The sequence below is a fragment of the Neopsephotus bourkii genome, unplaced genomic scaffold (assembly GCF_033783945.1).
Source record: "Neopsephotus bourkii isolate Nb327-2 ecotype Australia unplaced genomic scaffold, CSIRO-AGI_Nbou_v1 NB_1508, whole genome shotgun sequence".
Lineage (NCBI taxonomy): Eukaryota > Metazoa > Chordata > Aves > Psittaciformes > Psittacidae > Neopsephotus > Neopsephotus bourkii.
The window spans coordinates 281,046-425,224 of NW_026901984.1; the positions used below are offsets into that span (position 1 = coordinate 281,046).

The 144,179-nt window shown below is 39.9% G+C and overlaps 1 protein-coding gene across 2 annotated transcripts; it reads left to right on the top strand.

Moving 5' to 3' along the window:
• The first annotated feature begins 10,610 nt into the window (after positions 1 to 10,610).
• GALNT1 (polypeptide N-acetylgalactosaminyltransferase 1) lies at positions 10,611 to 95,336 on the top strand. Of its 2 annotated transcripts, XM_061369582.1 has the most exons (13): positions 10,611 to 11,170; positions 36,116 to 36,290; positions 52,084 to 52,312; positions 57,344 to 57,518; positions 70,984 to 71,150; positions 76,930 to 77,137; positions 78,732 to 78,902; positions 80,260 to 80,377; positions 81,309 to 81,489; positions 90,504 to 90,643; positions 91,748 to 91,846; positions 92,307 to 92,441; positions 93,676 to 95,336. In XM_061369582.1, the coding sequence occupies exons 3-13, from the start codon at positions 52,174 to 52,176 to the stop codon at positions 93,820 to 93,822; spliced, it is 1,680 nt and encodes a 559-aa protein (XP_061225566.1). In that variant the 5' UTR covers positions 10,611 to 11,170; positions 36,116 to 36,290; positions 52,084 to 52,173; the 3' UTR covers positions 93,823 to 95,336. The 2 variants fall into 2 exon arrangements, with proteins under 2 accessions (XP_061225566.1, XP_061225567.1); XM_061369583.1 differs by lacking the exons at positions 10,611 to 11,170; positions 36,116 to 36,290; positions 52,084 to 52,312; positions 57,344 to 57,518 and adding an exon at positions 63,720 to 63,802.
• The last annotated feature ends 48,843 nt before the right edge of the window (positions 95,337 to 144,179 follow it).

Consider the following 144,179-nt stretch of genomic DNA (forward strand, 5'->3'; position numbering starts at 1 on the left):
GGTCTGTTGTTTGGGGTTTAGTAAGGTGAGCAACTATGAGAGCCCCCCAGAAAAATACATTGGACACATGAAGAAAGGAAAACCTGGCTGTTTAACAGATATATAAACTGTGGTTGTTTGACATCGCAGCTAGAAGAAATTTAGGAAGGGGGGCATTTCCTTTTCTGTTTGAATACGTTCATCACTCTTTGAGTGTTAGAAGCAATGGGGCATTTTGTGCCTGAACGCATGATTTATATGGAAGTAAGTAACTGTGTCATATATAGGAGAAATGCCTTGGAGATTATTTGATTCATGACAGACAGTACTGTTTAGTTTAAGGGCCTGATCCGCTATAACAAAGTGTAATACTTGCCACTTGCTTAGCTGAGCAGAGAGCAGCAAGCTGCAGATGCTGGCTTTACTGCTGGAACTAAGAGAAAAACAGCTCCAAAAGCCAGGAAGAAAAGGCAACAGCAAAACCATCAAAACATTGCCTGTGCTTTCAGGTAATCGCATTCATCACCATTCAGTTTTTGGGAATCCCGGCATTCTTCAGGTTAAAGTGATTCACCTCATGGGACTCGTATCAATGCCATCTCCTTATTCTTTACAGCAGCCACTCAGAGGTCCTGCAAGAAACCAGTTTTAAGCCTGTATTGTTTTTCTGAAGAATACTCCCAAAGACTGAACCGAGGGGCTCTGATTAAACCTTTTTCTTTCAGAGGCCTCAGAGCAGACCGATAAGTGTTCAACTAGTTGGAGGACTGATAATGCATGAATAAAACGGTTAACTTCAAATGGTCACGACTTTGCAAAGCCAGAGAGTAGCTATGGGCAGGAGTTGGCAGCACACGAGGCTGGAGTCCTACATCAGAGGTTGGGCAGAAAATTGCATTTTGTAGCTGAGATAATACCAGAGGATGTGTAACTGTGTGAATACATATTGTTTGCAATACAAAAAGCCGTTTTTAAAAAGTAAATAAATACAGGTTTAGAAAAAGGCAAATAAGCTAGCATAATTTATTACCTGCATTCTAAAATGTTTACATCATTAATTCTACTGTAGACACAAAAGGTAAGAGACCCCAGTGTGTAACAAAAGAAATAAGCATGCAAATCCATTTCAAGCCACAGACATCAGTTACCAATTTGCCACTAGGTGATGTTTAACAATCTGAGAGTAATGAAAGGAATTTTCAGGGAGAATAATTTACTGTTCTGGGATAGGCATGTGCTGAGGATGATGTCATACCCTGAAAGAGTAACTATGCAAACCATAAATAGTCTTTCAGCTAGAGAGACTTAACACTTACTTTGCAAGACAGTGTTTCTTTGAAGAAAACACTTTTCTCTTTATCCAAAGTCTTCTTTTCATCCAAATAAGGATATTTCAAATCATAAAGCAAGTTTACTGTTAGAAACTGTTCTAAACCATGATACGCTCTAGTGAAAAGTGAGACACATGTAACAAAATAGGAGCACAACTTCATAATGAAGCACAGGAATGGGAAGGGAGGCAAGACCTTGAATCCTTTTAGCACTATGTCACCGACTTGCATTGCAGCCTGAGGCAAGACCCTGGTCTGCCTCCCAAAAAGCAGGGGTAGCCTTACTTACATTACAGGGTCACATGAAGTTTAGTTAGCATACTGTGTGGTGTCTCTTGGCCTTGGTGTAAGTGAAGCTGTTCGTCTATCAACAATGGGACCGAGACAGTTGTATCAGCAAAAGCACTGAGAACCTCAGGTTAAGAGTGTGTTTGATGTACAACATGTTTACTCACCTAAAGCTTGCACTGACCACAGTGCCAGTGTTTCTAATATTTAATAATACTCAGATCTTATGTACCTTCAGGGAAGTAGAAAAAAGCAAGATGTTGTTTAGTTGTAAAGGTGCAAATGTAAACCAGCATTTTGGAAATGATGATATTGTGCTTACTCTTGGCTCTGATGAACTGATTAGCCCCAGGATTAGTACCAGGTAACTGGAATGCAGTTTGTAACCCCAAGCAGGTACTATTTTACCTTCCACACCCACTGCCATCCACTGTGTTTTGCTGGTGACTTCATCAGACTGGCAGATTCACACAAAGGTCATTGGACTTTGAAAGTTTAAAAAGGAAACATCACATTCTTGCCCTGTCTGACATTCTGCCATTGTCTCTTTTCCATAGCAAGCTTCAAGATCCCACTGGAACTTGTGGTATTTGGACATTGTATTAAGTACTTTACCTAAGTTCTGTGGAAGTACCTACTTACTGAGCTCTGCTCACACACATCTGCTGCTCATAGACTTTTCCCTTTTGCATCATGGGAAACCATCTCAGAAACATCACTCTGGAGAGTTAAACCTCTTTTTTTTAGAAAAGACTGGAGGAAAAGAAAGGTATGAAAATAGAGTAATACAAAATTAAATACATGAATTTGATGATGCTGTGCTGGTTCTAGACTATATGCCATCTTTTTCTCATCTCCTCTTAAGTGTATAGCTCATTGCTCGCACAGTCTCCATGCTTGTTACATTCAATGAAATAATCTTTCTGTACTACCCACCTCTGCTAGGATTTCTGAGTATATATCCAAAAAATAATGAGGCTTATTTTTAATTTAACAACATATTTGGGTAGGGATGGGAAAAAAGGGAGGGGAGGTTTCTGTGGCTGCATTGTGTAATAGGGATGAAAACATAATCTTTCTCGTAGATGTACAAAATTACTCTCCAAGTAGAACTGTTTGCACTGCATAAAGGAAGAATTAAAAAATGCAATCAAACTGTGAGGTGGGAAGGAGATCAACAATACAGGCAGATCTTGCTTGTTTTGTCTGTTCCAAGCAGCGCTGCTTTGGCTATGGCAGCTGCTGTAGCTCTAGGGCTGAAACAGCAGCTGCCAAGTACTACCTGGAGGTGCTGGATTTTTTTCCCTCTAATCCCTCCATGCTGGGCTCCTACTCAGCCACAGTGTACTTGGTTACAGTACGAGATTTAGGAATTGGGCAGTAAGCATTAAAACAGCTCCAGACAGAGATTTTTATCCACCTTGTCTAAAACCAGTGCAACCCTGGAAGAAAGGCAGTGAATGTACCTACTATCAAAAATCACTGCTGTGCAGCAAGATAGAAGAAAACTTGTTAGTATGCCCCTATTACTTAAATGTATCTAGGTGAAGCATTTTATGTTTGCATATACTTTGAGATTGTGGGGTAGAAGGATTTAAGAATAAGAACGGAGCTGTAAGAATGTTAGACAATTTCCTAATGCTTGAAAACTGTTAGCAAAGAAGTCTGAGTGATGGATTATTCCTTGATTTTAAAGAAAGCCTCTTTATACTTTGGATAAATTATTTGACACACACACATACACCCTCCATGTTGTCAGCTGGATCCAGAAATCAAAACCCTAGGAAAAGTATGTGAATTCCTATGGTCTGGGCCAGATCATAAGGAGAAACTGAATGAAGAAATAGAGGTGATACTTGCCTGTTGCTTTTGCCAGCCACTTGCATGTCTACAAAGCTCACCTGCAGCAATTATGTACTGCCAGTACATTTCAATTAAGCACGTACTTAAGGAGAGACCTAGCTGAAGATGACCTTCAGGACTATTGTTTCCGTGGACTTCTGCAAATTGCAGAAAAGAAGTGAACTGCAAATCACCTTTGTACTGAAAAGAGAAATTGACTCGAGTTCAGCTGGAAGCTGAGGAGGTGCCACCATGTTTGTAGTGGGCCTTGTAATCTTTTCCTGGGTACCCACTTTGGCAGGTGTCAGAAAGAGGATATGAAGCTAGACAGACCTTTGGTCTGATCCAAATCATCCCTTAGTGCAGGCGTGGCTTGTTTGCAGTGTCATTGAGGTAAACCGTAGATGTAATTACATCATTGAACTGCAGTTTGTGTTGGCCATTTTAAAACCTTAATTGGGCAATAAAACTGGAATCTAGATTATGGGTGGAGTCCTCTGACTGGAAATAATATGCGGGAATGCTAATCAACACACACTTCATGGTAGGGACTAATGGGAAAGGCTTGTTCTACCTGAAAAGTGAGGGGTAATTAGTGTATTTTCATCACATCAGTCCACTTCCTTTACCTGCCAATAATTTCTTCTGATGCTTGTAACTAAAAATAAATGTTCCTGCTTTCTTATGCTGCTTATTCTTCACAAGCCATGTATATAACAAATAGTGCTCTTCTAACACAATTGTTTATTAAGTTCCAACCATTGCCTCCATTAGAAACCTGCTGAAGGCAAATGGACTATACAGTTGTCACTGAAGGCATAATTTAATGATGCAGTGTATCTCTACACTGATGAATTCAGCCTTTTTACTGTGGTTAGTCCATGATGTGTGGAGCAGAAGGTACCTTTGTTTTGCAGACCTGTCTGTGGGAAGCCCTCTTTCTCTCCTTTGCTCTTCTGTATATGATAGACAGAGCCTATTTATTAAAGGAGCCTTAGAGGTACAAAACTGAAACCCTTGGATGCCATTTTTACAGTTCCTTTTCAGAAGGTACTTTGTCCTCCAAGCAATTGGTTTCCAAGTGGCCTCTGGCACCCCATAAAAAATTGCCTTGTTTCACATTTGGCAACAAATTATATTGCTGACCCAGTGTGTTAACAGCAATGGTAAATAGTGAAGAATAGATGGAAGGATAGATTTGGGTGAGAAATCTGTGACAGGCTTTTATGTGAAAACATTTAGTATCTGCTTTCACTTTAATAGCTTATTGTTTTTAAGTCGGTGACAAAAACATCCTGCTGAAATAGGAACACTGGGATCCCATCTGCAGAGAGAACGAATGGTGTTAGAACTTACTATCATGTAGACGTGACAGTTTATCAGGCAAACATATTAGTTGCTAGTTTTACTGTTATTTTTAAGACTGCTTGAGAAAACTTGCTTTAACTAGGCTTATGAACTTTCAAATGGATACATAAAATTATATCTTGCCTTTGCTTATCCATAACATAAAGCTACTCTGGTAAAAATAGACTTCATCTTTCAGAGGTTTACTGCACCTTTATGTTGCCCTCAGGCCACTTCTATTTTTCTTGGGAGAAAGCTCATTCATATTTCCTCCAGAATGAGACCAGTCACTTTCACTCTGTAAAGGCTAGAGCTGCTTGAGATAAATCCTCAGTCCTTGCGGTCACATGTCTATTTGACTGAATTGTAACAGTTATTTCTCTCTTGTGATTTAAGCATCCACGTTTTGTAGTTGTGAATTAAGTATTTTGTAATATATTGATTTGTCATATATTGAACTACATCATTGCTGAGACAGAAGTATCCTAGAAACACAGCATTCTTCTTTTTTTCCTGTAACAGAACTTAGAATCAAAACAAATTATGACAAATTATGACATATGGAATAACAACAGGCTGTGTAAGAATGATGAATATGCTCCAGGTTTAATGTAGATGGAAATAGAAGCACTTTCATACCTGCCAAAGCCTTTTACCAACATTTTGAAAACTGGTGTTTACATTCTTTGAAATGTTTATATCTAGAAGCAACCTCCTTCCTTGGCAAACTGAGTTTAAATCATCTTGGACCTCTGACAACCAAACTGATGAATCTCTTTATGCTCTGATGTTGTTCTAAAGCTTGTTTTCAATATGAGAGTTAACAGAAGTTAAAATTAAGGAATGGGATTCAAGAAACTAGCTTCTGATGAAGAAGCCTCCAGTGATTTGCTCCATATGCCCTATTGGGGGCATATGGAGCAAATAAAATGTTGGATAGATAAGTATAGCTATCAGTCAAGATGCCTTTCAGGAATACTGAAAAAAAGAAAGTGCAAGAGCACCAACAGCATACTCTTTTACCAAACCCTTTCTTTAAGATTTGTGGTCTCCTGCCGCTCCTGACCCTTCTATAGTACAATAGTGCAGCATAGATAGCGGTAGTACAGTGTGGCTGCGATTACAACTTGTATTTGGTACCAAATGACCCAATAACCGTTTGGTTGTCAAACTCACATGGTATCTGTAGGGTTAGGGTTACCCAGTCCAGTTTTTCTGGTCCGGTCTTGCTGTTTCTCTGTCCTTAAACTTTCTCCACAGATACAGGACAGCATCCTAGTTGCAGTCCAATATAGGGGAAGGAATGGGGTAAAGGAAGACTGTTGTCCCTCTTACTCCTCTCCACCAAAGGAGTAAAGCAGAAAAGAGCTGTGCAGTCGTGGGCTCAGGGAGCATCCATGGGAAATGAAAGTGCTGGAACCCTTGTACCCTGGCAGATAAGAAGGTGCTCTACCCTTCCCTCCAGGGTACCAGTAGAGAGTCCAGCTGTTTCTCCCACCCTTACAAGTGATGGAGATCAGATGAGCTGGCAGGTGGGATCAGGTTCATCAAAGACAGTCAAGTTCTTGTGGTTCTCTCTCTTTCTTACTTGCCATATCCTCAAAGGGTAGTTTTATTGCTATTAAGAACAATTCTCCCAGTACAGCTGCACCTCTCTTGGATCAAACAGTAGTATAGCGAGGAGTTAGAGAGACTACCTGCTCCTGTTTGCTCGTTTTGAGCAAACGAGCTTTACCCATCTTTATTCACTGCACGTCACCAAAACAAATGGAGGGCATAAAGTGCTTTGCTCTTGCCCAGGCTGGAGGGGAAAAAAAGCTGCATTTAATAGAGAGAAGTCTTGGATTCTGGAATAGAAGCCGTGTATGACTACCTCTCAGATGACACTCCAGTTCAGGAAAAGTGGTGAAAGGACATCTGTTGGCAAATTGCCTTTCTGGGTTATTGAGAGTAGCAAGTTGAAAAACAGAAGAGATATGTGGGATCCCAGCTGACCATAAGAAATCAAATTGTGCTCTTTAAAAGAAAACTGATTACCAGACATATTAAGCTTTAATCTTATTTGCAGTTAGATGCCCCAAAGAGAATGCTTTGTTGGAGACCTTCCAAGAACAACTATTGCAGACAGCTTGTAAAACAAAGACAATGTGATGGAAAAAAATGCAAATACAGCTCAACATTTGCTGTAATAAAGTTAGTTTATGACGCCCTTTGTAACAACCTCAACAATAAAGGCCAATTTCTTCATTGGCAATTAGCTCTGGTGGGACAGATGCTTCCCCGAAGTTGACGTGAAGACAATATTTACATATTTCTTTCCTTTTACAAAGCAGATTGTATCTGGCTTGTGTGTATACTTTTTATTTCTGAGGTTTTCTTTTAAAAACACCATTTAAATACTGAGTGTAAAATGACCTCCACCAAGGTACTGCTTGTTTGCATTCAGTTCAGATGGGATGCTGCTTCATATTCCAGTGCAGCAAACTGCCAAACCCTGACACAGTGACCTGCTTCAGATGGGGAATGTTTTAATCCCAGTTCTGTGAGGATTCTTTGGCAAGGCTGCTGCTGGCTGTTGTCCTCACGGCCCTAAGACATGTTGCTGACATGAATGATGGTGACACATACTCTGTCTGTGGAATCTGGCCCCTAGTGCCTCTGTTTACCTTGCAGGTAGCCTGAACTTCAGTTCCTCATCTGCCCCAAGCCTGGCAGCTTTGGCATTTGTCTTGGCCAGTTCATCTCCTTGCAGCTGTAGGTGGGCCACTGGTGTAGGAGAGAGACTGCACCCATGAGTGCCTGCTACAGTAAAAATTACACAGGAGGTTTTCCCTCTACAGGCACTATTTTCCCCTGACCTGGCATTTTGCAAGGTTCTGGGAACATCAGAGGGATGGCACAGTTTGGACAAACATGTAACCAAAGCAAGAAAAATCCTTTATTTTCCCCTTTCTCCCCTCCAGGACAACCAGAAGGATAGCATTGACCATAAGTACAAACCATCCAAAGATTTTAAAAATCTATTTATTTGTTGCCATGACTTGAAGATGTATGTATTTTAAAAGATCCCTCCAATAATAATTTTACGAAGTTGACTTAGTAGTGCTCCACAAGCCATAAACCTGAATCTCAAATGTACTTCTCCTAATACACATGCCATAAACTTGGTCCTTAAATTATAGACTACATTTTTGAATGTACAGTTACTCCAAAATTACTTTCTTTTTCCTACATGGTTTTGTGAGCTCATATCACTTCTGAAAGTGTCTTTGGCTGTATCTAGATGTCTCACGCTGACTTCTTCTTTTCATGAAGCTGATAACATTTTTGCTAAGTGAGTTTCCTAGACTCGGTTGCAATGCAATAGAATAGATAATCGAGGTGTCATAAAGACATTCCACCAGAGGGGTTTGGGATACATCCTACGGCATCATCAATCATAACGGAACAAGTTTTAAGCTGCTTGCATACAGTGAACTGCTTGCAGACATTATATCATTCTTGCTAAAACTTTTTAGCGTAAATTGAAACCATGCATTTTTGGCATAGGAAAGCCTGATACTTCTCATATTGTTTGCCTGTGTATAAACACACACGTATTCAATCCCCAGCCTATAAATGGTAAATGAAGGTAGCTCTACAGTTCCTGCAGTGGTGTGCATTACCTCTCCTGGGGAAGCTGCCTGTCACAGTACAGAGTCCCTGGTGAGTGTATCAGCTGAGCAGCACAGCGAAGCTCAAACATTTAAGTTGTTTAAGCACACAAGGAATCCCATTCAGCTCATTGGAGATGAACGTATGCATGAGTCCTGTACCGGGCAAAGAATGCCTCCTTGTTCTACTGTTTATGCACTGGCTACCTTGGTATTTTTACATATGTGTTTACTCTGTCACCTGACTACAATTTTAAGCATTTTTCAAACTGTTTTTTATTCCAACTATTTCAGTCAACATTAGTCAAAGCCACTTTTAGTTTAATCCTCAGCTTACCCTAGCCAGATGTCTCCTCTCCTCAGGAATCCACCCTGCACTTTTGACTCTTCCCAGCAAGGGGACAACAGGTAGATGGAGTCCAAGCACAAGCACCATGCTGCTACCTGCACTCTCCTGCCTAAAGAAGCTGAGACTGAAACAGCTTCTTTAATGCTTGCAAAAGTAGGCAATTATAGCGCTGTCAGACTACGCGTACATCAAAATGTATGGAGTAACAGGATTCTGTATGCGCTCTACCTAGAAAATTAAGTACTCATCCTCAACAGATCTGTGAAGGCACACAGGGATTCTGAGCTCACTGCTTTTGTTTGAAGAAAAAGTATCCCAAAGGAATGGTTGGGAAAACTAAGTGCCCTTAAAAAAAGTCTAAGTTACTTCCGAGGGAGGCAAGAGCAAATGATACTTGCTTGTGTGTCAAACAGAGTGAAAAATCAGCCTTATGGTTAGAAAAACAAACCACAGGGCTAGTGGCAGCTGCAAGTGTGTGGTGGGTAAAGGACTAGAACCAGTCAGTATTTGAACAGAAAGATCTTTAAAGAAATAGGTGGAAGCACCAGCAGAATTGCAGGGTGTCAGCATGACAGCACTCACCCAACTTTGTCTGCACATCTATTTTTCTCATTTCCCTGTTTAAATTCTCTTTAGAATATAGGTTTTCTGCCAAGGAACGTGTTAAATATGTTTATAATGAGCACAGCATGGTTTTGGGGTTCTGTAAACAAATACCTCTAAAGTTACACATAATTTCAGAGGCTTGAGATTCACTCATCAAGGAAACACACTTTTCTTCACTGAAACTTTGCTAGTCAGACTTTTTAAAGAGAGAATATAAACTTTGATCTATAAACTTTAAAAAGCTGAATATACGAATACAGAAAGATAAAACAGTTCCCAGAATTCAAGTGTAAAAATATATTTTGGGGGTGGGGACAAAGTGATTGACTGTACTAAATGATCTTAGGACACAAACACGGTTATAGGGCACGTAGAATCATAGAATGGATTGGATTGGAAAGGACCTTAAGATTATCTAGTTCCAACCCCCCTGCCAGCGGCAGGGAGTCCTCACACTAGACCATGTGGCTCAAGGCTCTGTTCACGTCTCACATTTTGATGCTGCAGTGGGCCCCATATTCACACCACACTGCCTTGCTTGGGGTCCAGTGCTAGTGGTGGCTTGCTACAGCCCATAACCCAACACAACATTTCTGTCCACCATGGTGCGCAGCACACAAGCTCCGGCAGAGCCACCCGTGCCCCAGCAAGGAGCTGGGACCGGCTGATGGCGGTGACCCCCACTGAAAGGCGCAGCAAGGTCAACTCAATCGCGCAGGTCCTGCACGCCCTCCTAGGCCAGACCTCCTTTTAGGGCGCAGGTACGGCGGGCGCAGGCGGAGCGGGATGACACAGGAGCACACCACACCTGCTCACTGCCCACAACCCTGTACCGCAGTCCCCGCGGGCCGCCGAGCACGGCACACCCCACCCACACCACAGTGTGCGTGTGTGAAGGGGGGCGCAGGCACAGCCGCTTCCACCCGCATGTTTGACTGGGACCGGCCTTAACGAGCAGTCCCCAGGCGGGAACCGCTGGTGCCGTACCGGGGTACACCGTACCCCGCTGTGCGGAGCCCCCCCTCACACCACACACACACACACACACACACACACATCCGGGGTAGCGGCGGGGCGGGGCGCGGGCAGGCGGGGGACGTGCCCGCGCGCGCCGGGGCGGGCAGTCACCGCCTCTCTCCCTGCGCCCGCCGCCGCTGCTGACGCCCCCACGCCGGTGATGGAGGCGAGGCGCTGAGGAGGGCTCGGGTGGGGGCGCCGCCGGCGGCAGCAGCAGTAGGAGCAGCGGCGGTGCGCGGAGTGACGGGGCATGCGGAGCGGGCGCCGCCGCGGGGCTGCAGCGGAGGGCTCCCGGGCTCCGAGGGAGGTGGAGGCGGCAGGGAAGGAGGCTTCCCCCCGGGACTCCGTGTGACCGCGCCGCTACGCCCGGAGCGCGGCTGCTGGCAGCCGCAGGAAGAGCGGGGCCGGGGCGGCGGTGGCGGCGGTGCAGCAGCGCTCCTTCCCCGGCTGCGGAGCGAGGCGGCGAGAGGAGGCGCCGGTTCCCCGCGGCTGTAGCGGCCGTCGGCGGCAGTCCGGCCGCGCAGCGGCAACGGCGGCCGCGCCTCAACTTGGTGCGAGGCAGCGGCCGCCGCGACGAGCGGGCGCTACGCGGCTGGTGCCTGTCCCCGCCGCCGCCCGGAGGATTTACCCTGCGGGACTCTCCTCCCCAGGCTCCCGGTGACAGGCGCAGGAGCGGCGGGGCAGGCGCCGCACGGTGACCCTCCCCAGCACACACAGGACGGCCGTCCGGCCGCCCCGCAGCGACAGAGAGGGCCGAGGTGAGTACGGGCTCTGGTCGCCTCGGGTTCCGCTTCCCCCCGCCCCGCGCTGGAGCTGAGGGAAGGGGAAGCGCCAAGTGCAGGCGGCGGTGCTGGGCTTCTCCCCGCTCCCACCGCCGCCGAGGGAGCCGCCGCCTCGGCCGGTCGCCGCTTTCTCCCCGCGGGGTGGCTGGGGGAGCGGGGCGGCCCCGCCGCGGTGCCTGCTTCTCCGGCCGACCAGCGGAGCGGGGGCATGGGCGCGCACAACTGGCTCCCGGGCCGATCCTCGCTGGGGAGAAGGGTGTGCGGACGGCTGAGGACGTCCTGTTGCTGGTTCCAGGGGTCTGGAGCGGCTCTGTGTCAGCAGCAGCCTCCAGGAGCTTGCCTCTGTATATGTGTGTGTGTGTGTGTGTGTGTGTGTGTGTGTGTGTGTGTGTGTGTGTGTGTGTGTGTGCAGGGGGGAGTACCCTGGCAGCATCCGCGGCGCTACCTCTCTACACCGCTGTCACATCAAGTTCTATCAGTTAATGTTTATTACATAATGTGTCACTTAATATTTTATACTCTCTCTTATCTGCTGGAATCCGGATAATCCTTATTATATTTCCTTTTAATTCATAAAGCTGGAGAGGGTCAGGCACACTAAGGTTCTCGTTCCAAGTAGTTGCCTAAAGCAACTTAGTTTTCATGTGACTTTATACGTGTTAAGAGAGGGTTACTACCTTCTTGCACTCTTAAGCAAGCAGAAGTGTATGTCGTCTATCTCCCCCTCCCTCCGTTATTAAGTGTGGCCAAGTTTCTTTAGGTCTTACCTGTGTTCAGGGGTCTCCAGAACCCACTGCTTTGTAAACTTTACAGTGTGCGATACTGAAATAAGAAACTAATTTTTGTGCAGCAGCTGCTGAGAGAAATAACTTTTATGGCTATGAGCAGGAGTGAACCAGCCTCTGTTGTTTATATAAATGATGTTGGCACTACATGAACTGTAAATGAACATAGCCAACAACTGTGCAAACCAAAACTATGTAGCTAACCATGTATTCTTATACACTGCTGCTCTCAACTTCGCTGCTTTTGTAAAGGAGTGAAGATCATGTTGCTCTGAACACTTGGAACACCACAGAACTCGTTTTTCTCCTAAATACAAAGGATTGCTTATATTAGAGAAAGCATTTCACTTTCTAGTGCCAGCTTTGTCGTTTTCTGTGACTTGGAATTTTGTCTCTGTCCTTTTGTGATGTTGTTCTTTTTTAAGTGGTAGTGGCAGCACTTTTTATCAGGCTTAATTTGTCTGTAAAGCATGAATGTGCATCAGAGACAACTCAAAATCATTGGCGATAGGGAGATTGTGACAGCATGGTCATCTCGGAAATGGTACGAATGGTGCCTGTCAAGGACGCCGCATACAAGTCACCCTTGAGATCAAGGTGGCAATGATAACACTCAGACTATTATTGAATGATGCCTGGCGTTTCAGAATTGTAAGCTGTGTGAATGAGGATACCTTACTCTTCATGTACCTCGTTCCTGTGGGAATAGGGCTATTCAAAGACACTAATGAAAGTTATGAAAATGGTTTAAAGCTGCCATGTGACAGTCATTGCCTAGCCTAGTGGTGAGGTGGTACTGTTTCAGTTTTACACAATGATTTGTTCTTTCTCCCTCATCATCTTAGGCTGCATTTGTTCAAATGAGTTCAGGAATAAGCTATAGAGAGGAAAGAATAGAGATAATTTAGAATAGATTTCAGTACCAGATTGCTGCTTTAATGAAATAGTACCCTGCTGCCCTTTCTTGGTTGCATATATGTGGATAAGCTGTACATTAGGTATAAACTTTTTAAATGTTTTTCTTTCTGCTATTGCAGAAAGGGTGTGATGTTTGTCTTTGGAATGAGAACAAAAAGTAGCTCCAGGAACACTCATCTAAAAATAGGGTACTTCCAAATACTTAAATCATTTGAATGCAATTTACATTATGTTTAGTTCAAGAGACAAGAGCTTCTTGACAGATTTTGCATTTTATGTATTCAGTGATTTATTTTTCCTTTTTAGTGCACATGCTAAATCTCAGATGAGCCACCTGGAATGAAAGTTTGATACACAGGGCCAAAATGGGAAGGTTTTTGTCTCTGCAGTCATCCTCAGTCTGTTTCTTTAATTGTCTTTGATGTGGAAATGCAGGAACCATCTCTAGATGCAGGTTGACCCGTACTGGGAGCCTTCAGTGCTTACAAGGAGATGGACTGACCCACAAATCGAAGTACAGCTTCTTTTTTAGCGGTTGGAGTGGGGCTTTTGAAAATAGTGCCGTTTCGTGCCTATAAACCAATTGCTTTATCAAGAGTTTCAGAGTTCTTTTAGTTGTCTTAAATTATTAACCAAACCCTGGAAGTCTGTACTGCTGTCTTTCAGTTATAGTGTGTGCTTTGCATTCCAGTGTTGCTCTTCAGGATCTCGATTTTTAAATTTTATTTGGAAGGTGGTGGTCTAGGACCCCCACTTCGTCCTCTCCTCTCTTCCCCTACCACCACCCCCACCCTCCCCCCCCCGAGGGCCATCACTGTGATTTTAGCATTGAAATTATGGCAGTGACATTTATTTAGAGTTCATTTAGATGAATAGCTCATGCAGATACAAGTAGCATTACAGGAGGCCATCGTTGAATACTTCTGATGTGGCATGGGGCTTGCACCAGTTGCACGAATACTTAATAGAAGTGGGCCTGGATCGTTAAATGTGACATTCCTCATCGCAGTCCAGTTTTCTGTCCTTCTTCGGCTGTTGGCAGATTCTTTATTATAAAGATGAACTAGAGTTTACCTTGCGTATGCATTGTATCAAAAGAGTGTACCTCTGAACTGTATTATTCCCCCTTTCAGTGAGCAGCATCTTAATTTCTGAGTTTAAACTATTTCCCTTCTGTTTACATTTTTTAGTCCATAACTATGTACTTTTTCATGTCTTGCTTTGTAATTCTTTGTATTAACATTAATTTCTAATTCTTCACTTATCTAATATTGCAGCAACCTTTTGCAGGTAATGATCGAGAAATAAGCACTAAAACTAGTATGAAGGTAGTTTTGCTAGTGCTTGCCACTGCTGCTTTTGAATCCTGATACTTTCAATTTTCAACAGTTATGTTCTCATACTGAACAGAGATCTTCCTTGAGTTCCACAGGTATGCTTGTAATCTTCTCATTTACACTAGGTCTACTTAATTTAGAAGGTTGCTGACCATACTAATAATTCTGCCTTTAACTCTCAGTGACATTTCTTCTGCCTTTATTAACATTGAATTTATCTGCCACTGTTACACCTGTACATCATAGTCGATTAGCTCCCATTTAGTTAGATTTTTTGTCTTCTGTATTTGGCTAAGCTGTATAACTGTTCACTTTTCTACTTTCCTTTCCAGTTCATTAATTAATGCCTTTAAATGTTGCTTGCTTTATGGAACCTTGGAGCATCCTGCTGTTAACCTTTTGCCGTGTTGAAGCTTGACTGTGTATTCATAGTCCAAGCTTCCTGTTTCTTAGCTAGGAATAAAACAAAATCTTTAAAGCAAAATACAACTGAAATCTGTGAAATACATCTGCAGAGGTGTAATCATAGCTTTTACTCAAGTTTTAGCACCAAATCTATTCTTGACAGTTATATTCTAAGTTTAGCATCCCCAAATAAAATATTTTAACAGTAGGCTTGTCATAAAAGAATTTTGACACCATCTTCCACTAATTCTGGCAAAGCATTTTTTCCCCTTTACAGTCCTTCTAGTGAGCTCAATCCATTATGCGAAATCGGTCCATCATAAAAATCAATGGAATTGATATACTTTTAGCTAATGTATTAAAGAGCTGGCTAACTGCTCTATTATTCACTTTTTGATTACTTAACTATGGTTTTGCACTATGAAATATGAAAGTTTTTAAGGGGCGTTTACTTTTGGCTGAATTAGAAGCTTGTGACTTTGAGCACCGCATAAATATTTAGTGCATGTACTGTTGTAGTAACTCCCAGCTGATTGAGGCATTCTTACCATCAGGTTCACATAAAGGTCTCTTGTTATAATCCACTAAAGAGAATTAAATTGAATTCTAAAGCCCCTGCACTATGCAGGTTACTGAGTTGTGGTTTGTAGTTTCTTGTAGGATACGTGACTTTGATTCCTCATGTTTTTCTTTGAAAGGCCAGTGGAACTGAGAAATTAGCATAAAAAGGTATGCTTAGCTGATAACCTTAGCTGTCAGTGAAGGCAAGTGTGCTTGGAGACCTGGTCAGTTAAGAGAAGTTACCCTTGGCAGGGTGGTCTCTCTAGATTGCCTCTTGCTATCAGTTGCCATCCTTGCTTCTGTGATCCAGGGTTTCATTTTCAATCAGGAAAAAAAGTCCATGACTTTTTTTTCTTGTTCTCTTGTGCCTTTAAGTGGTAGATAACTATGGTATGGCAATTGTGAAGTGGTTTCACAACTTTAGGTTTGTTGGTGGGTTTTTTTTAATCCAAGGTATTTGGTTTTGGTGTTGGAGTAGTCAGCTTCATTTCTGTGGAATTAAAAAGTTACCCTCAATAGTCAGAGCTTTGTAATGATGTCTTTTCACTGGAATCAGTGTTTAATGACCACAGCAACTCTCATTGATGGTTTCAGCTTGTGTATTTTTCCTTCATTATCAGATCTTTTCTAGCATTTGAAAGATATACAGGTAGGGACATTGAGTAGAATTTATGTTGCTGGCTGCTATCTGCATAACCTGATGGTCGGTCTCTAAGACATTTTGTTTGTTCTCAGGTGGCAAGTTTTACTGCTGGAGAAGAATGGTGTAAAGCAGCAGCTGTTTGCTGCTGTGGAGGTTCAGACTGTGGGACCAGCTGATGTACAGCTGCCGTGAAATTCATTCCTAGTTAAGGAGGGAAGTGTTTCATGCCTTTTTTTTTTTTTTTTTTTCCTCTTGTGCCATGCTGGTATCAACTTTCAGAAACTTTATTCTGTTAGAAAACTTACCCAAAGGATAAGCCAGTTCAGTGTTCTGCTGTCTAGCTGAAAAAGCATTAGCATCCTTTGGAGGCAGAACCTGTGAACTGCTGTTTGTTCCATAATGCTCGTCTTGCTTTTTAAAACGTTGTCCTGTAAATGGCAAGCCAGTGTAATATTGTATGTGTTTTGCAAAGTCTGCTTTGTTTTCAGTAGTGCTAATATTGGTTAAGCTGTGCGAGCAATAGAATCTCTAGGATTTTTTTTTTTTCTCTTGGTAAGATTTCTTACTACAGAGAAATCCTTACAATTTTTTTGGTAGTAGTAGTTTTTGTAATGGGGTGTGGTACTTTTTTTATGTTAAGTTCAGTATCCCTTCATGTAAGGGAATTCCTGACATGTAAGTGAAGTCATATGACAAAATTTGTCATCCCAGTTATGCGGAACAATTGAATCAGGATGATATTCAACAACCAAGTTGCCTGTGAAAACTTGTTACAGGCAAGCGAGAGGGAGGATATGTTCTATTCTTTGACTTCTATTTTTTTGTAGTGCATCAGAGTAGACTCCAGCACTTCAGCTGGTGCTTCCTGTCAGCACTGGAATTATGATAGTATCACAGTGCATAGATGTCTCGCATTAAGTAGTTCTACAGGAGACAGGAGTACTAGCCTCACTGTACAGGCCCAACATGACGAAGGCCAGCAGAGCCTGAAGAACTTGAATCTGAACCTGTTTACTTTTCTGTAGCTACGGGTCATCAATATCTTATCTTTTCCCATGCCATTTAAGCCTGCATTCTGTATGCTAGCAATGCTTTAGTGTAAATTGTCAAAGGTAACCAGAATTGCACTGAAAGTTGAAAGGGATAATGCCAGGATTCTTCCATGGACAGGGAAACAAATTTTGGGATTTTTTTTTGTTGTTGTTGTTTTGGTTTGTTTTTTTATTTTGAAGGCTCCGTAAGGAGCAAACCAGGAGATGGGAATATTGGTAATGGGTTTTAACCAACTCTCCATGTGTAGAGAGAGATTTAGAAGGGCTTATTGCATGTCTGAATGGAGAATCTGTCTGAAAAGCAGAATAAAAAAATAAATGAAATGACCATAGATTTCCTTAAAGAGAGAGATGTATCTAGTACTGGTCTTAATCAGATGTCTCCACAACAGTGTTCTAAAATGCATTTAACTAGAGTGGCCAGGATGAGCAGGGACTAAGATCAATCATAAAGTTGTGTCTCACCCCAGCCAAAAGTGGGTGACCAGAGGATGTAATTTCATGTGCTCACTTCTTAACTTTGCTAGGTGATGCTTAAAAAACCACAACAAAACAAACCGACCTATGAACAAAACCCCCACAAGTACAATAGGCTTCTGAATCTTCAGATGCTCCAAGTTCAGATTAGCTGTCGATGAAGAAATAGGATTGGTGAGAGTTGTGGTGAAGTTCATCAGTTTAATTATCACTATGAATAATTTATCAGTAAGAAAAATCTGGGCTCTTATGTGCACATCCTGTTCATGATGTTTCTGCATTAAATACATTAAAGCTCTCTTCAACATTCACTGATGGGGCATTTTTTCAAGTATCTTTAAGGACTCATTTAAGCTAAAATTAAACTAATGGATTTATTTAATTTTCAGTTCATTGTGTACTCAGGGTAATTAGGATTGATACACTTTTCAAGCACAGAAGCTGAATCCTAATTCTAGATGCAAAACTCAGCTTTGACTATTGTCTCCAGACAATACTTCTATAAGAAATTACTTCCATTTCTGCTGATTGGAATCCTACTTTGAGTGTCCAGTTTACGAGTTAGTGACTGTTGTAAAGAGGCTAAGGACACATTTCCACAGAACTTTATTGTTGTTTTTTTAAGACTATGTTGTTTTAAACTCTGCTGCCTGTATTAAGTACCATGTGAATTAAATGAGTATTTCTATCTTAGAAAAATGGTTGAAGACAGCGTAACAGAGCAGTCCTGTTCCAAAGAGGTACTCGGAATAACAGGTATACTTAGAGGATGGGAGAGAAAAAACAAGCAGTGTGTAATTTCTTTCGCCACTTTTCCCATGATATTCTTACAAGTTGTTCTTTTTCTTCAGGGCTCAGCAGTCAGAAGTTTAAGAAATATAGTTACTTAAATTAGTAAGAGTTTAGTAAACCTTTTGTTTTCAGTTTTCAAATAATGGCTATATTGCAGATATTTACACATCATACTACAATTATTAAGCTTCCTAAAGTGTAGCAGAGGTACTAAAATTTAAATATGCTTATTTGAAATACATATTTCAAGAAAAATTAAACTTGCCCCTTAAGGCCCTCTGCATGCAAGAGAGGTTATAAAATTTAAGTTCTTTTTCAGGCTGACATTGGTAAATATTTGATTTTGTGTTTTATATTCCTGAACTGAAAGTCTTGGAAATGGCATGAAAAATACAAAATCATTCAGTAACTTTAGGGAGTAGGAAAGCACAGTTCCACCTTCAGGAGCCTTAATGAAGATTAGAAGTTATACATTCTTTGTATCTTCTCACAAACTTCGAAAGGCCTTTAGATTCTTACCATGACTTACTCCTTGCTCCAATGCTGTATATGTATAAAAAAGGTTACAGGTAGCAGAGGAAGTCCAGTAAGTTGAACTTGCATTTGCTTGAGACTTACCTTTAATCTGAAGAATCTGGCCTCTTTCAAGAACAGACTGGTAACCTTTCAGAAATGTGGGCTAGATAGTTGTGGGGAACCCAACTCCAAACTGCTCAGGAGTCCCTTCAACTTCGGCTGTGGCTTACTTGGGCACTGAAGTGAATAGGGGGAATAATGTGGCAGGAAGGACACACAGGAGTTCTTTATCCTTTGTAAAAGCTCAAGTTCCCTGCTAAAGCAGAACAGAATGGGGCAAATGCTAATACGTTAGATGGCATACTCATCAAAAATGTTTTGTTTGGTTTGTCTTCTCATTCTTTTTCCTCTTCAGCTTCAAACTGGTTTTAACCTGTGGCATCGCAGCTTTTATGAACCTTGGACTAAAATATTTTCAAAGTGTATAGATCAACATTTCAGCCTTAAGGACTGACTGCTTCAGCCGTGCAGAGTTCCAGAAGTAAATGGTCGATAATCTAGCTTTCAAAATAACTGTGCTGAGAGCTTAAAAAGTATTGGTGGTATAGCTTTAGAAAAAATAGTGTTCATTATAAGTTTTACATGCTCTAAAATCTGTATTTGATGTTCAGCTGTGAATAGGTTCATTGAGTTGCTGGGAGCTGCATTAATATTTTATCAAATCTAAAATAATTTGTATGTTTGTAGTTGAAATACTACTTTGTTGTACAAAATGTTAAAGAACGAGGCAGAATTCAGTACTGCGACTGTCAGTAACACTAGCAGACTCCTGAAGAAAATATTAAACACTTCATCGACTCTTGTAAAAGTGTAGTGAAAAGAAAGATATCTGAATGCGGTACAGCAGAATCTGAGTTACTCTGACAAAAGCATCTGGAAAAATCTTAACTTACATATTCAAAAGCCATATAGAGCAGTTGTTAAAGTTGAAAGTGGGTGGGTGGTTTTGGTATTTCAACTGCAAGTACTATTTCATAATATTATTCTGCTATGGTGTCATTCTGCTATCAGTGAAAAAAGGTGTTGAAAAGCCATGAACAATTCCTGGAGTCTAGCGAGTAACCAGAACTGGTTCAAACATTTTAAAACAATGTGCATCTTGTGTATGCAGACCTAGCACAAAACTTTTCTCTATCAAAATATGCTCGTCAGCCTATATATCTAATTGTGCATCACAGTTCTAAATCATAAAACCTTTGTCTACAGCAGTTTATTTAAAAAAAATGCAAGTTAACCAATGCCCGAAGGAAACCAAGTAGTCTTGTATACTGAATTTGTTAAATATTTATAAAAGAAACCCTATAAAAACCCCCAGAAGACCAAGCCCCATGTTTCTGAGTGTTATTTGCTTCCTTGCCTCCTTTGTGAATTTGTCAAATCACATCTTTTATTTTGTCTTTCCATGTCCAAGAAAACTAATCACTCTTCTGCAACCAGTAAATGCTTGAAATCTGCTGTGTGCAAGAAACCAATTGTCCCTATCTCAGCTGTGATCTGATTCAAAGAAGTACAATAATATGTAATTTTCTTGCTTTGGATTATATCAAAGCTTTCTTATGCAGTTTTAGGCTATCATGACTATTCCTTTTCTCTCCAGAACTGTTCTTTCTCAAACACAGTCGGAGCTTGTTAAAGCTGAAACAATGGTTTCTCTATATTTCATGAGTGTTATGTATATTTGAAAAACATCTAAGGACTAATTTTGACCACATTTTCCTTTGTTGAAAACTTGATAAAGCATCTTGGCTTCTGCCAGGAAAACAATGCCTTTTTTTATCGCATACCTCATGTTATTTGCAGTGGAGTTGAATACCGCTGAGTTGCAGTCACTAGTTTGCACTAATCCACTAGTTTGGGTCACTAGCATTTAAACAAAGAATCCAGAATGGGATGTGTTTTAAAATCAGCAGCTTCTATGCAGAAGTGCCCAGAGTTAAATAGCATGCAATCCAGACACTGATTTCCAAAGCAAATGTTTGACCTTGGTATCCTTGTAGCTACATTTTCAACTCTGAGACTGTAAAAACATTTGATACCAACTTTCTTAAAGTCAAACCATTTTTTGTTGTGGAAGCTAATGAAATTATGATTCACTACTGCTTCCGTCTGTGGGGATGAGCTGTACAGTCTATTTCTATGGAGCAGAAATAAGAACAACTTCTTGTTATTCTAAGAGACAGCGTTTGCTTCTATATCTGTCACTTGTAGAATGCTGGCTAATTGTTAGTTTAGAACAGCTCTTATCAATTACTGCTGTATCATATCAGCTTAACAGTTTCCCATAATTTGTGATTTCTCCATTTTTTCCATTTGTTTGGGTGTGTAATGCATGGTTGGGTGTATCATTAATTTTTATTCAGAAGGATGTGATAATGATTCAAGAATGGGAGGGGGAAAATGGATCCGAAAGGAGTCAACAGAAATGGCTAGTAATTTGGATTGCTTGATCAACTAGGATGTGTCAGGAGAGAGAGACAAGATCTCTTTAAGAGAAGAGTGATGACTGGCGTCTTTGCAATAAATTGAAGTCTGTGGCCGGGCATATTGAAGAGGAAGTGAACACAGTGGCCCAAGTGACAAATGCTGGGGTTTAAAGATTTCCAAATCTGACTCTTGCGGTTTGGAGGAAAGAGGATTAGTTTGGCTCTTTGGTGGCATCTGGAACTGCTACTGCTTTGGCATCGTGAAACTTGTTATGGGCTGAGCAGTCACTTTCCTGCACGAGAAGGAGAAAGTTTAACCAGTTTTATGCAAATACTTGTTGAAGAATTATCTTCCTATTCCAAAAGGGATTTGTTTCAGATGGAGGGAAAAAAAAAAAAAAAAAAAAGTATTTATAAAAGCTTGAATGCTTATGGAGGAACATTACTGGAAAACCTCCTAGCCCATGAAATCAACTGTATATAGACTAGGGAAATTTTAAGAGACTTGTATCTTAAAGCTATGTGTACATCTGAAAATGAAGGTTTATGGAAATAATACTGTTTTCTGTTCAGCTTCAAAAAGGTAGATTGCTTAATATTTATAAATCTTTTGTTTACGTGGCTCTTCTAGAAGAGAAGAAAGTTAAAGACAAAATACACAGAAGGTTTGAAGGGCCTTGGGGAAAACTTGAAGGCACTTGCTGGGGCTGCATTGTATGGATCAAATGTCAAATGTCCAGACTTAAAATGATGGGAGGGCATTACTATGGTGGTACCAGCACTGGCAGCATTCTGTCCTCTACCCAGTTTGTCTTTTTTCTCACCACATGTCAAATATGGTAATAATGGGCCCTGTGGTAGTCCTTGTTGTAAAAGCTAATAGTGTTTTTATGTGAATACTTTCCCCAACCAGGCAACAGAAGTCGCTTTTGCAGGAGAGGAAAAGTTGCATTTTGAGCATTTGATCTCCTGCTCTGTTAACCTTGAGCCTTCCATTTCTTTTCCCCTGTGCCCTCCCCAACCCCCCCCCCCCCCCCGTTAGTAGGCTGCTTTTAGTCATACTTGATGGGTAGAAATCCCCGAAATACTGAATTGGCATAAGCTTGGAGAAAATTGATTCTGAGGAAGAAAAGTGAACAGCTTAACAGTTGCCTGTGCTTTCCCTAGCCTGCCTGTTCACCAAAGACATGGGTTAACTGATCAGATGGCATACCTAAACCTTGGAACAAATCCTATCATGTGATACCTCTTGTTGCTTTGGTAACTAAGAAAAAGAGGGAAGATACAATAGTACTGTGTGGGGAATGGCTGTTTTGGGGTGGAGGAATAAAGGAGAACTTGCAAGGGGCAGCAGCAGCAAGATGTTGAGGTTATTGCTGTTCACTGTGGGAGGTCAGGCCACAAGTTCTGCTTTCCACAAGGTGGGATAACTTGCAGGCTGGCAATCAAGGGTTGCTTGCAGATTAGCTGTAATTTATTTCTAAGCGTCAGAGTTCCATCAAATATTTTTCAGTGTGCTGCTACTTCTGCTCTGTTCCTGGTCATTTTAAATTATAAATGTGTAGTCAGCTGCTGCTATGGGATAGTTTTTTAGAAGAATATAGTGGTAAAAGTTAAATTACTTTGCCTGTATTAATGAGTAACTGGTCGTGTTTCTTCTCCCTGGCACCAAGTTTCCACAGTTCACTTAAGAACTTTTCAATCAGAATTTACTGAATGTTTTTCTTTTTTTAATGGTCCTAGTTTGAAATAAACTCATAGAAGAGATAATTAGCTTATAAAGTGGTTATCCTTTAAGTATACCATCTCCTGTTCTCTTGAAAAAAAAACAACAGGAAAGCAGATTTCAGACAAGATGAGACTAATGTTTTGTTCATACCTGTCAAATACGTAAGCTGATATAATTAGGGAGCATGATAACCTAGTTTATTTACTCTCTGAATACCATGAGGAAAAGGAATGAAAGATGTTCAGTTCAGTGTCGTTATGCTGATATTTTCTAGACTAAAACTGGACACCTTACTGCATTGGGAAAACTGGGCCTTATTTCTGAACTGTGACAGCTATTTGTACAGAAAGGTGTTTTGAGAAAAATAATAAAGCAACTGTCTGCTCAGACTTCCTTCCAATTCAATTGTTGAATATTTAATTGGGAACCAGTTTCTTTGGATATGTGTTCTACATAGTAATGTCACAGAAACTATTAGGAAAGATTTTTTTATACTATGAGCAATAGTATAATCATTTATAATATTCTTTCACTTTCCTGAATGAATGATACTAAATGATACTATTTTAAGGATTTGATTTACTAAGAAATTAAATGTTAAGTGTGGACAAATTTTTAACATTGTTGTTTATACTTTTACTCCAGTTTTTACCTGAATTGTCTGCTTTTTCTACATGCAATATGTAACAATGTAACAATTTTCTCAGCATAAAAAAAGGATAATCAAGAGTTGTTTGCTTCAAACCTCAAAATTCTAATAAAAAGCATAGGTTTTCTTAAGGTGTATTTTTTTCATTTGTTGCGATTGGTGTCTGGTTGCAGATCTGTTTCTTGTTTTCTCTTTTAGTATATTAATAAAAATTTGCAAATTACATGCAATACTGTCTGTTGCACTCAAACTTCATTCTGGTAGTATTCATGGGTCATTGACATTCAAAGCATTGTAAGTAAATCACTGGGTCACAGCACTGAAATACTGTACTGTTGGCTAATCAGCTTGTAATTATTTCAGTATGTAAGCTGTAAATGGTCGAAGGCCAGAGCTCTGCTTAAAAATATAAAATAAAATCTCATAATGAGACATTGCTTTGTTGAAGGCTGTTTCAAAAGACTGTTTCCTCAAAAAGCAAATGTTTGAGACTGAGGAAAATTGGGACTGGGTGCATAAGTGATGTTACCAATCATTTTAATGATTAAAAGTAATTGAAGGTGTGTCAGAATTAAAGGCTTTGGTAGCATGTGAACAGCTTTGAAATAAGAACTGCTGTACAAGGTCCTGTTGATGAAACTAAAGCTTTGATCATCAACCTCCCATGGACAACTGTACTGAGCAATGTGAAGGAAGTAGTGACATTCCTCTTTTCAACTTCTTGATTTACTGAGGCTGTGAGCAACACTGGAGAGTCTCCGAGTCAGTGATTTGCCTAAAGGCATGCATTGGGAGCTCCAAGTACAGGCAGACAGGAATGGGCAACAGAAAACTGGTAGAGGAAGGGGAGGAGGGAGAATAAAATGTAAATGTATAGAAGATAACAAAACACATTAATTGCTAAATAGTATCTCACTTTTTTTTTTTTTTGGCAAATAGTAATGGTTATGGTTTTATAGCAGGCTAATTATTTAAAGAGTTTGCAAATCCAGAACTATTAAGAGGATCTAGAAGTGTTCACTGGAAGAATCTGCCTATTGGTAGGCCTAAGATTTAACTAGCATCATTAGCCTGTCTAGCCAATTTCAGGTAGGAAAAAATCAGTTTGACCTTTTCCTTCCCACCCCTGTTGACTTTCACAAGAGTAAAATTTGCTGTTGATGTAGGACTTAGTTTCCTTTTTCTGCTTGTTTGTCCTTTTGGGAAATGGAAGCATAAAAGTAACAAAAAATGAAGTTTTAAAAGCTAAAGGTGTTGATACAATTCACACAAATGAGGATAAGCTATGATTAGCAGGAAAATAGCTGTGGGATCTTTGCAAGAAATGGGAGGGGTTTATATACCCCATTAAAATGTAAAATAGGCATAACGTCTGCTTTCATTTACAGTGTGGGGCACACTGCTGTAGCCCTGGGGCATGTTGGAATAATTGTTGAGGAGGTAGACAAGACAATTTATTTGGGTAAGATATGATGTCTCCTGTGCAAAAAATTACATGGTAGTCCAAGCCAGCCAGGCAGGATAGGTATATTTAATGTCTTGTATAAACAGCTTTCTAAATTCTTGTAGTTTTCTTTCATATACATGTGCTGGAGATAGCACTGAACTTTAAGCCTATTACAGACTTTTTTGTCATATTCATTCTTGATGAGTAAGCAGAATGTTGTTATGGTAGGGAAAATCAAATTGAATTATCCATTCTGTATACAATTTTTCCATGAATATGAAAGTTGATAAGGCTTTTGTTGGAAGGGTCATATTTAAGTCATCATCTTTTTATTTAGAACTTAGTTTCCGGAAGTATGGAATGCTTTTTGGTGCAAATATAAGAGCAATGCTGACTAATCAGTGGTTTGAGCATACTTGGTCTATAGAACACTTCTTGCAAAGCAAATAACTGTTCTCAGCATTTGCTATTCTTTTGAAGCTGATGAGTACTTGAGCTGGTACTTATAAGTTGGTTCTTATTAATTTTATCAAAGTAATTTGAAACTTAACTGTTCATTTATCATACTACGGAAATCCAGCTTCGGTATCCTGACAAATGGCTGGTTTTCTGTTTTGGTGGGAGCCCCTCAGGGAGGTAATTACAAGCCTTCAGTTTTCAGTTGCAGAGGAAGGTTGCTTTTTCAGCTGGCACTTCTCCTTTAGTTACTAATGATGAATTGAAGTTGAGTCTTTAAAAAACATAGTACATTTCCTAATGTATACAAAAAAGTTAGTTGATACTTTCCATGTGAGCCAATGTTAAGAAGTGGTTTGCTAAGAGTATGACTTTGTCAAACAGTTTAGCTGAAAGCAGAATGAGTTGGGAAGCTTTGTTTTGGCCTATCATGAGGTGTGCAAAAGTGTTGAGAGCTTCTTGCTTGCTTTACTTGATGTCAAGTTAAACATTCTGGGGCAAGTGGTTTCAGACAGTATAGTATTTCCAAAGATTTTTATTTTCCCATCTGTCTAAAGGAGTGAGAATAGTTCTGTGTTGACTGAGAAAGTTGGGACTGTTCAGCGTGGAGAAGAAAAGGCTGCGTGGAGACCTCATAGCAGCCTTATAGTATCTGAAGGGGGCGTATAGGGATGCTGGGGAGGGACTCTTCATTAGGGACTGTAGTAATAGGACAAGGGGTAATGGGTTAAAACTTAAACAGGGGAAGTTTAGATTGAATATAAGGAGGAAATTCTTTCCTGTCAGAGTGGTGAGGCACTGGAATAGGTTGCCCAAGGAGGTTGTGAATGCTCCATCCCTGGCAGTGTTCAAGGCCAGGTTGGATGATGCCTTGGGTGATATGGTTTAGAGCGAGGTGTCCCTGCCCATGGCAGGGGGGTTGGAACTTGATGATCTTATGGTCCTTTCCAACCCTAACTATTCTATGATTCTAACAAAAGTGGTAGATTGATATTTTTATTGCTTTATATTTAACGGTATTTTTAAAATGTGCCTTCTTTCACTTTGATGCTTGCTGAAGTGTTCATAACATAACATACCTGCTATCAGGTAAAATGTCATAGTTCTTTCTATATCCTGACCTTCCTTTCAACATAGCAGATACGTAGCCTATTTGTTACATTATTTTATCTTTAGTAAGTTTGGTTTTAGGAGTTGATTAGAAATTTAAACATTCAGAATGTTTTCTTATCGCTTCCTAAGTTTTGATGTACCCTAGGATGAACTTCTATATGGAAGATTTCTGTTTCATTCCTTTCTAGAACATTCAAACGAGAATTATTCCTCAACCCTGAACCAGACAGGTGTTTTAGGGAAACAAGAATTTATACAGTTGATGTCTTTGCAGGTACTGAGAATGCTAGATGGTTGAATTTATATTTTAATAGCTATTAGAGTTTTACAGTAGTTGAAGTTTTTCATATCCTGAAGCATTCTGCCAGGTATTGGATTAATAATCCTTCTCTCATGATATTATGATGTAATTCACAATATCCCTGGTGCATCTGCTAGAGAGGTGTTTATAAATTGAGACAGAAAACAGATACATAATAATTTCTTGGGGGGAAAAACCCACCCAACAACCAAAAACCAGCCAAAGCCAAACTCCAAAAAGCAATTAGAGAAAACAGAAGACGTAATTATCACATAAAAGGCCTGTTGAGATTTAGTGTAAGAGCAACAGCACTTCTCAAAATTTAAGAATTAGGTTGTTAGTTCCATGAGTATGCCAGTCTGCCACTGCTGCTGAAGTAAACAGTCTTTTCCTGGCTATTCTTTCCCTTCCTTAGGCACGTGTGGTGACATAGATTGCAAAATTGTTTGGATTGTAGCACATGCTAAATTAGCTCTAACCTGTACCCAAATGTGATGTTGTCAGAACAGAGTGTGGGGATAAAAGCAAATGCTTGGGGAGTAGGGGATTATGCATTACTTGAGCTGCAGTACTGATTTTCAGTATTCTTGATTTTTTTTGGTTTTTTTGCTACTTGACTTTAGGCATGATGTATATGTAAACTTCCTACCTTGTTTCCTGCATAGCGACCTGTCTTCTGAGTTTGAGCTTGGAAAAAGAAAGGCACTGCTAATAGCTGACTGACTCAGCAGTCAGTAAACTGAGTGAAACAGGGTATTTCTAGGGAGAAGCCTTAAGTTTTGCAGCATGATTTGGGTAACTGCTGGATTGCTGCACTGCCAAAGGCTGCATTAAAACAGCAGTGCTTTTTTTAGAAAAGCTAATTCATTGGTTTATTGTTTCAGTTTCCTCATCCTTGTTATGACAGTGTTAATAGCGCTCAGTATTCTGTTTCGACTAACTGTTACTGATTTTACAAAAAGGGACAAGAAAGAAGTTAGGATCCGCATTACAAACCAAATCCATTGTTTTGGAAACTTGATAACGTAACGTTTCCTGTGTTCCTTTGTGGTAAACAGAACTTCCTGAAATAGGGGCCATTATCTCACCTGAAGCCAGAAAATGTTTGCCTGCTTGGAAGAATGGAAGAATTTCTTGTTTAGGGATCTTCCTACTCTTGCAAATGAGAAATGATAGTCATTTGTCAGCTCAGCCAAATTTCGGATACTGTTGCAAGCAGCAGAGCTTTGCCTGGAGGCAGATGAAGATATTCGAAATGAGGATTTCTGTGGGAGGGTTAGTATTTGTGTATGAAGACATATGCTCAATCAAGCAGTTTGTTGGTTTAGGGTATCTATTCTCTCATTGACACTGACAGACAGTTTTAGTGAAATGCTTTAAATCTGGCAGAAGGCAGCAAACGATTCCCTCTTGTGTATTTCCCTCACCACAAAATTTTTGTTTTAAATCAAGCATATTTTCAAAGAACTGAGTCCCAGGCCATGCTTTTTTTCCTAGGGGAGGTTCTACATGTTACTGCTGTGCTCTAGGCTAATTTTTTCTGAAGGTTTGCCTTTATGTGCTGTGAACTTACTGTTTCCCAAGTTAAAGTCCTCCTAATAAGCAGTGTGTCATTGTGGACTTTGGAGTTATGGTATGCTTGTTCAACTTTTAAACAGCTGCCTCTAATATTTCCATTACTCACTGGGGGATTAATGTTGTAATGCGTGATAATACAGGGCTTCGTAAAAGCTGGTGGGCAAGAATAGGATTTTCTCATTTTCCTCTTTGATTAACAACTGCTAATTACATGTTGGAAGAGAATACTTCCTATTTGTTTTGTGACAGTTTTTTATGGTTACATTTGGCTCCTAAGTTAGTAAATACATAAACAGCCTTACTTAGCTCTGTATACAGCTATAAATTATTTTGTTTGGAGTAAGGAGTCTAAAATCTTTTGCAATGGAGGTATAGAGCTGAATAGGCAGTAGACTATCACTCATGCCAGGGTGCTGAAAGAAATGATTTCTCAATGTCTAAAGAGACATAATTAGATGCTTGAAGGAGTGGTTTTACTTTGGGGATTTTCTACCACTTAGCACTTTGTTTATTATCTTCACAGGAAAATACTGTATCACGGAGATCCTTTATAAATGTTGAGGAGCATTGTGTAAATTTGACATTTGCTATTACAGTTTTACCACTGATTTATTTCAAGTACTGCCTGTTGTGAATGGCAAGTCTTAAGATCTTGCTTAGATTCCCTTCCCCCCACTTTTTTCACTTTAAGTTATATGTTGTGATTTAAGCCCAGTACCACTCAGCTGTTTGCTCCACTCCCCCAGTGCACACTATGATACTGTATGTATGTGTGATCTCCAAAAAAGCTATGGCTTTCTTTAGAAGTAGTATAATTTTGTAGTTCCCTTTCTCTTCATATAGGGCAGAGTTGCTGCAATTTTATTGTCCCACAGTTTCCTGTTGCCACTTGCAGACTGATTTCTTAGCTTTTGGAAGGCTGAGGTTGTGATCCTTTAAGCATCATTAAAGCAGCATGTTTGAATATCCATGATTTTGTATCACTCTGATCATCTCCAAGGTAATGAGAAGTATTTGTAGTTACCTCACTCTTTATATTTCCATTAAAAATTATCAGTGGAAATGGAGAAACTTGGTATGACATTAACTTGCTTATGTTGTTTTTTCCCCCCCTAGACTCTGTTGTCCCGAACTTTCCCACTGTAATCTTTCCTGCTGTTTGGGTTTTTTGTAACAGATAAAAATTGAGAGGTTACAGATTATTCAGTTAAGTATTACACCTGAGGAAATAGCAGGCAGCTTTCCTAAAGCACTGTGCTCACTGTTAAAGAAAGCATTGATCATCATAGGGCATGTATTTTTACTCAGTGTTTATGGGGGCAACTGATTGATTTAAATGCAGTTACTTATTTTATACATTTTGTACTCATAACTAAATAGGATTTTTTCTCCTCAGTAGGTAGGTCTGAGAACGTTTTCTGTTGAGTCAGGGAAGACTAGGAAAGGTTAAACAGAAAGCATTGCCCTTCTCAGTTGAAGGGATCCTGTATCTGTTTGCCAGTGTTAATGTCATGTACACATTTTCTGGCAAAGAACAATACTCTGGAAGTGGAAGTTGAGCCACATTCATAAAAATTAAGAAATCCACTTTGTGTGTGTACCTGTGCACACCCACACATGCACACGGCTGTATATGTAGCTGGGGTTAATGCCAGCTGGCATACTGGAGGGGGTTGCTGATTCTGCTGAATTGCTGCTGCCTGGTTTAAGGCTGTTACCATACTTGCATTTTTTTTCTGAGGAAGATGACTACTTGAGCTGTTATTGTAAGCAGCAGTTATCTGATGTCTCCTGAGCCTCATGTGACTTGTGGTGAAGAGTTGTCCAAGTCAGTACTTTGTATACAGGAAATGCATTCTCTTCAATGTCAGGGATGTGCATCTGCTGTTGAGCCCACCTGAGCTCTTGTGAGAAGGGGGAGAGAAGACAAGGAGAGCTGAAACTGTAGCAGCATAGTATAGAAAGATGGAGATCTTGAGAAAGAAGTACAGCTCAGTCCTTCAGCAGCCCATTACAATAGAGATATTACTGGAAAACTAAATTACCCCCTCTTTATAAACAAACAAAACAAACAGAAAACTTGTGGTTGACCCTAAATCTTATTGTTTTGACTTCTGCATTCCTTCATAGCAAGTGCTTTGTCAACTGAAGGAGCTGAGAGGTGTCTAATGCATTTTGCACTGTGTCTCACATCCTCCATACGAATCCGTGCTGGTTGCTTTGCATACTTGCAAAACAACGAGGGTAGTGTTTCCTAGTGGTTGAAGAGAAGGTGCAGAGGGTGTCTGCCAGCTCTCAACGGTCAACACGCTCTTTGTTGATAGTCCCACTGAGGGCAAGCATACCCAGACTGTTGACGCTCTATGCTCATACTTAAGGCTGATGTACCTTAACGCTGTCAAAAGAAACTGCATATGCTGTTTGCTTTACTAATGTTTTTGAATCATGATAATTAAGAAAGACTTCTGTTGTCTTTACAGACCCGTAGTGCTATTCCTGATTTGCAAATAATTTGTTTTTTGTCTTTGTGGAAAGCAGTTGTGAAGGTACAAAAGATGGCTTTTTTCCTTTGAGTTGTGCAGTGCTGCATAGGTACTGTTTGAATTATGAATAAGGTATTTCTTACAGTCCAAAGAAATACAGTAATGGTCCTGATTACGATAGTAGACACTTTACTGTTGAGAGCAGTAGATTGCCTTGTATATTTATTTTTTTCTTATGCTTTTCAGCAGTGTAGTACTCTCAAGCAAAGTGAAAATGAGCTTTGATGCAGTCTTGATTTGGTGGTAGGAGGGTGCATTTTACAGCTGAATTCTAAAAATAATATTTACTTAAAAAAAGGTTCAATTACTTTTGGTCTCTTTCATACACTGCTACTGTTGGCTTGTTTTGTTTTGAGTCAGTGTCCCCAGAAGACAGAAGGAGGCAGGCGGCCTGTGAGATGGAGGCACTGTTGCACTGTTTGCATGGCTGTACTTGCCAGAATCATTGATTGGTGACCAACCTATTGGTGAAGGCCAAGAAAAGGAAGAGTATAAACTTTAGATGTCAGTCTGATTGAAATAACTGTTACCTTGATGATTTTATTTTTTTTTTGTAAGTTTTGGGGGAATAGTATGATAGCATGTATTTTACATCTGTTAAACACATACCTATGCTTATGGTTTTGCTAATTGCATTAAAATGATGTCTATGAAACCTTTTTTCCTTTGATAAGTTGCATGCAGGAAAAACATCTTTGGATTGCCTCCATTAAGAAAGATTTATTCAAATTATTATTTCCCTTGCTGCCTTGCTATATCGGATAAAGCCTTGGAGACTTATGGAATAAAACTGTCATGGTTTTGTTGTGTGTTTTGGATTTTTTACATATTGTTGGTTGCTTCAAGACCAACGGGTAGAAGATGTGGTTTTCTCAGTGTTATACATCTGTTTTCCTGGAGTTTCATAGCAAGCTAGTAATATTTTGTCCTTGTCATGCTTTCCTGCTCAGTCTGATATTTCTGACCCTGTGCAGGATTATGCACCTAGACTGAGCTTGTACTAAAATAAACTGAAGAAATGGAGTTGGCCGCATACATTCTGGCAGCTGTATGATTTTTGTGTTTGTGGGCAGGTGTGTTACTGAATAAACAGAAATTGACTGTACAGATTGGGAATATCATGCATGACTAAAAATCATAAAGTCAATCCATACTGTATTTAGGAAGAGGTGAAAGTAGTAAGTGGGTTAAAGAGTGACAATTAGGAACAGATATGTCATTGTGTATAGATAGATCTACACAGTTATTGCTGTTATTAACATTAAATGTGTCAGAAGGAAGGTCTCTGAATAAGGGGAATGCAAATATTGAGACTAATCAAATATTGAGATGCTTGAAAACGAGACAGTTATATTTTGCACTCTACAAAAATGCGGCTGTAAATCGGTCGGTATGTCAGAATAGCTAGCTAAAATGTTTATGTGAAAATAAAGACTCGGAGTATTTGATTCTCCTGAAAATTCAATTTTCAAAGAAACAATTCTTTGTTGTTAGGTACCACTTTTATACAAAGCTAAGGCACCCACTGTGCAGCAGGTCTGGTGCTTGTGATGACAGAATGGTGGTAATGGAGTATAAAATAGGACAGTAAAAACTATTGACAGTGGAGATCTCTGCCTAGATTATCCTCATCTAACTTTCATCCTGTGAAATACTTGTTGATGTGAGAACTTCTTAACAGAAGCTGCTTGGATTCCAAATGCCAAAATCCCAGCTCCAACAACTTCATTTGAAGTCAGTAGGCCATTTGTATGCATGGTTTAAAGCTGAAGTAGTCTTCAGTCTAAATTGTGTAGTAGTAGTGTGAGCATTGAAAGCTAATGGCTACTGGTAGCCTTAATCTCTTGTAACTGCTATGGCAGCAGATGCTTTCTTATTATTTTTTTCACCTATGTATTTTGTTACCAGTGTCCAGGTCTGCTAATCCGCTTGCCTGTCCACACCAGCAGTGTGTGTAGGTTATTACTTTTTTTCTGGGTTACTTTGAATTTATATCAAGAAAATAAAAAGGCACAGTGCAACTTCTTGACCTTGATTTGTTTTGCTTGTTTCTAGCTTTAATAGCTTTTGTTTTGAGTTGGAAATGTGAGAAAATCACCAGCTAGTTCTATATGCATACTGTGACTTAATTTTTGTTCTTGACAGGATGTAATGGAAAATCCAGCTAGAGTAGAAACATAGTAAAGAGCTGTAGTTACAGGTAAGACAGTCCTCTCTTTAAACACGCAGTTTAGGGGAAGCAGATTTGGAAGCTTTATTATGAAGATCAGAAATGCATAATCAAGCCGATCTAACATCCTCTACAACAGGAAGCTTGCGGACTGGAGAAAGCCACATGTGATACTCTTACAGAGCAAGCTAAGGAAACATGGCCTAGATAAAAAAAGCTATTTTAGGATATGTGTAAAATCATTATGTTAACAGCAGACGGTTTTATTTTTCAGTAGTTCACTTTCAGCAAGAGAAAGCATACTTGTATGGGAGTTTGTGCAGTTGTTTCAGCTTACTATTCTTGTTCAGGAACTGGGTAATGGATTAACATATAGTTCTGGAATATGAAGACAAGATGTGTTTGGAAGCAGATGCAGGTACACAAAGTGGTAATGGCAGTGCAGAAGAATCTTGACTGCTGGAAAGATGGCCTGAAAGAATAGGATATGATTTTGAAGAGTAAGTGAAATGCTTTATATTTAGCATAAAAATAAAAAATAGAGAAAAAGTGTTTAAATTGCTCCTCCTACCCTATTCCCTACCCTGTAGGGCAAGCCATGGATTATAAAATGAGAGTAACAATGCAGCATTGTTCAGAAAGGTTTGTGTGTATATCTTGGCATGAGTAAATGGTGGTATAATCTGAAGGGATGTAGAGTTGAATCTGCTCTGTTCTGTGCTGTAACGTTAAAGTACTGTATCAGTTTGGCCATTGTATTTCAAGAAAGATGTAGGCACAGTTAATTTGCCTCAGGAGGGTAATGGAAATGACTAGTGATTTAGAGAAGATGGTATGTGCAAAAGGAATGATTGAATTAGTATTTTTGTAACCCAAGGAAAAGATCAAGGGAAATTATAAGCTTTTAAGTGTGTAGCAGTTCACTACAAAAAAGTGAACATCTGCCCTTGGTAGATGTGCCTTGCTTACTAATGGCAATATAGATCATTCTCTGTGTGTCCTGCTCTCATTGTTCACTTTTTATATGTTTTATAAGAGCTGTTTCTGTCCAGTGTCTGGTTTTAGGATTCTTTGAAGAAACATGTAAATTAGCGAAATTACTAAAGTATGGATTTCCTCTAACCAGAGGGATGTATATATGGATACTTCAGTTAAAACTGCTGTGCAGATAGAAGAAAACTTGATCTCAGATTTGCCAGCCACTTAGCCAGTAATGAACTAGATTCCTCATCTAAAAAAATGGATCGTGTTCCACACTTCTGTGAGGCTCCTGAGTTTTACTGGGAAAAGTGATACTAAAAATAGCTAATTTAACATAAGGACCACTGATTTTATTTTGTGTGTATTGCATGTTATAGTGCAAAGTGTAGAACCTAGTCGGATATATCCTAGAAGTTTGTGTTTAACCTTCTTGAGGGCTGTGACTAATTTGCTTTGGTAAAGGCAGTTAGATCTCTTCAGAATTATGTCCTGATTTCTTAATATTTAACATTTTCAGAAAGGTAACAACGAGTTAGGTTTTGTACTGGGTATGTCCTGGATCATTGTGTGAATCCATATTTTTCTGGCCCTTTGAGATGTCCCCATTTTATTTTTTTTTTCCTTCCAGGTTTGGTAAAAATTGTTATTATTTCCGGGAGATCCTTAGCCAGTTATAATTCAGACTGTAAGCCACTTCTGCGGGTATAAAACTGCTTACTATACCTGTTCTATCAGTATGCATTATCACTAGTTTGGTAATCTATCCTCAAACGGAGAACAAAACTAGGAACTGAGATATTTCCCCTTTCCTCTTTGATATGCAAAAAAAAAAGTGAAACTACCAAGTGTTGCGCTTCACCTGCCTTGCTGCTGGGGTAATATTTTGTTTCAGAATCACCAGTTGACAAACATCTTTTCTAGTACTGCCAATCTTTGCTTTCCTTACCATGTATTTCCTCCATACTGTCATGTTATCATAGTGTCAGCATCTCCCTTGTATGTAATTTTTCATCTGGACAGGCAATGCATAAAGCTAACTGGTAGAGCAGTAAACTTGAAAAACTTAGTAGGCTCATATATAATACAGCAAATGCAACACACAAGCTCATAACATATGGCAAATATGACTTCACTGTAGTCAAGTTAGAATTACATTAAAAATGGGAAAAATCTGCTTTCTTTTCTCTTATGGTATTTTGTTTACTTTAAAGCTGCTTAGAATTTCCTTCACTTATTGCTGTACAAACTGGGTAAAGAAAGCTTTGAAGGTATTCATTCAGTATTGCTAACATTTTAACAGATAACACTTGAAAAGGCTCAGGCATCATTTTCAGGTGACACTTTTGTTTTTAGAAGTGAAGAATATATTACTTAAGCATCACGTCTGTGTTAGTTTAATAACACTTTTTTTTTCCCCCCACTAAAGTTCTCATTATAAATGCTAATGTTTAACTTGTGGGGAAGAGATGAAAGAATGTAACAAACTCCCACCTCTATAAACTAGAATATATGTATATATGGGGAAAATTTGGTCTGAAAGAATAGAAAGAATGATCATCTGGGGAGCTGCTCATGTGAATGTGTGCCATTGAGGAGGGTGTTTTTTCCCTTATCCCAAACAATTCATAGTTTGTTGTGCTAAGTGTTGATGATTGGATAGAGAGCGACATATATAGAACTCAAAAATAGATAACTGCTTACTTGGGAGGACAGGCAGTCCTCCCACTTAAATCATATCATCTGAAAGGCTAAAAAATTTTGATGACTTGTTCCACCTCTCCACTCTATCCTGCATATGTTGTTTTCCTCACAGGCTTAGTTCACTGCCTCTTTTTAGAAGCAGTCTTTTGGCTCTTTCTCCCTTGGACAGGATTTTTGATTTTTGAAGTCTTAAATGCTGGGAAAACTTTCCTCCCCTTCATTTCCACCTCAGGTTCTGCCAGAACTGAGTCTAGAACTTATTTGGATTTCTGTTTTTCTTCTAGGACAACCTTAAGACCTTGTGGATGGAAGACCTCTTCTGCTTCTACGATCACGTCAGAATGGCCTAGGCCAGTCTGTTGCTCTGTGGTTGCTTGCACAGACACTCTACAGCAATGTGTTGGGATTTTGACACCAGTGCTAGTGGACCATCCAGATGGCTGTAAACCTGCAGAAGAGGTTAGTATGAAATGTGATCCAGGAATTTTTAACATTTTGGTCAGGTCTTTCTGCTTTGGGTGTACCTTAGAGAAAAGGGACCACTTAGAGATTACATGTGTACTACTTTATCACTGCATTGGGTTTGTATGGCAAGGTTTTGGTAGTCAGAAGGTGCAGGGGTGGCCTCTCTGAGAAGCTGCTGGAAGTTTCCCTATGTGTGGTAGAGCCAATGCCGGCTGACTCCAAGACGGACCCTCTGCTGGCCAAGGCTGAGCCCATCGGCAGTGGGACAACATCATTAAGAAGGGTGAAAAGTTAGTGTGCAGCATCGACAGCAGCCCGAGAGAGGAATGAGGCTGTGTGGGAGAAGCAGCTCTGCAAACACTCAGGTCCGTGCAGCAGGAGGGGAGGAGATGCTCCAGGTGCTGGAGCAGAGATTCCCCTGCAGCTCATGGTGCAGACCATGGTGGGTCAGGCTGTGCCCTGGCAGCCCATGGAGGTCCATGGTGGAGCAGATACCCACCAGCACACCATGCAAAGAAGAAGTTTGGTGTGTTGGAATAAGAGAGAAGATGGACTAGCAGTTACTTACACAGTCTGTTGGTGAATTTTTAGTCATTGTCTAACCGTGTGGTATGGCTTCTCAGGCATGTCTACTCTCTCTTGTTGTAAAGATTCTGTTATTTTCAGAGAAGTTGAAAATCTTTCAGGAGAGTAGTTTTAAATGCATTGGAGCACAGACTTCTAAAAGAGGCTTTAAAAAATATCTGATTTAATTTAAAAACTATTAGAAGCTGTACTCTCCAATTAATGTATATGAATTTACAAAGCAGTTCCATCACGTTCCCTTTTTTAATGTTTTCTGACAGATTAACCTTTTTTTTTTTTTTAATGGTGATGTGTTTCTCTCTTGGCTTCTAGTCAGATATGAATTTTGAATTGTAAAATAGCTTAAGTTGCTACCTTCAAAAACAATGTGTCAAATTAAGTACATTAGCTGGTTTTTACAAGGTGCCTGACAACTTCTGGAAGAAATTGGCAAAGTAATAAGCACCTAAGTATTTGAAGAAACTTAATTTAGTGAAGTCTAATATATCTCTGCCATACCTAATGTTCTACTGATGGTTTCCTCTATTCAACTATGCAGAAAATTGTTAGTATCAGTCTTACAGGTAACCAGGGGGAAAAAAATGAATTCTTTCAAGAAATAATCTTTCAGCTTTAAATTCCATATCACACTTTTCAGATTTCTCTGGGCTGCTGCACAGTACAACAAGTAAATTCTAAATTTTATTTACTTCTTTCTCTCACTGATGCAACACCTGTATCTTGATATGGCTATTTTATTTAAACTTGCCAAACCTTTTCCACATTAGGAGAAAACTTACGAATTAAGCCAGATGGAAAACCTTTTTTGGAAGCTGTAAGAGTATAGTATTGAAATTTAACAAGAGTAAATCTGCCATTTTCCTTCTAAAGTATTGACAAATAAAATCCAGCAACATTTGAGAAACATTCATTACAGAATGCTGAAAATGTAGGGTTTTCTTATGAAAATTAATTTATTTAAGTACTTCTCATGATTTAAGTGAAAATATTTTTTGTAGTTTTATTGAGTTTCATTTTTCTAGCATTTTCTTCTACAAATGAGCTGAAAACATAATAGTTTAAAAAAAAAAAGATTTTTGCAGCTGTTTAGAAAACAGGATTGCTGTTTGCTGTAGAAATAAACTTATAATAGTTTCCATTATGCATTTTGATTGAATGTGAACTTGAGCGTCTTTGTTTTATTTAATTTTTTGTTGAAGTTGGAAGTTGGGAGGAGTGCTCAGTTTAACCTTTGGAAATACGAGCAGTGCATCTGATTTGGGCATAAATGCTGTGATTACAGTGACTTGATATAGTGACCCAACAGCTTCTTTAAAGTTATATCCTCCTGTTTGATGTAGACCTTTTTCTTTCTCATTATATTTTCTTTCATTGGTAATGGAATGGATTTTATAGTGGTATGTCCAGAATAAAAAAAAACCAAACAAAAAACAACAACAAAAAAAAAAAAAAACTAGAAAACCAAGATGTTCTTTGTCATACTTGGTTGGATTTAAATACAACATGTTCTTGCTTTCCATGTTCAGCAAGTTTCAGCAAACTAAGTTTAAGTAGTGGATTTTTTCTTTTTTTTTCCTTGCTGAAGTGTTTGGAAGTACTGTTCCAGTGAACATGAAGAGGTTTAAAATGTTTACTGTAGTATCAGAGATGAGTCTAAGAAAAGTCTTAGTGTAGCCAATGTTTAATTTGGATATACTGGCAAATGAGTCTTGGTCTCTAAATATTTTTTTTTTTCCATCAAACTTGTGTTAATCTTTCATGGCTATTCAGTTGGGCTTTCTGTTTGCCTACTAATCTAGCTCTTTCATATATTCATACTAGAAGAGACTGCTAATATAAGAATGGTTTAATTTATTTGCATTAGGAGTGGCTTATGACCTGGGCAGATCAAACTGAGCTCTCTCCCGTACACTTAATGAAATACGGAAGCTCTGCCTGCTGATAATGTATAACAACCTAGGCAAACATCTGTGGTCAATTACAATTTCTGTGCTTAGGTCCATCATTTAAAATTGTTTACCTTTACAGTTACAGAAGGACATTCAGTGAACAGGTGAATACTGTGTGCATCGTATTTTTTCATCATATTGGTAGATGTATATTTCTTAGATGGGGGTGGGGGGGGGTGGTGTCATCATTCCTCCTCTTTTTGCTACATAGTCTTGATTCCAGCAGCAGCAGCTGATTACTTTATTCATCCTCTCTCTACTTTACCTGTTATCTTAATTTTTGTCTGCATGGTAGCAACCTAGGAGATGTAGATGTAAGAGCAATGGGGGAAGGAGAGTGCATCTGCTTCCATCCTGTGTGGAACAGAATTTGTCCTGACTGAGAATTAAGGATAATTTGCTTGTTTCACTATCAAAGGGAAAAATGTAGTTAAAGAGTGAGTAGACCTGTATTGTAAAAATGTTCCTCAATGTGAAAGTGGCATTTGCAACAGTACAAGAAGGACAGTACTGGTACATCTGTAGATTCTTTTGTGCTATCACAGATATCACAGGTTCTTAAGCATATAAACCCCTGTAGCTCAGTTGAAGTCTGAATTCTAGAGTTTAAGCTCTGGTTGTGTGGAAATATCAGTACCAGAGCTGAAGACCAAGATGCCATGGGGAGAAAGGAAGTAGTCAGGACCTTTAGTCATGAAGAAGAGCCATTGCTGTATTGGGCTGATTGCAAACTGTTTAGCAACTTCTCCTTTTCAGTTTCTTCTTTCCTGTCCAGTCTTGCAAGTGATCCCAAGTTCTGAAGAATTTCCGGAACTCTGCTTTATTATTCTGCCTATTTAGCTTTTTATCTGGCAGTTTTGGGGTTTTTTTCTTCTTACTTACCTAATCAAAGTAAAACCCAGAATGCAAGCATTGCCTACTCTAGAATGGGGATAGGGTTTCCCAGCTTTCCAGCTGGGATTAAATGTTCAGTCTGCCTGACTCTAGTTTGTTGGGGTTTTTTTTATGCTATGTGTACATTTGCATGAATTGACAATGGAAGTAAAGAACTTAAAAGCATGGTACTTCTCAGGCTTATGTTTTCAGAGATTGCTGGGAAGACAGAATTAAGAAAAAATCTAAAGCAAGTAAGTATGAGTAAGAGGGAAAGTGAAGGATGGATGTGAAGAATCTTATCCGTAGTGCAATATTGCATGTGTTAATTAAGTACTAAACAGTTAGCAGAAGTTACCTGCTGAGCAAGCAGCTTTGCGATGTGACAACAGACTTCATGTGTTAATGTATGTTTAAGAACTATGTGGCCTGTCTGAATAAATATAGCTATTTGCTTTCTGTATAGAATTTATATTTGCATATGGATACAGCAAAGGGGCACAAGTTTCATGAGAAACGTTGCAACAGTGTCATGAATGTGTCACAAAGTTGACGTGCTAGCTTTTCTTTTTTAATACATATCTGATCAGGCTTTTCTTTCTAGAGAAGGAGAAACAAACATATGTTCTGAATTTTATTTTTTTTTTCCTATACTAGGTTTTTTGGATGCAGATCTGATGTTTTCTCTGTATTTCAAAAAATGTTTCACCCTGCAAAACTGCTGAGCTACTTTTGGTTAGAATTTTGGAGTTTCCCTGGATGTGGTGGGCTGTGTGAGATTCTTAGATTTGTTTTTTTTTTTTTAACTGTCTGCAGCATCACTGCTAAAGGGATAGGAAGTAAAAATTGTTAACAAACCTTTGAGTTCTTTACCATTATTCACCCTTATTTTGCCAAATTATATTTACTAATTCTTTAAGTCTTCATGTTTAGTCATATGCGTTATCTAATTCAGCCTGCATTTGATTTGTCAGCAGGTCTTGTAGTTACTTAAGGCAGAATTCGGCAAGCTTCTCTAGGACAAGCACGCAGTATGGTCCCAATATGTAACATCAATTTTTCTGTACCTGTGTTGTTTTCAAAGCTTTCCTTCTAGAGCACTTAAAGTTTAGTATTGTCCACATATATTGAAGGCAGAGAAAAAAACGTCCTTTGAACATACCTGGTGTTTCTTCAGCTTCCCCTTCTGTCATTTGGGTTTTGTTTTTTCTTTTTTTAATTTACAGTAGGAAGTTTTCAGGATTCAAGGCTTCTGCAGCTACTCACGTAAGGATGGTTGAATCTGTTCACTGCAACTTACTGTTTCCAGAAATCTCCTTTATAATCTTTAATTAGCTTACTCTGCTTTTCTTTAATTCAAATTCCTGCCCATTTGTGATTCATCCTTAATTATGACTATTTGACTGTGTAATTTTCTGCTGTCTTTAAAACTGTTTGAAGAATTAATGAACAATTTTATTCTACTCTAGCTTTTGGCTCTGATACATACCTAAAAAATAATCAGAAGCAGTATGAAGGCTGGGTGTTTTAGAACACTTCAGACTTAGCTTACAAGATTGTAACAATGATTCCTAACGTGAGGAAGGTTTCAAGAATGTCTTGTAAAAGATTTATGCACTTCATTGTTCACAGTCGTAGGTCTTTGTCTATGAAAAACGTATAACTAGCTTGGTGATAGTGAATTCGTCTGACTTTTAAGTAGTTAAAGATTTTTCCTTGAGATTTGTAATTCTTTAATCACAGAATGGTTACGATTGGAAGGGACCCTGCTATGGACAGGGATACCCTCCACTTTGACAAGGTTGTTCAAAGCCCTGTCCAGCTGACACCTGAATTGCTAGTTCTCTTCTAACTTCTATCCTCATAGCAGGAGTAGAGAGTAAATTCCAGCCCCCTTTCTGTGTTCATCAGTGCTTCCAGGAAGGATCGCCTTATTTCGTCAAAATGCTTCAAAAGCAAATGCTACCTGACATTTGTAAATGCTTTCTGACATGTGCAGACTGAAGAAGGTATCACCTGCAGAAAATTCTATTGAGTATTTGACACATCTGCATGAAGAATGATCTATTGATAAGGATAGTATTCATTTTAGTTCAGTTTTAGCTGGCAAAAACCAAGTTTGCAGTTTGACACTTTAATGTGGAACTTTAAAAAAAAAATTGAAACTAAATTTTATTTTTCTGGACTATGCAGAAACATTATAAGGGAAGATGGAAAATGTGAGCCTTGAATATAGAACAGCTTTCTGTGTTTTTACTTTCATATAGCCTTACCTAGTGCATATGATTTCTTAAAGAAGGTTGCTAACAATAGTAAATTAATTTTGCTCAGCAGGAATTTTAACAGAAGTCCTGTCATCTAGTCTGCTCTATTTATAGCTCATCTTCCACCTGCCATATGATTTAAAATAGTCTTTGGAATGTGTGACTTCTTGATAATTAGAAATTCTTGACTGCTTGCAGGATTTGGTCTTAGTGAACATATGCTTTGTAAGGCCAAGTGATGCTGCTTTTGGCTAGAAGCTTTCATGCTGTGTTGCATCAAGTCACAAGCCTAAGCATCTAAAATATGTGGAGGTGTTTACAGGTTTTGCTGGAGACAGCAAATAGTACACTAATAGCTTAATCTGTACAACTTTGACACTATCAAGTTGTAATACACATCTTGTGTGGTTCAGCTTTTTATTTCCTTAAAGAGCATTGGAACTGGCATTTAGCTCTGATAGGGAAGCTTGGTTTTAAAAAACCTTCTGGGTAGTGGTGAGCTTGCAAGATCTGTAGTTCACGTGACAAAAATTCATTTTCTTGAGGAAATGGGAGAGGTTCACTCTGCTAGTCATGTAGTGTTGGGGTTGGAAGACCAGCTAACACAGCTCTCCAGTGATTTATTAAAAGACTGGAGTCAGTTTATAACTCTGGGATGCTGATTGGCAGGAGTGTTTCTGCACTGAAAAAGCTAAGTGCTTGGTCACCAACTGTGGATCTTCCAAAAAAAAAAAAAAAAAAAAAAATTCACCTCAGCCTCCTAGGCCTCTGTAAAGGGTAGCAGAAGGCTCTAATAGGTCTTACTGATGTATCTCAGCCATTAATTATGGTTTATTGGGGCTTTATGAGCTTAGTGCATTGCTAGCATCTTGCTGCTTTTAATAACAAAAGCTTTTCAGTTGTCAATTGCTCATTGTCTTCGTGCTGCCTGTGATACTCAGTGATGAAAATACTGTCTGTGTCTTCTAGGTGGCTTTTACTCTAAGTCAGGCACACTTAGCAGCCCTCCCAGAGTACGTACGTGTACCAAGTAGCTATGGCTTTGAAGAAGAATGTTTGCTCTCTTTCAGCATCTGAGATGTCAGTAGCTCAATTTAAGACTTCAGTTGTTTCAGGAAAAGAAATAGCTGTCTACTGTCTTATAAATTTGCTTTCCGAAAAGGATTGCCTGTTCTGTAGCTGTTAGGAGAGGCAATATCTGCTGTTCAGTGTAAGAAAGAAAAGATTTGAATAATGGTGATTTGAACTTACCTGCCAGTACTGTAATACCCAGTAAGTTAATGCCTGGGCAAAAACTTTCTGCTGTTGCCTTCAAGGTATTATGTACGTGTATTCATTTTTTTATATATTGTAATTAAATTTGTCTGAGGATGTACTTTTAATATTTGAAGGTGTACTATAGAAAGATGTATAGGTTTTTTTTGTATAGGATTGGTAATACTAGGTAATGTATACTGATTGTTTGTTAGGCATAATAGAAGCATATTTTAAATCTCAAAGCAGTTGAGAGAATGGAAATGTCTGCAGGATCCATGAGTAAGTGTCTATTTTTAGGTAATTTTCATTCATCTTGAAGGGCAGACAGAAAAATGAAATTGTTGCCTCAGTCATTCGAAAGCTACCTTAAAGTCATGGAAGAATAGGTGTCTAGTGAATCTCAGCTGTTTATATGACAGCGGTAGTCTTTATACTTTTATTGTATTCTTGGTTTCCAAATTTTAGCTGTCCTCTTGAGTCCTTTGTAATATTCACAGTGATATTCTGATACGGAATATTTTGTCTCCCTCCTGGATCAGTTTATTCTTTTTCTTGTATAGAAAGAATGGTTGTAAAAATGAATGTAAAGCAAAAATCTGTTGATTAAATTGGTTTTGAACTTTTATTTGATTAAAACGTTGTTCATCTGGTCCTTTGAAACCTTGCCCATTTCAGTTTTTTCCTGCAAACAGGATAGGGCTTTCTTAAAGTCACTTTAAGAAGCATGGTCTACAGCTGGAATAAAAACCCAAGAAAGCCTTTTAGAGACTTTAATTTGAGGAGTTCTGTAAATAATCATTCATTTTATTCTCAAACAGTACATTGGGAGAATTTGGCATTAGGGGAATCCATGAGCATTCATGTTTGGTTTCAGGTGAGTTTTGGGTTTTTTTTTTACTTCAAAAAGGCCAACTGAAAGCCCAAACCTGACACCTTTTCCCCTCCCTTCTCCCCGCCCTCCTTCCTCTCTTCCCCAAACACTAAGCTGGTATGGAGTTGTTTTATGACAAAGATTTGGCATCTGAGTTTGCTTCTGGAAGCAATTAGCTTAGGCCTTTTCATTTGTATTCATTACTCTTGTATGAATTCTGGGCTGGAGGAGTGGGAGTAGGAAGGACTGCCTTGATCACTGTGTCCAGTCACCTGCAGCGGTCTCTTATAAATCCACAAGGCTCTGCTCTGAAACATATTTGCTGAATACACAGCTCTCCCTCTGCCCTTCCCTTGTGAAATGCTGATGCACCATACAGTGGTTTCTGGTTTTATGTTTAAGGAGAACACTTAAGTGATACATCCAAAAATGTAATTGGCCTTTTATCCATGACTGGGTGACAGTGGCATCTCACTGTTGTCACCCTTGTGAGCCTTTGCTTTATTGAAACTCTTCAGCTGATAGCAGTTACATACTCCAAGCATACTATTGAACATATTTTATTAAATGCCACCTTGATTCTGTTATTCTTGTCCACAAACCCATCTTGTTTCCTACCTTATCACTTGTTCCTTTTTAACAGCAATAGGTCTAAGATTGCCCATCTAGATCTAGCACCAAGATTGCTAAAGACAATAGTTGCTGGATTATCAAAGGTGCATCCTCATTTGCTTACTGAGGTTTTTTTATAAGCCTTTACATTCTTTCTTATAATCATCTTACTTGTGCACATTATTTTTTGTATTCATCCTGATCTTCCTCACTTTAAATAACAACTTTCCTTGTGGGAGCTGTATTTAAAACATTTTGCACTGCCTGACAGCAGTAACTTTAAAGTCAGTTATAGACTGAAAAAAATTTATGCTGTTCTAATTTAATCAAAATTGCATTGCTTTTTATTCAACCTCTGATCTAATTATATCCCTGACTATTCAGTGAGTCTGTTCTAGAAATATTTGCAGTATTTATATAGTATATTAATTACTACATTAACGTATGTTATGTTAAAACACTATTAATATACTTTATTTTATTAAGCTAACTATATATGTCCGGACAACTTGCTGTCCTTCTGAATATCCTTGCGTTTTTGCCTTTTTCAGGTAGCATGTGTAGTAAATTTCCAGAGTCCTATCACACTTTGAAATGTCACATGGCAGTTCTTTCTGGGCCCTATAGAAGGGATTACACAAGCCGTCCTGGTTTTACCAGACTAGGTGATCCCAGCTGGTTTTATTTCATCTTGGGTTTAATTATTCTGTGTCCTTGTCCCTGTTGCAATTAATTTTCATATATTTCATCTTTATTAAATAGTATAATTAATATTTGGGCCATACTAGGTCATTATTAATATGAAAATTAGATTTTTCATTTGAGTGGTGCTGGTTAGGGAGAGAATCAAGGACTGTAGTAGTGGGAGCTACTTGAAAATGTTGACCAAAGGCCTGCTTATTTTCTTGGAAAAGTTTAAGGAGATTTAATCAAGATGGTACATACTGCTTTTACAAACTCATGTGGGAAATTGTTAAGCACTAATCTGCAAAATGGTAAACTGTTTTCAGAAGTTAAATGTTAGTAGTTCAGATAGTTTTCTGAAAAGTATGGGTAGCAAAATAGCAATATCGTCAATTTTCTTACAGTAACTGAAAGAGCTTGTTTTTGATATTGTTTCTACTCAATTTAGAAATGTTATTTCCTTACTATGTGTCTGTAGTAGTTAGTTAACCATGCAGGTTTAGAGGGTAATTGAAAACTTCAGATAAGGTCCTTTCCAACCCAAGCTATTCTATGATTTTACATCAGAAGAATCAGAGGTTCAAGTGCACAGTGACTTAGTTCCATTTGATTATAAACAGTCTGACAAAACTGGATGGAGTACGTAGCTGTTCAGTTTCTGGTATTGCTTTCTATGTGATTGGTTGGATTTTCTTTTTACAAGAGCTTCTACTTTTATAAGCATATTTATGCATGCTTATTTATCTGAAGGGAACCAGTATCATGAACCAGTAACTTCTGCTTTGTGTAGGAAGTTCATCTTTGGTTTTCAAATGTAATCAGCTACTTCTATGTTTCTGTTTTATTCTTGATTCATTCTGAGGCATACCAGTTTTAGAAACAAAATGGATAGTTTTTTTTCCAAATGTTCAATTTTAAAAATTGATTTCTGCATTGAAACTAGATTTCTGATGAATTAAAAGTGTATTCTTCCCGCACAGAGCACAGAGAATAGAAATTAATTTTACTGACCTACATGTTTCATATTTTCCTGAATTGTTAATGCTGTTAATGAATTGTTTTCATACTGCTCAGACTAGTATGATGTTTTCTCTCATCATTTCTTCAGAACTTACTGTTGCTGAATTACACTGAACAAATGACTTCTGAATGCTAAAACCTTTAAAAATCCATCAAACCAGTGTAGCCCAATAAAGAGTATTTCTCTTGCATTAACGTCTGAGCAGAAGAGGGTACTGGCATTGTCAAGCTCATGAATATCCTCTTTGTCTGATGAAATTTACCAGATGTGTTCATGCTTCTGTGATGACTACCTGTTTTCCACAGGTGATGGGTTGACCTTCTGATTTGAATAGCGCTTTTTTTTTTCCACTTTTGCTTTTATAGCATTGAAACTACGTGATGCTTTGTTTCTCCTCAGACCTGTTTACTGATGAGCTGATGGAAATGATGAGCATTGCGCAAACAAGCGCTAAAGACAGTTTAACAGAGCGCACCAACCAAAAAGCAAAGCCAACCCAGAACAGCCAAACCCAAGCAAAAAAAAATCCCCAAAGCAGACCACAAACAACCACCCAAAAAAACCTCAACAAAACAACCAAAACAAAATGTCATCACAGTAGCAAATTATTTTGAAACATGATTCTAGTGTTGGTATCACTTCTGGTTTCAGATATAGACATATTCAACCGGATAAGTTTCATTAATAGTTCAGATATATGAAGTTTTAGTCAGTGCTCACATGACAACTTACATTTGCTTCAATTTTTAGAAGTTTAATATGTGCAAAATCCATAAAAATGCCTAATATGTTACCTTAGAATATGCCAGTCTTTTCCCCATCTCTACTATGTAGACTGAGAAGCTGAAAAATCAATTTCACGTAGGCCATCAATCTTCTCTTAGATGCTGTTTAGTTAATTACTTTCCATTTTTTAAAAATTGATATTAATAACTTAGAAATAGCAAATGTTGTGTCAAGATTTTAGTGAGCCCTTACTTTGTGCCAAATTTTCTTTATTTATATCTGAAAGTTTGGAAAGCAAACTTTGCATCAGCTTTGTCTGTTTGCATGCCACATCCAGTGTAGAATCCTGATTTAGTTGAATAATGGCAATGAAGTACTTTGTGAAGTCTTGTTAGAAAGCCGTATTGAAGACTGATCGCTAATATCAACAAAGATGAAGTTGGTCCAAAGATAAAAATGACTCAATAGTCGTGTGTCATGCTGAAAGAATAAACATTCTTTCTCTTGCCAACTGTGTTCGTGAAAGAGGTGGTAAAGTAAAACAATGCACTTTATATGAGCAGTAATTTTAAAGATTACCTTTTTCCATAGTGTCAAGTATATAATGTATTTTTTGGGAGGTGGTAGCAGGGGGAATAAATCACTTGACCTTTAGATGTAACACGACTTGAACATAACCATTTTTCCTCCTTTCACTTTATTCTTGGTAAGTTACAGCCTCTGTTTCTACTGTTCTTAAGGTGTTTTTAGTACTTTTTACTTCCATGGTGTAAGGTTTATCTATTATGCAGTATGTTGAAGGGAGGAAAAATACCTGGTTTTACAAATCTTTGGTTTTATTTTATTACTCAGTAGCAAAAGCAATCATTAAACTTACGCATTTGAGGATTATTGCTGTGATTACTGGACTTGTTTATATGTGCAGTTAACTTTTCTATGAAGACATATCGCTGATTCATATTAAAGTTGCTGTCACGCTCCAAAGGTTTCTTTCTGCAGATTAGCTTCCTAGCCTCTTGACACCCAGCCTGTATGGGAAAGTGTGGGCCCTGTCCCTTGGTTTTATCCAGGACATGGAGAAGGTTGAGGTACTGAATGACTTTTGCCTTGGTCTTCATCAGCAAGTGTTTCAGCCACACTGCCCAAGCTGCAGAAGGCAAAGGCAAGGACTAGATGAATGAAGAACCACCCACTGTACGAGAACATCAGGCTTGAGACCATCTAAGGAGTCAGAAGGTACACAAGTCCATGGGACCTAGTGAAATGATTCTGTGGGCCTTGTGGAAACTGGCAGCCTGGTGAAGTCCCCACAGACTGGAAAAGGGGAAACATAGCACCCATTTTTAAAAAGGGGAAAAAAGGAAGATCCAGGGAGCTACAAGCTGGTCAGTATCACCTCTGTGCCCAGCAAGATCATAGAGCAGATTCTCCTAGGAACTATACCAAGGCACATGGACAGCAAGAAAGTGATTGATGACAGACAACATGGTTTCACTAAGGGCCTGTCAAATTCGGTGATCTTCTGTGACAGGTTTACAGCTTTGGTGGATAAGGGAAGAGCAACTGATGTCATCTACCTGTATTTGGGTGTTTGACACTCTAGTTGAAGAGACATAGATTTGATGAATGGACCACCCCGTGGATAAAGAATTTATGCTGCACTGTGGATGCATTATGGATGGCTGCACTCAAATGTCCAAGTGGAGATTAATGATGACTGGTGTTCTTCAGGGGTTGGTATTGGTACTGGCACTGTTTAACCTCTTTGTCGCTGACATGGACAGTGGGATTGAATGCACCCTCAGCAACTTTGCTGATGACACCAAACTGTGCGGTGCAGTCAATACACTGGAGGGAAGGAATGCCATCCAGTGGGAACTTGACATGCTTGAGAGGCGGGCCAGTGCAAACCTCATGACATTTAATCAGGCCAAGTACAAGGTCCTACACCTGGGTTGAGGCAATCCCAAGCACAAATACAGGCTGTGCAGAGAATGGACTGAGAGCAGGACAGGAAACAGAACTTTGTTTTCACTTCTTGAGGTGTTCAGTCTGCCTGTCCTTCTAGCCCCTGGATGTCCCTTAGAGTGTCCCAGGGCCATTCCAAGGTACTTGGGTATATATATACATATATATACTTGTGTGTATGTGTATATATATATATATATACTTGTGTGTATGTATATATATATACTTGTGTGTATGTGTATATATATATATATACTTGTGTGTATGTGTATATATACTTGTATATATATATACACAAGGGTATGAACTGCATGCTCAACCCGCACTGGGTGTCACTAGCAGCCGTGCTGAGTGTGCATGTAGTTCTATCCCCTAAGTTCTCATTAAAGACGTTGAGCAGTATAAGCTCCAGCTTTGATCTCTGAAGGACACCACTGACGAATGTCTGTCAGCTGGATTTTGAGCCTGGTGTTCAAGCCTCAGTCCTGGATGGGGGAGTTCTCTTTCTGGAGCTCTGTCTGGGCCAAGGCTTTGGTATGCGAAGAGCATTTGCTTCAGCAGTTTCTGAGCTCCTCTTCCCTGCTGTGCTCCCTGAATTCCTGCTGGTAGGCCCACAGTGGAAGTGCTGTCATAAAACCAGAGGTAGCAATACAGTGTAATTCATGAGATGTTAAATGGCCAAAGGGAGCAAGAGCTTTTTTTCTAGAGGTACAGGGATTGGTCCTTGTCAATGGGAACCAGTGTGTGTTGAGCTATTACATTGCTGTCTCATAATCACTTCTCTGAACTCTCAAAGGGTGCAAAAGGTTCAAAAAGTGTCTCTTTGACATTTCACTGAACTCTCAAAGGAATTTTCTTGCATCAGAGGCAGATACAGCACCAGCCTGTGCATTTTAAAAAACTTACTACAGTTGGTGTTTTTATGGCCAGGAAGTCTGGATTACAGTTCTCTTGGTGTCTTGCTAATTTTAGGACCCCTAAGCACTGCTTTCTTTTATAGCCCAGTATCTCACAGGTCTGAACTTCAAGAAGTCTGAGATTATAATAATTTATTTAGTTTTCTTTTAAAACATGTTATTTTGAATTATAATTTGTTGTTTAAGTACAAGCAAGGTGGTGGTGTGGCTTGATTCTTTGCAAGATCATTTCTATGGTGTCCTGAATTAGAACAAAAGAAGAAACAGCATGGTGAGTAAGTACAGTCATACCATGTGAGACAGATTTCATCTGTATGCACTGTTTGTTTCTGCCAGTGGTTGACAGTGCTTATCTAGGGAAGAGAATAGGGGAAACTGTAATGATTCTTCCTCACGGTACTCTCCTAGCATGCAGTGACTTGAGAAGTCAGTCAGGGACTGCCGGAGATAGGGTTGAGGACTTGGTATTTAATAGCCAGTGAACAGACTTTCACCACTGGCAGTATTGTGGCACGTAGTTCCCCTGCATAACTACACATTGTGGGGAATACCTTCCTTTGTTTTGTTTTGGGGTTTTTTTCAATCCCTTGCTACTAAATTCACTTGCTTTCTGCCCGTACAAGAAGTAGGAGTAACATCTCCATGCAGCTGTAGACCTGGCACTTGATTTAGACTACATCTTGTCCAGCCAGGAAGAATGCTGCTTTTTTCACTTAGATCTTATAATTAAGCTATTCCTTGTTGTCTTCATCCTTTTGCACTTCTCACTTGGCCTCTCTAATACTTCTGTATCCTTTTTGAAATGAAAAGAGTGGATATTCGTACAGCACTCAAGATGATAAAGCAGATAATGTGCAATGGCATAGCGATGGTTTGGTTTCTGTTCCTCTCTTAGTAGTCTGTAACAAATTATTTTTCTTTCAGTGCTGCTCATCACCAGACTGATGGTTTTATAGAGCTTTATAGTGCAGTTCCAAGATCCAGAGTTCAGCCCCATCCTTGTGTCTATTTTAGGAAAGCAAAACAAAATAAAACAAAAAAAACCCTAAACAACCAACTAGGACTTTTTCTTATCATACCTCACTTAATGTTTGTTGTGGTAATTTCATCTATTATTTTATTATCAAGTTGTTGATTACAGATACTTTTGCAGTTCCTAATATTATGTAGCTATCCCTGTGTACCAAAACTACGTAGATGCAAACTAAGATTACCCGAAACAAAACATCTGGCATCCTATGCAGGATGGGGGGGGTGGAGGGGGGAGAGAGGGAGGGCAGGAATCAAATTATGGCAGAGAAATACTAAAGGGAAGGTAGTCTTGATTTTACAGTATTTTTGCTGATGTTTTTGTATAATCATGGCTTATGATTAAAGCATTTAAGTTACTTTAACCATTAAAATTTTTAGTTGATGTCTTGAGCTTTGAATGACTAGTAAGTGATCACAGTGTCTTGTGGGTACTTTCCTCACTTTGCCTACTGTTCGACTTGACCAAAAGGGATGTTTGGTTTTGATTTGCTGAAAGCAAAGCATTCTGTCTTTGTGACAAAGTTGTAGTATGCTGTTAGACTTCATGTAAAATACAGTCATTTGCAGACTACCATTCCTAGTGATAGCACCAGAAAGTCAGCGTGGAAGACATAGGAGCATGAGGAATATTAACCATGGGTTTCATGCAGCACAAATTGATACCTTGCTTCTTGATGTGTTCCTGGTTTTCATTCAGTTATCTTGCCCTGATTTCCAGAGGGCCCAGAATGTTTCTTTTAATTTAATTAGACGTGCCTGCCCTCTTCTCCAGTGTTCAGCAGAGTACTCTGTTTCTGTCACTCATTTTAATGTTTCAGGTGATAAATGTTAACACAGGAAATGACTGGAGTAATGCTGCTTTAATTGACCCTGTTCTCTTAATCTCATTGGAGTGCATGGAGCATTCATTTTGATACATACAGCATTTAACAGTTGTTACCTTTAAAAAGTACTTAAAATTCCTGCTTTTAGCTGCTGTCCTCAGGTGGCTTTCTGTGACATTTTTCTTTCTTTTTTCTTTTTCCTAGGTATAGAACGTGGTGTCTCAAAGTGGATTAAAGCAACCTCTTGATATTTTTATTTATACTTTTTTATTTTTGTATTTGACTTAAAGTGCCATGAAAAAATTTGCATATTGCAAGGTGGTCCTTGCCACCTCTTTGGTTTGGGTCCTTCTGGATATGTTTCTATTGCTGTACTTCAGTGAATGCAACAAATGTGATGAGAAAAAAGAGCGAGGCTTGCCTGCTGGGGATGGTAAGTTTTCTGCCTGAATAGTCATTAAATTATGCTCATTTAAAATTGCACTGCTTTTAAATATTTGATATCTCCTCCTCCCTCCCATCCCCCTAAAATATCGTATTGCATCAGCATTTAGGTGTTGCAGAATGTTGAATGTTTCTTTGGATGACTAGGGAATAAGCATGTTGCCTGGGATTTATGTTGCACGCTTAAATGGTTTAGATAAAGAATTTTAAGCAGTAATGTATATGGAAAAATAATGAAACTACACAACACACAGTTCAGGATTGTAGGCTATGTTAATACAGTCTAAAGCATGCTCTAAATTTCTGCCAGTGAAGAAGCAAAGGCACTATTAATTTCACTACACTTGATAGCAAAACAACAAAGAACCTTACTTGTCCCCTGCCCCCACAAAAAATGTGAAACACCCCCCCCAACAAACAAAACAGCAAACAAACAAAAAAACACAGAACAAAGAAGGTAAGAAAAAAAGGCCAAAATTTGACTAGTGACTATGGCAATAAGGGACAGTGAATGTTGTCATGAGAATCAAGTTTATTGTAGTTATTTTCATAAATTTGATGTCAGCTTTGCTTTAGGGAAATCATCATAGTTGATCCTGTGGGAGAAGTGGTTGGTGCAGGGAGAATTCTAATCCCTGCAATATCTCAGCACAGGTATTTAAAACAGCAGGCAGCTGCTGACTCCAGTTCATTTGTGAGTCATCAAATTTTGTAGTATGGTGTCTCTCTCACTGTGTCTGTATGTTTCACTGCTGCTATAGGAAACTTAGGCAGTGATGCTCAGTGTGCTTTCCATCACAAAAAACCTTTCTCACCTGTTGACATCTGGTGTGGTCAACTTTGGTGTCCCTGGGAGATTTTCTGAAATGTCTTGAGAACCATGTTGCTCTGTTACAGAATAACACAGGGGAGATACTTAGGAAATGCTAGTTTTGTTTTGTATGGAAACAGGCTGATAAAGCTCTTCAGAGAACAACCATGTATAGGATTGTGGAATTTCTGTGCTTAGTACCTCTGAACTGTTGGTTCCACAACTGGATGCAAATAGTTTGGAGAGTATCTAGTTCACATGAGTTTTGTAGAAGGGACTTAAATTTTCAGTAATTTACATCTCATCTTTTGGGTTTCTTTTTCAATAACTGGAAAAGAACATGATGAGGAAATGAATTAGGGTTATGTAGAAAATATGTTTTTATAGGCTTATAGGAACTCTCTCTGGCCTTTCCCTAACACGTGTTTGCTAAAATCCTTGATATCTTTTTAATATCTTATATCTGGCTTTTAAACAAATAACATAAAACCCCAAACCAACCAACCAGCCACACAAAACTTTGTCTATAGTTCTCTGTATGTTTCCTCGTTTTTGTATGCAGATGATTTATATTGAGGTATGTGCAGAAATCTCTGCTAGAAACCATGGTAGCAGTTGACACTGTGATGCTTCCTTGCAACTTAGTTTCATTTCTGATTTTAGGTACTCTTACTTGTTCAGGTTGTTTACTGACTTGGGGTCAGTAGTGCACTTATTCCCACTCAGAATGTCTAGAATCTCCTTAGATAACATTGCAGCTGTTTTTTTCTGTGAAACTTTTACCAAAATCTGCTTTTTCATGTCACTTCCCTCTCCCCCACTCCCCCCATTATTTCCATAATTGATTTAGTTTTCTTGATTCAGCATAAATTATGTAAGTGTGCTGAATTTTATAGTCTCTTGTTCATGTCACTCTGGTGTATAGGTTCTCTTTGCAATTCATGGAAGAATTCCATTGCACTTAACGAACCTATTTGACATACGAGTAAGATTTTCTGAAGAGTTTGTAAGTTTATTTTAGGCTATGCTTGCCTAATTGGAAAAATTAGTCTTCAGATATTTTAGCAGGAGTAAAGGATTTTGAGGATAATTTTGGGCAGTTCAGACTTTTAATGAAGTTAGAAGGATGCTCTCCTTAGGTTTTTTTAATATAGAAAATGGAGGAAGTTTCTTTTCCAGAATGAGATTTATAGCTATGGTCTAAATTGCCTCTAGGAAAAATCTCTCCTTGGTGTTGATGGCATAAGATACTAGCATCTTAAATCATGAGCTTCATCTTATGTATCTAATATTGGATTGTATGTATGCTGCTGTTATATTTTACAAAATAAGAAATAGTAGAAGAATGAGAATGTGAATCTACAGAAAAATCTGTGTACATAGTTATAGGGAACTGTAAGATGAGTGGAATGAGGTCTTTGTGTTCACTCTCGTAAAGGTTAGGGGCTGGTAGTTGAAATGATGCGAGAGTGGAAACGGGGGACAAAAAGTGATGTGGAAAGGGGACAGGTACTTACTGCGTGGTGAATAAAAGAGCTGAGGTGGAGATGGCTTGGGAAAAGGGGGCCTGACATGAAGTCTGGGTGGTACTGAACTGGGGAACTGAAATGATACCAGATTAGGGATAGTTAGAATCTAGTGACTGTAGTTGTGTGGGATGATTTGGCTGTAGGCTTAAGTGTTTGCCCATCCCCTGCCCCATGGCTGGAGAAGCCAGGGGAAGTGGGATCAGAACAACAAGCAGTGTTGATTGCAACATCAGTCTGTGGGAGCTGGGGGGGAGCCTGTGATTGTCCTGGCTGATATTGCTGCTCTTTCTTTTCCCCACCATGACCACTCCAGAGGTGGGAGTAGGTCGGGCATCGCTGTCTCCAGTGCTCATCTCTGAGGTTGTCTCTCAGTATTCTGGGCAATCCAGAGTGTACGCCTTTTGCCTCAGTCGTTACAGGTGCTCTTTCTTTTGGTACATCTTCTAGGTGGCATTTGCTTTCTGTTGTTCCTGATGGCTCATCAGGAAATTCAAAGAGTAACTGTTGTTGATGGAAGGCTGTTGCTGTAAGTTTTAAGGTTCTTAGGAGTTGGTAAGAAAATCACTGAACGTTAGTAAGCATCATCGGAGACAAAACCTCTCTGAACTTTTTTACCTGTCCAAACAGCTTTCTTGTAATTATGGTGGTTCCTTTAAAAATGACTTTGTTTTGGTCAGTTTACTATTGTTGTGGCCCCTAAAGACATCTGGCTTAGATGGTCTTTAGGCTTTGAAGTATCTGGCTTTCATCGAGCATATTGCCTGGTAAAAAGAAATTTGTAGTCCACAGACTTAAAGAGTCCCTGAATTGTAACAAAGATCTGGAAGAAATCAAGCCCTGTTGGAAACTAATGATTTACTGGTACAAATCAGAAATGTCTGGAAAAACATGACTAGATTTCTGTTGAATAAGGTGATGATTAAGTCATTCATTTAGCTCTGAAACTTCTAGCTGTAAACTTGATTTCTGTTTGTTAGAAGTATGTCATCAGCACATGTCTACAGTCCTCTAAAGGAAGTATTCTTTTCAGAATTAACTGACAACAGAGCACTGCAGTTTGAATATTTAGGAATGTGTATTAGCCATTTTGGGAGGACGTTTTCGGTTTGTGGTTATGTGAAAACTATATGCTTTTGTGGGAAAACAGATGACCATAAACACAGAAACCTGAGAAACGATGGTTAATTTTTCTTGGAAGTCATCTCTCCCTGCACACCAATCTTGCATGGCTTTGTATTTACTGAGTTTCATAAAATATCTATGGATCTAATCAGTTGTTGCTGGATTTTTCTGCAGGAGAAGTGAGTACTTTATTTAGATAAAATGTGTAATCAAGTAGTATGTGTATTTGCTGATGAAATTTAAAAATTCAATTGATGAATTTGTACATCTGGGTACATCTCACTGATATGCTGAACTAGCATGTAACAGCAAGATCTGCAAATGTGAAAGATAAATTTTCAGTTATTTTAGCTATTCGGTTTAGTCAAACTTAACAAGTAATTGGAAGTGTAAGTGAAACAGGAAACTATATATTCCTCTAAATAGCAAATATAATAGGATAAGACATTCACTCTTCAGAATTCTGAAAAACATCAGAATAATTGTATTCTGGTTGCTTTTATTCATTTTAGGTGTGTGGAACACTCATCATTTAATCATTTTCTGTCCAATTGAACCTGTATACTAATTGCTATACACTTAATAAAAATAGTTGTGTTAATCCCACGTAATAAACCCAAGATGAACGTATTAAATTAAGCCCAAATAATTGCCTTATTGTATACCATAATTTTATGTTAATTATCCCCCAAAAGGCACATATTCTAGTTAAAAGGTTATGCAATTGCAAATTAGTAAGTTTCAATGTGAGTTCAGCTGTACTTTCTAAGGAGGCAAAGATGCAACACAATACTGCTTGCTCACTGTAGCCAATGATTAAAACAAGTACCCAAGTCAGTCTGCTCAAGATCTGCTTGGACATATTTATCAGTTTTCAGTGTATGAGTGGCTGGCTGGCAACTTCTAGAATTGTATAGTTCAGTCAAGGGGAGTTTGGTAAAAAAAGAAAACATCTCTGTGGTGGGAGGATTTTCTGTGCTAAATGTAACCTCATTAATGCAAATGAAACAATTGCTTCAGGTGCTTGAAAATGAAAGTTTCTCAAGGAACACATTGCACTTGTAACTGCTTAACCCTAAATGCAAACTAGCAAAACGTTTCAGTTATTAGTAAGTACATGTTTTAAGTCTTGTTTCAGCAAGTATGGAAGGCTTGGGCTTTTCTTTTTTCTTTTAATTTGATTTTTCATTCTTTACGTTTCTGTTAGCTTTTGGCATAAAATTAAAATCCCTGTAAAGGAAAATATAACTTTTCCTAGAAAGTTTGTTGTGTGCAAGAGCAATTTGGGACATAAAGGTCTGTTGTACCAGAACTTTAACAGTAAAGTCAATTAAGACAGGATGATGGATAGATATAAACCCTTACTGTTTTTTTCAAATGAATTGCTGTGTCCGAGAGTAGCAGTTAACTACTTCTGTTAAACTCCAATATGAGGATTTGTTTTCGCTTCCAAAACCTTGTGGATTTAGAACTCTAGAACACTCCTACAGTGTAAAATAAACTATAAGCAAATAAAAGCAAGCGTAAAAGTAGTTACCAACATTTTGTTTATTCTTAGTTCCAGAACCCATACAAAAACCACATGAAGGACCTGGAGAGATGGGGAAGCCTGTGGTCATTCCAAAAGAGGAGCAAGAAAAAATGAAAGAAATGTTTAAAATAAATCAATTTAATTTAATGGCAAGTGAAATGATTGCACTCAACAGATCTTTACCTGATGTCAGGTTAGAAGGGTAAGTGCTTTATGTTGTATTAGAAATGTACTCTACTTAAATGAAGAATGTGCGAAAACTGATCCAAAACAAAAGTTCAGTTCTGTAAGATATTACTGTTGAAATAACAAGCAGGAGGATTTCCTGTATATATGGTACTTACTTAGGAAACAAGATTGAACAACAGAAGCCAGGTTTTTTTCAGCGTTATTTGACTTTGAATATGATTACAAATATGAAGCCTGTTCGGGGAATAGAAATTAATTTGGTTGAAGGAAAACAAAGTTAACTTAAGACTTGGCATTTCAGGAAAAAATGACTTACTTGAAAAATTCATGCATTGCTTGTAATGAGGCAGAATAAAATTCTGCATGATATGAAATAGAAAAGATTTGATGATGAGAGAAATACTTAAAAAATTTCTTACTTGATGGAATGTGCAAAGCCTCATTTAGATTGCGTTATAATGTTTTCTAATATCCATCTGGTTTGTTTTTGATCTTGCCTCTGAAATATTGATCCTTTCAGAGCTATTTGAGTCATAAGTAATTAGAAAGAAAATTGTAGCTTAGTTTTATTTAAAACTAAGATTGCTTTACTCTCGTGGGGCTACTCTGGCAGGGTAGCTGATGAGTCCCTCCATCCCCAGCCCTCTTGTTTATGAAAGGGACTCTCAAGTTAAATAAAGCACATGAAACAAGATTTTCCCAATCAATTATCTGCATTCGCTTGGAAGAATTGGATGTTACGGAAATTCCACTTCTTTAATAGCTCTGCTGTTGCTTTTGTATACACTAGACGTAGCTACTGGATTAATCTGTTTTCATCTTCTATCTCAGAAGGTAGTATTAGCCGAGTAAGATGAAGCTCTGACCACTTTTCATTTTTAGTAAGTGATAAAGAGCTGGTTTCAAAACTAACAGATGTGGCCAGGGTCGGGGGGCATGGGTGGCGGTGTTTATATCCTTTTCTCTCTTATGTTATTGTTCTGGTCGTGGTTGTAACTTTCCAGTGGAATTTCTTGTTATTCTTGCAGATTCATATTCACTGTCTGCACCCTTTATCACATGTTCTCTATGATAAGAAATTGCCTCAGTGTAAAGTGGTAACTTCCACTGGTTAAGAATTTGTAGTTAGCATTCTCAACTTGCTTTAGCTGTGGAGAAAATTACGAATTTCATTGGAGACTTTTTGTCAAAGATGGGATGCTAATTGGGGTCATTTCTATATGTTTTTTCTGGAAGAGCTAAATGGAAAGAATAAACAAACCTTTTGGGAAATACTAGTTACAACAGTGGTTATTTGATAGGTAAACATGAGTAATTTGTTTTTTTATGACCCTCAAGTATGGAAGAAACTAGATAACATCACCTGTTAATTAGTATTCATACTGGAAAACTTGTATGCATATGTTCATCATTTTTATAGTGTAAGTACAAACAAAAGAAAGTAAATTTGTGTAGATAACAAGCTGAATTAATGATGAGCTTTGTGAAGTCTAGACTTCAAAGTGACAAAAAAATGGAAGATAAATTGTTATAAACTGTTACAAATTATTACCAAAGCATCACTCAAGCTTTTGTAGACAAATTAAATTACTATAGCTGAACTTTGGTTTAAAATTGTAATCCTTTGTGTTGCACGCTTGGCTGTGCTTTGCAGTGTTTCACAGTAAAAGATACATTGTAAGTTTAGTAATGTTGCATTTTTTTCCTTTGTATCAACACAAATACTGTGACTATGCTATGTGCATGAAAGTGGAATCTTAGAATAGAATTTTAGGTTACATCACAGGGAGTTGGATTTCCTGTTTTTCTAAATAGCTGTCAAGAAGTCTAACATTTAGTTGCTGTGTACATTTTTAGTAGATTTTGAGAGAGATATGGTCTCCAAAAAGATACTCCTTTTTTCATCTTTTCAATATGTACTCTGTCAGGTCATGCCAATGAAGAAGCTGGGGAGTGTGTTAACATCTCCCCAGCAAATTTGAGAACAGTGCTGTGTTTAAAATGCATGGGTATCTTGATCTGTATGTGTGGATTAATGTTACTTTTCAGGAGCACTGTAGCCATTTTCAGAATTGTGAAAACTATAAATATACTCATGTATGTCTTATGAAAGTATTTATCTCGTTACCCAAAATAATCACATGGTTAGAAACACTTTCTGCTGTGTTAGTGGATTTGCTTCTGTTATAACCTGTTCTATCTGTACTAATATTCATGCTAATATGGAAATAGTTTGTGGAGGAGAATGGGTAGTTTCTAATCATCCCTAACCACATTTCTGTGCTTATAGCACAGCTGCAAGTAGCACTTTCAGTCATAGTTTTGAGAAAGAGGGATATGTTCGAAGGCACACTTAGCTGTTCAACCCTGTAATTATTTTCTTCATAGGTTTTGTGGGTTGCTTCCTTTAATGGGGGGGGGGGGGAAGATTTCAAGTCTTACAATTCTGTGGCATGTCAGTTCTTCTGAAATACAGAAGTCTTTAAATCTTTGCCTAATGGTTAATTGTTGAAAAGCTGCTGGAATTAGGTGTGCCAGGACCAATTTGCCATATGTATTTAATGGGGATGGCATAACCTGGCAGCTGGACATCAGATCTTGAAGTAGTCTGCATTATCCTTTGCATTAATTTCTAATTCTGTCAACCCTCCCTGTCACCTGTGCCAAGGCAAGCACCTGCTTGGTCCTCAGGTGCTCATAGATTAATCTCTATAGATGACACACTCCAGGCATCATGTTTATGTTTTGGCCAAGAAATTTTGTTTCCTTGCTAGAAGAACAAAAATGTGAGTTGTTTTAATAACTTCTAGGCACTTCTCCAGCTCAGGGAACTTCTCAGTGCAAGACTTCTACAGAAGCTGAAATCTGTGTTCTGCTGAGCCATGCCCCAGTGGTATTAACAGGTTTATATTTATTTTTATTATTTGGCACAAAATTACCGAGGCACATACATGCATTTAAAATCATTGACATATGCCTGAATTGCTAGCCATTTTGTGTCTGTAAGCAGGAATATTATTCCACTTATTCTTTTCTTTATCTCAATTGAATGATTTGCTTAACAGAAAAAGCTACAGCAGAAATAATTTTTTAGCTTGGATACTTCTCTAAATCTGGACTGGGGCATGTTAATGTAACTAATAACTGACAGGGCCACAACCTCTGGAGGGATGCCTTTGCGTAGGAGCAAGCAGCTGGGGATAACAGGTTGGTTTTAAAGTTGTTAGTAGAATAATTTTTGTAAGCATGTCTTATTCTGGTTTGTGAATCAGTCATCAAAGTGGGAGTTGAATCACAGTTGCCAGGAAAGTATGCAGCTGTGGGCTTGACATGACAGCAAAGAGTAAAAGATGGGTGATTGGGAGCACTAGAGTGTTGCCTTTATTTTTGCTGGAGATGAGGGAGGCAGTGAATAAAATAGGTGTGAATGACTAAAATAGGTGTTCAGCTGTGCCTGCCTGTCTTAGGCCAGTATTCAGGCCAGAAAGTGGTTCGTTAAGTGCATGTAATTTATATGTGTCATAGGACTTGGTTTTGCTCTCATGGTGTTTGAGGTGACTTGGAAGCTGCTTTGCAAAATAAAGAATGAGTACTATGCTCTAAGGCAGTGCTTTCCAGGCTGCATTCATTATTTAATAATTTGTGGAATATATAAAACATTAATGGGACATTTGGGTCCCTGGTGTGAAAGTTTAAACCCAATTCTGACTTCTTTACGTTAGAAAAGAGCATCTTAAAATGCTATTCTCTTCCAGGCACAAGTGGTCGAGGCTGGAAACAAAGAGAGTCATAGCTGGGACAGAACAGTGTAGTTCATGTCAGCTTTGGTTCTCACTGGAGCTAAGAGTGTCATATTTTGCAGATTGTGATTTCCTGGAAAGGGATGGGCTTCCCCAAGCATACCTGCAGCAAGGAGGTGTGTGGATAGCTTTGGGATCACAGAATACCTTAATAACCCGTTTTGGGATACCTTAATAACCTGTTTTCCAACGCTATAGATTCTCTAAAACTTAAAAATCTAGACCATAAAAATCTTCCTTTTATTTTGTTCCTTAGTTGGTATAATTTTGCCAGAGTTAAGAGGTATAGATAGTGATAGGGTATAATCAAAGCTTTTAGCCAGATGGCCCTACGTATTTGTGAACTGGGTCTAAATTCATACAAACTGTTACTTCAGCTACTTAATAGAAAAATAAAATGCAGACCTCTGAGAGCTTAGTATTTCACTAGTACACTAATGTGCTCGGTTTAAGTTACTGGTGAAGGCTTTTTTGCTGACTTAAACTACCGTGCTCAGTTCCTGTTGCCAAGTTTGGTTTCACAATCCTGAGGAAGTGGGCAATTATTTTTCTGGGTTAAAAGCCATTCTTCTAAGTCTAATTTAAATGAATGTTGTGGAATTTGTTGCAGTTATGGTGGTCTCCTTTCTGAAAAAGTTCTTCAGTGACTAATTCTGTTATGGCTTTGCTTTCAAAGAACCTTATTTAGATTTAGGCACTATAATTGTATGACGCAAAATAATGCTTTTCACTTATGGGACTGCAGTGTGGCTCTCATACCTGTGCTTAAAAAGGTATTGTTGATTTTCAGTCTGAAATATGCATGTGAGAATACACTGGAATTGGTATTTTTAACTTCTCAGAACAAATTGATTTGCTGTATACTTTAAGATATTACAGTTGAATCATAGTATGATGCATTCACAACATTTGCATAATCCCTGCGTGAGGAAAACAGTTTGAGTAAACCTATTCAGAGAAAAACAGTAAAGGCACACATGCAAGAGGATGCTCTTGGAACTCATGTGTGATGCTGGGGCTTTAAATGGCAGTCCATGAAGTATTTGTTTCTGTGTGAGGCTAGTGAAGGTGTGCTCTTTTTGCTTCTAACTATTCAGGAGAATAGCGAAGGGATACATTCATATACTCATATATATATATAATCTGGTGTAAATGTGAACTTCAGCTAAAAGAAGTCTTCTCACTGCTTCTGTTGATACTGATCTCATGTTTGTGTGGCCTTCACGTTCACTGATGGGATGGAGGATTGCACATCAAAAAGGGGAAAGAAGTATATTCTGTTGAATCAGCAAACTGAAGCAATACACACCCAGCAGCTGTATAATTACCAGAGCTGGTGCAAAGAAGGGGATGGGACAAAACTGTAATGGTGAAAAGTGGGATTATTGCTTTTGGCAGTAGCCCACAGTTCCACTGGATTAGGAGGAAGATGGGAGAGCTGGGAGGGGAGCAACAAGACACTTTGTTACAAAAAATTTTGTATTGAAAGTTCTGTGTGTACACGCAGAAAGTGTGTCTTAAATTACCCATAAGGTTGTGGAGGTTTAAATATCTCCATAAATTGTGGTATGCTGTGTGAACTTCTGGTATTCATTTAGGGCAGGTCATACTGATGTAAGAGGTAATAAAAAAGAGTAAAGTTGGCAACATAGGTGGAAGACTTCAGAAGTTTATTCAGTGTTTAGTTACAAGCTAGAAATCCTGGCTGTTCATTAACCTGGCATCTCTAAAAGAAATCTTCTGATCTGATGGGTATTGTAACGTTCAGCAATGTCACGCTGGAAATCTGAAAGCATGTGAGGTATTAAAGACTGCAATTCTTTCAAGCAGAAGTATTTTTTCATCTGGCTTTTTTGGTGCTTATAGCTTGCTACTGGCCCACTGTAGCATCAACACTTGGAAGTGTTCTTGTTCATGTCGTCTTAATGAGTAGCCTGGAAGAAATTACCTATAAGTCTTTTTCCTGGAAAATTTAGAAGGTGAGGAGGAAGTCAGTATAAAAATTCAGCTTGCTTCTTTATATATAAAGATGTATATATTTATATATATATATACACCTGTATATGCATACATATATGTATGTATGCGCATATATACACAAACAATTGGCAATCTCATTCTTAGTTACGAGTGTCTTCTGTTTTGGATAAGCAGCCATATCCAGAACTATATTCAAATTGATAGGTCAAATATGGAGAATAATTTGGCTAGGGAACTTAGGGTTCAATTTCAGTCTTTGAAGACAGAATTGTGTTTGCTTCTGTCAAGAGACGCTTTCCTGTGATTGCTTTCAGGATAAGGAAAATAGTAATTGCGGCTAATGATTTTTGTGAAATTCTGCTTGAATTCTGTAACCACAATGGTTTTAAGGACCATTTTGGGTTTTGTTTCCAGGATCTAAAGAAGATTTCTACTTGACTCATGAGATAATGCGACCTTTCTTATATCCAAATGTTTGAGATCAGAAGAAAGGAAAATTTCATACTCTTGATGTCAGGTAAATTATGTAATACTATTCAAGGCAGACATTAAGCAGGCTGGATGGAAATGCTTAAGTAAGAATAAGGGATTTGCCTGCATTCAAGTCACCTGTTCAGAAAGATTAATTGGAGTTGTGATATGAATTACAGAAATGAAGACCTCTTTGTAAGCCAGATTGTTCTGGTTTGATTGGAAGAAGCAGTTTCAGGGGTAGCATGAAGTTTTGTTGTAGCTTTATCTGCAGTGCTTTCTCTTTGTGCAGCCACAAGTTAGAACTGTGGTTGCATGCAGTCTATGTAGTGAAAAGTGGTTTGGCATGTTATGACAGTCAGCGATTCCATCTTTCTCAGAAGTATTGCTTTTAGCCCTTCTAGCTGTGTTGCTTCTGTGTGAAAATGAGATCTTTATTCATCTTGATTGTCTTCAATTTGGGAGCTGGGGTTTTCTTAAATTTTATACTGGGAGCAGATTTATTGACAGTCTTGTTCATAATGATATCATGAGGCTGCTGCTTATAAACAGGAAAAATTTAAGTCAGAAACACACCACTTGAGTGCTGGTGGTTCTTGCTGTAGTGTTTTGACACTTTCTCTGTCACCCCTGCTACAGGGCTTTATCATCTGAGGGAAATGTAGGTCAGTTTGTACAGCTTAAGGCATCTTATTTCTAAACTGTTTTCATCCGTGACTTAAGTAGAGAGGAGGTTTTGTATTAGACATAGCTGTGCCCCAGCTTTGTTACATAAAGTTTATTGCAGGCTGTAACTTACAATAAGTGGACAGGTAAACAATGGATTACTGACATTTTATGGTGCTATGGTGATATTCATCAGATATCAGTAATTAAAGCCTGAGAGGCGTTCAGATTTTCCGCTTTTCTTCTCTATTGATCTGGCATTCATTTTGGCAACCTCAGTAGAAAATAAATGTGTATTTTCAAGATCTAAGGATACTGATGCTTACTTCCCAGAGACTCAAATATATTTGAACACTCAAGAGTATACTGTTTGTACTGTGTCAGTAATATTAAACAGATTTAATACAGGGTCTATACTGTACAGTATTTGCTGAAATTTTCAACTCTAACCTGATTTTCAGCTAGACTTGGACTATTCCTTTGTCAAATTTTGCAAATTTGTTCTGGGATGCAGTTTATTTATAACTTGTTTGTAGTATGCAAGATAAAAGATTGTAGTAAATTTGTAAAATGACTAAATACGCTTCCCTTCTTGCCCCAGTCTGTTGCTAGTATAGCTTTCAAAAATGTATCAGCACTTCATTATCCTACTGCACATATGAACTCTAAGCCCTACTGGGTTTTCCCAACTGAGCTGCTTAGTGCACAGGAGACACTTTTACTTGTGTTCCACCTCTGTCCTTTATCACAGTTCTCAGAGCTGTGTGCACTGGGCTAGTAAACAAGAATTGCATAGGTGGTTTACTGCTGTCAATGTTTTTGAGTCCTTGTAAATTGTTGGTCATGCCTTGAACCTATGAAAGGCTGGTGGAATCTGGGAGTAAAGTTGGTATCATGTACAGCAAGTGATGGCTCACTTAGTACGTCTCTATTCGTTTTTGTGATTAGGGTAAGCATAAGAGGCTTTGTTTTGAAAACTATGTTTAGAAACAACAAAAAGAAAGAATATTTCAATGTTAACTTGTGCTCTCATTGTTCCTTTGTGGAGAATAACCTGTTGGCAGCATCGGAAGGGGTAGAGATCTGCCCTGTAGGACTTAGAAATTTTGTGTTTAGTACAGAATATAATTACGACAAAATATTTATTAAAAAATACCTTTTTTGCTTTGTTGTTTGGATTTTTTATTGCCTCTGTGAATGAGGTTTTTCTCAGTTGTATCACACTGCATAAACACTATGGCAGTGAATGATTTAATTTCCTACAAGACCTCTACCCTGTTTAAGGTTTTTTGGGGGGGCATGGTTCTTTAGCCTATGAAACAAAAACATTTAGTAGCTGTTGGGATATTAAATCCCATTGTATTATGTTACTTTCAGAAATTATTTAGCATGACTTTGAAGGGTGTGCAGACAGATCACTGCTAACATCGTAAATATTTTGTCTTCTGAGATTTGAGAATATTACACATATAGTATTCAATCTATGGTTTTAGGAATAATTTCTAAGTAAATTGATTTATGAATGCAATTTCACAGTATCAATAGAAAGCCAGGCAGGTACTGTTATATATTAAGATGGCTGCACAGTTGCATTTTTTTAAGGTAAATTTGAAGTGCTTGTGAAAGTTCCAACAGCAAACTAAAAAAGGTGGTGTTAGGATAGTGAAGGGTGGTGTCCTGAGTCCCTGGCGTTTCTGTGTCTGGGATGCTGATGGGTAGAGTGAGTAAGCCTTGTCGATCTCCCAGTCAGGCGCTGAGCAGAGCAGATAGGTATCAGAAGAATTTCACCTTCTGAGGAATTCAAATGAAGGATCTTGTAAGATCACCTGGTAGATTACTTCTGTCCCCACAGTGGTAAAGTACATTTTTCTTATTCCTTCACTGGTATCAGAGGAGAGAGAGGCATCCAGTTCTGCTAGATGTGGAGAGGGGTTGAGATTATATGGTTGTGGTGGTGCAAGAAGTGCAAAATGAAGAGTTGTCTTCATTCCATGCAAGATTGTGCTGAAGCAGCAATTAAACTCCTGAGATTAATGGCTTAATTTTATTTGGACAGAATTGAATTACTTGCTGTCTCTTCTGGTTATTTTCATAATGTCTTCTGTGGACTATTTGTACCCTGTGTTGAAAGAGAAAGTAGGAAAGCAGCTTATTCAGAAGTTCTTCAAGTGCATTTGAAGTAGCATCAGGTACTTTCCAAGTGGCTATGTGTAACCTTCTGAATACAGTTCTCTTTTGAGATTAATTTTTTTTTTAATATCCCCCTATCTAAAACATGCAGAGCTTCTATATAAGATTCAATTAACACCTTCATTAAAAAATCACAATAACAGAGAAGTATAATACAACCCATAGTTGATTATTTAGACTTCCATCTTAAAAACTTTTGTGGATTTAAACCCTTGAAATCAAGCTACAGGGTGTTAGGGACAACTTAAGTTTATTGTGCTGTCACTGTTCTTCTTTAGCAATGTTATACATGCTAGGATCTGTTCTCCTTCCTTTGCTTTTAGTCCATTAAATTTGAATTTAAGTCGTGAAGGATTTGGACATCTTGCACTGCCTTGTGCCCTTGGGGAGATATGGACCTCAGAGTAATTATGTAGTTCTAAAGAACTGAGCCTAAAGAATTCTGAATGCATGATGTAAAATTGGAAAAAGGTGAAATTCTGTGAAGAACGTGTATGACTTTTTTAGAGAGGTCAGGGCAGAGTTATGTCTTTATAGTTCTGTAACTCCTTACTAAAGCAACTTCTAAAAGTCTAGCTTCTAAACTTGTTTTTCTGACATTTGATTTTGATTGGGCATTAAAAATCTGGATAACTTCATTTCCTAAGTAATTTTCCATTTTATTTCCTAGTTACATGAAAGCAAGAAATCAGAAATTAGGGAAGAATACAAGGCTAATGCAGCTGAAGGTGGGGATTTCAGTGCATGAGACAGAAACTTGTTATGAAATAAAGAACACTGCTGTTTTAAGCATTGGAATGTGTACATGAAGAAATGTAGACTAATTAGGCGTTTTGTCTTGATCATATTTTAACAATCTGGCATATTAGTTTCCTGTGCCTGTAGGTAATAGGGCAGTAAGTCTCTGCTTGTGTTTTAAAAGTCTGACATTTCTGGGGAGTTTCCACAGTTTAAATAATATATGGAGTCACATTAGCCAAGAGTTTGCATCGTGAATGCTGTAGATGAAGGAAAGAATGATGCGTTCCACGTGAAGTAGACATTCTCAGCTGCTGTTTGGAGTCTTCATTAAATTCCTGGGGATGGTATGCCTTCCTAATATTATGCACTCAATTTTGAAACTGTTTGAGGCAGGATCCAACAAAGGGAACATAATATATTAGTTGTTAATTAAAATTCAAATTGTCCTTAATTCATACACTATGTGTCATACCACTCACAGTTATATTCTGCTACTAATGTTGCATAACAGTTGAAAATAATACGTTATTTTAAATTCTGTAGTAATCCCTTTCTGGAGTAATTTGTTTTCAAATGAAAGACAAAAAAGATTTCTTAATTTATATATTAGTAAGGATAAAATGTGGTTTATATAGAAAGTTAATACCCTAATTATAGGCATCAACTGTTCTATTTTATTTGTCTGATATTCGACAGCAATACATTCTTGGGGGGAAGGAGTGTGTCAGTGTTTTCAACATTAAAAATGGAGTATATAGCTAAAAGGTATTTATAGAAAGGCAGGTGAAAGGAATATGAAAAATCAGGTGTCATACTATTCTTTCCTTTATTCTGCTTGTGTCAGTGGATCTTTCCAGAATAACTTCACACCAAACCCTTTAAGAATAGCATTCAAAAATTTCAAGCCAGTTTTATTATGGAATACCCTTGTGTTACGCATGGCAGCCTTTTACATATTGCTAAACAAGCCATTCTGGGATGGTTCTTAAATTGTTACCCCAGAAAGGGTTGACCTGTGGGGTTGAGGATAGACTTTCCTCTTAAGGAAAGGAGGATGTTCACCTTCTGCAGGACAGGGCAGTGGGAATGCCTTTTTGGCATCCCAAAAGATACCTGTAAGCCTGCCTCTTAGTACTAAAAAGTTCCCCTTCAAAGATGGGTCTTAAATGTTTTGATATATTTATACTTAGGACGGTGTAATAGTTTATAAGCTTGGTGTAGTCCCTGATCACTTGGCTAGCTTTTATTATACCAGTTCATTGATTTGAGCTCAAATAAAATCTTCTGTAAGACTGTGGAAAAAAAGGCAAGGCTGGAGATGAGAGATTTCATATTACAATAGCAGATCCTGTGGCTGCCTCAGCAAGATATTCTTGGTGAATGACACATTGTTACTGCTTTTCAGAGAACTGCTTGCAGGCTCCTCTCAGGTTTTTTACAAATACTCTGCCAAGAAGTACAGGAGCAATGGGTGGATTGGTGTTCCTACTGTAGCAGAAGGTCTGCAATCAGACACTTCTAGTCTAGGGAGCAGTACAGCAGAAGGAATAAAACATTAAGAATCTGTTTTTAAAGTAGCAAAATAGGCTGAACAAGTGACAAATATGGGGGAAAGATTATTTGTCTTATGATTTAATATTTCATCTGAAATTCATAGCATCTTTTAAAATATTTTATTTTTATTATATAAAGTATATTTATATAAATATACATTTATTTTACAAATTTTTATATTAATTTATATAAATATTAAATATAGTCATTATATATATTAATTTATGTAAATTATATTTATATAAATATATAAATATTGAAATATATTTCAAATGATACCACAGAAATAACTTCTTCAGCTGGCATGCTTTGCAATTTTTTTTTTTACGCGTGAATTAAATTGGAAAACTTAGGGATATATGGCTGCTTTCACTAAGGATTTTATGGTATTTCCCAAAGTTTTCATGATCAGTGCAGCGATTAATTATATTTGGCCATAAATGCATAATAAGTATAATATTGAAGACGGGTAGTGCCTGATCCTACAGCATCAGTTCTCGGAAATGAAAAATGATGCCACAGATGGTCTTTCAGATATTTTTTCATTTTTATCTGGATTTACGGATCTTTTCTGAACTCTCTGTGCACACTGAGCTTTTGTCTCCATCTCAGAGCTGAAATGACTGCTATGAGAGCTGCTCTCACTTCAAAGAGCTCTGGCTAACCAAGTTATCCAGCAAATGAAATATTCCTATTGGGAGCCCAGTTTTGGCTGACATTTCTGGTGTCACTGGTTTGGATGGGATTAGATGCTGACACCATAATCCTGTATTGGCAGGCTGTTCTTTCAGCATAGTTTTTATATGTTTAGGGTAGAGGATACATACTATATACTTCTGAAGCCCTCAGCACTGCTGTTAAGGTGATAGTCATAAATACTTATTACTGTATTTTAATAATATGTAGATCAGGTTACAGGACAGTGAATCAACTCATGAATTTGGGATCTAATAAAAACATTTTTAATGAAGGTCCATTTGGTGTATTTGTTTTTCCTCTCCATTTTTTTCCTTGTGTTTATGATCTGCATACATCTCTTATCTTTGATTTTTAAAGGATTTGTACCATCAAACCTTATGTAAGTCTCTGTGTGTGATTCTGAATGTGCAGGAGGAACAGATCTGTGCAGAGAACACTTCAATTTGCAGGGTTATTTTTTAGAGCAGAATTGTATTTCCAGAATTGTTAAGAGTACTTTATGTACAGCATATTGATTTTTTTAGGAGATGCTGAAAATATAACTTGTTTTAAAATAGTAGTATGGAGTTTAAAATGTTGGCTGCATGTGGGATTCCTTGGAGCATGTATCTTGCATCTGCTGTTAGGAGAGCTAAACCTATGGCTTTTTTGTGCTATCCTTGGAATGTATGTAATTCTCTTTTAACTTAGTGAGCCTTTATGTGGTACTTCTACCATGTATACAATAAGTAGGAAAAAAGCCATATTTGTGTAATATAAACACATTAAATTATGAAATACACTTAACTCACCAGTATCACAGGTCTTGCTTTTTTCCAAACATCAGCTGGGCCCAGGATTCCTTCCTCTTATTATTTGGTCTTGTTCATTATAGACTTCTTATTGCATTTACTTCCTAGTTTGGTTGCCATTTCTTGTGTCTTTCTCTCCATTCTCCCCCTACCCGTTACAGTACTATGACTTCACCCGTGCACTTTAAGGGAATGCAAGCCTAAATTAGGGGCTTGGGTTAGTCTGTCTGGACATACTACTCTTCACAATATAGGGGTAGTGGAGACGCATAATGTTATCTCTGTGTCTTAGCAGTGTGGATGTCTCTTAGTACTGGTTATTAAATCGAGGTTCTCCTTTTTTAGTGGTATGATGGAATACATAGATGTATACATAAGTGTACATAAGGGTGTGTTTTAGGTAAAAGTATAAAATGGTGCACCATTTGCTCCTTTGTCATATTTTTTATACAGCTGATGTATCGTGAATGTTAGTATTGATACTCAGAAATAAACTTCAAAATTGCAGTTTTGACTGAAGGCCTGACCTTTACAAATGGATGATGAATGGATGATCCTTTACAAATGACCTTATTCCTGTTCGTAGGTGTAAAACAAAGGTGTACGCAGACAACCTTCCCACAACAAGTGTCGTCATTGTTTTTCACAATGAGGCTTGGAGCACACTTCTACGAACTGTCCATAGTGTGATAAACAGGTCACCACGACACATGCTGGAAGAGATCGTCCTCGTCGATGATGCCAGTGAAAGAGGTAATGATAATGCCAGTGCTGTAGCTTGCTGCTCTTTATACTTACAAAAAAAAAAAAGGAGATCAACTTTCTACAGGCTTAGCTTTCCTCGGCAAAACACAGTAGCAGAGGCAAGGGAAGGTCGAGTGAGTAGCGCCCATTGTGAAAAACAGGTGGGTCATTCTCCACTGAAGTCTAGTGTAAGATTGTCTGTTTACTTTTCTGTTGACAGTATAGAATTTGTGTTTGCTAGAGGCTTTATGCTGTCACAGGTTTCATATTTCATGTTTAGAATTTTAACACATTCCTAAAGTTTTTGAGGGTGTTTAACACTTGAATCACCTGGTGAATACTAGCAAAGGTGACTGTCACACGCATCCAAATTTACTATCACTGCCACCATTAAAGTTGCTCTTCAGAGGAATTCATTTTGGTTATTCAGTTCATGGGAAGCTGAAGTTCAGTTTCTGTGCTGTAAGAGCTTCCACTCTGAATGAAAACTCTATGCTGCAGCATGAAACAGGTGAGACTTAAAGCTGGTTATTTTCTTAAAATAACTTTATTCAGATTTTACTCTTTCCATATTGTTTATAAGTTACAATATAGTAGAAATAAAAATAATATTCTGGACAATATGTGATATTTCATTTTGGTTAACAGTTGGTATTTGGCTTGTTCCTGGCTTAATCTTCCTCAGTGGTATGGGGTATAAAATATAAATTGAGAGGGGTTTTTTTTTCTTGTGTTTTAAATGGAGATGAGAGGGTATTACGTCTTTTTCGTTTATAACGTTTCTATCTTTTTATATTGAATCACCCTCCTATTTTGTATTTCTACATTGAAAGTTTTCTACTAGGACTAATAGCTAGTAGGGCACTAGAAAAAAAGTCTTGGCAGCCACTATTTATAGGCTATTATCTGTATCAGCAGGAATTCCCATGATTTAGTCATGGAAGGGTTTTGCACCAAGCATGCTGACACATGTTCCTGATGCTACCAGTGATACAAAATCCGTATTCTGCTGCTTATGGTAATCCCAACTTCAGGATAAGATGGCTGACTGTTGTCCAAACAAGATATGTCCAAACAAGATGTATGTATGAAGAGGGAAGGTGGATTTCAGACTGTATGGTCTAAGTAGCATCATGATAACGTGGACTGCAGTGGTTAACAGGAGGTTTTATAGTGGTTAGTAAGCATTACAATATTTGAAGAACTTTAGAGTGGATTTTTGCCCTTTGTTTAACCTGTTAGCATAATGAGTTTCTTCAGATTGTTTGTGTGTATGATGCCTTAACATATTAACTTGCTTATTACAAAATATGTAGGTATAGAGTGTAGCTGACTGGGGAGCAGCTGAGTGGACTAAAGAAAGATTATATCAACTAATGGTGCTCTGACCAACCTGTTTTCCTAAGGAAGCGTAGCTCATGCACTCAGGTTGTGTTTGCACTTTTATCCGTCTGTGTTCCTTCCCTCTGTGGCACCCTCGCTTGTTTTCACTTTCTTACCTGATTCTAACTCTGCTTCAGCCAGTTTCAGTGCAATTTGGAAGAAGGGTCAGAGGCCTTAAATACAGTTACGCTTTGGCAGCAGAGGAGGAACACCTGTGCAAAAGGCTACTACATAAAAATGTCCCAGATTAGATGAGAGATGTGATTAATTTTTGGTTTTAGAAAGGCACAAGTTCAAATTTTCCTTGTTTTCACTTGTGGGGAAGTTTTAATGACACCCCTCAATTTTTTGTCCTTTTGCAACCCTTACGTAAAATATCCATATTTCTTTGGGTCTGATGTATGTGAAACTGCTGACTTCTCTTGGAGTTGTTCCCAAGGAACAATCCTCTTTTTAATGGATCCTGATATTTGGATTCTGAATGCATATACTAGGTTATTGTGCAAGTATATGCTTCCTTAATGGAAAAGAGGTAATATATTTTGTGTACAGACTTGCTAGGAAGACAAAGGTTTTCGCAAGTATGCTCTGTTTCATCTGTTAAAACAGTCATTGGAAGTAATTCAGATCAGTGCTAATGATTAATTGTGACAGGTCAGATTTCAGTATGACCTATAAATAAAGCAAACTAATATTAAAATAATGTAGGCATAGTATTAATATCTTTGCCTTTCAATTTCTGTTTTAGAAAAAAGCCATTTTAACATAGCAGTAGCTGTGTTGTCATTATGAATCACAGAATTACAGTCCAGTTAAAAAAGCCTGTGGCTTTCTCTAGATAACTTTTCTGGGTTTAGGCTAGGTAATAAAAGCAAGGGAACTTAATTCCAGGCTGAAAAATATAACATTTCAGACTTTTTTCCATGTTGTTATTGAACCACTTCCAACATACAGTTTTGAAATCTGTGATCTTCATTTCAGATCACTCAGGCATCTTTTATTCCTAGTTATTTTCAGCAGTTACTGAAAGGGTTTGGTTTATTTTGTTTTATAAAAACTTGTTATTTTGCATGCATGCTTTTGCGTTAAACAGAATGCAAGGGTATGATGCCTCAAAATTTGAAGGGTTTAGCATATGCTACTTAAGCATTCTGTTTGTGTTGAGCTAAACCAGCAGACTTTCCCAGAAAAAGAAAATGTTAAGTCTGGATAGTGTATTTTGAATTCTAGCATCAGAGGCAATTTAATTGGAATAAAGTAAGCATTCAGTTTGCCTGAAGCACACTTTGTACCTGCTAGTGTCATGCTCTTAGAAGAATGAATTTGCATAATATCACCCAATTATTTTCACCGAAAAGAAAAACTTTGGGGAAACAAGACCTATCTGTAACCCTGTTCTCTAGTTACTGATCAGAATTATATGGTTTTAAGTATTGATCTTTGGTAACTATTTAGAAAAAAAAAAAGTAATGGGAGAAATCAGGATTAGTCAGTACTTAAAACTAGGTCAACAGTGAATGGCCAAGCATGGTAGGCAGATTACATTAGGCTAGAATGCACTCATAGCAGTTGGTTACATAGATACAGATCAGGGCAATGTAGCAAACGAAATTGCTGACAGTAATGTCTTATAAAACATTCATACTTAAAACTGTGTTTGTATAGTTGCATGTGATAAATCTGTGTTTTATTGTTGTTTCATAAAAAGGCATTGTTTGAAACTTAGTTTTCCATTTATATTCATATAAATGTGACTCAGAATTAGCAAGATGTTTTTCAACTTAAGCACTTAGTTGACTTGGACTGAATACATCTGGTTTTTTGGCTTTCTTAGTTCTGTTACTGACACAGAGGATGCTCTTTAAACTGTCCATAGTCTTAGGTAAAATTATGCACCCTTTTGATACAGAAAAAAGCTTGAAAGGAATATCCAGAACAAGTGAAACAAAAAGTATACCTCTGAAAATACATAAAATTATTATTGTTTCCAAGTAGAAGCATTTGGGGGAGGAAGGGTGGTGGGGTTTTTTTCCTTGGTGGTTTTTTGTTTGGGTTTTTTTGGTGTTTTTTGGTGTTTTGTTTTTTGGTGTTTTTTTTTTTTTTGGTAAGTACTATCAAAGCTTACTCTGTTGGAAGAGTATGAGGCAATGCTAAAAATTTACTTGGCAATTGTTCTAGGTCACTTGTAAACAACTGATTCTGTAATGCATCAAACTTTTTATTCTTTTTATTTACTGTTTTTAATACAGAATGTAGTATACACAGGAACCGGTAGGTTTGTCTAGAAAATAATCTCTGCAGCTTGATTCTGGCATTACTGGTAGGCCAAAACATACTGCATGCTTTCTTTTAAAGAAAAAGTGTTGCCTTAGAAGAAATTATTACTAGTTCCTGGATGTGCAACTAGTCCAAATCTCTATAGACTGTTGCTACTTAAACTAAGGGAGCAGTCTGTGAGGGATGTGTGTCACTCTAAGAGACAGTGCTCTGGAGAGAAAATATCCTGCTTAGATTTGAGCATTGAATCCTGACTGCTGGTAGTAGAGGAACATCAGAAATCTTGATGCCTGTTATTTTTTCCATGCTTTTGTAGGGATGAGATATCAAGCTTTACCTTTTTATTTTGCTGGAAAAGTGTAACTTTCTGCTTTATGCTAGTTCTTGACTGCTGCAGTTGTACTATTGAAATCTTTCTTTCTCTCTTCCTCCTGGCAGAATTTTACAGTTAATTGTGCATTCAAGAACCATGTCCCAGCCCATATTCTCTCAGCTCAAAGCAGCTAAAACTACTTTAAAAACTTGTCAGTACTATACCTGAAATGTGCAGAGAAACATACTGATCTGTGTGACTTGCTCATGAGATGGCTAGCATAGAGAGGGGTGCTTCACTGTTTTATTCGTGTATATCCTGAAAGCTTATTAAAACAATAAAATTTACCATAGTACTAGTTCCTTTAAATTAGTGGCTTTGGAAAGCCACCCTGTAAGAGGTGAGATTATATTTGCTACATAGTCAGTCAGCCAAATGATCTCTGTGCTCAATTTCAAAAGGCCTACAAAATGCTCCGACATGTACACTTGGTTTGTACTAATAAACATTTATTCATTTCAGTCTCTGTTAATATGCAGAATAAGAATTTACTTGTTTTGAGTTTCTCTGGGGACAAATATTTAAGATCTATCAACTGCTTAGGCTCTTTTAGCACAGTTCAGCTTTCAAGATGTCATAACTTATTTCTGTGGGGTTTAGTGACAGTCCAAAAATGCACAAAAGAAGAAATGAAGAGGCAATTAGAGCTCATTCATCTGAAGCAGTGCTAAGGAATGGTAATCACCCCTAGGTCAGGTCTGCCTCTTGAGATTTGCAAAACAGCCATTAAGAGTTCATGTGGTGCTTCTTCTCCCCTCCTCTGCCCCTCCTTCTCCCCCTGCCCAGTTTATTCTTGTATGAGTTCTACTATCTTATGCTAAATCCTGCTAGAGGCTTCGCACTGTTGTAGTACAACTCCCATGTGCTTTGAGCGTATAATCTAATATATTCCATAGATGTGTTATAAGACTGTTTTGCCTTTTTTTTTTTTTTTAAAGAATTGAAATCTGCAAGTTATTGCAGAATTTTGTTTTTGTGACTGTCAACTGCATTCTCCCTTAATTCTTCAGTCATCCTTTGGCATCATCCGTCATAGTCTAATAACTCTTTGTAATGCAAGTAATTTTAAGTCTCTAGGCATATGGTAGTTGGTTATGGGTGTTCTATTTTGAATAATTTGTTCTTTAGCTAATCTGAGGCTTGCTGGTGTTAGTCATTTATGTGTAGATGATTTTGTCCTTACTTATGTTTTGAGATGTTGCAGTGATAATTTAGCAGAAAAAATATTAGCTAGAGAAAACAACTGAAAAATTAACTTGATCATGTTTTAAAGTGCTTGCGAAGAAATTAACTGTAAGTTACGTTCCTGAGGGAGGCAGTTTGTTATGTTCAGCTAGTTAGATAATTTTCTGTATTTTCTTGGTAGTGTTTTGACCAAGAGCACTTACGCATATGTCTTTGAAAGTAAGAGTCGCATCTACTCCAGAATAAAAACTTGCCTATTCCCTCTGCTTTCTGTGTAAACATTCTACACTCTCTTCATTTTTGTGTTTTCCATAATGAAGACATGAACAGGAGGAAGAACTTCTTGCTCTAGCAAGTGAAACACATGGAGATGTGGAAGGACATGTTGTAAAGTGTAGAGTAAGCATCAGATGAAACTAGCTGAGAAAGTAAGAAAGTAGGAAAAGGATAGAAAAGAAATGAGGCAACATCTCTTTAATTCTCTTCTTATTAAAAAAAAAAAAAGGGAAGAAAAAAGTCTTGCTGAACTATGTGACTGACAGTTTTCATGATTTTGATCATTCTTTGCAGACTTCTTGAAAAGACCATTGGAGAATTATGTGAAAAAACTAAAAGTACCTGTTCATGTGATTCGAATGGAACAGCGTTCTGGATTGATTAGAGCCAGATTAAAGGGGGCTGCTGCTTCTAAAGGCCAGGTCATCACCTTCTTAGATGCTCATTGTGAATGTACAGTAGGCTGGCTTGAGCCTCTGCTGGCAAGGATCAAAGCTGACAGGTAATTATCCCGTTCTTGGTCCATGTTGGTTTTCTCAGTTATTAAGAAATGTTCTAAGGATTACAATACAGCCTACAAGCAATATCTGCTTTCTGAACAGCTGGATAAATTCTCATTGGTGTAAAGGTAAAAGGTTAATTCAGAACAACTTTTAAGAAGTAAAACTTGGTTTAAAATGAAACTTACGTTGGGATGCGTGGGATAATGTGTTGCACAATGGAAGATGTAAGCATGAATGTAGTTGAGAAAGCAATGGCATTTGAGGTCTTCAATCTGCAGCCCTACTCATTCCTTCATGAATTTGGGAAGATATTATTGAGGAAGAAATGGAGCCCTGATCTCATGTAACACCAACACTGTTGGCAAGAACTGTCAGGTTTACTGTTTTCAGGTTCTTATTTGACTATTGTGTAACGTATTTGTATTGTGGAAATCTCTACTGGCGTATATTTTCTACAGTTAGAATACTTACTAGAATCATACTGATCTACTGCAGTATCATAGCTTTAGGTTTCTATCATAAGTCAATACTCACAACTTCTATCCACAACAGTGTGATGGAAATTGTGTTGAGGGGGGAAAAAGAAAATTAAAGAATGGTCTGCTTTATAAAATATTCATATATCTAAACAGTAACCCTGTAGTTGCCTAACTAACATCTGTTAGTAAACAGCATACTAAGTAGACTAGATATTAAGTATGGTGTCACAGATCTCTATTTTGTTCTTATGGTTGTAGATAAAAATCACTTTAAAATGAAACATTATATAATATAGCATTACGCAATGAAAAAGCTGTTAATAAAGAATCTTTGTTCAGCATTGTGCTGAGACATAATACTAACCTTTAAGTTATCATTAATAGACTTTCTTAGAGACTACAGTACATAAATTTTTACAATTTGTGCAAATGGCTCAACTAAATAAGTCCTTTAAATTTAGTTGCAATCACTGAATCTTTTTACTGAGCTTTCCATGAGAGGAAACCTGCTTGAGGATGGGTTACATAAGTGTTTTTATGATGATTAGAATTAGTTTCTGTGAGTTTGTGTCTTAGTGACATCAGGACAGTGGACAAAAAAGCCTCTTCCTGTCAAACTTGTTGCAGTAGTTCTACTTTGTTAGTAATGCCTAAAATTTCTTAGTCCTGAAAGCATATAAGAATACTTTCCCAGAGCTAATGACCAAGTTTTAATTTCAAAACATGTAAGTTACTTTGACTACTTAACTAGAAACAGAAGACCTCCTTTTCTGTACAATCACTGTGTAGCTCTGAGAGCTGTGATCAATTTTTCCATCTGCAAAGGGATGAATATTTATTTATGGTAATAATACAAATATTTTAAAAAAGAGCTAGTATTGCCAAAATGTTATTAGGAAAACACATTTTCCTTTAGATTAATTAACTCTACTTAGCAAGACAGAATTAGACTATGTTTCATGGCAATGATCTGTTGAGTACTGTTGTTAAAGAGATGGCATTATAAAATTTAAACTGTATATGTTAAAAACAAAACCCAAACAAACCAAAGCAACAAAAGCCCCACCTTTCTGGACACTTTAATGAATAGGTTTTGGTTCTTTCCTTTTCCTAGGAGGACAGTAGTGTGTCCGATCATTGATGTAATTAGCGATGACACCTTCGAATACATGGCAGGTTCTGACATGACCTATGGTGGATTCAACTGGAAGCTGAACTTTCGTTGGTATCCTGTTCCTCAGAGAGAGATGGATCGACGGAAAGGAGACCGAACTCTCCCTGTTAGGTAATGAGAAATTATTAAATGGGTTATAATGTTTACCTTGTGTTTGCTCGTATCCTTTCTAGGTTCATCTTGTAAGTACTTAATGAATTGTGTTGTAGCATCATTATTGACTGATCAAAGGAACAGCATAAAAGTTCTTTTACATGGCTTGGTTGTTGGTAACTTTTGATAGCACTGAATTGCTATCTTTTAACTAGTTTTTTTTATACTATGCATGGGCTTTTATTGAAATTTCTTTTCTAACAAAGTAAACAGTGTTTTGAAAAAATGCATCCATTTATGGTATGTTTGTGTATTTGCGTGTATGCATACATATATAAACTTAGCGTCTTCAAAGTGCATGGGTGGGAGGTGAAATTATACTTAGATGTTATGACAAAGGTAGTAAGAAAGAGAATTTGTGTGTAATGTGTACTTTTTAACAATTGCAGACTTATATTTTCTGGCCTTACTGGCCACTTCTGAAAAGTGGACAAACTTTACTTACCGTAAAGTTGAGGATATGGCCTTTACTAGTTTTTATTTGATTTTCATTTAAGAAATCAAGATGTCTTCTCACTATATGGCAAATTGTGACACACATGCACCCTGATTTCCTTTTTGGGGGAAGGAAGCAACAGAAATTTTTAGTTAGGTTGTGACCTAGCTTGTGTTCTAGGTGTCTTTCAGAAAAAGCCCAAAGTGTTTCAGGAAAATGGCTAGTAGTAGAAAATAATTTATGCTAAAAGTGTAAATAACTCGTATACTTGAACTACAGAGTTGTATTGTTAGCCTCATACATAGGCTAGTATGTAACTGTTGACCAAAAAAAGACAGAAATCTTGGAGAAACCCAGCACAGGGGAAACCAACACAGTTTTATTTTTCATACCACTAAGGAATTTGTAAAGAAAATCTAGATGTAACCCTGACTGTCTAATTTTCTTGTACAAGGCAGTAGTAGTGAAAGCAAGCAGGCCACTTCATGGACCCCATAACTTTCACGAGCATTTGCCAGAAGTATAGATTTCCTGTAAGAAACTGTTTGTGGTTTTGTTTTTTTGTTTTTTTTTAAGTGATCACCATTGGAGACAGAAGTCTTTCTCAGGAATGGCAGCAGCTTTTCTATGGGCTGTTTCCCTATGTGGACTCCAATTTAAACTGAGAAAATAAGGAGAACTGTCACTAACTGGTTCCATCTCTGGAAAATTTTGAGCTAGGGAGTACATTAATGGTAACTGAATTTGGATGGAAGCCAATGAGAAGGAATGTGTTGGGATCTTGAGAAATAAAAAGCTATTTTGTCATGAAAGTGTGAAATATATTTGTTTTTAGCGACTGACACTTTTTTTTTTTTGTCTTCTTTCTCCCCATCCCAGGACACCTACAATGGCAGGAGGTCTTTTTTCAATAGACAGAGATTACTTTCAGGAAATTGGAACATATGATGCTGGAATGGATATTTGGGGTGGAGAAAACTTAGAAATTTCTTTCAGGGTAGGTAAAACTCTTCAGTGTTTTGTTACTCAGGAGAGTGCATCTTGATTCTGCAAAAATATCTTATCTGCTGCCTGCATCAGTGTCCTCTCCTGTTGCAGTTAGCACTTCACTTCCTGTCAAGTTCCCCCAGTGGTGATACACAAAGACTCTATTTGTCAGTGAAAAGTGCATGGTAAATAGTTCTCAGAGATCAAAATACTGGGGTGCTCATTCTGAAGAATGAATGTATGTGTGTTAAAAGGAGTTGTTAGAAAAGCTAATGGGGGAGCATAAGTTAGGGGTGATACCATCAGTGCATGGTTTAATATGTCAGTGAAATGTGTGCTTCTTTACCAACTCTCCTTGCTGTTTCCTAACTGAATGATTGCATGGTCCATTTGGATGTGCGCTTAGCCAGAGTTGTTCTCACTTTTGTTCCTACCAAACTTCCTATTTCCTTTTGTTTTACTTATCTGTTCAGAGTGTGTAGGTGGATACCTCTGAAGTAGTTCAGCTTTCTGAATCTGTCGTGTTTAGAGGTCCAAAATAAAATTTCAGAAACTACTTGGGAAGTGTATGTGTTTTTTTTACATGGAGATTCTATTTTATAATGGATGCTTCTGGACAGAAACAGTAACCACCTGTTACTTCCTGTGATTCATGTGAGCATTTTCCTTTGCTGTCAGCTTGCCCAGTTATCTGAAGTAGTCTCTTGCTGGCGCATTACTGCTGTGAGGCCTGATGTACTGTTTCTTATGTGACCTTACTCAGGCTTATGAGCATTTTTATCTCTTGAGCAGGAAGCAGGCATATGTTCCTCTCCCGTGCAGTATGTATTTGTTCTAGACCTCAACTAATGTTGTTTCTTCAACTTGAGCAGAAGCAAGTGATTAACATTTTTAAACTGTAAGAACTTGAATCTATGCAGTAATTGTTCTGTCACTTTCAGATCTGGCAGTGTGGTGGCACTTTGGAAATTGTAACTTGCTCACACGTCGGGCACGTGTTCAGGAAAGCAACGCCGTACACGTTTCCAGGAGGTACAGGGCAGATAATCAACAAAAATAACAGGCGGCTCGCAGAAGTCTGGATGGATGAGTTCAAAAACTTTTTTTACATCATTTCCCCAGGTGAGCAGGTCTTTGCTTATGAGAAACACCTATTAAGAATTTTAGTGTTATTACTGCTGGGAAGGAACATGAGTAAGTGTTACTGCTTTGAAGTCTATCAGACAAAGCTCAAGTAAGATGTACAGAAAGGAAGGTCTTAATTGAAAAATAATTTTGCTAGCCAGAAAATATGCCCTGAAGTAGTCTTGTTTTTTAACATGTGCATAACTTATGAATGAGCTTCCTATGCAATAGAATTAAAGCTCAGTGGAACATCAAAGAGCTGAATCATAGTGCTAAAAACTAGCCATCCTAATATATTTCATGTGTCAGAATTCAGCCTTTGACTTGTGTGTTGTAGGCATTCCAGGTTGAATAGATCAGAAGTGAAATGCTGTACCAGGAGTAGCAGAAGTTAACACCATTTGACTCGGTGGAGTTTGCACTTCACTATTCAGAGTATAGGGGCAAGTTGCCAATATATTTGACTATGATGGTATTATTATGTTTCTTAAAATTGGTGTTAAGTAAACAAGAGGATGTAAAATACGCAACTGAATTTCTGATGAACTCAAACTTTCTGGGAGAAAGAAAAAAACAAAAACCATCAGGAAAAGAAAGGAACCTTGGGGGACACTGAATTATTACTTTCCACTACAGGACGTTTTTGTTGTCGCTTTTAAAAAGACAAGAGAGACAACCTCTGAGTGGCATCAGACATCCTTTTTAAATACTTGAGGCATTAGAGACATTTGACCTTAAATACCAAGTGGTAGTTCTGTATGCCATGTCTGCTTTTCCAAAGACATCTTTAAAACTAGTATTTCCTTTTGACTTGCCTATTAAAGCTGCAGTAGTATTGAAATTTAAAAGCTGTAATACAATGCAGCATGAGTCTGAACAGTGTCAAATTTTAGATTACAGATTTTAAGGATACTTATGAGGACAAGTGACTGAGTGGATTTATGGTGGGTTTTTTTGTCTTAGGAGAACACATTGCTCAAGACTGTAAGTTTGGGTGTTTTTTACTAAAAACTTTCTTGCTACTAGTCAAAGCCTTGTAGGTGAAATCAGAAGCTAACAGCTTATGATTACTGCTCTGTGTTGTTATTAATGAAGCATTATAAATTCAAACATGACACAGATATTCAGGAAAGTTGTATATAAACAGACAGTCATTTTTGGTTAAGATTGGTTTTATACATCCATGTCAAGGTAGATTCTAAACTGTACTGAGTAGCTGGAATGCCTAACTATAAAAATAATCTAATTCTTAAAAACAAATATAAATTAATGAACACCATGATCAGGCTTTGTTACTTTATATATAATCTGTATAGTCATTCCATTTCATGTGGCAAGTGTAAGCTACAGAGAGTTACACTGAATTTTGTAGGATTGTTATTTTGATGAAACTTTATTTCACAGCTTGGCAGTATAGTGGTATATGTATGGTTTCTCTTGTTGGAGAAAAGGAATTTAATTTAAAATAGAATATGGTAAGATTTCTGAAATAGTGAAAGTAACTTCAGCAATTATCTATAACTGCACTGTATATTTTCTTTTCTTTCAAAAGACGCTTGTCTGCATAGTTTGTATGCTAATAGCTTGAATGAGTGTTGGATAGGGATGTGTGCTTGCCAAGCTTCTCTCAGAGCATCTGCGCCTGCCGGCTGGCACACAGTCTCATTTGTGTACCAATATCCATATTGACACTGCAATGAAGATACTAGAATTTCCTAGTGTTTGAAGCACAGGATCATATAATACCTGAATAAGTTGGGTTATTCTGAAGTTGATTTGTTTCCTGGGCTGTGAAGAGACTGTCTAGTAGTGTGGATCGCTCTTTCTGATGTTGTTCGGAGAACAAACAGATAAATGTACTCAATGCTGTTTATGCCTCTCCCCAGATCCATTTAAGTTGTGAAAGCCAGTAGGTATTAACTAGAAAGGACTACTATTTTGAGAAGTTCACAAACACCTTGCTGCTGGTATTCTAGTATATCCAGTCTTACCAGAGCCTTGCAGACCCTGATCTTAAACTTTTCACAGCAAAATAACATCAGTATAAATTTCAGTCTTTCTGGCCAATAAGAACTCAGGGAATCTCTGCTACATTAGCTCATACACCCATACTCTGCTTTTCCAGATATCCTTCTAATATAAAAATGTAAATGTTTAGTTCTTGCAGAAGGATGGTGTAGTGATCCTCTGGCATAGTACAGTATGCAGTCTGTGAAACTCTTTGCTAGTACAGTGTGTACTTTCAGTATTACTGTGACAGTGTCACAAGTTCTTGCAAGGAGCAAGGTGAAGATTTTTAAGCTGATGCTTGTTTGCAAGAAAGGGTGCAGATGAACAAGGAAAAAAGCCAGGCCTCTGTGCACCCAGGTTTTTTCTTGTTAGATGGCATGTATGAGAAAATTGGATTTTGGAGGAGGTAATATACTGACAGGCATCATTGAGCCTAGCTAACAAGAATTTTTTTTCCTCTTTTATATCCTTTCTCTTCTGCTCCCCTGAGACTGAGTCACAGAGGGACTGGTCCAAAAAAGCAAACCTGAGATTCTCAGGTAGCTTTCCCACTTCATGTAATCTGTGTTGTCTGTGAAAAAAAAAAAAAAAAACACCAAAAGGCTTACTGCTAGAATGATAGGAACTCAAGAGACTTTTTACTATTGATGTAATGTAGTTAAATGGAAAGCTGCCCTCTTGAAAAGTAAGCCTGTAATCCTTTTTTCTTTAGTAAATACAGCCTAGCAGAAATTGTTACTTGTCTGTTTTAAGCTTTCATGCATTTTAGAAGCCATCTCTCTGCTTAAAGTGGTTAGCTACAGATGGAGGTTGTGCAGGAAAGTGTTGCAGCAGCTGTTCCTCAGCCAAAATCAAGCCTATCTCATTGCATGAAACAGCTATTCTCCACGGCAGTAATGGCACTAGCTGTAGTCTTTTCTCATTAGCCAACAGTTTTCCTCACAGTCATGCGTTACAGCAGGGAGCTGTTTCCCAGACCATTTCCTCTTAGGCTTTCAGAAAACATATCCAGCACGTGCAGGTGAATAGTCTGATTCCTGCCTCCAGTCATTCTGTTCAGTGGACTTTGCCACTTCATTGTTTCTCGTGCTGGCCTTTCACTACTTTCTCCAGTCTGAAATACTAGGACTAGATTGTCCATGGTGAGATTTTGTGAGTTGATGATGTCAGTGTAACAGCTTGCTGTGAGGGCAGAGTACCTTGCTTTTCACGGTGGGTGACAGGGATTCACCTCCCCTTAGTCATTTGATTGTTCATCTATGTCAACTGCTTTGACTTGCTGAACTTGTCAGGATTGCTTGTTCTGTGGGCTGGCTCTCTACTGGTTATGTTAGCACCTGTGTGCAGGACAGGAGTCTGAGGCTGAGAAGGAAGCTGCCCCTTTCTGCAGCAGCATCTGCAAAGCATTAGTCTGGCATACCACAGCTACCTCCCGCTGACCTTCTAACTAGTAATGAATGATAAAACGGACAGTTGTAGAATTTGTTGGTATCCTTAATCTAAAGATGAAGTGTGCGTACTTTCAGGCTGTGTGGCTTCCCCGCGGCTTACCCTAACCGACTGCTCCTCGTTCAGCGTGCATCTTTGTCATTCAGCAGCCTCTCACATCCCAGCTGGTGAGACTGGGTAGGGCCTTTCTAACCTGTAGGGAAATTAATTTTGTTGACCAGAAAGTTTGCCCAGAGGTTGTCTTCCTATAGCACTGAGGCTAAGTGGACAGGTAGACAGCCTGAGAAAACAGCACTGCAGAATTACCTGAGACAGAGATGTAAACGTGTTATCCTAAAAACTGCATCAGTATACCTAGCTTCTAATGCTGAATGCACTTGTCTCTAGCCAGGCATGGTAAGTCAAAGCTCAGTGTGTACAGACTGGAAATGGATAGCGTCTTTCTTTATGGTTGATAGGGAGGACAGAGAAGGGATTGAGACCACATCTTGCAGTGTAGCTAAGCCTATGTTCAAAATACATACTGAATGATTCCATGTGCTCTGTTTTCAGCTTGTATTCCATATTAGCATTAATTGGGAATGTAAATAATGTAGGCATTCAAATTGATTTAAGATTATTATTGCTTATTGAGTTTCATAATACTAAATAAAAACGGGTTCTATGATTTTTACAGACTAGCTTTAGGTGAAACAGTTTTCCTACTGTGTTGTTGAACATGATTAAGCAATTTATAATCATGATGAAAACAATGTTGGTTTTTTTGTTTTTTTTTTTTCCCAAAGCAGTTTAGCATAACTATATTGCCACATATTGAACTTGGCAAAAAAATCTCAAGCCCTTTTGAGATTTTGAGGATGGCATAATTGTCTCTTGGGAAGAAGATTTGACCTTATTCTTGTTTTGTGGTTTGTTGGGGATTTTTTGCTTGTTTGTTTTAGGTATTTTGGTTGGTTGGTTTGTTTTTCTCAGCCTTTAAAAGTGTACTAAAGCACTGGAAGGTATATATTACTGTGTATATGAATTTTAATGGTTTGTGGATGGAATCATGATTTAGTCATGTGCTTGTTTTTTATACGCTTTATACTTTGCAGTTTTCCTAGTTTGCTTCGAGTTGGTTGTGTTTGGGTTGAGGCTTTTGTCCCCCAGAAGAACTGTTACCCATATGTAACTGTATAGCACAGATGTATAGGAACACTCAGTCTAGTTTTGAGTAATACACGTCAGGTAGTATGCATAGAAACTTAGGAAATAGAGTGATTCAGCCTTGTTAGAGGAGAACCCTACAGCAACTCTACCAGTTTTGCTACTCAGTCCATCTGCTAACTTCATGCTAACTGTAGTCTATGTGCACTATATGGTTTGGTGCAGATCTAACTTCAGAGAGAAGTTTGGGTTGTTTTTTTTTAATGTCTTTTAGTCTAAAAATGATTAAATGGAATATAATACACAATTGTAATGGAGGGAAAAGCAGCTGGCACTTTTCTTTCTAGGCAGTGACATTTATTTTAAGAAACAAAATATTTGTATGCTGTCAAGTATCACTTTGTATTTAATTGTTTGAGTATGACTTTAATTCTTACTGCTATTCAGTGATGTGACAAAGCCTTCACAGTGTTGTTTTCTTAAGGTCAGTAGCAAACTGATGAATGAGTTCTGAATATCTTAAGGCTGTTGTGAGGATAGCATAACTGTTTCATCCATCAGCTGCTCTTTGATCACTGGAAAACTAGGTGTGGTTCATTGGTACAGCCTTTCTCTTCTTACTTCATTACTTTTTGAGAGAGTGCTCCTTTTGGTATAGAGCAAATACTTGCTTTTGTGAAGATAGGGCAGTGTTCTGCAGGGTAGTTTGTCTTGTGGTTTTGGTTTTGGGAATTATTTTGTGACTGAAAAGCACAGCCTGAAACTTTCTGGGATTCTGTTCCGAGAGATATTTCATTCACACTATTCAAAATTTCATATAAAAAAAACAAGCTTTCCTTTACTTTAATCTGGCATCTTTGATAAAAAGTCTTTAGGGTTTGGAGTGTTTGGGGATTGTTTCTCTTGGGTTTTGTTTGGTTTTTTTTTTTGTTTTGGTTTGTTTTGGTTGTTGATGTTGGGTTTTTTTTTTTAATTGAAAGCCTGGCTAACCTTTTTTTTTTTTCCCTCTGGAATATTGAAAATACTAATGTTTTTATTGATATTTACAAACATTTACTGGAAATTATGCCACTATCTCTCCTAATTGAGTAGAAACACACCATCTGCTGGCAGGTCGATTTAATAACAGTGTGCCAACTTAGAATTTACTCAAACTCAGTTTCAAAAGCTCAAAAAAATGGAGAGGTAATTCACAGTCCTCTAAGTGGGAGGATTCCTGAAAAATGCATGCAGCTGGAGGTCTGTAGCGTTGTAGACAGCTGAGCCATATTTGTGGTCTGTGAGGGGAGTTTAAATTGCTAGGGCTTGGTTTTGTTCTTTTTCCTTTGTTTGGGTTTCCTGGTAGTGTATTGCTTCTGGCCTGTGTAGATGGAGTTTAGTGTGGAAGATTAAAAAAAGAACATGATGCCTGAAAACTAGAAATTCTTACCCTTAATTAATTAATGTTATTAGAATATTAATGACATATTGCTTACTTCTGGTGGGCGAAAGTGTCTGCTGATCGTGAACACCCTCCTCAACCCATATGCAGATGGAACTTGCACAAAATAATTTTCAGAAGGAATTAAAATAACAGTCAAGGAGTGGGAAGGTACAGGAAGAATGAGCGCTTTGATAAATGAAGAGTAAAGCAGAAAAAAGGCAAGCAAAATACCACCAAAAAAAAGATAACAGTCCTAATGGTGAACATACTTCTTGCAAATGCTGCAGTTATATTGAACAAGTACTGAATTATAAAAGGCTTAGTTCCCTGTATGAAGGCTGCTTTCTGACTGTTTCTTGTGCAGTTAGATAGAATCATAGAATCCCAGAATGGTTAGGGTTGGAAAGGACCTTAAGATCATCCAGTTCCAACCCCCTGCCATGCCACGGACACCTCACACTAAACCATGTCGCCCGAGGCTGTGTCCATCCTGGCCATAAACACCACCAGGAATGGAGCATTCACAACTTCCCTGGGCAACACATTCCAGTGCCTCACCACTCTGACAGGAAAGAATTTCTTCCTTATATCCAACCCAAACTTCCCCTGTTTAAGTTTGAGCCTGTTATCCCTCGTCCTATCACTACAGTCCCTACTGAAGAGTCCATCCCAGCATCCCTATAGGCCCCCTTCAGATACTGGAAGGCTGCTATGAGGTCTCCACGCAGCCTTCTCTTCTCCAGGCTGAACAGCCCCACCTTTTTCAGCCTGTCTTCGTATGGGAGGTGCTCCAGTCCCCTGATCATCCTCGTGGCCCTCCTCTGGACTTGTTCCAGTAGTTCCATGTCCTTTTTATGTTGAGGACACCAGAACTGCACACAGTACTCCAAGTGAGGTCTCACGAGAGCAGAATAAAGGGGCCGGATCACTTCCTTGGACCTGCTGATCACGCTCCTTTTGATGCAGCCCAGGATACAGTTGGCTTTCTGGGCTGCAAGCACACACTGATGCTGGCTCATGTTCATTTTCTCATCGACCAACACCCCCAAGTCCTTCTCCGCAGGGCTACTCTGAATCTCTTCTCTGCCCAACCTCTAGCTGTGCCTGGGATTGCTCCGACCCAGGTGTAGGAACTTGCAGTTGGCATGGTTAAACTTCATGAGGTTGGCATCAGCCCACCACACAAGCATGTCAAGGTCCCTCTGGATGGCATTCCTTCCCTCCAGCGTATCAACTGAACCACACAGCTTGGTGTTATCGGCAAACTTGCTGAGGGCGCACTCAATCCCACTGTCCATGTCAGCGACGAAGATGTTGAACAAGATCAGTCCCAACACCGATCCCTGAGGGACACCACTCGTTACTGGTCTCCAGCTGGATACTGAGCCATTGACCACAACTCTTTGTGTGCAGCCATCCAGCCAGTTCTTTATCCACCGAGCGGTCCATTCATCAAATTGATGTCTCTTCAATTTAGAGACAAGGATGTCGTGTGGGACAGTGTTGAACGCTTTACACAAGTTCAGGTAGATGACATCAGCTGCTCTACTGCTGTCCATCAGTTCTGTAGCCCCATCATAGAACACCACCAAATTGGTCAGGCAGGATTTCCCCTTAGTGGAGCCATGCTGGCTGTCACCAAGCACCTTGTTGTTTTTCATGTGCCTTAGCATGCCTTCCAGGAGAATCTGCCCCCAGATTTTGCCAGGCACAGAAGTGAGACTGACTGGTCTGTAATTCCCTGGGTCATAAATTTTCCCCTTCTTGAAAATGGGGGTTATATTTCCCTTTTCCAGTCGTCGGGAACTTCACCTGATTGCCATGATTTCTCAAATATGATGGCCAGTGGCTTAGCAACTTCATTTGCCAGCTCCTTCAGGACCCACGGATGGATTTCATCGGGTCCCATGGACTTGTGCACATTCATGTTCTTAAGATGTTCTCGAACCAGTTCCTCTCCTACCGTGGGCCTAAGGTCTTCATTCTCACAGTCCCTGCGTCTGCCTTCCAAGACTTGGGTGATGCGGTCAGAGCCTTTGCCCGTGAAGACCGAGGCAAAGAAGTCATTAAGAACCTCAGCCTTCACCAAATCCAGGGTAGCCATTTCTCCCGATAGCTTCCTGAGGGGGCCTGTGTTTTCCCTATCTGTCTTTTATTTGCAGTGTACCTATGGAATCCCTTCCTGTTATCCTTAATATCCCTAGCCAAGTTTAATTCTAACTGGGCCTTAGCTTTCCTAACCTGGTCCCCAGCTTCCCGGACAACATCCCTGTATTCTCCCCAGGCCGCCTCTCCTAGCTTCCACCTTTTATAAGCCTCTTTTTTTCCCCTTGAATTTTCCTCAGCAGCTCCTTCTCCATCCAAGGAGGTCTCCTGGCCCTCCTGCTGCACTTTCTTCTAGTTGGGATGCAACACTCCTGAGCTTGTAGCAGGTGATCCTTGAGTACCATAGCAGGTGATCCTTGAGTATCAACCAACAAGATGGATGATGAAGGGTCCAGCAGGTGGTACCTGGCTTACAGAATTAAATTAGAATGGAATTGTCCTTGCTCCACAGAGGGATTCTGCTATGTTATGCTGCAGAGATATGCACTCTATTTACCACAGGGGATATAATGGCATTAATGACTATAGCAGTTTCAGCCTTTCCCTTTTGATAGCTTAGTAAGCAACTGCATTCAAATTGTTCCAGAAACCACAGGTAAGAAATAGTTATGTGAGCACAGATGTAGTGATTCCATTTTTTTAATAATTATCTGGAAAGAGAAGTCACAGGTAGTGAGTGACATATACTCTCTGAGAATATAAACAGCATAATGCTGCATGGAAACTAAATAAAGAGATCATTCCTTTGTGTTTGGATGACTGTCTAAGAAAGTGTTTCATGGAAGCAATGAATTATACTGATGATTTTTGTATTAAGTGGAATTATAGAACAATTGTTAGTAGCCACTGAAGAATAAAACTTTCTTTGTTTCTACAGGAGTTACTAAAGTTGACTATGGAGACATATCATCACGACTTGGACTGAGACGCAAGCTCCAGTGCAAGCCTTTCTCCTGGTACCTGGAGAATGTTTATCCTGATTCCCAAATTCCACGTCATTACTTTTCTCTGGGAGAGGTAAGATTTTATTCTGTGTATTTATCTACCCTGTGTAAAGGACAATGCACAGGAAGTTGTTTGTATTCTGAACTGAGCTGTGCAAACAATTTATCTCCAGCAAAGTTCACGTATCTTGCACCTGTGCTCCTGTGATCTGCAAAATGACACATCTGGCTTTTCAGTGGGGCAGAAAACTGAACTTTGGTATACAGTTCTGTAATTTGATTGTTTTTGCTTTTTTATCGTAGTAGTTAGTGTCACATAAAAGGGCTTCAGAAATATTCCTTCAGAAATGTGTCATTATGGATAACATTCTGTATAACATTCTTTGTGTAGAGTATGTGCAGAGTTTTTGCTAAAAAAATTAGCCTAGATCAAGCCAGGGCTTTGCCTAAAAACTGCTCTGAGCTTTACCCCCAAAACTCTCATCAGTGACCAGCAAATTCCTGTCATCCCTAAGCCTTGCAGGGCATTTCTGTTTCTTTAAAGTTTTTTTAAGCAATTGTAGAGGTAGTACAGATGATGGTGCCTACTTATTTAGGACAGCTACTCTCCCCTACAAGTTATATTGAGCAAAATGTTGAGGCTGTTGTAAAGTGATTTTGTATGTTTGTTTTTAAAATAAATGCTTTTAACAAAATGGGACCAGGCTTTTGTGTTGCTGCATGACTATCAGGAGACTTGATATTCATGCTGCCTACTATATAGTAATGCAAGGATTAAGGCTCTAACTCAAGAAGTGAGGAAATTGAACCCGGTCACCCTTACTTTCAAAGGGAATTAAACTCGCCATGCCTAGGAGAGTGCTTTAAAACTTCTGAAGGTTTTTGACTGGAGACTTAATTGTGTCCATTCTGTTGTAGCTGAGTCTTTGAGCAAAAAGAGTCCCTAACATGGAAAGATCCCCAGAGGAAAGCAAAGAAACAAACATAATTCTGTACCCCAGGAGCTTGAAAATTTGCTTGGGAGTTTTGGACAATGGTCTATCATTGTAGTATGGTTCCTGTATTTGATATTTCATTCGCATAATCTCTGGTGTATAGCAGAGAGAGACAGTTTGTTACAGACCTAGTTCTTTTCTAAAAATGACTACCTTTGGTGATGTGCTCTTTTCACTTCCAGATAAGAAATGTAGAGACAAATCAATGTCTGGATAACATGGCAAGAAAAGAAAATGAGAAAGTTGGAATCTTTAACTGCCATGGAATGGGTGGCAATCAGGTGATAATTGTATTGTTTAATTATCTTAATATATTGAATTATTTGGAACAGTATTTCTCATTGGGACAGTTACTTGGTTCTTTCAGTAGTTATCTTTAAAACATGCTTAAATTGTAAAGTTTATGAAGCTTTCACATCAAAAAGGGAATGAGAGGAGGAGATGACTGCTATAAGCTAGACTTCATCTCCCATAGGTTCTCTGGAACTGTCTTCTAGTTAGACCTCCTGACTGGTTATCATTACTTTAAAAAAAAATGCCTGTACCGAAACTACTGTTTTTAATACACAGTTTTCTGGGTGTCAGTTCCGGAATTTATTTTACATCCTTTTTTTTCTTTCTTTTTTTTTTTTGTTGTTGCACTTTTGTTAAGAATTCTTGAATTGTTTTCAATATACAGAGATTATCTACACTGTCCTCCTGTTCCTTTTTTTCAGTTCCTCTCATTCTTTTTCTGTCTAGGTTTTCTCATATACTGCCAATAAAGAAATTCGAACGGATGATTTGTGTTTAGATGTGTCCAAACTTAATGGCCCAGTAACGATGCTCAAGTGCCACCATCTAAAAGGAAATCAGCTTTGGGAATATGATCCAGTGGTAAGTCTTCTAATGACTTGTGATATTAGAATGAGACAACCTGAGTTTTTACATGAGGCTACAAAGCAGCATATTCCAGCATGAGACCACTGTTTGACAGTCAAAACAGGAAGTGGCGTCAGGATTGTGTTCCTTCTGCTACTGTTTTATCACGTAGTCACTCTGTGCGCAGCTATATTGATTTAATTGGCTGGTGTTTGGGGAGCTTTTAGAAGGATGTTTTCTAGCTGGAGAGAGATAGTATGCTATTGTAGTGTTGAGATCAACACTGGAAAAATGTTCCAGGTATCTACTGGACCAGTAAAAGGTGGTACTGACAATCTTGTGACAAATTCAGCACGTGGTTCCTTATCTTACACAAGGTTAAAAGGAAATAACTGTTCTAATTAAGAAAGTCAGCATCCCAAAATTATAACGAAAAATCTTACATTCCAAATTGATGTGTTTAAGGTAGAGATGCTTAAAGCAGCTTTATTTTAATCATTCTCTTTCTTGTATGTAATGTTCAAATTTACTTTGAAGGCCTTGTGTTGAACTGCCAGATCCAGAAGTCATTGACTGTTGATCTATTCATCATTAATTTGATTTGCAAGCCCTAAAACTCGATTTTGTTATTGAGTAGTGCAGTCAAGAACTCTGACAGTTAGGAAAAAGTAGTTCTCAGGCTTGAGAATTGGTTGTTGCAAAAGGCAGTTGCGAAACATGATTGTGTAAGTAAGATTAGTAGGTATTAGAAAAGATTTATATGTATGTGAATTTCGACATGTTCTTTTTTGTTGTATAAAAAAGAAAATATTTAAAAAAAAACCCAAACAAACCCATAGTACTACAGTAACATAGTGTGCGGTCAGTTTTGTGTCCCTAACTGAGAAAAAAAAACATACTTTTTAATACGTATTCAATGTGTTCATCCTAATCTGATCAAAACTACTATTATAACTAATAATTGATATTGTGTCTCTTACCAGAATAATTCTATTTAAAGAATGGTGGATATTGCTTGATAAATAACATCATTTACAAGTTCAGACTTTTCTGTTTTTCATAGTGCTTTCATTATCTACAACTTCAAATAGCATATTTAAGTGTTCTTGGAGGTTTGGATCTGGAGTCAGTGACCATGGGGTCTCATCTAGTTCCTACTTACCTATAGAAGAATTCTAATGGCCACTAGTTGGTTAGTTAATGCCTGGAGTTTTTTGTAAAACTAATTTATTTTTATTTTGTCTCCAAGAAATTAACCCTGTTGCATGTGAACAGTAACCAGTGCCTGGACAAAGCCACCGAAGAAGACAGCCAGGTACCCAGCATCAGAGACTGCAACGGCAGCCGCTCCCAGCAGTGGCTGCTTCGCAATGTCACCCTTCCAGAAATATTCTGAGAGGTTCTAAAGAAAAGCAAAGATTGACTGGGCTACCTCGGCTGATACTTTGACTACAGTTAAGTAGCAACTGAAGAAACTTCTGCGCGGCAGAATCCACAGTTTGTCAGCTGTTAGAACTCCTGCAGCTTCTTAAGTAGCTGTGAACCAGCCTTCCTGTATAAGGATGTGAAACTTCACACATTCTAGTGAAACTGCACCCACTGATGTTTACAAGATTGAAAGAGTTCCTTCCGGAAGATAATTTAGAGAATGTTTGGACAGTGGAAGCATAATCAATGAAATAATTTCTCTGAAGAGCTGCATATCATTGTAGTTTGCTTGCACATCAGTAACCTCTGATGAAAGTGCTGTTGTAATGAAGAAAGTTCCAAGAATATTTTTTCCTGGTTAGCAGTGGTAACCAGACTTACTAAATATAGATACACAAAAAAATGAAAGACAGCTGGAAACCGGATTCAGTAACATGAATTAAGAATTCTGTGGTTTAAAAACAAAAAGTAAACAGGGTTTAATGGAAACTAAATCAGAACTATGAAAAGTACAATTTGTTATAGTGAAGTATCAAATTTATATGTAGATTTTATACCTCAGTGGGGGAAAATAACGATGTCAAAAGGCAATTGTTTCTCTTTTTCAATTGTGTGATAGTCCATAAATACAATTATTTTTTTCTTTCTGGCTAGTCTAAGATTCTTTTGGGCGCAAACAAAGATGAGCATAAGAGTAAACTTAGCTCTCGAATGTCAGATCAACATTTTTCTTCTTTTTTATTTTAATTTCTTGATTGTTGGAATTGTATCTTTTTATTACTGTTTGAAAACTGGAGGTTTAACATGCTGTCTAACTTTTTTTTTTTTTGTCTAAACCTGCCGTTTCAGTTTATACTTGGGTCAGTCAGCTTACGGACTTCATGGCCAAACAAAAGATTTAAGTACACTTTGAAATTATTAAGTTATCTTGATGGAACACACTTAGCGCCCAAGACTTACACTACTGTACCACGGTTTTATTTTCATAGCAATAAACCTTTTGTTCCTTGTTTGATTTCAGTCAACAGAAAGGCAGAAGAAAAGATATGTGAATTGCGTAGCAGGGGATTGGCAAACTGAAGGTTTTCTGGGACCCTTTTTCACTTCATTTTCAGATGTGCTTCATTGTCAAGTGCATATTTAGATTAGACTCTGACCTGTAATGTTGATCTGCTACTTTTTTCTAATAAAACCTAAAGAAAAATAGCTAAATTGGCATGGTTTTTAAAGTTAACATAGCCAAAAGCAATATGACTATGTCATTACATTGGTCTGCATTTTTAAACTGAATTGTTTTGTTTTGTTAAGAAAAATCTGTGTGGGCTGATCTTGAAAATGAGCCACTGAATGCTCAGAGTATACATTGAGTTTTCTTTTGGAAAGAAAAATGAGATTTGCTTAATGAAGAGGATATTTTTATGATAAATGTCGTTGTTTGGCCAACTGTCCTGTAAAGCAAATTAAACCTAGACTCATGCAAAATTTGTGTGGAATTATATTTGGCTGTTATGACCATTTTAGATTTTCTATTCCAAGTTGCTTTAGTCAGTGTTACCTGAATTATTTCTGCAGCGGTATGCAAGAGGTTTTGTATGCAAAGCAGAGGAAATGCTAGCAAGTTGGTGCTTTAGCAACATAATGAGATGATGTGGGATTAATGTCAGATAAAACATCTAAATATCTACCTGTCTCATTGCCCCTGGTTTTTGGATAGCCCTGCAAGTCTTACGAGGCCGAAGTGGATTTATGAAAATAATGGCATGGTGTATTTACCAGAAAGGTATTGAAGTGTAGCAAGAGGACTTAAAAAAAAAAAAGGGCTTACTGGTTTATATGAGAAGACTTATTCCTTGGGTATATCGATAGTGAAGAAGATGGGATGGGTAACAATGTCTTCATTTGTAATTGATGCATTTCTTGCTCCTTAGGTGCTCTGTAGTCCCTCCTGCTTTTATACTGTTTCTCAAGTATAGTTTGCGTCTGTCTGATACAAGCCAGCAAAATACTGTTTTCAGTTTTCTACTGTGTACCAGGGAATGATGTTTTGGGTCATGTTTTGGAATTTGCTTTAGTTTGTCTTAGCAAACTAGCACTTTTCAGGGCAGGGGAGGTGTTGGTGTGTAAAAGTGTGTTTATATTAGCTCAGAAACAATTTCCTAACCTCGAAATACATCCCTTTAAAAACATTGCCAGCAAGAGGTTGTAAATCAGAGGTGGGTAACCTTTTGTGGAGTGAGAAGCAGGAGCATCAGAAGCGGAGTGTAAAAGTCCAGTAAGTTTTCAAATCTTTTATTTAGTGTTTCAGTTTTTGCAGGTACATGGCACATCACTGAACACACAAAGCCAAATACATTTCCACTTTATAATTGTTATTATTACTGCTGTGATATCCTGTTAACCAGGCTTAAGTGCCATGGCTTGTAATGTGACTAAGCCTGCAGGGAGGCCTCGGAGTTACTATGACTTTAACCTTGTGAATTCCACAAGTCATTTTATACGCCGGTCACAGAAAACTGCGGTAAAAATCATCACACATCAAGTTGTCACCTTCAGAAATTTGAAGCGGCAATCTGATTTCCAGCTTATGCCTTACTGACCCTTACCTGCTGAATGTGGGGCAGGAAAGCAGCATATGGAGAGAGTCTGTAGCCTCTAGGTGTTTGTCTCAAAACCCCTTAGCTCAAGCAGGCCTGTGGTGGGGTGACTGCTACTGGTTGACTGGCAGTGGGCTCTCCTTAGCCTGCCCGTCTTACCACAGCACATGCTCAGCAGTTGTAACATGTTGGTGGGCAACACAGGACTTCTGCAAAGATTCCCTGTGCCTCTGGTGATGTGCACTTCAAATACTTTGATGTATTAAGCGCCTTTCAGACATGGCCACAGAATAGCTTCCCCCAGTTTTCTTCTAGCTTCTGTTACCACAAATGTGGCTGTCGTCAGAGTTCCCTGCTGAAAGGGAGCTTCCTCAGTAACTCTGTTTAGCTGTAGTCTCCCAAGGGTGGTCCTCCACTTACAAACATAGTACTTCTATGTCCCAGCTTTGAATTACGAATAGTAGTTGACTCCCTCCTTTCACAGTTACAGGCGTACTTAATTCTTTTCTAATAGGCCCAATCCCTGTCTCAAGGCCAGGCTGGATGGGGCTTTGAGCAAATTGGTCTAGTGGAAGGTGTCCCTGCCCTTGGCAGGGGTGTTGGAACTGGATAATCTTTAAGGTCTCTTCCAGCTCTAACCAGTCTATAATAATCTGTCTTCCCATATTGAAGTTTTCAGGTGGAATTTTTAGAATGTCTGTAGTTATTTAACCTTTTATGATTAAAAAAAAATATTGTGCTTTTTCTGTGTACCACACCTCTCGTAGTAGGCATGTGAATAATTTCTAATAGAAATCCCACTCTGCTCTCCTGTGCCTCTGCATTTATGGCTGCTTTGTTCAGATCACATATAGGAGGGGAAAAAAACCCAAACCACTTCTCTTGGTAGTAAATACATGCAGGGTGGGAGGGGGACTGTGGGGGGGGGGGTGGATGGAATCAGCAGTCATACTTTGAAGAGAACTGGTAAATTCTCTTTTTGTCCTTTTTCTTCCCTGTGCTCAGTGTGTTTAGCATAAATTTCCTATGCATGCTCTAGAGAGTGTTCTGTTCTCCATCTCTTCTCATGTGCTTGTGCAGTGGTCCTAATCTGAGATGCATATGGTAAGCAAAAGAGGATTTCTGTGTTGCACGTTAGCAGTAAAAGTAAGATAATCTTTCTAATTCTTCAGAAAGCTGCTTAGTTGCTCTATTTGTTCAGATAGGTGTCTTTAAGATAAGCAGAACCTTGGCAGATTTGTTCTGCCATATTTCCCCTTCAATTTAAGTAAGGAGATGGAAGTGTGCTTCAAAAGATTGACTGAGAAATAGGTCCTCAAAGCATTCCTGCCCTACATTAACAACTCCTTCATGCTTTCAAATGAAGAAATGGGAGAAATCTGAAGTAATACAGAATAGATTTAAATAGCATTAGTAGCCTTGCATCTTGTTTAAGATTTAAGGTAAGGCATGAATATGTCAAAATTATCGAACTTGCATGATTTCAGGGTGCTGTTTGCTCTCAGGTCTGTGAGAACATTTCTTAGAATCATCTTAAAGCAAATAGTTCCAAATTTTGTGTCTTACTCTAAACACTAATAATTGAGAATCGTTCAGCTAAGCATAGCTGTGATGATACGTGAAGGCGATACACATAGTGTACAGTGCTTTGAATAACAAAATAGCACTCTTTATGTAATAAAAGTTTTTTTAAATGTAGAAAGCAAAATTGGCACATAGCTAACGGGCTATCTAGAGACTAGAAATTATGATATTGAGGTGAAAACTAACAACACTGTTCACTTCTTTTTCAGTCTTGGAGAATAAATTTGTAGCATTCTGCTTGCATTTCATGCAGCGTCAACTGATCCTTACCATGCTGAGCCATTCAGCCAGGTGATGCTACTCCATGTCAAAATGAGATGGAAGTAAACTGCTTCTGACAATAAACTAAGTAATTTCCATAGCACCAGTTCAGGGCATAGATTTTAACGTGCTTCTGAAATGATCATTGCTGGTTTCTTTGCCTTTGCCTCTGCCTCTAAAGCAACTACGAAGACACAAAGGAGTTCCCTTCCTTCAGCTTTAAAGGCATCGTCTTTCATTCAGTAGATAGATGTCTGTAGGAGTTCTCTAATAGCCTTGATACTATTCATGCTTTGTACTCTTTGAAAAAGCTTTTTGGTCTCATCTCGTGTAGTTCTGTCTCATTTTTATCACCTTTTTCTGAGTCTTCTACTTTTTTTTATTCTTTCAAAGACTGGATTATGGTATTTAAGGCACTGATAAGTTCACATATTGCCATTAGAGATGTGCATTATTTCTGTGTGATCCATTATGCATTCTAATAGTGCATTAAGTAAATGTTTTCCTGAAGTGATCCTCAGTGGCATTTTAATGTTCTGAACATTAGCTTATAGCACAGGACTATAGAAGTAATGCTTTGTTCCATTTTTCACAGTTGAATTTATAGATTTTTTGTTTCTTTCTTTCTTTCAGTGTATGCTGTTTAATCACCTAGCTTTGGTTATTTTGCTGTCTTAAACAATTTGGACTTCTTTCTTTGTACTTAATGGTACTGGTTCAGTCACAAGCTTCTGACATTCCTACTTTTTCTCCTGGGTTGGAACAAACCTTTGCAGGTCATCTGGCCAAACCCATTCAAAAGCAGAGCTGACTCCAAAGTGAGATCAGGTTTTCAGGGCCTTGTCCAATGAAGTTCTCAGTATCTTGAAAAATACAATCTTCTGCCCAATTTTCCTCTGTTTGACACCCTCATGGTGAAGATTCCCATCCTTCCCCCTGCCCCCAGTACCTAATTGGAATTCCCTTTTCTGCAACTTGTCTGTTGCCTCTCATCCTTTCCCTGTGCATTTCAAAATTGATCATTAATCTTTACTGTTCAGATACTCTGTCTGCTCTGTCACTTCGCCATTTCTGGGACTGTTAAACAGATGGCCATGTATAGTTTATGTGCTGAAAGTGAGCTGCTAATAGAAGGGAGGTTATACCAGTGTTGTAAGAGAAATTGCCTCTGCTTCCTCTAAGTTCTAGAAATATGCCTTTCCTACAAACTTTACTTTGGCAAAGGGAGGCACCTATCCTGTTAAGTGGTCCAAGAAAAACGGTTGGATCCGTGTCCAGTCCACAGGAAGTGGGAAAGGAGCCCAGCCTTCACTGCTGTGGCGGCTTCAGCATTAGAAATATTCAGACCAAAGAATTTGAGGATAAGTTCAGTAGTTGCCTTGGCTGCACAATGAGGGGATCTGGATTGTTTCAGAGCAGAGACCTTGTTTCAGGTTCAGTGAAAACAGGAAGAATTTTCTAGCTACTGTTTTCTGTCATGGTTTTGATGTACGTGAATGGATTAATCAGTGTGTCTGGGTCTCTAATGGATCATTTTGGTCTGAAGATGTTTGCAGGTAGCTAACCAGATTAGTGAGGTGGTAGTTTCAGGTTTATGCCAGTTAGATGAACACAGCAAAGATGACCAATTCTGATGGTAAGTATTCTATATCTCAGGATATAATAGCTGTCTCTGTAGGTGACTGCCATGATATGGTATGTGATGGCTTGTCGAATGCCAGTGAACACTTTGCTTGCGAGTTCTCCCTGTAGCCTTTTAAGTCGGGGAAGTGCTGGGAGTGGAAAGTGTCATTTCCATTACCAGGGTAAAGAACCTCTCCCCATGTGAAATGAAAAAAGAAATGTATCCTTGAGGCAGTAAGATCAAGTTGCACTTGTAATTCCGTTCAGATGTGCTGCACTAATACAGTGAATGAGCTGGAGACAAGTCTTAAACCCCAAAATCCTTACTCTCATTCCCAGATGCTGAAAACCACAGGAACCAACTCTATTATCCGTATTTATGGCTTGCTTGAATGTGGTAGCTCTCAAAATTACCCTTTGTAGTCAAAGCCAGTCATTCTTCTGATCTGGCCTGGATTTTTTGTGATCTTGAATGTGAATTGCTAAAGGAAAAACGAAGAATTATTTAATTACAGATTGTGCATATGTGCATATTTACGTGAAGTAGTTTAGACGAAACACATTAAACTACTTCAGCCAGTTACAACTGAATTTCTGTCCCACAGCAGCAGTGTATATACCCTATCACTTGAGAGGCTGTTTTGCTTCTGTATTTTCTGTTGCAGGCATGCTTAGCCCTGCTTGTCATATTTGGTAGATATGATGCAGTGAGTGCTATCTCAAGCCTGCTCAGTCAGGTCCCTGGTGCACTTCAGTTTTCCCCTTTTCATGTTTCTGGACTGCTAGGAGGCATCGCATACTGTTTCCACTTCTCTGTGTTCTCTTGCCTTGAAAAGTGCATTTTGGCCCCATGGAACCATGCTGAAACACCTCCCAGAGGAAATTGCATCTTCTTCTGAGTCACGGGTTTAGCAGAAACCAGACCACAAAAGTCTGGGGTGGTTTTTCTTGTGAAGGACTTGCCAGAGACTGGATCTCTTGAATGTGTCAGGATGAGTCCCCTACCACATGCTTTGTTTCTCTGATGCTTCAGTCCAATGGGATCAGTGATGTTCCAACCTCATGTTGTAAGGGGGTTTAGTTCTGTTTTGTGGTTTGGAGTTTTGTTTTTTGCTTACTGTTTTTTGCCGTGTTTACATATTACAGCTAGATGAATCCCACCCCTTCCATGATGGAACTTGGCTGTGAAGATGTCTGCAAGGAGTATACATTCTATATAGAGAAATACAGAGAAGATTAAAGCACTTCTGCACAATAACTCCCCTACCCTGCACCGACTTTTACCCAGTCTTTTTTGAGATACAGTAGTTCAGATTCAGTTTCTTCCCACAGTGATCTGAAGTCCACTTTAATTGTGATACAAAGGTACCTGGCTTTTTCATTAACTGCCCAGCTCAAAAGCTGTGCTTCATCCTCTTAATCACAGACAGTTTTGCCTTTGTCAGTGGTATGAGGTTCTTTAGACAAACCCAGTAAAGGCTGTCTATAGTGTTAGTTGGCAAAGCTGGGGTAGTGGTCCCCTCTGTGTATGCAGTGTCCTCCTTTGTAGAGTGCTTCAGTACAGTTGGGTTATATTAAGTGTTACATTAAGTGTTGCTGCCACTTCTCAAGTAGATGATGTGAGTACCTGGAGCCAATGTGGCATCAGTAAGGTTTTTGTGAAGTTGCTGTTTGTGAGAAGAAACCCTCTGACAAGTAGTTAACATATGTATTGGTCACTTCATGTTAACACTGTAAGTGACTCCATATATCTTTTGATAATAGAATAGATAAAACCCCGCAACTGGAATTAATTCATATGTGCATGCTCATGTGCCTTCCTCCTTCCGCTCTCCATAAGAGTCCTTACAGTTTGTGGCTGTCAGTCATGTGGCTAGATGCTGCTGGGCATGTCTGTACCCCAGATATGACGAGTGGAAGGGTGACTTTTCCCACTATGGATACTAGAATAAGGAATGGTTGTATGTATGTACGACCAAGAAGCGAACATGCAAGTAGACTACAGCTTGGAGAAATCCAGTTACAGGTAATCTCACTTTCATGAAAACTTGTGTATGATAGTTTAAACCCCATGAAGTGTGCCTTGACTTCTGACCAGCATGACTGCTAAGAGCATGAAGTTTATTGAAAACCAAACTGTTGCAAAAAGCTAATGAAGAGATTGTCTTGCATCATGTGAATGTAGTTTGGTGACTGTACAGTTCTGCTTGGGTTTTTTAGTATGTGCCTGAACTAGGAATGTTGACTAGCTAAAATAGATTTCAAACAGCTGTATATAATCAAAGAGAGAAGGAATGTTCTACCTGATGGGGTTTGGATTAAAATGTAGTGGGGTAAACATAACTTGGAACAGATTTGTTCCTTGATGGCACATCAGAAAAAAAGGTACAGAAAAAGCCAGCCCTGCTAGTGACCATACTGTGTTTTAATAATTGCTCACAGTTAGGGGGTTAGTAAAAACCTCAATGAACAACCAAATAAATATGTTGCTTCTCTGATTTTCTTAAGGGTTAAGTTCTAACGCTTCTCTACTTACCGAAAGCAGTTATTTTTTTCTTTTAAAGTCCACGATAGTGCTGTGCAACCACTCTTAATGGGAAACGCTTAGGGTCAGTGCAGGGGCAAGTTATGCTTTCCCAGGAGTCATTCTGTTGGTTCAAGTAATTTACTGTAAATAGATACAGCTGAGTCATAAGAAAAACAAATTATTTTTCTTTTAAGTTAGGAAAGCCAAAAACCGTATCTGGATCACTGGTGGGAAAAGAGATGTCTTCACAAGTTTTAGCTAAGCTTAAATCTATTATTTTACCATCCTTCCCCTAAAGCAGGTAACTGAGCACACATGCTTCTTACAGGCAGGTGACTAGTGCCTGTCACCTCTGTGAGGAGCTACCAGCTCAGTGAGAAAGGCTAGCTCTGCACATTACCACCACAGAGAAGCACAGGGAACTTCTGGTTTGGGCTGCAGCTGCTGTGCACAGCCCAGAGATCTGGGCTCCAGCGTTATGGCTGGCACAGAGGCAGGTTATTGAAAGACAAGAGCACAGGTCTGTTGAAACAGGGTGACAGCTGGAAATAAACATGAAATGTTGCGAACTGAAGAAGCATCCTTCTGAAGATCTGACTTTTTGTCGCTCTCATGGCATCACTGGTGTCTGCTTCACAGGCTGTAGTATCCTGAAAGAGGTGGGTGCGCTGAGGCTGGGGAAGCGCCTTTCTAAGGGTCAAAGCAGCACCAGCCCCAGGACTCAAATTTCTGTAACAGCGACTTTCTATGAAGCACAACAGTGGTGGTTGTGTCAGAACGGCCATCATTGCTCCATACCCCGTTCAATTTTCATTCGCAAAAGGGATAGCCCACAAAAGCCATCCTTCTCATTGAAAAGGCAGTGCTCTCCTTTCTGTCCCTTCTTCTTCTCATGTAGAATAGGTTATTTTTCAAAGAAAGGAAGCTTTGCTTAACAGTCAAATGAAAAACAATGGATAGGTTCCCTTTTTGTGGGAAGGGGGGGTGCAGGTATGGGGAAGCAGAGAATCTTCAGATACTATGTTTAGTTTTAAACATCCCCACTGAACTGCAAAGAACACCTAGCTAGGCAGGATTCTGTGGCTGTCAGCATGAGTGTCCAGCTCCTGAGAAGAAAAGCTGTACATAAAGCAATTTTTAACAGAAAAAAATCCCAACACTGACTATTTTGAAATGTTTATGCTTAAAGATGAGCACACAACACGTTATTTGGCAAAGAACTGGCAGGGTATTTTGATGTAAGATGATGACAGCTGAAAGAGCTCACTTTTCCCTTCTTACGCCTAGTCACCTCGGCATCACAACATGTCTTCTCCCTTTCTGTGCATTTTCCCTTTGTCTTGAATGCCAAAAAGGCAACTCTGTGGTTACCTCAGAGGCTTAATCTTGGGCAGAGCAGGAGGCAGGCAGGTGTGGTGTCTTGCTGCTCTTGTGTTGCTCTGTGCTTTTCCCAATTGTAATTATTCTTGCAGCTCTGCCTCCCACTGTTTATGCTGTTACAGTTGCTTCATGTGGCTTTTCACTCACCAAATCACAGCAACCATCACCCTCCTCTTTCTGATCTCAAACCAGGGACCAAAGACACCATTAAATTTCAAAACCTTCCCTTTACAGGGTATATCTCTCTGACGTTATCTCCCCTCTGCTTTTCCTCCCCACTGCAAAAGTATCACATATCTGAAACCGGAACCCTGTTCAGAGGGGAGATCCGTATCCGTGGTTTCATCTGGCTGCCTTTTTGACTGAATCACTGTGGCAGACACAGCTAAACCAGCTCCACACCGTCCCTGGGGTGCTGTGGTAACCCAGCTCCTGCCATCCACACCACCGCTCACAAGGACCACACTTTGCCTCAGGTCACTTGGCAGCTCATGGCGTGTATGGCTTCTGCTGGGCATACCCGTGAGATACAGCCCTTCTCAAAGGGACAGCTGAAAGCTGGTGGCAAAGGCAGAACAGGTTGATGCCAGCCTTGGTTCTAGGTGGTGTGTAAAGTGCCTGTGAGCATCCTGATTTTAAAATCAAATGTTTTTAAAGGTGAGAGGAAAAGGTGCTCTTTTGGTTTGGTGCTATGAAGTGTGCTGCTGATCTCACTGGTGGCTGTTAGCCTTTGACATGGCATTTGTCCAGCTAGTAATACTTGTGAAAAGCTAGCTTAAAAAGCAGGGAATGTGGACCAGCCAAATGTAGGTCTATTTCTTTAGCAACCTCCTTGCTTGTGAGTTGTATTGGGAGTTTCTAACAAGATGTGCAGTTTTTCTCCTCTGTTTAATGAAAGCCTTTCAGAAAATTTCTAAGCATTGCAAGCAAAATCTGCTGCGTAGCATCAAGTGATCAACTCTTCAAGAAAACCATTTTACAACTGTTTTAAACACATTTGAAGTGTTTGTATTACTCATTTTTGGCACCCCCTTTTTTGTTGTTAAAGCCAGGAGGAGCATCAGTTACTAACGAGTACAACTGTGCAAGACCACAGACAGCTGTAAAATCATGAGTAAGACATTAAAACCTCTTTCCTATGCCCAGTAATGTTGTAAGTTCTGTGATCTGAAATGTTAGGATCCTGTAGTGTCAGCAGTCGTTACCAGCTGTCTTGTCAAACTTTGTCATAGCTGGCTTAAATGCAGGGGTAAGCATGGAATTACCCACCCAAGGTACTCAGCTCCAGTCCCTTTCCAGAAAGTGGAGGAATACACACAACGAAAAAGCAGATCTTTCAAGCGTGTAGCAAAGAGCTTTCTAGATGACACTGAAACTGTTCACAGCTGGCCACGTGAAACCAACCTGCTGCTGGCACCACAATTTGATCCAGTGCACAGTGTTAACCAGCTTTCAAGACAGTTATCCAAGACTTCTATCTAGTTTGCAGATTCTGCTTTGACAGACAGCAAGTGCCCTAATGTAAAGAAAAGAGGTGGCTCCAGTTATTTGCACTGTTGATAAATGGTCTCTCCTGTGCTTGTCTGGGTAAGTAAATTCAAAGTGTCTGTGATGGTCGTCTTTTCTTTTGTCCTTCCCCCCACTTCACCGCAAGGGGGAAAGTAGGAATGAAAGAGCTACAACTTCCCTGTGAATTTAAAGTCATCTGCTCCTTTGTTTTTTGGCTTAGCTACATAGGGCTGAACTTCAGTCCTAAAGATCAGTGTGTGTACAATATTGCACTTTAACCCTAGTCATGTTTGTTCTAAACCTGAATAAGAAACCTGCAGAATCTCATGTGATTTTCACCCCACTTTTCGGGATGGGAATGGTGGTAATTCCTGGAAATTTTCCTTTCTGTGCTTATATTTTACTGTATCTCAAGAAGAGAGTTAGAACTGACTTGATTTCCCATATCATCCAGCTGAAGAAGGCAAGTAAGTTTTCAGTTGTTTTCAATAAGCTGAGAATGCTGAAAAGAGAGGGAGAGAGCAGGAGAGGATTTGAATAAAAGAACAAGGACTGCTTTTACCTTAGAAATAGTAACACTGCTCTCAGCCTGTGAGGTAAGACTAAACAAAACCCTTGGCAGAGAGCAATGGGTTTCTACTACGATACAATAGGACTCCTTTGCTGATGCCCAGTTATAAATGTCATCCTCTGACAACTGTACCAAAGAGTTGAGGTGGGAAACTGTTTCAGACCGTGAGTTTGACTTTTTCACTTTAAAATTAGATCAAAGTTTTGTTGCAGAAAGCTCCTGAGCTGTGTTTGAATGATACCAGAGTTCAAAGGGGGAAGGAGTAGCACATACGGCTGTGACATCAACCTCCAGCACCTTTGTTGCTGCGTCAAGAAGCATGAGTCTTCAGTCTTTCATGCTTCTGCTTTCTCAAATGCCAATGTGTGGATTTAATGTGCTAGTTACTATCTAAGTAGGTTGTTTAAAATAATCCCATTTCAGAATCAGTTACTCAGTATTTTTAACTTTTGTTTGCTTCACATAATGATCATCTGTTTGAAATTAAGGCTTTATATAGAAATAATCTGGAGTGCAGTGGCTGTGTTCTTGTTTGGATACTTTTCTGTTATTTTTTTAATATTATACATCTAGTTCTTACCAAAATGAAAATGAGAGGAGTTATGGGAGTATTTGTGGTATTTCAGTCTCAAGAGCCACTCGCAGAGTAACTAACTTCCCAGTAAAATCCTGACCCCCAGCTACTGAATAAACTTGCATTATTGTTGCTTTGTTTGAGCAGTGCTTTTGGTGAACTTGTCCTTCATCTATTTGCATCGTGCTGATACCAGCAGTCTGCTCCCTGTGAGCCTCCTAAGCTCTGTCAGGCAATGTTTCCTTCAGGCTGCAGATGGTTTGGCATGAGAGGTTTGGTGGGGGCGTGTATCACTATTGTCTCCTTCTAACAGACAGAATGTGTTAGCTGACCCTTTTCTCCCTCCTTACCCTATATCCTGAGTTTTCTTATAGGGAAGAAAATATTGTACAATACAAAAGTAAACTGTAAGCAAAATTCTTGTCTAGGGCTTTAAAGGAGGGGTAGGTAGGCTCCTGAGAATGATGGTCCCCAAAGCACATCCATCTTTTCTGAGCTATACCCAACTTCATCAGCTGCTGCAGTACAACGCAAGATCCGGAGCTTGATCTGGGTTTACTACCAGTGTTCACATAAGTTGTGAGCTGCTTTGCATGGCTGCCTGGGCTTGCAACTGAAACATTATTATCTGCTTATTGTAGCACTCTCCTGACCTGAGGCACTAGATCAACCTGCTTCGGTCATTGCCTGAGGCCTTCCAAGGAAGCAGGAGTCCTGTCCTCCCCTTCTCTTGGTGTCCTTCTGCCCAGACACGGCGGGAGGTGGCATTACCTCTTATCTCCCAAGGCATGTTCCTCTGGGAGGGCAGGCTGGTGTGATGACTACTGGCTGCATCAGTCACTGACTGCAGTCACTGATGTCCCCAGTGGGCTTGTGTTGCACAAAGTGGAGGTGAGACCTAGAATCAAACATCAGAGAGCTTTCTATGAAGTTTTATCTACCTCTTATATATCCATAAATCCCCATCTCCTTTGGTATCAGACTTCAGCATCAGAGCCAAACCCTTCTTGAAATGAAAACACTTTGTTTACCAGAAATTTGTGTTATATTGTAAATCTGCTCTAAATTTAGCTGTTCTGAACATAGTTTAGCCTAACATCCATTATCAGTTGCTACTTCATTATTTAATACAGTTCCTGTTACATGAAACTTGCCTTGGTTTGTGTTTGCTCTGGCTGTCTCCTGACGTGCCAGTTGTCACTGTTTATGCTTCCTGGTATTTTTAACCAAATCAAGTGGTCATCGTAGGAGGGAAGTATGTGGAGGTGAAGCTTTGTAGGATGTAAGTTCATAGCTGTCTTCACCAGGTCTTTAGGGTTTATATAGTTAAACACTTCACATTTTGCTTCTGTGCTGTGGCAATGAGAAAGCATTCCCATCCTTTATCCTGCAAAGGTAAGGTACTGTTTTCCCAAGCACTGCTACAAATATTTTCTTCTTCATTAATATTGATGGTGGTTCATTCACAAGCATGTCAAGCTCCCTTTCTCCGCTTACAGGACAGAGTCCTCACAGTAAACCCTGGACTTGTGGCAGGTTTTCAGTGCTTGGAACTTCTTTGTTCCATTTAAAACTGTTGTTTCTGGCAACTGGCTTGTAACTGTGCAAGTGTCCAACTGACACTTAATAATCTTATTTGCTTTTCAGAGTGCTTTGCAGCAGGCTATGGACAGATTGTCAATTCCCCTTAGCTTGCTGTGCTTGAGGCAATCATTTGTGTCCACTGCGTGTTTGCCAAATATGAAGCAATCCATGGCATGCCTTTTTTATTCTCCTCCATACAGTAATATTGTCTTGACCTGTGGGAATCTCCACATCTTGCTTGACTGGTTTGAAGCTCAGCATGACTTCCTGTTGCAGGATTTTGAAGGCAGACATTCCCAATGGCAGCATTGGAGTCTGAGCTTCATTTTAGGTTGTGTGTGACCTGCAGAAATGGAATTGAGTTACACAGGGATGCGTACAGGTCTCCTGGTAGTCTCGCTAGGACAGCTGCTTTGGGTTGCCACTGAAGTCTGGTTTCTTTCCAGGCCCTGACAGTGTCAGGGAGGCTGAAGATCAGCTCTGTATTGGTCACAGACTCAACACTGTGGTGTACTGCTCATGTCATCCTATACCCTTCATACTACCTTCCTCTGCCTGACTCATCTGAGAGCTGCTAAACATACCACATGCATAACTGTGCCAAATTCAGGCCTCTGCACTGTTGCTAAGCAAGTTCTCACTTCATTCAGGGTGAAATGCTGCTTAAATATTTCTGTTCCAGAGGGACTCCATATGCTCAATACCCTGGCATTCAACTCTTTAATTCTTCCAGGTGTGTGCGAACCCAAACTATTCTTTGCATCAGCTCTTCTTAGGGTCTGATGTTTGAGACCTGCATGGGGCGAAAGGTGCTTGGAAACATGCCTTCTGTACCCAGCAAGCGCATCCCAGGGCACCCAAGTACCAGAAAGTGCATTTGTGCCTGCTGGGTCCCCTTGCTCAGTTTGGACCTCCACCATCTAAGCCACCTGCTTGTGGACTCACACTTTCCTTCTGGCCACTTTCTGACAGGAGTTGGTTTGTTCTATGACTATGGTGGAAACATCATTTATTTTGTAAGTTCCAAAGCCATTTTTGTGTGCAGTAAAGCCTAACAAGTAGTTATGGCTGGAGAATGCCATAACTATGCCACAAGGCAAATGGCTGGGGAACACTATTTTTAGTATAAGCTCCTGTGTGCAAATTAAATATGCCTATATGCACATATAAAAATAATGAAAATACTTTAATGTGTATCTATATGGTGGTTTTGGGGGAGATATTTTACAGAGGGATTAGGGTCATATAGACCATGTTTTCCATTTAGAAAATTGAATCACTGTCCATATTTATTGATGAAAATTGTATGCTGGTAAGTGAAGTTATTTTATGAGTGTAGATAAATGGCCTGCAAAATGAAGTATATCCAAATAGGCATTTCATAGATGTATCCAAACAGGCTATTTTACTGTTAATCAATGTTCTGTGTGTAGTTCATTCATCTGTGGATTTCAGCAGTGACATTTTATGTGCTTGGCAAAGGGAGGTGCATTGTTTTGAAGAGCCATCTGTCCTCTGGCTTACTGGTCCTGCTATAACCAACAGCTGGGTGCTGCAGAGTCTTGCTGGGTACCACCACAACAGCCAGGCTAGGGAGAAGAGAACCCTCTGCTTTGAATGCTGGGCTACTTCACTGGTCAGCAGTGGCTGAAACTCACTTAACTCTGACCTTTATATCTAGGAGTGTATTTATCCACCAAGTCTGACAGTATTTTTTGCCTGTTCAGATACATCTGATTTTTTTTCAATACGATGATGGATTAATAGGATTTGATTTATTGTATCTGAGGAATACAAGGCAGGATTCTTATTTCTCAAAGTTTGGATTCAGACAGTGTTGTATCTGTGGTGAGCTCTGGAAGATCATCACTGGAGAGGAAACCTGCTCCTGTATTTTACATAGAGACACTGATGGGGGGAGCAAATAGGTGGGGGAGCTTGATAGGTCCTCCGGAGTCTAGCAGCAATAAAGGATTTTATAGAATGAACAGCCTTATTTGCAGCACTGGAGTCCTATTTGTGTTCCCTGAGCTTCGTTTCAGGTTGTGTGCGTCTTGCAGTAAATTAATTGCCTTACCAGGGGGTAAATATGGGCCTCCTGGCAGTCTTTCTTGGTAGTCCCTGTCAATAAAGAGCCTAAGGAGCCTCCTTGCTCCAATATTCTCCGCCCTGTCCTTGCTCTCCTTCTCAGTGTGCTGGCATTTGCAGCTGCTAGCATGCAGTTAATTTGTTAGTGGGCTGTAAAGAGCAAGCAGGCAAAAACCCCCTAGACTGAAGCAGAGGGGTGACCTGCAAGCTTAACACTTAGTATGTCTTGGACCTTGTAACCCTTTGTTTTCTCTGTTTCTGTGAAACTACTGCCAAGTCAGGCATAGTGTTTAACCTTGTCAGAACTATAAATTGTCCTTAAAAAAAAAAAAATCAGAAAAAACAAAATCCTGGGTTAAATCAAGTTTGTTAAATCAGTGTTGGCTCTCTTTGTCTACGTGTTTAAGTTCAGATGTTTACTGGCTTCAGCTGAAATGAAATCTTTGCTGCTTTTCATGAATGATTACATCAATATCACAACCTCGGAAGACTTGCTGCCTGCTGGAGGTAAGCACTGGACTTGAATGGCCTTTTCCTCTTTATTGTGCCCCAAAGCTCTGGAGCTTCAGTTGCTTCTTCTGTTATGTGCCAGAGACAAACACGCATGTTGTAAATGACATCATTGCCATTATTAGGGTCTTGTTGCCAGCGCCCAGCAGAAAGACTTTCAGCTCAAGAAGCAGTTCTTGAAAGCTATCTGGGACAAAGTTAAAATGAGAGCATCACTTGGTGTCTTCAATATTTTGTGATCGCAGGAACATGGACAGAGAAAGAATCCTTAATTAAATGATTTCAGAAGTCTTAATGAAATCAGATGTCAAATCCTGGAGACACAGCTTCTTTGAACTTCATAAGGCATATTGGCCTCACATGAAGAAAATTAACCGAGTGGAAAATCAGCTCTGGTTTCACATTAAATGGAAGTCTCCAGAGATGGCAACGGTTCTGAGTTATCAATAGTTTTCTGAAAGTGCAGTTGTATTATTAAAACCCAGTTTGGATTACATTACCTCCATCAAGGCTAGGTCCATGGGTAGGAGTATATGCATATCAATACATGTCAGCAGGTGAAGCAGGTGGTTGTCTAAATGCTTTGTGCAGTCTGTGCGTATGAATGTAAGTGACCAATAACGTGTATTTCTGTTTAGATAATGTGCACTACCCGTAATTTTATTTCTTTTTCTTCCCCCCCCAAAAAACTCCATGAATCTTATTTTTGTTGCCTGAGTGTTGACAACAGTCATTTATAGGGAAAAAATATAATTTCTTTGCCTGTTTTTCATTTTGACCTCCTCTTTTAGGCAATCTTCAAATTCTTCATCCTGCCCAGGTGCTCCTTCACTTGACTGGAAATGCACATTGGTATAGCCTGCCAAGTATTTGGGTAAGTTCTTTACAGGACAAGAGATGTAGAATGGCAAAGGAAGCTTAATAAACTGGGAAAAGCACTTGTAGGAACAGAAATAGAGCCAGACATATAAGGAACAGGTATAGTGTCATACTGTGAGTTCAGATTTGTTTAAACAGGCTGTATTTGAAGCTCATGTCTTCTGAACAGCTATTGTACAGCACACTAATATAATATCCATATATCACTTGGATATCTGTACCAGCCAACATTGCACTCATTTATGGATAAAAGAGACCATTGTCATACATGATGGGATTACTGCATTCTGGCTCTTTTTCAGCTGAGGTAGCTCAGATTTGGAAGCATCCAGTTTCTCCAGAGGGGTGTGAGTTGTGACAGAGCGCAGGAAATCAGAGCAGCAGTGACAAGTACATCTTTCATGGCTCTGTTCTACTGACTAGCTAATATTAAATCCAAACCAAAACAAGAAAGCTCCTGAAGTCAGGAGCAGTGTTGGCTTGTGCATGTGCAGCTGCCTTGCTTACTGGTTTCAGCTCTTAGAGGCTCTTTATTTAGTCCACTGTGTTTCTCCATTCACACTCTTGTGAGTAGTGTCTTGAAGGGGTAGGCTGTATCTGTGGAAATACAGTTATCAATAAGAGAGACTTGGGCAGAGTTCATATGGAGAAAATTGCATTAAGAGAATATATAACACCCGACTGCCCTGGTATAGTGTGATGGAGAGACAGAAAGTTTCATGGTGGAAGAATGTGATGTGCTCCAGAGCTGACCTTCAGCCGGGTACCTCTGGAGCCATGGAGGCGTATGAAATCTCTTGTCTGAGCAAGAAGGGAACAGAGGTTAGAATCTGGCACCAGACATGAGCTCATATGTTTGTAGATGAAGTGGAGAAGAATAACCAAAAAGCCGGGAGGAACTGATGTTGCAACACAGGCTTCTATAAAGCAGTGGTTAATCAGAGTTAATCTGTTCAAGGAAGTAAAATGATAAAAGACTCTTGGCTTGTGGATGGAAAATGTCTGTACCACAGACGTAACTCTTTTTTAATATAGGAATTCACTCTCACCCCCAACAAAACCCATGGATCCAAATTTCCATAAAGAGAATAGAAAGTTGCAGCTCAGCCTTGCTGCTTCTGAGGGTTTGAAATGGGGAGTGAGTGTTCAGGATGTCGTAATGCAAAACCACATCAAAAAAGCCTTAGTGGTATGAACTGATCTTTCTATCTAGGTTTCTAGGTAAGTATGTGCACCAAGGCTTACCTAGGATGGCACTGGGTAGCAGCCTGTTTTGACCTATTCTTTCATTCATCTCCTAAGAAATTCCTCAGAAAGTAATTTGGCTGCTGAGTAAAGGGGGGGAGGGGGGTTGTAATTTGAACCTGAAAGAGGAATGATGGTATTGCTCCCACACAAATGCGTCATTGTGGTAAGGAAGTGAGGTTGTTTGTAGCCAATCAGTAATGATAATTTATGCAAAAAAGGATAAAATTGTTGGAATGAAGCAAACAATTTGGGTTAAATTTCCCAGAAATCACAAGTTCATGTGGAGTAAAAGTTGTCTTTGTGTCTTGGTAAAAGGTTACAGCTTCTGGAGTTAAATCTCAATACCACTTCATATGCACTGAGTACCTTTGTTTAGTGTTTAAGATAACTGAGAAGTAACTATTGCTATCTCTGACTCTCAAAACTGAAGTTAATCTGTAAGAATTCAAACAGAATTGGTCATGCAAGATGTAAACTGGGACACATCGGTCAATTTAGAAGAGTCACGGGAGTGATTGCTCGTGTTGCAATGAGAAACAGGCTTTGTAAATGGATTAAGCATATGATTTAAGCTCTGATTCTAGAGATATAATGTTCACATGCATTCCTTCAAGTCTCATCTGAGATCTCCTATTAGCATAGGTTGGTGGCAAATTGTAGGCTGGCACAAGTAGATTAGACCTAGAAAATTCCTGCAACCCTCACAGGCTCTGGGATAGCAAAACCAAACCAGACAGTTGTCAGTTGACCTACCTGAATTAAAGAAGACTCAGAGTTGCCTACTAAGTGTCTGAGACTGAGACACCCTAGTGAGCAGAGTTAATGTACTGTGGCCTTTAAGTATGGGGTTACCAAGAAGTTCTTAGGGCTTTTACCTGAGGTTTTCTTAGTGTCCTCTTGCTGCCAGACATCTCTTTTCCCATCAGTAACCTGGGACTTCTGTCTCATCAGTAGTTTCAAGGGTCAATGTTTCCCTTGTGTCAAAGATAACTTGCTATCGGTTGACACACAGGGCATGATTTAGGCTCTTTACTGTGGCTAAAATTACCCTTCCAACAGAAAAGTGGCATAGAAGAGATTTAGTAAACCATCATGAATGGCCTCTTCTTTTTGCTCATTCTCTGTGACAGGCTCAACTCGAACCACATGAATAAGCTATCATGTGATTCGGCGTTTTGCTGGAAGAGCTGAATATGCAGGGATTTTCATTGTAGTCTGGATTTCCTGCTGTTTAAAAACATGTGATGTAAAGACAACGAGGTCAGGGGAATTTTTGCTGATGCTTATAAATGAGAACATTGATTTTGAGAGTGTCCTTAGGAGCACTCCCAAAGAACCCTCTAAATCAAGAAAACAAAAAGCTCAGATACACCTTGATGCAGCCCAATGAATCCCAGTGTGCTCATGGCTCTTTCCCAAATGATAAGTTGTTTTGTTTGTCTCTGTCATAAAAGTTGGAAGTTAAGATGCCGTATCTTTAGGATGTTGACAGAAAATGTATGGCTCCACAGCATTCAATTACAACAAAGTTCATGGTGGAGTGTTAACAGTTTCTGGTAAGTAATCCATAGTAATGTTTACATTCAGATTTTGCTTATTATCTGATGAGATCCATTCTGCACCATGTGGATTCCAGGATTGGACTGGATTATTCAGTCAAAACTGTAGAAGACCTCCCAAGTTTCTGAGCCTGAGAGGGAGTCTCCTTACCAAGCAGATTTTAATCCATCACAACCTTTAGCTACTGGGTTACCAACAATTCCCATTGGTAATACATGGGAGCTTACGCTGGCTCTGTGGTGTACTGGCCTCATTTGAAGATGATTGCAAAATTCTCATAGATTTTAATGGGAACAGGAGTGGCTGTTTAAGGAAATTATGCAAGCCCTGCTGTTTCTGTTGGTCCTTGCCCTTTGTAGCTCTCAATCGTCTACAATTACTGTCATAAATATTATGCAGAATACAGCCTTGCTTAGTCCTGTCAGAAATTATTTATATATTGCCTGTAAATTCGTTTAATTCCTTTTTTAACTGAGCTGATACTATTGACATCCACAGTATCCTGTGGCAGCAAGTCCCAGAAGTTCACTACCTTCTATGTAAGGAACTGGTTTTCTAGCTTCTTTTACCTGGTTTTCACACAGTTTCCTTGAACATCCTCTAGTTCTTGAAGTACGGTATCTGGTGAAAAACAGTTTAGTATTCAACAGCTTTGATATTATGTCATTATACTGATATTGCATTTAATTGTATTGCAAAAATGAGATTGCATTATAATGATATTGCATATCCCTTTGTTCTTTGCGATTTGAAGAGTGCCAGTTTCTTACAATTTCACTATGTTCTCCTAGATATGCAGAGCCAGACGCAAGCCACACACCATTTTCAGGATGTAGGCTTTCAGCTTATGTGGCAGCAAAGCTTTCCTTTCTGTCTAATTCTCATTACCCTTGCTGATGATGCCCAACATATGCTGGTGTTTTCTTTCTTTTTGCTCCTGCAGACCAAGTTAGAAATTGACGAGAGCTGTCAATGATCACTCCAAGACGTCTTTCTGTGTCATAACTGCATCTTCCGAGCTTCACATCATGTAGGCACAGGTAGGCTCTTTTTCCCTAGGTGTATTCCCAAATTCACTTGCCACCTTTCTGCCTGATCAGCTCTGTTCAGCTCCTTCTGAAACTCTTTGCCATTAACACACACAAAAAATCTCAGCATCATGATCAGAGTTTGTCAACAGGAGAAACTCTGCCAATGAAGGATGTAGATAAAGGCATTGTGAAATGCTAGTACTGACTGTTGAGAAACATGCCACGTATGCCTGTATCAGGTGTGCTTCAGAAATAAGCAGCCTGTAAAGGATGCCAGCCCTGATGGACCCAGATTTGTCTCAGGCATTAAGCATAAATAACTCTGGCCATTAGACGGGAGAGCTGAGATCCAAAGCCAAGATGTACAAAAGGTCCCAGGCCACATCTGCCCTGCCAGACGTAAGATTAACTGACCACATAACGTACCTTTTAGGAAATTAAAATAATTTTTTAAAATAATTGACCTAAATGCACTTGCAATAAATCTGCAAATCTACCTGCTTCTTGAGCTTGGCCTGTTAGAGCTGCACCATTAATTTCAGAGCTAGCTGTAAACTAATGAGGTAAATTATCCAGTTGGTCTCATGTGACTGCAGGGACCACCCTGACACAGCAGCAAGCTTTCTTTCTTTTCCTAGTGCCCATGCAATAACAGAGCTGCAAAGCCTGGCTTAAGTATCTTTATATTCCACCCAGCCTGCAGTGGGAAGCTGTGTATATTGGTGTGTATTCAAAAAGCAGATTGTAATTGTGATTTGTGTGATAAATAATACAAAATCTAATTATGCTAATATGTTAGAAAATGCATACTGTTTAATGTTTGATTTGTATTGGGGTTTGGGAGATGCATGTGTTGTCTCTACGTATGCATTCTAATGCCAGGTGCTACGATGTGCTAAGTGTATGAGATTCCCTTTAAGCTGTGTGTTACTCAACAAATAGCAGATGATTGCATGATATGTAAAGAAGAATAAAGCTTTTGCTTGCAGTTATAATGCTGAGAATCACAGGCTTGGCTGTGACTAGAAGAACATACAAACACCAGACTGAGATTTTCATTGCCAATGCTTAAAATAGGTATCATTGCACATAAAGAGCTTGTTTCTTTAAAGGAAAGTTGAAATACTTAAACTCCCTTTATAAATAAGGCTTTAAAGGGCAACCTGGGAACCACAGGGCAGTGAATCTGACTCCTAGCGACAGTAAGGTGAAAGAACTGATAGTAGTGCTGGGCAGGTAGGTATGAACACAGCCCACGGGAAGCAACCAGCAGGCTTTTCTAATGGAAAACCCTACCAGGCTAGCATGGGGATGTCACTAAGTATGTGCATAAGGAGGCCCTAGGAGAGACAACGCATGTGGAGTTTCAAAGAGCATTAGGCAAGGTCCATGCTAGAGGTTACTAAAGAATAGAAGTTGCTGTGGGACTGAAGGAAAGACTTGTTATATTTTTATGTTGTTATTTTTAGTGGACATGAAGCTGGGGAGGGGGTGAGATGCTCTGATACCCACTCCATTCACGTTTCAGATGTTCTGAAAATTGAATAACCTGGTCCAAGTCCACAATGAAATATTCACATTTTAGCTTCTTTGTGAGACAAAACACTTAAAGAGCATTGTTTGAAACAGGCTTCTGGGTGAGCAACCACTGTGTTCAGCATCATCGATAATGAGTCTGTGGCCTGTTCCTTCCAGGGCTTAAAAGGGCATGCATAGCCAGAGGGAAATGGATGGCCCACGGGCATGCAGAAGCCAAGTGTGTAAAAAGAATTGGCTTTAGGTTGTTGCCGCCTCAAAGCTAATGCTGATCAGGCCCCCCAGCTCAGCCCATCTGTGAAACTGAAAGATGAGACACTTGCGACTGAGCTACCAGTTAAAAAGAAGCTGTAAGGAGAACAGCACAGTTTCCTTTCTTTTATTCTTTCTTCCTCTCTACCTTAAAAAAACCAAACCCTACCTGACCATTATTCAGACTCTCATTGCTCAAACAACATTAATAAGGATATTTCTGAGGTAGGAAAATGTGTGTGAAACTTCAGCCCTGAGGAAAGATGTTACATGCAAGCAGAAATTATTTTTTGCATTAAAAATGTTTGTTCAGCCATAACGGCATTCACTGGTCCCATGAAACGAAGCAGGGAGAAAGAGCAAAGATGAGAGACTCCAGTGCAAGGTTTGCCTACAGGTTTGTTTGGTTTTTTTTTTCTTTGCTCAGAGTTGAATTTGATCCATTTTCTTTTCTTTGCTCTAGAATAACAATGATCCTCTGCTCCCCAGCAGTAAACAGTGCAGCCTGTGAACATCAGGCTTCAGCAAGCAAACTTTCAAAAATCCCTTTGCAGGGTAAATGTCAGGCTGTTGTTCAATTAATTACTTTTAAAAGTGAATTCACATGCAGCAGTGACCTTTAGCTGTGCTGCATGCACGCTGCTGCTTTTCATGATCTCATTTGCTGTTTCATGTCTAATATGAGGGACTGGCATTGTGAATAGCAGCCAAAAGATGCCTGCGATGCTGGGGGCTGGGAAGAAACTGTTTTCTTTGCCCCACTGGTTTGGGGTGCTGGGAAGGGAGGTCAGTGAGAGCTGCAGACTTCAGAGAGGGGATCTGCTCGCCTTCATCACCTGAGACCTACTGGTGCCACCTTGGTCTTGGTCAGACTGACCTGGGCTTGGGTAGAGGGGGTGAAATGGTCTATCCCACCCGGCATCATGTCCCCCTTCTCATTGCTGGCATCCTCTGCCACCAGCAGATGAGACACAGCTGGGACTCATGTGCTGAGAAGAGACAAAAAACTGATGTGCTTTGAAGTCCTGTAATTGAGACTGTGCTGTCTTGACCTCCCCATCTGGTATATTCTGTTGTTCTCACCTGGCATTGCTTCCAAATTCAAATAAGAAAATAACAATTCCTCTTTGCAGGTGGACTGAGAACAGCTCTGTTGACACGAGGCATACACATGCATCCCAAGGGAGCTAGAAGCCAGCTGGGGAGCGCTTCAGTCTGTGAGGCTTCTCACAAAAGTGTGGGTTGCTAGTCCTGACAAAATGCAGCTGGCAGCAATAACAATATTCACCTGAGAAAAACCTGGTGGGCTGATATTCATGTAAAACACCAGTGATGGGGCCTGAAGTAATTCCAGAGATGCTTAGGGCTCTTGCTTGCTCTGCAAGAAATGATCTTCCTCACCATGCAGCACAGTTGCTCTCCTGATCTCATGTACTTAAAGAAAACCTTATCTCATTGGAAGGAGTGAAAGAATTTACTTTGTTTCGAACTCCTGAAGCTACTTCAACAGGTGGTAACATTACAAACACTCTGATATCCTCTCAGAGGTGCATGGGAGACCACTGACGAGCAAAAGGAAGCAAATGAATCAAGGCAGAAAATGGGAATGCCTGAATTGGGAGTGCCCTGTTCAACACACAGGGCAATGGTGTAGCTCCAGACAGCTGCCATGCACTGACTGGAGACCCAGCAGCTTTGTCTTGTTGAAGTCCATTTGAGTTTTACCCTACTCAGACCCTTACTTGGTGGTTTGAACTTCTCAGCTGCTACCAACTTTATGTTTTGGTTTATAGTTCTGATTAGACATAACTGCTGTTTTTCTTGCAGGTGAATGTAATGGAAGGCAGCTGAGGGGTGCACATGAGCAAAGGACCTCAAAGCAGATGTCCGTGAGAAAACGTCATGCATGCACAGTCATTTCCAACTTACTGAGCCAGAAGACTGCATCTACTCTTCCCCTGCTTCTGTGGTCATGCAACATCATCAAGGGGTCAAAGTAACTGTTTTACCAGCTATTAAAGATAATGGTGGAGAAGTTTTGTGACCAGTGCTTCCTCTGAATATTATTTAATTGAAGAGAATTGAAGATCCTTGCAACCAGAGATACTTAATATGCAGAGCATCAGTGTCTGGGTCCATTTCCTGTCATTAGCCTTCCTGGAAGCACTTTCCATGACTAATGTGGCCCTTCTATATAGAACAGGGTCATGCCATTTGTACCCCTGGGGTAGAAGCACCTGGTTTCTGAAGTGATGTCCCAGCACCTGTTGCCAGCCCGATGGGGGGGGCGGGGGGGGGAAGGTGGCAATGCTGAAGGGATGTGGGGCTCATCTCCCCAGAGATCTGGCAGGAAGGGGGGAGGAAAGCTCCTAGGTGGTAACAACAAGGCAACTGGCTTATGGAAAATGCCTAGTTCATATTCATATTTGTGGAAACAGGGCCCACTTCCTAGAAGATGATACCAACACGAAGCCCAAAGGCCTCAAAGGCACTTCCTCATTCCTGCAGGTGTGCTCCTCTGGGTTTCTGGCTGCTGCAGCACACTAGCAAGAAGAAACAAGCCCCTATTGTCTGCCACTTGTTTAACCTAGAGATTAGTTCACTATTTTGGTTTTCTGTGGTTCAATGTAACCTTCAAAGACTGTGTTGTCCTCAGGAGAGTACGTGGACCTGGAGTTATTGCAGATATTTTAGTAGTGCAGAACCTCACATAGTACTATGTAATGCTTAGCCTAAATTTTCTCCTGAATTGGATTTCTCAGTCTCCTTCAGAAACATTAAATTCAGTCATTAAAATACAAATAATTCTCCTTTTCTGCTTGTTAAAGCTAACAGGGAAGCATGACTCTACCATTGATACGTAGGCTTGAAAGGCAAAGTTCTTGTGTCTGGGTCACTCCTCTTGGGTGTTACAGGCGCAGTGCTGGAGTGCTGCTGGTTGTTCATCTAAGTCTTTTTGTCAGTGACAGTAAAAGCACTTTTCTTGAGGTCAAAACACATTAAAACTAAAATTCAGCTTCATTAACTGGTCACTGGGGTTGTTCTTATGCATAAAGATAAAATATTGATACAGAACAAAGCTGATCGTAGAGCAGAGATTGAATGTCTGTAGTGTCTTGCTTGCGCTGTGATGTCTTTCTTAAAACCATCCTCAGCAAAGAGACTCTGAAAATTCCAGCTCAGCCTGGAAGCAGCGGGTGATACTGGCCTAGGTTAACCATGCAGACTTGGAGAAGAAAGACAAGAAGCCAGACATGACATCATGATAAACTGGATGTAATAAGGTTTTCCAGTGGTATTAATATTAGATGATAATGTCCGAGCACAGCTGGTAATTAGACTGAACTGCCGCCGAGGCCAGTCATTAGTAACACTGATCTATTCGCTTGAAAACCAGGAAAAAAAGTACTGCAGATGTTTCTCTGTCACTTTTGTTTTTGTTGTAATGGACACAATAGCTCTTCTCCTCTATTGCAGGTAAAAAGTTCACACATGTCACCTTCCCCCCCCCCCCCCTTACAGACTTGGATTGTTTGAGTTGCCACAGGATGTTCTTATTTCTTATTTGTTGTGTTTGGCCTAGGGCTGTAAATCACAAATACCAGGCTGTGTAATTCTGACTTTTATTGCGTTAATGTATTTTAAGAGCAGGAAATCTATCGCTGCTTGGCTCAGTGCAGCAGAAGCAAAGCACGGTGGGGACTCTGTGGTCAGGAATGTTCTCAGAAATATGCCGCTTGTGGCAAAGGTGACCTCAGAATAATCTTTGCTCAGCTTTTGGGCTGGGGAAGGAAGGACATCTCAGTCTCCTGGCTCAGGTGTGTTGGCTAAGGTTAAGGCTTAGGTGTGAGCTGGGACACAGGTTCTGGGTGGAGGAGTTCATTCCCTCACTGTAGTGAGGGAAGGAAGGGTGAAAAACCTGGTGTTAACCTCCATTCTGAGACCAGCTTGCAGGTGCAAGATCCTGTCTGCACAAGGTCATCGTGATGCTCATCACTGCATAGCATCAGCAGCGCAGCCAAGACAGCAGCTGAAAGCTCCTGACTCCCCAGCCTGGTGCCTTTTCTACTGGGCCCAGATGGCAGCAAAAGCTCTACCTGCAATTTCACCCAAGTGTAGGCATTGTAGCCTGGCTTCTTGTAGTGGCCCCAAGTGTGCTCCTGCCCTGTGCTCTGCTTTCTTGGCAATCAGTTCATACAGCAACACAGGGAAGATGGTCCAAGTGTGAGGTGCACAGGTGGGCTGGGGAACAGGCTTGAATCTGCATGCTCTGCACTAGGACTCCAGTTCCTGCTCTTGTTGATCCACATGTTACTGCTTTTTGTTTGATGGCAGGGACTGGGGGAACTGTACTTTTGCATAGAATTTTAATTTGCAGGGGGTGGAGGGAAAGGATAGAGGCCAGATTGATAAGCATTTGGTCTGCAGGGCCAGGATCACACCATCCATTTAAGATGGTCTCTGAGCTAACGATCTCTATATTGTTCTGCCTGAGGGATAGAAACTTCCCCATGTGAATATTCTAACCTGAGAGAGGACTGTCACTGGCGTTCAATGGGCTGCATTATATCTGTGAAGTTGCTGGTGAGTACAGATGTTTTCAGAAGAGATGTTCAGTGAGCATCCATCTTTTCAAAGGCAAAAAGGATGAATTGCTCCTTTTTTACTGTTTCTGAATATCCTGCCCTGAATCTACTGCTCTCCTTCGACTGAAAGTGTGCTGAAGAGTCTAGAACATAGCAAAGTCACATTATGGCTCCTAATCCTTCTTATTCGTAGGTGCTCTGCCTGCTCAGAAATGCTTCAGGTAAGTAGTGCTGAGCGGCTGGGACAATTATATCTTTAAGACACATTTTAGCCTTTCTTTTACATTAGGTATTGTAGGTTGGGAGAATTGCACTAAAACAGGTTGTAATAGACATGTTGCAACCTGCTTCTGCGAAAGTGGAGTGGGAGAGGGAGATTCAAACTACTTCTCCAGGTTCAGCCTCTGAAGAGAAGAGGCAGAGGAAGTTAATGCAGTGAAATGAGCTGTAACAAAGCCACGGCAGGAATTATTCAGCTGTTCACAAGGATTTCAGAAGAACTGTAATTGGGAAATGATGTGACTATCAAACAAAATGTCACTTGACTGAAAGCCTGCAAAGAGGGGGGGAAATGACAGAAAATGATGAAAAAGCCTTCATTACTTGTCACCCTCTTAGAAACACTCTGAGTGAGTTTCCCGCTCCCCACTTGGACCCTTTGGCACACTATTGTGTGGCATTGTATATTTCTGTGTGGGGTGCTTCTCCTTGAAGGAAATTAAAATGATGGGAAAGCTGGCTTGTCACATTAAATAACATCACATGCTTTTCTGTCAGGGAGGAGAAAAAGGGAAGAAATACTCCACTGAGTTCCAGGAAAATAACTGCTGAGGAAATGAGTGCTGAGGCATGAGTGCCATCCTTGGAAAGTAACGGCCATGTCAGCATGGGGAAACATGCTCTGTATCCTGGCAGGGCCCATAAATAGGCTTGAATTTCTTCTGCTGGTGACCTGCGAACTTGCTTGTCCACATCACTGATCTCTCCAGCTGTCCATGATGATTTTACATTTCAAATACTGGGGTTTTTTCCTAAAATTTGAAATATATTTAAAAACATCTGGACTGCTGACCACCATTTCTGCTCTTGTTTACTAATACCCCCTTTTTCCCTCCAAATTCCCTGTCTGCCATTCTTCTCCAGAAATACATCATCCTGAAAGCACCTCCTCACTCTTTTCTCCCTCATCATTACCTTTCACAACCAGAGTGCACCACCAGCTTGGGTCCACTTGATGCTCTCAGCACCCACAGGGGTATTGTCCTTTGGACAACCTACAGGTTCCCATCACTTTAATTTAGTGTAAGCCTTCGTTTGAAACACAGAGAAACCACCCACTGCATGTAGGATCATAATGACTATTCAGGCCATCGAGCCCACTGTTTCAGGAGGGGAGGAAAATCAGAACCAGATTTGCTTTGAAGTTTACTCGGGTGAAAAAACACTCTTTTCTCATGAAAGAGGATGACAGCTCTGTGGAGAAATCACCCATAAAGACAACTGCTCTGATTTCAGCTCGTTAGACAGAATTTCTCCATGGCCTCCCTGTTCTCATTCTTATCTCAGATCTGCTGCAACCAGGAACTTAAAAAAGACTGTAAGATTCGTTTTGCTTGGGTTAGTTACTGGGGCTATATGGAGGAAAAGGTAAGACAGTGATTTTCAGAAAGGTATCTATTTCTGATGTATATATAGTATAATATGCATATCATACATTGTACATATAATAGTAATAGATTTTATGTTTTAGTAACAATCTAAGCATTATTATGCATGAGTCATGTTTAGGTGATTTTATAGGGAAGATTCCAGGCAAACATGTTTCAAAGGCCTAATGAAACAGATGTGCTGGTTTCTATCCAGAAACTCTAGTGATTGTGATGGGCATTTCCCAACTTGTTTCTTACAATAATGCTTCATATATAGTTAGCATAAGAAAAAATCTGCTCTTGAAGTACCACAGCTAAACAACAAAACACTAAGTATTCTTTTGTTTTTCCCTCACCTCCGTGTCTTCACTACAGAGCTAGCACACACTAGCTTTAAAAGAAGAAAAAAAGTAAATCCACTGTCTTGCTGCTAATTCCAGAGAATGAGGTCCTACAGCAAGATGTTAATACTTCTGGCTGGTATTGCTAATTCTGCCTTTGAATGTGTATTTTATCTTATTTTTTACTCTTTCTTTTGGTGCTGTTTCCAGTCAGCAGACCACATCTCAAAGGACATGCCCCTATCAGGTGGATCAGGTTGTGTCAGGGCACAGGTATCATAAAATACTCACGCAAGCATAGGACCACAAGCTCTGTTCTCAGCTGCTGGTGTTAATCTATGTAGCAGCCAGTGAGTCTCTATAGCCTCAAAACAAAGCTGGTAGAGCACTTTGATTGAGCCCAGGCAATAATTCCAAGCTGCTGTGTTAGAGGGGTGCTTGGCAGGAGTCCCTGCACCCCACCACGGGCCCCTTGAACACAGAGGGAAGCTGGAGAGGTGGTGGGAGGAGATTTGGGCTGTCAACACTAGGCACTCTGTTCCCAAAGACAGTAGCCCAGTCAAAGGGTGCTGAAGAATAAAATCAGATGTAAAAGACCCAGAGACATCACTTATTCAGGGAAGCTGGTACTGCAAAAAGGAAGCAATGGGGCAGGTCAGCACTAACAGCTAGATTAATGCATCATCTTAGCAGAAGGTTTTGGCATCTGCCTGTTTCTCCAAGCTCTTTCTCCCGTTCAAAGGGAAACACAAATCAATGCAGGTGACTTGTGGTCTATTCTTACACCTGCTCCAGAGAATGAGTGTTGCTTTTGAGTCTGAGCAGGGGCAGGTCTCTTATCTCCAGATAGAGAGGCAGACCCTGGGTGTACCTTTCTTTGGTCTCACTTATTAATGAGTCTAATAGTTAACATTCATTTGGAGGAGACCTTATTAATCAAAGGCTGCCTGCTCTAGTAAAGGTATTTTAAAGTTCTTCTTCCCAGAGCACAGCTTTGTCTGTGAATGGATAACCAAAGTTTTCCCTGGGCTCTCATAGTGTGTCACTAAGCACTGCTACTTTCCTCACAGGGATGGCTGCCTTTTGGCTGATCTGAGATGCAAAGGGCAAATTCAAATTAAAATAATGTGCTCTAAGTTTAAGTTAAATAACAGTGCCGCTGCTATTCAGTAGTATTCCCTGAAACAATTTCCTAGGAAAGGGTTTGGCAGCCTTTACTTTTCGACTCATACAAATATGAGCTGTTCTTGCTGCTTTGGAGTGACTGTATGGAGGAGCTTGCATGCTGTGGTGTGCTTTTGATTTCCTTTTTACTTTATCCCTGCATTTCCCCCCCTCCCCCCCCAAAAAGCATTATAGAACATAAGAAATTCACTTGAAAAGCACTGCGGGGTTTGGGTTTTCTTTTGTTACACTATTCAGAGTTATACCATCAAATACTACTTTTCAGTGTGACTCTCTCTTAGCTGGCTGAGTGGCAATACAGTTGAGGGCTAGGCAAACGATAGCAAGTAACCCTTGATGTCACCATAATGTTCAGAAAAGCTTGTATTAGGATTAAGTAGTTTTCGGTTAGGTTTAGCTGCAATGCAAAGTGGGGAAAAAACATCATTGGTGCATGACCAAACTGTTCCTGATGGCTTTCTTCTTGTAGCACTTGTATCTGCTGGGGGCAGAAGCTGGTCAGTTTTAAGTGCTACTGTAATGCCTCCCTTTAGCAATACATCATAAGTTATTACAAACCAAAGAGCAGAGTTCATGCTTCTGCACTAAAGCTTTGCACAGCCCTAGTAATTGATTCATCTACTTCACATTGTTGCTGAATGACCTGGGGTGGTGGTGGAGGGAGCCTGGGGTGGCAGGTTTCACCTGTGGAGGACGGTGGAAAGATCGTTTTGGGTAGAGCAGGGGTGCTGGTCTGGGCTCAGGGGTGATGGGGAGCAGCAAGGTGCTGATGGTGGATGCAGCAGGCTGTTGTGTGGCATTTGGGTGGCTTCACTCAGCTGGTGTCTTGGAGAAGGAATCCTGAAAACAGGCTGGAGAGGGGATCTTTTTCAGTTTGGTTCCATCCTCTGCACCAGAGCCCTGGGAAGGAGAGCAATTGGCCTTTATTTGTATTATGGCGTCTCCTCCTGCCCTCTGCTCATTCTGGTGATCTAAAAACCTGCCTCTTTCCTGTATCACTGCAGGACCTTGCTCTGCATTACACCTTGCTGCAGGAGCAAAGGCGTGCCGAAGAACGCCTATAGAAAAACACTGAAAATAGCTAGAGGTGTCCCAGGACAAACAGATGAAGTGAACATGCAGACATGGGGAAAATATTATAAGAGGATTGACTGTATTTATCTAAGGTATGAAAAGAGCCATTATCCCCAAACAGAGAGGTAACCTGAGGAAGCTGCGGCCAACAGGAGAAGCAAATAGAATAGACTCCCTTTATTTGTCTCACCAAAATGTGCCAGGGGCTTTGCGAGCGAATAACAAGTAGAGCCCTAAGGCGGATAGCTAACAGCTTAAGGCTAGACCAAACAGTGTGTGTTTGCAGGTAGCAGTCTGCAGGTTAGAGAAAGGGAAGAGGAGATTAGAGAGGAGATAATCTGCACTCCCAGGGGAGGAGGCACACAGGCTAGCCAGATCAGATAGTTCAGCTATGGCAATAAATCTCTGCCAGCGATCTGGGTTAAAGTGTGCATTTTTGGGATGGATACCGCCTGACTGCTGGAGCCATCTGACCCTGGAGTCACAGGGTGCTTGGGAGCTGAGACAGCTCTGTGTGCTTCTCTGAGTTTACCGATGAGAAAATCCTGCCTCTGAGGGGGCCTGGAGCAGTGCAGAAAGCTTTAGGGTCCCAACCCTGAGTCTCTGATCTAGAAATGCTTATTTTTGGAAGAACATTTGCACTAAAGCCAGGTTTATGTTAACCCCAATTCACCTTGTTCATCAAAGAATCCAAAGCAATTGTGCAAATGCTGCAGAATATAATTCATTCCCAAACATGCCAGCAACTCTTCAGCCAGCATATTTGCCTGGGTTGTACACCTATTTCCAGCTATTAGCTTTTTCCCCTTGTGTAGTTTTGTTTGGTTGGTTTGGTTAAAGATGTTTGATAAACATTTTTATTGCAATGTTTAAATCTTGTAGCTGAGATTGGTCTTCTCAGGGTTTTGGCTAGGGTCTCAAGTGATCCGTGAAGACAGTTCATCCAGGCAGATCGCAGGTAGGACAATGCTGTCTGTGTTCAGCTGACCTGATGTAATGATACAAGCACTAACCTGTAGTGCACATTCAGTACCCTGCAGCAGAGAGATTTTCTTCATGCTGGTGCAGTTAAATCAATAAACTTGGTAAGATAGGCTGATACAGGTATTTTTAATTGCAGTCTCTACAGTTAGCTTCACAGGTCCAATGTCTAATCAGAGCTGCAAACTATTCAAAGGAGTTTTCTTTGCAAATAGGGTTATGTGTAATCAATAGCTCAGGGTATGTGTGTGTACGCGCAGATACTCTCTGTAATTCTGGCCCATGAACGCATTCATTAACCTGACTGCCTGATGTTACCCCACCTTCCTTTCCCTTCTTCACAAACAGGAAAAAGGAATGCATTCATTGATTACACTGCTTTAATTTATTTGCCTAGATTAATCTCTGCACAAGATAAGGCTGCTGAGAATTGTCAAACTGCATGCTTTGGAGAACTGAAAAGGCCATTTCCTCTCTATTTCCTATGTTACACGATAATGCAAGATACATGGTAGCATTCTCCCTCTCCCTGCAAAGCGTCAGTTAATGGATATAGCTTTCAGTGTCACTGTTTTGTGCTACTATGTCCCATCGTTTATGCACAGAGAAATTAAATAAATATTTAATACTGGTGGAACACAATTGAACTTTGAGTAAACAAGCAGAATGAATTACCTACTGACCCATCTCTTTGGGAAAGGATGGCCTTGATTTAATAAAACCGTGCTGGCCCTCTTTGACGTATGTCTTTTTGATGTTGAAGGCTTATTTAATTACGGTGCTTTTAATTCTGTCTCCTGTGAGTTACTGCTCCCGCACACCCACCCATTAGTCCGGTGTTGCTCTCAATGACATATTGTTCTCTACTCGATGTGTTGCTTACTAGTGAGAGCAGGGAAATTTTTGCAGCAAAACTGTCCTTCAGCTGGTGTTGGAGGTGGTCTGTGATATCATTTACTACAGGAACTGTTGGTTCAGCAGCTCCTGCTTTCACTTGAAACAAGTTTTGCCTTTTTTTCAGCAGCGGGAAAGAGAGACAGCACTTTTAGTGCTGCAAGCATGGAGCTGCAGGCAAGTGTTCATCCAGTAATTTGCTGGGCTTCTGTGCAGAGTGTAGCATGGTGCCCTCTCCAGGGATGATGGCACTACCATGCCAACCTGAGGCTGATGCTCTGGAGGATAAACTATAGGAAAGGAGCCAAGATGCAAGAGAAAAAGAGGAGTGTTAGCAAAGAGAAGGAGAAGAAGGGGTAGAAATGTGCTGAGGGAGAGAGGAACAAGCAGCAATGAAGGCAGTAGCTAGGGAAGGAGGAGTAATTCTCCATGACCTCTAATACTCCCAACAGCACGGATTACTCTGGGATGCCAACAGGCACCTGGAGATGAACATGTGTAGGCAATATTGTGCTCTGCCTTTTCTGGAGGGTGCAATTTGGTGCCTGTTTCATCATGCCAGGAGATGGGCAGTGTTTTTGTGTCACCAGAGAGCTTCCTCCTTCTACCCCTCTCACACTGTGTTAATGGCTTCAAACTACCCATGAGGGCACTGATGTTGTGTCTTGACTTATTCCTACTGAAACCTCACTCAGCCACTGATAGGCACCACCCTTCAGCTTCCCTGAAACTGGGGACTTCCTAAGGAAGGGCTGATGGTGGGTCCCAAGACGTCCTAGTCTGGGTCTGTGCAGGGCTTGTTGCATGGTGGTGTCATAACACTGTTCCCCAACCTGCTTTTCTGTCTGTTTTTTGTAGATATTAGCCTTGGCTTTTGCCCACAAGGCTCTGAAATGCAGGTGATGGGCCAGAGAGATGATTCTCCTTTTCCTCTGAGATTGTTTATACACAGCCCAGCCTGGGTCTGTCATTAATGAAACACTGTTGTGTTTCCTCTCTGGAAATGACGGTGGGGCTGGCTGTTTCCAAAGTGATGAAACAGTCCTGCACATTGTGCCAGTGGGACCTGGGAGCATTTCATCAGGGGGTGGGTCTGTCTGGAGAGTTAATGGGAGGTCCTGCTTAACCTTGCACCTTTTTCACTGAACTAGTGAAGAAAAACTGTGAGGAAGCTGAAATACCCACAGGGCCTTTTGCCTCATCCCCCTGGGTCATTAACTGTACAGGGCCTGGACAAGTTGTTGGGGTTTCACTCCTGATTGACTTCAGTGAGTGGCTAAGAGCACCCACATGCAGAGAGGTGTTAAGCTGCTGTGATGGGGGGGATTTATTTGTCAAAGGTCTGTGCCCTGGGTACTTCTCATCAGCTCTGAAGTCACATTAACAGCCCTGAAGTTACCGTGGGTTGCTATGTTTTTTAAGGGGGAGAGGAAATAAAAGCAGAAATAACATCACCCTGTCTGCACTTGCTGCATGCATCCCAGGTGCATGATTTTGAATGTAGTGATGTGTATGGTATGTGACACTCTCTCACATCCTCAGAACGGCTGTGTGTGTGGAAACATAGCTTCCTCCCTGAAGGAAGGGGGAAAGGGGAGGCGTTGCAAACACGATTTACATATCTGGGGGATGAGCTCATCCTCTTCTGTGCAAATGGGAATTGAGAGGATTCATTAAAAATAATAATTCATTTGGTATTTTGGAAAGGTAAAGGAAGCACTGCTGTCTCCTGGTAATGGGATTAAGAGGAGGAGGAGGCTGCATCGCTAATATTCTGCAAGAGAGTAAACATCTCTCTGCTTTGTACATGCTGTTTATTGCTTTAAAGCAAAGCCTGCAAAAATCCCATATTGCTGAGTTTGTAGCCTCCTGGCCCAGGTGTGTGACTTTTGGTCAGCAAGTTCCACTGCCAGCTAGATGATAGATAGCACCTACGTTTGGGAGCCACCCGAGATCACCCGGGCACTTGCCTAAGGAAGGAAAATATTTAGTCTATGAAGCAGCCCCTCTATTTCCTTCTTATTATAGCAACTCTGCATTGGACAGATGGCCAGCCCTATGCATCATGTCAGGGAAGTTCTGCTTATTTGTCTGTGCGCTGAGTGTTATTACAGCACTTCCAGACACATTTATTTTAAGTTAACTTAGACTACTCTGGAGCTGCATCAGAATAGCACACATCTTCCCAGCAGCACCTTCTGCTCACTTGCCCTGGCTAGAAAAACCTTCCTGCTGCTCCTCAAGCAGGCTTTGCTTGGTGTTTTACTCCCATCTAGTGCTTCTTATGAAAACTGCTGGTGCTCTGTTTCCGACACAGGACTAGGCTGGGCTGGGCAAATATCATACGTAGAATAGTTAGGGTTGGAAAGGACTGTAAGATCACCTAGTTCCAACCCCCCTGCCATGACCCAGGGGTTCACCAGAATTCTCTCCATCTAGCTATAAAAATCCCCAGCTTTTTGTCCCTCCCTCCTCTTGGGGAGGGTGGAGGTGCAGGAAGGAGGGAGATTCCTGCAGACTTTTCCTAATGTCTTTCATGGATAACAAACTTCTTTCATGGTGATTTTCTTGTCAGAGGAATCTTAAGAGTTATGCTTCTTTGAAGTGAGCTTCTTAAATACGTTCTTGCTGCTATCGATGGGAACGAGAAGGCTGCTGTATGAAATACAGTTCAGTGTTTAGTGGCACATGCTCAGTGTATGTAAACCCTGATTAAAAACAAAGTGACAAAGAGTCATTTGAGGGCTAACCAGGTGAAACTCACCTTGTTCCTGGATCCATATCACTTCCAAAATCCCAGCCAGGCTCTTCCAAGTGTCATTAAAACTGGTGAGCCTTCAGAGCCAGGCAGCCCAAAACAGAGGTCAAAGGTCTCAGTTTTTTGAGAACACTGAATCAGTGCTAATGACGTTTGAAACTGTATATAGAATACAATGAGATTCCCCCCCACTGACCTGGGGAAGCTCTGGGATGGTTCAGCCCTGGGAGATGGCAGGATGCTCCTAGAATGGCTGCTGTGATGTGGGAAAGTGTTCAGTGAGACTGAGCTGGACCTGCAGACCCACTCGACTCTGATAGATGCCTGATGTGCCTACATGGCTCTTGGGCTCAGGATGAGCTCAGGTTGAGCAGGGTTGGTTGTGAGCTCCATCAGCACCCATGGCCGCTGGGCCCTGCATAAGCTATCTGCCTGCATGTGCATCTAGTTCAGCACTTCACATGGAAAAACCCAGTCTCCTCCAGGGAATACCTTTTGGCTAAAGATGGGTCTTCATCCCTGGAACAGTGTGCTAGGCTCAGGTTTCCCTCTGCAGTAGCATACTATGTTAACAACAGTAGCTCCCTGATGTGTCCTTAGGGAGGAGCAGAAAGGAGGTGAGCATCCTGGGGGCAACGAGACACTAGCATGGTCCTGGTTGTGCATCAGTGGAGATAAGTTCTCCTTTCCTTCCCTCCTGCACTACATGGATGGGGAAGGGAAAGGCTTAGCATAGGAACCTGTCTCAGCTGCCCTGCTCGTCCTTTGGATGTTGCTCTCCTGAACATTTTTCATGCAGGAAGACTTTTCACCTAACAGCAATGCCAAAACCACCATTCAGTGATGCACAGTAATGTTCCACCATCTTCCCAGGTTTGCAGAACGTGTGCATTTTGCACAAGGTGTACAGGCTTCTGTTTAAACCTACTGCCTTGCTTTAGGTACCTTTCAGAGTACCCCTCAGTGGCCACCTCTGGAGGCTCGCATACCTGCAGCAGCCAGGCTGACAATGGGTGCCCACAGCGTATGTCCCCACTGATGGACTTGCTCTGTAAGAGTGGCCCCTTGCCTATCACTGTGGATTTCAAAGCTTTGGGCACACTAAATGGTGTCACAGGAGAAGACTGTGGTCTAGCGGGACCAGCTACCATGAACTTACAATGAAACTTAGCCTCCTAAATTTGTCAGTGACTGAGGAATCATGGACATTTCTGAAAGTTTGATCCTATGGTTTTCCTTTTCCTTTCCTGTTGCATTGCTGTCAGGCTGTGGGTTTGGGTTATTCTTGGGGCTTGGTTTTTGATTTTTTGTGTTTGGTGGTGGGCTCCTTTGTTAGTTTGCATTGATTTTATGACCCTCTATTCCTTCTAATCATGATTCTGACCTGGCCATCTCTTCAAACTAATCGATATGATGAATGTTTTAGGAGTGTGATGGGGAAGTGTGGGGGAGCTTTTGCTTGTGATTGAATATTTACAGGTGCAATACAGGCTTCAAGCTAGCTTTGAGTGTTTGACAGCCCAAGCTTGACTGAGGAAATAAGAGCTTGGATAAGATGACTGACTCTCATTAAAATTCAACGATGGTCATTAGTTTGCTTTTACCTTGTGAATTTTCTATGGGTGGCGTATGACCCAGAATGGTACCATAGCGTAAATAAGAAATTCTAATGCACAGGTGTTGGAGATAGATGTGCAAAGCAGGCAGATGGGCTATTTGGTTCTTATTGTAACTGTGATTTGCTCCCCTGATACAATTGCTAGCACATTAATTAAAAGAATGATATAGTAGTTGATCATGTTGTGGGAAATCTGGTAATTGAGCCAGACTCCTCAGATGGAGGCAAAGCATGTTTCTGTGAGTCAGTGCTGATCTGGTGGGGAGCCTGCACAAATCCCATCTCAGCTGTGCTGCTGAAGTATTGATATCTCTGTGGCTTGGATCCCTCTCTACTTTCTCCTCGCCCACCAGGTCTTTAATCTCCAGCAGGACTGCACAGAGCAGGCTGATCATGGTATAACATGGTGTCTCCATAGTCCTCTGACATCTCTGCTCATGGCCACTGATAAATCTGCTGTTCTTTCTGATGCAGAGGTTTCAATCATGCTTAACATGGTTCCTCATTTTGCACCCACCACTGAACCACACCGATGCACCTTACTTCTCCTCCCAGGTTTCTACAGCCTGTCTCTCTCCCTGTCCCTGTGCTTCTCACGCCACCAGCAGTTCAAGCTTGGATTGGTCCAACTGCTGTGTTTCTTACTTGGCTAGCATTTATTGCCCAAAACACTGGTCTTTGCTCAATGGTTTGGCCACTTCTGGCACTATCAAAGACCCCTGCCACTACCAAAAATTCAAGTTCACTTACAACTCTGTGTGTTGCCACTCCACTGTCCCTAGCTTTTCTCCTCATCTTTCTTCTGCTGCTTCACAAGTGAAATCTGTTTTCCTTAGATGTTCTGTGTTTTCCTCCTCCACATCCCTCCTGTATTTCTACTGCTTTAACCTTCCAGTGGAATGCATGCATCCTGCTGTGCTTTTTCTTCTCTTTTCTCTCAGTGAATATCTAGATAAATCTGTTCTGCTGTCTCCACAGTATGATGTGGCTCACTTTCTTTTGCCTTAACCCTTCTTCCCTTCTCTTTGTGGTCAATTTAACCACATCCATGAAACCTCATTGTATTCCACTTAGGAGCAGAGACCGTATTGCTTAAAAGCTATAAAGCTCTATGTTTGTTTAGAAGCAAAGATAATTTTTGGAAGAAGGTGATGAGACTGCAGAGTCAGAGTTCTTCCAACAGCAGAAAATGCACAAAGACAGGCAAAATGCTAAGCAGTGTTTATAGGCAGATAAATATTTCAAATACAATGCAGTGATTAATATGCTAGTGGGATGGGCTTTGATAAACTGGCATGCCATTTTGCAGGTTTTATTTTTAACAGATGGGAGAGAAAAACAACATTTGGTCTAGAGCCTCTGTCTGTCTCAATGAGGTTTTGCTCATTTTGGGGGCTGCATCTATTCTAAGCATGGCAACCTGATTTAATTAGCGGACTAGGATCCTGCTTTGTCAGTGGTTTTTCTTCTGTTGGCTTGTTGGGTTTTTTGTTGATCTCTCCCCACCACCCCCAAATGCACTTTAGCAAAACTGACAGTGCTCAGAGCAACCAGGCTGCTCTGGCCAAGTTTCCATCTGAAATGTGCAAACAGAAGAGCTGACGAAATAATGGCCATGTTCATGCTGGAAACCTTTCTCTCTTCCCTTTTTCAGGGCAAATTGAATATCCGTCGATTTGTCGTTTCTACCAGATGGGGAGCACAGCAGTAATTCTTCTGTGTTTTTGAAAACAGTAGCTTTCACAGAGTTTGCTTTTGTTGACAAGTTATTTTCCCTCTGATTTGGATCCGTCTCTAATGTGTATTTTTGGGGTATTGATTTTACCAACAGACAAGCTCTGATTATGGTTCTTGCATGGCTTCCAAGGTCCTTCAGTGTTCAGGGAGACTCTTTTAGTCTGTACCCTTTGAATGCCTAAGACTTCCTAAGGATGTGATAAAAAGAATGAGGTCCATTAAGCAAAGAAGCAAATCCTGATGCCTAGGAGAGATGTAAAGCCAGACTAAACAGCAATGCTATTCCCTCTGTGCAAATTTAAATGTGGCACCATAAAAGGGCCCTTGCCAAATGCATCCAAAATGGTTGAGGACTGCCGCACAGAAAAAAGTCTGTTGTCTTAAATAAGAGTCCCAATTATAGCACAAATCCAGTATTATGGGTGTTAGTTGTCAAGCGTGTTGTGCTAAGATAAGCTTATAGGAGAGAAGACAAGGGAATTAGCCTGGGTTTATTAATTTTATATGACAATAATAGTTGCAGTATCAGCACCTCCCCAACTAAGCCATATGGATACCCACATACAGTGTTGAACCAAAGGAATGGCTCTGGGAACTTGGTTGGCCAGTTCTCCCAAGGCTTATGTGTTGCATGTCCCCGATCTCTTGGCTGGTTTTAGTCTCATTAGAAATGGACATAAAAGTCCTCTAAAAGTGATGTTTCTGCTGGTGGTCTAGGGGCAGCCAACGAGAGAAAGACAAGAAGATGTCAGATTTCATTGAATTTCTTTGTCAGCAACTGGCATTGCCTCGGAGTGCATGTTTGCTGGCTGACCTGCTTCCGAGTGTTTTCAAATGGGCTGCCACAAATGTTTCCTTTTCTTGGTGCTATCAAAGGCAAATGAGAATAGGCAGTAGAAGTTAATGTGCCTAGGAGAAGAAGAAAGTTTATGGGACATGTCGCAGATCTGTAGGAAAGAGTTTCATTAGTTCTGCTGCTCACAGACCAGTTTGGGTATTCAGTTGCTTTTTACTTTTACAAACATTCTGAATTGCTCTTCTTGTTTGTTTTCTGGTTAGTTGATTCAGGGCTAAAAGTTGCTACTAAAGTCAAGCAAAGCAGGAGAACTTTTTCCACTGATTTTTCCCCTCTGCATATTCTGGATAGCACCCCTCTTCCATGTAGTGCTCACAATAGAAAAATCAAGCAAAATTAATGGCTGAAGAAGGTCTTCTTCGGGGACTGGAGCCATTTATGTGAACAAAAGTGAGAGCTAAAACAAAGCTGAACCTGGGCAGAAGGTCACAGGAGTCCCAGGACCATGTGGTTGCTCATTTAGTAATTTAAGATGCAGCTGTGCTGCCACCATTGCAGGTTTTTAATGCACTTGAAAATTGCCATTGTGTATATTCACACTGAGCATAAGCATACGTCTTGTTCCCTGAACATGGGGCATTTATTACCTGGACTCATGTGCTTGACAGCAGATGTATCTGAAATCTACTGCCGACATCTGTGTTTGGGTGAGTTCCTCCTAGTTACACACCACGTAACATTCTCCCTGCCAAGTAGCAGGGAGAATGTTAGCTCCTGTACAAAATCCTTTGTGTGCCGAGCAGCTTCATGCAGGCTGAGGGGTCACGCATGTGCTAACATGTTTCTGCATAGCCAGACTCCTAGTTTTCTGTCTCTTAAAAAACCTGAGGATCCCCTCCCACCTGTGCACAAACAAGGATGGGAAGGCTGTTTTGGGCTCCAATGCTAACCCCCAGGAGCTAGGACAGAGCAATAGAATATTACTGTAACTTGGTCCTTTGTACACACAGTAATGTGGACTTTAATCAAAATATCATGTTCTGTTGTTTTTTCTGCAGATGGCTGCCTCAGTAGGTGCCCTAGAGAACAGCAGAAAAACCTAATGAAACAAAGCAGGACTGTGTGGTTGGAGGCATTTGTTGCCTGGAAGGCTCTGGCTTTGCTGCCGGAGAAGCCTGGAAATGCATAATGAATGAGACAGGATACTCCAGAAAGTCATAAAATGGTCTCAGAGGGGAGGCTCAATGCCTTTGTGGAGAACTGGGCTCTGTGTCTTGCTCAACCACAAGCTTGGTTTTTATCCCTTAAACTGAAAATCTGACCACAAAGTGCATGCTGCTTGTTTTCTGCATGTCCAAGATAAGGCAGATGGGACCTCAGTTTTTAGAGAGAAGCTAACTGCAGATGCAGTTGGTAGGAGCTTTGTCTAGGTGACAAGCTATAGCAAAGCTCAGTGCTCTCAAAAATGAGGGTTGCAGCCTCGTTATTCAAAATTTGCAGCTGCTTCTAATAGGCCTACACTTAAGTTTCCCCATCTTTTGGTCCTCTGTTGTAAAACGAAGGAAGTAATTCCTAGGTATCCTAACTAAACTGAGAGGAATCCTTAGTATTTGTGGAGTATAAGATGCTGCAATGGGAACAACTGGGAGGAAAATACCAGTTTTGTTTGAGGCAGGACTTGGAAGATGCGAAGTAAATAAGGATAAAAGATGCATATTGTAGTAGCAGAAAGTAAGTAGAAATATTTAGCCACTCATAGAGGAAGACAGGGGCTTTCTATAAAAATATAGTCTGCAATCATGTAATTAAAAGCTATATTTTAACTTGAAGCTGTGTAGGTGGTTTCAGCACTGCACCAGCCACTAAGAAAAAAAAATAACTTTATCCTAGCCAAAATCAAGGCATATAGTCACTGAGTTTCTGCTTTTATAGGTAGCTTTTCAGATGTAGTTTTGTATGTAATGACGTAGTAATAAGTTCCATAACATAAGCTTAATGCATTAAAAGCACACATCTTACTTTAAACCAGACATAGCTCACTAAACCAAGTCATGCCCTTCTTTTCCTGATACTTATCTCTTCTGTACCCCCATTTCTCTCGCTGTCTTTGTGCTCTCTGGGACAACATGGGTGGGCCATCGTCATGGTTAGCCACAGGTTTAACCAGCACCAATGACCTGACACTTGAGGTTCCCATCCCCTGCCTTTGGACCTGCACACGAGGAGGCTGCAGCATAAAGTCAGTTTGACAGCTGATGCTGTGGTTGCCAGCCCTGCTCTCTCCCCAGGTTTTGAAGCCTCTGTGGTACCCAAGTATTTCACTGGAGCATGTTTGCTGAGCATGAACCCTATCAAGTCAGCACTGAGTGCCAGAATGGATTTACCTTTTTGGGGGATTGGTTGGTTGGCTTTTTTTGCTTTGCCTCAAATGCTCCTGGATCCTCCCATTTAATCCCACTTAAATTGTTTGGGGTTTTGTGCAGTTTTTTTTCTGTATGCATTGCCTTTGTCAAGCCGTGGTTGGCTCCAATATATAATTTATCTTTCTTTCTCTTGCAGGGAATACAAGGTGATGAGAAAGCAAATGATGATTACCCGCCACCCCACTACTGTAGTATTTGACGCCGTAGAGTTGTGTGTATCTGCAGGAGGGAGTGATGCTGAATACAGGAATCCTGAAGCCAGGATGTATTTTACAGCATGGCAGTTATAATGCAAGATTGTAAGAAATGTTTGCATTTCAAAATGTTTTATCTTATATTTAAGGAATAGTGTTTCTGGCAAAGGAAAAAATATATAAGGGCATTAAATGTCTTTCTTTGCAGGCAATTAAATAATGAAGCCAGTGTGAGGCATTTAAATAACTGTAACAGATGTTTATTGCTTAGTGCAGTTTACTGCATCCTATTATTCCCTTTACATACAGGAGAGAACACATGGCAAACTATACCGTAAAAGAAATTCTTTACTGCCTTGTGAGCAATGTGGCTGCTTCTCTGACTTCTTAATTGAATCACCTTAGGAACAAGTCAGTAATAAATAGTATTTGGAGAACAGACAAGGGACTAACTGCCTGAAGGAGCAGCAGCAACTGTTGTGCAAAGACATGGGGTTGGCAGGAAGTACCTTTGAGCAAACAAACTGCAGTGGGGTTGCTCCAAGTGTGATGCTTGGCTCACTCTCATTAAAGATTTTGGTGCCTCCTGAGGTAGTGTGTTTATGGATACTCTCCTCAAATCTGTTTTGTGTGCTCCATTGAGAGAGGAAAGATAACGTGGGTCCTTGGGTAGGCTTTGGACAGGACATTTGTAATCTCAGTTTGCCACAGATTTGTTGTGTGGCCTTATTTCTTACTCCTCATCTCAGTGAGAAGGGGTAACAGTTCTTTCCGGTCTGTTCAAGATGTAGTATACAACGTAAGTGCTGGCTGTCCTGGTTCAGGCTGAAGGCACCATCTCCTGTTGTGACTTCTGGCAATGGCATAAGGTAGATGACAAGGCAGTGGTGAAGGACAAGCATGTGGTATTTTCCCCAAATACTCTCCAACCCTTTTTGTTGTAGGGCCAGATAAATTTTCCCTGTCTTTCATAATGTATTTATTAAATATCCATTAAATTCTGTGTATTTAATAATGATTTTTTTTTTTTTTTGTTCATTCTCCCCTTGAATTCATACAGACATAGTGTTCAGAGCAGCCTGTGTAAGGTTTTAGGATAGCAAATGTCCTAGAGGAACGCATGGGCACTTCATTACCTACTTATTAAAAAAAGTGTCTGCTTTCTCTAAACAAAAAGCCAAAAAGCTCCAAAAGCAACTCCCTTCTCAATCTCAAATCCCCAAAGCCCTGTAGACTTTCAAACTCTTGCCTAGTATTCCTCCAGTTGTCTTATCCTTGGCTTTCACTAAAATATGATTTTTTTTGGATTAATGTTTCTTTTCAACTTTTCAGCTCAGTTCAGCCAAGGCTACTTTGTGAATTTGGGTCAGATTTGAGAATTTTTCAAGAGTCTAAAGAAACTTTCTAGAGAAGTTTCATTGTTTTGACCTTACATAGCGTTTGGACACCAAGTTTTGATGATGTAAATAACAATCATGAAAGAAACAAAACATTTGTTTGACCAGTGCTACTAGTTACATGGTGCCAAAGCGTGCCCACAGGTACACTTACAGTGTAATCACTGCAGCTGTTACTCTGAACCCAAGACTTCTTTTGGCTTGTTTCTCTTTCCCTCCCTGTGCTATAGTTGTCTAAAGCTCAAGCTGTGAGTGAAGTGCTCAGGATGCTTTTGGTGGCAGGGCTTGGCAGGGCTGTCTTTCTCATCTGCCTTCCCTCCCTGTGAGGACCAAGTCTAGGATGTGATTCTCACTCCTCCCTCTTGTTACATTCAAAAGACATTAGTGGATGAAAAGCAAACATGCCTAGTAGATAAAGACTAGAGTTTATTATTAGTGTAATCGAAATCTTAACAGTCTAATGCTAGAGTTATTATTAGTGCTGATCTGGTTACAGAAAAAGAAGGAATGCTTCTAAACAGAGAAAGACTCAGTAATAGCAATAACACAGTTAAAGTTGTTATTACATACCTTCTTCATTTCTACACCTTTCTCTTGGTGTTGTGCTTACTCTTCAACTGTCCTCTGGGCCCAACATTGGTAGCTCCTGTCTGGTCATGATGGGAGGGTCAGGGCCACACATCTGCATCTGGAGTCCTATCCTGGGAGAAACATGGTGCTGATGGTTTCTTCTTCCTCACTCCTCTTTCTGTCCTTCTTTCTCTCCCCTCACTTTTGATTTACTATTTTTAGACATTGCTCTTTTCTCATTGTCTACAGCTCCATCTTAGATTGAAATTTACTATTTCTGCTGCCTTTTATATATATTAGATACTGTGTATTTTCTTATCTTCGTTACCCTAGAACCAGTTTTGTCCAGGTGCGGGTCTGCACTTCTTTAACTGGCCATTGGTGAGTTATTTATAGCCGTGGAGCTGCAGTGCCAGCCTGCGCCCCTTGCACTCACCCATGCTTGTGCTCCTCTATACCACTTCCTGTGTTTCCACCTCTCAAGGCATCTGCTCTTTCTAGTGCATCATTACATTAGAGTCTTAAATATGCAATTCTTTATAGAAAAACTGCTTGTTACTGTGATCTATATAAAATCAGACTTGTATCATTCAAAACCAAACAAAAGTAAAGCAAATCAGGTCACCAAAAAAAAATGCCATTTCAGCTGAATCAAGCTTTGATGATGTTTCTGAATTGCTCTGGTGTGCTGGTACGTGCCCTTTCCTGGTGCAGTGCTTCATCCTCAGGCAAATTGCTATTACATGCATGACCTTCACAAGGGTCTGTAGCTAAAACACGGCTGGGTGAAAGGTGGGTAGGACAAGGAGGAGGGGGAGCAGGGGAGAATCGGTCAACCCCAGCTGCAGGATGTGGATCAATGCCTCTGCTTCTCAACGTAACCAGGAGCTTTTATGAGAAGTCCTGTCAGTTTGCCAGCAACCGTCTAGCAGGTTTTGATCTACTGCTTGTCCTAGCAATGCAAGAGTGTAGAAAATGATAGCTGAACTGGGAGTGCTTAAAATTTCTCTCTTCTCTCTCCTGGTTATTCAAAGGAGCCTTCACTGGAAAGGCTGCATCTCTTCCCAGACATCTTGGGAAAGATCACATACATTTCTTAAAGCTAAAGAAATCCCAGTGTGATTTATCACCTCCAGTTTGGGGTTACTCCTAGGTGTGTGCCACTGGGCTTCCTTTAGGAACAGAAACCACCCCACACAAATCAGAATGACTGAAACGGGCCTGAGAGAGCAAGGATGGCATATGGCTGATTGAATAACTCAGGGAAGAGATGGGGTTTTTTGAGCGCAAGGACAAACTGAAAGGCAGAGGTTGCCTACCTCTGCCTGTGCCAGCTCTAAAAGGGACTCTTTTCACTGGAGAGTCTTGGTTATAGCTTTTTTGGATAAGCTAAACAAGAGCCATACGTCCTTCTGGAGCATGCCCAGGGGGAGCACGATAGCATAGAGAGATCTGAATGATGTGTGCAGATACCATCTCTGCTGAAATCAGGGACCTGGAGTTATGCTTGGAACAGCTGGGCCAGCCTTGCTGTCACCTTGGCTGACCAAGCTCAGCGGCGGCATCCTGGGGACCAGAGGGTGAAAGAGAATCTTTGGCCCTTAGCTTTCTCACTGCCACTTTTCTCATAACTTGCTAGAACCACCTCTCCACCATTTCTTTCCTAAGTGAGACTCTTAGCAACAACCTTTGTGTGTGTTAGAGAGCAATAATCAAATCAGCCTGCCTTCCCGCTGAAGCAGAACAAATCTGTGGCTGTGTTCCCAGTTGTAAACAAAGGTAAACAGATGTGGGACTGTGGTCATCTCCTTTCCAACAGGAGGGATTATCAGAAAACCTCCTTAAATAATGAAAATGTAAATGGGGCATAAAATTCATTTTTAGACATAAACATAAAGCCCTTTGCATGGCACTTTTCCAGTTTAGGAGGAGAGCAATCCCTCTCTCGCCTTACAAAATTAGAGTGATTTTCTTCTAAGTGAATATTTTAAAACTTTGAACTCTCCACAAAACCCCTCAAAATCCCTCTCATATTTGATTGTTTGTTTTCCCCTTGTTGTGTTTGCTTGCTACTTAGGATGAAGAGGCTTTCTTTCCCAGCCATTCCCTTTTTCCCCTTTCACTTACCTCCAAATGCCCCCCTCAGCCCTCATTTAGACCTCTTCTTACTCTGCCAGATCTCTCAGCTGCATGCTATTACCTTTCCTAGATTCTATCCCAGACTTTTGGACATCAACTCATGTGCTTAGTAATGAGATTTCACAAGCAGTATCATCAGCAGTCAAGAGAGAAGTTGAAAATAATATAAATTTGAGGCAAATACAGCTGCATTCTCAGTTCATGTCTCATCGCTGGGCATAGAAAATGGTATATATTGCTATTCCCTATGTATATTGTGATTATCGTTGCCATTTGCAGGTCATTTCAGAGACTGGGTTTGTTCTCAGGAGAAAAAAGCAAAGCAGAACAACCCACCCTCCTGCTATACCTCCAGTCCTGACACAGAATCAGTTGTGGCAGATTTCATATTGAAGTAACATCTGTCTTGAAATCAAGGAGCAGCTGGGCAGGAGTGGAAGTAGGTGCAGCCAGCTGACAGAATACCAAGGCTCCAGAGCCTCTCTATACACTGTGGGTCCCCTTGGGAGATTAGGTGGCCTGGGAGCTGGGTTGCCCCACCAGCACAAATACTCTGCCTCTTATTTGGGGTGAGGAGGCTACCTGAGCACCTATTCCTGTGCCTTAGCTGAAGATCATGTCAAACTGGGGATGCTCCTACCACCTGTTAACATAGTAGTGTATTTTGTGGGAGTGTGGTTTATTTTTGTTTGGTTTGGTATTTTTTGTTTGCTTTTGTTTTTCTTCCCAAAAATGGTATCAGGGAGCTCTTGGTGACTGAAGGCAGATCCCAGAAGATCCTAGGCTGGCCTTGAGGAGGAGCCTCTTCTGGAAGCCAAGCAGCTTATGTGCTTTAAAATGCAAGCTCTTTAAAAGCATTTAGGCTGCATTTAGTGATACCATAGCACAGAGCCCTATCTTGTTGCAGAGGGAGAAAGTAGAACTGCACAGCAAGGCTTGGTTAGAGGGTCTGGAGCTGAGGCTGCTGCCAAATTTCTTGAAGCTTGTTTGGTTTTGGCATCTACTGAAGGATGATGAAATAGATACCAGAAGACTGCCCCATTGTATGGCTGTTTGCAGGGGTCGCTCCCATGGAGTGCAGGAAACTGCTGGAGTACAGGGGTCTGCTTTGCCATGGGGCCAGCCACTGGCACAGGAATTCGCACAGATGGCTTCCAACTGCCCAGAGTCACATCCTTCTTATCAGAAGGCATGGATCTGTGCTTGCACAGCTCTCTGCCTTGTCCACAAGCATCATTCCTGGCCATCAGCCTACCTCAAGAACAGTCCCCATAGTGCTGGCAGGTAGAAAAAATCATAATGGGCAAGATGAAGAACTTTAGTGTCACACAGATCATTATGGATTATAGCAGTCCTACCCCTTGGGAAAGAGTTCACAATTCCTTCTGGTTCAAATCGGAGAGAAAAATAGAAAGTTGTGACTATTTCAGTGGAATGTAAATGAAGTTAAAAGCAATTCAGAAATACTCGTGAGTACTGATCATCTCAGGTTACTTCATTGTTTATATTTTTCCCCTTTTTTGATGACATCACAATATAGAATAACATGCTTTATAAAGTGGGTATGTACAATTCTAAAATATGACAGAAGGCAGAAGGTAGCCCAATAAGCTGATGAAGCCAAAATCATGTATTTAAATGCCATCTAAACAAACTGAGGTAGTTGAAACTGCAGCCCCACATACCCAAGTTTCCTCTGTCGAAGTAAGCTATTTGAAGTTTACATGTTCCAGTGAAACTATCTTAGTTTTCAACAAAAAGCATTTTGTTGAGAAATCTTGTCTGGTTTGCTTAAGCATCCATAGTACACCGTATTTTACTTTGCATCTTTACAAAAGCTGGTGAGGATGCTGCCTCTGCAGGGCACATTCCTGTGAACAGTGAGGCTTTTGCTTCAGGGCGGAGGGGGAAGAAGGTAAACCCTAGTTTGATGCAACCCAGAATGACAATGTTTGATTGTACTCTTGTTGAACTGAAAGCCATTGAATGCAGATTGGAAGAAAGGGATTATTCTACCCAAATAATTTGATTTTCTTTCTAATCAGAGCATCCCTTGGCAAAAGCACAGCAAATGCAGTAAATGCTGGGTTTAGGCACATCTTGCAGGCTGTTGTGGATTGTGGTTGTCTCTTAGCCCATATAACTTCATGTGAATTCACTTCCTCTGGTGCTTGGAGCACTTGGAGAACTCAGCTTAACCTCATCCTTCATGAGAGGTCACTTGTACTCTGATGTCCCTGGAGACTCCCCTGGCAACCACCACAAATCAGGCAGTATTTTGGGATAGAGAAATGCCATCTCTCCTGTTGATGATTTCCAGTATCTATAAAGCAGTTTAATGTTTATTGGAACAAAATCTGGAACATAAGGGTTTCTCCTCTGAGCCGGGTGCCCTCACCAGATGACAACTGCTCTGGCTCATTGAATGTTTTAGTCTTTGTGGAAATTATATCAATTCCAGCAGGAGGACAAAATGAGGAAAATTTACCCCTGAGTGCCCAGAACTGTGCTGGTGTAATGTTGCTCTCCCGAAATGCTGTGAACCCGGGTTCCCTTCTCTAGTCTGGCAGACCTGAAGCCAGGTTTGGGATCATCCAGGCATCTTTGATTTCATTTTATAATGCTCCTAAGGCCAGTATGGGAGGCGGACAAAGGGGTCCCTGATGTTTTTG

Coding starts and splice junctions, on each gene's coding strand:
- GALNT1 (XM_061369582.1), top strand. CDS start 52,174: ATGAAAAAATTTGCATATTGCAAGGTGGTCCTTGCCACCTCTTTGGTT. Junction 52,313..57,343: donor AGGCTTGCCTGCTGGGGATG/GTAAGTTTTCTG, acceptor GTTTATTCTTAG/TTCCAGAACCCATACAAAAA. Junction 77,138..78,731: donor GCAAGGATCAAAGCTGACAG/GTAATTATCCCG, acceptor TCCTTTTCCTAG/GAGGACAGTAGTGTGTCCGA.